The following is a 121896-nucleotide window of genomic DNA, read 5'->3' as shown; positions in this document are numbered from 1 at the left end:
AACTTGGACTTGTTTCCAACAGGAGCAAAAGGCCAAAACACCTTCTGCTTGATGAATCACCAAGAACTACCTTATTGTTCTAGGTGTAATTGGTATCCCTGCTAAAAATTCAATCCCAAATTAAATGTCTATGAGGAAGAATTTCACCTGTGGCCCCTAAGGAATTATTTTCAACCTCATTTTTACTATTTTTTGAGTGGGGGCAAAGAAAATGATCAGAATAGATTTTATGGGTTATACTCTAAATGATGGTGATTCTGGCCCTGGCTTACTTCCAAGGTGAATATGATTATTTTCTTCCCTAAAAACAAATAAAATAAAAAACTGATAGGAAGAGTAGACCTCAGGAAACAGGAGACTAAGAAAACATATTAAATATACTCTTAAAATTCAGATATACTTTTTTTTTCCCCCCAAACTCACTTCAAATAGCTGGCTGACTCAAGTTTTCCTGATTCCTATGCTGGGCTATGACTGGATTTTTAAAATGAATTTAGCTAAGGAATAGGTATTTACAATACTGGGGAGTATTCATAAGATTATTATTTTATTTATATTTTCTTCATAGAAATATAAGCAATTTGCAAGTTGAAGGATTTTTGTTTTTACAAAGCATATTGCAAATAGCAACAGATCATCTGAAGCAGTTTTCATAATTTTTTATTTATTCTCAGTCATTTTCTCTCTCTTGTTGGATACTAGCCTATAATGTTATAAAGGTTTTGACCTTCTTTCTGTACATTAGCTGCTAGACTAGAATTACAAGAGAACTTCTCTCATCTGTGGTAGGACCTATACTTGGTAGAGTGGTACATTTAAAGTCAGCAGTCAAATACGGCCAAATGCTACTCTTTCCACTTCTGAGTTACGGAAATGGAAGCCCGGATAGTGACTAAATGGCTTAATCTGGATTAGAAAATCAGTCAATGGACTGAAAGCCATTAGTAGATGACAAGACTCTTGATTCAAAACTCAGTCTTTCCACTAAACCACATTACTTCAGATAATTACAGTGTAAAAACTATTGAGAGGGGAAAACAACTGAGGGAAACAGCAGATGTAACTGAATATTTTGAAAAATTTTAATAAGAGCCTAAAATAAGCCAATACATGATGTACAGAGCAATGGTAAAGGTAAATACATAGGTAAACATAAAAGATAGTATGAATGTATTTTTGTTTGTAACTCTTTTATTCTTGCAACTTATTTAAGAAACAACTGCATAAAGCAACGATTATAAAACTGAGTTGATGGGTATATGATATACAAAGTTGTAACTGTATGTCAATAATAGCACTTGGAGAAGGGAGGAAATAAAGCTATATGGAATAAAATTTTTGTATACTATTGAAATTCAGTTGGTATTAATCCAAACTTGGTTATTTTAAAATTAATTCGTTAACTCTAGGGACTTCCCTGGTGGCCCAGTGGTAAAGAATCTGCCTTACAATGCAAGGGACGTGGGTTCGATCCCTGGTCAGGCGACTAAGATCCCACATGCCGCAGGGCAAATAAGTGCACACGCCACAACTACTGAGCTCGCGTGCCTAAGTTAGGGAGCCCGCGTGCCGCAAACTACAGAGCCCACACGATCTGGAACTGGCACGCCACAACTACAGAGCCTACACTCCCTGGAGCCTGCGTACCACAACTAGAGAGAAGCCCATGTGCCTCAATGAAGATCCCGCATGCCTCAATGAAGATCCTGCATGTCGCAACTAAGACCTGATGCGCCCCCCACAAAAAATAAAAATAAAAAATAATAATAAACAAATCTTTTTTAAAAAAAGATGTTAACTCTAATCCTTAGCATAACCACTAAGAAAAGAACTCAGAAACAATAAAAGGAACAATAAGAAACAATAAGGAACAAAGAAACAATAAAGGAATTGAAATGATATACCAAAAAATAACTACTTAACAAAAAAGAAAGCAGTAATGGAGGAATAAAATAGACATAAAACACACAGAAAACAAATAACAAAATGGCAGATGTAAGAACTATGTTATCAATAATTACCTTAATTGTAAACAGACTAAACACTTCAATCAAAAGGCATAAATCTGCAGAATGGATAAAAAAATGATTCAACTATATGCTGTTTATAAAAGACAAACTGGATTCAAAAACACAAGCTGAAAGGAAAAGAATGCAAAAGTATATACACCATACAGAACAGTACTCAAAAGAGAGCTGGAGTGGCTATACTAATACCAGACAAAATAGATTTTAAGGGAATTCCCTAACAGTCTAGTGGTTAGGACTCTGCACTTCCATTGCCGAGCGCTCGGGTTCGATCCCTGATTGGGGAACTAAGATCCCACAAGCCACATGGCCCAAGAAAAAGTAGAGTTTAAGACAAAAATTGTTACTAGAGGCAAAGAAGGATATATTATAATGATAAATGGATCAGTCTGTTGGGAAGACATAACTATAAATATATATGCACCTAACAACAAAGTCCCAAAATACATGAAGTAAAAACTAATAAAACTGAAGGGAGACATAGATAGTTCAACAATAATAATTGGTGACTTCACTACTCCACTTTCAGTGATGACTAGAACAGCCAAACAGATGATCAGTAAGGAAAGAGAAGACTTGAACAATATTATAAACCAACTAGACCTAAGGGACATTCACCCAACTAAAACAGAATGCACATTCTTCTCAAGTATACATGGAAACATCTCCATGACTTAAAATAAGTACAAAACATGTACACTGAAAACTATAAAATATTACTGAAAGATTAAAGATGAACTAAACAAATGGAAGATATCTCATATTTATAAAATGGGAAACATTATTAAAATGGCAATACTTCCCAAACTGATGTACATACTCAATGTAATCTCTATCAAAATCAGAGCTTGTTTACTTTTAAATTTTATATTTTTTTGGCTGCACCACGCTGCTTGTGGGATCTTAGTTCCCCAACCAGGGATTGAACCCGGGCCCCCTGCAGTGGAAGCTCCAAGTCCTAACCACTGGACCACCAGGGAATTCCCATCAGAGCTTGTTTAGACATGGAAGCAACCTAAACGTCCATCGACAGATGAGTGGATAAAGAAGATGTGGTACATATACACAATGGAATATTACTTAGACATAAAAAAAAATGCCATTTGAAGCAACATGGATGGACCTAGAGATTATCATACTAAGTGAAGTAAGTCAGACAGAAAGACAAGTATCATATGATATTGCTTACATGTGGAATCTAAAAAAATGATACAAACGAACTTATTTATAAAACAGAAATAGAGTCACAGATGTAGAAGACAAACTTATGGCTACCAGGGGAGAAAAGCAGGGAGGGATAAATTGGGAGACTGGGATTGACATATACACACTACTATATATAAAGTAGATAACTAATAAGGACCTACTGAATAGCACAGGGAACTCTACTCAATATTCTGTAATGATCTATATGGGAAAAGAATCTAAAAAAGAGTGGATAGGGACTTCCCTGGTGGTCCAGTGGTTACGACTTCGAGCTCCCAATGCAGGGGGCCTGGGTTTGATCCCTGGTCAGGGAACTAGATCCCACATGCCACAACTAAGAGCCCACATGCTGCAACTAAATGATCCTGCATGCCACAACTAAGTCCCAGAGCAGGCAAATAAATAAATATTTTAAAAAAGTAAACATAAGGGACTTCCCTGGTGGTGCAGTGGTTTAAGAATCCACCTACCAATGCAGGTGACACGGGTTTGATCTCTGGTCCGGGAAGATCCCACATGCCGCGGAGCAACTAAGCCCGTGCGCCACAACTACTGAGCCTGTGCTCTAGAGCCCGCAAGCCACAGCTACTGAGCCTCCGTGCCACAGCGTGCCCCACTACTGGAGCCCGCACCTACAGCCCGTGCTCCGCAACAAGGGAAGCCACCGCAATGAGAGGCCCGCGCAGTGCAACGCAGAGCAGCTCCCACTTGCCGCAACTATAGAAAGCCCACGCACAGCAACAACCACCCAACGCGGCCAAAAAACAATAAAAAAAAAATAAAGATAAATAAATATCTAAAAAAACATTAAAAAAAGTGGATATATGTATAAATGATTTACTTTGCTGTACAGGAGAAACTAATACAACATTGTAAATCAACTATACCCCAATAAAAATTTAAAAAATAAAAGTCAGGGGCTTCCCTGGTGGTGCAGTGGTTGGGAGTCCGCCTGCCGATGCGGGGGACACGGGTTCGTGCCCCAGTCTGGGAGGATACCACGTGCCGCGGAGCGGCTGGGCCCGTGAGCCATGGCCGCTGGGCCTGTGCGTCCGGAGCCTGTGCTCCGCAGCGGGAGAGGCCATAGCAGTGAGAGGCCCGTGTACCACAAAAAAATAAATAAATAAAAAAAATAAAATAAAATAAAAGTCAGACACCAATCTCAAAAAAAAAATTCAGAGCTTCTTTTTTTTTTTTTAACAATTGACAAGCTGACCTTAAAATTCATATGGAAATGCAAACAACCCAGAATAGCCAAAATGATCTTGAAAAAGAACAACATTGAAGACTTCACACTTCATGATTTCAAAACTACAAAGCTACAGTAAGCAACTCAGGGTTGTGCTGGAATAAGGACAGAAATTCAGATCAATGAAACATAATTGAGAGTCCAGATAAACCTTTACACTCATGGTAAGTTGATTTTCAACAAAGGTGCCAAGGTGAGTCATGGGGAAATAAGTCTTTTCAACAAATAGTGCTGAGACAATTGGATATTCATGTGCAAATAAGAATAAAGTTGGACTCCCACCTCACAACATATACAAAAATTAATTTAGAATAAATCATAAACCTAAATGTAAGAGCTTAAATTATAAAACTTTTAGAAGAAAACATAAATGTAAATATCCACGATCTTGAATTAAGCAATGGTTTCTTAGATTCTGAAAGCACACGTGACAAAAGAAAAAAATAGATAAATTGGACTTCATAAAAATTTTAAACTTTTGTACTTCACAAAACACCATCCAGAAACTGAGGGACTTCCCTGGTGGGGTAGTGGTTAAGAATCCGCCTGCCAATGCAGGGGACATGGGTTTGAGCCCTGGTCCAGGAAGATCCCATATGCCGCAGAGCAACTCAGCCTGTGCACCACAACTGCTGAGCCTGTTCTCTGGAGCCCGAGAGCCACAACTACTGAGCCCACGCCCCACAACTACTGAAGCCCACGTGCCTAGAGCCCGTGCTCCACAACAAGAGAAGACCCTGCAATGAGAAGCCTGTGCACCGCAATGAAGAGAAGCCCCCACTTGACACAACTAGAGAAAGCCTGCGCGCAGCAACGAAGACCCAATGCAACCAAAAATAAATAAATTAATAATAATAAAAAAATCGGGCTTCCCTGGTGGCGCAGTGGTTGGGAGTCCACCTGCTGATGTAGGGGACACGGGTTTGTGCCCCGGTCCGGGAGGATCCCGCGTGCCGTGGAGCGGCTGGGCCCGTGAGCCATGGCCGCTGGGCCTGCGCGTCCGGAGCCTGTGCTCCGCGGCGGGAGGGGCCCCAACGGTGAGAGGCCCGCGTACCGCAAAAAAAATAAAATAACTGAAAAGGTGGGACTTCCCTGGTGGCGCAGTGGTTAAGAATCTGCCTGCCAATGCAAGGGACACGGGTTCGGTACAACTACTGGGCCCAAGAGCCACAACTACTGAAACCCATGTGCCTCGACCCCCTGCTCCGCGACAGGAGAAGCCACCGCAATGAGAAGCCTGCGCACAGAAACGAAGAGTAGCCTCTGCTCGCTGCAACTAGGGAAAGCCCACACGCAGCAATGAAGACCCAACGCAGCCAAAAACATAAAAGAAACTGAAAAGGCAACACACAGGATTGGAGACTATATTTGCAAATTATATCTCTGACAAGGGACTTATATCCAGAATATTTAAAGAACTCATAACTCAACAATGAAAAAGCGAATAACCCAATCTTAAAATGCATGAAGAATCTGAACAGATTTTTTTTCCAAAGAAGGCATATGAAGAGCCAATAAGCACATAAAAAATGCTCAACATCATTAGTCATTAGGAAAATGCACATAAAAATCAAATGAGATACTACTTCACACTCACTAGGATGGCTATTATTAAAAAAGACACTTTTGGCTGGAACTGCCATCTTCCAGTCATTCACCAAAATGACGAACACAAATGGAAAGAAGAGAAGCACCTTCTATATGTTCTCTAGGCCTTTTCGAAAACATGTTGTTGTTCCTTTGGCCACATACATGCAAACCTACAAAGAAGGTGATATTGTAAACCTCAAGGGAATGGGCACTATTCAAAGAGGAATGCCCCACAAATGTTACCAAGGCAAAACTGGAAGAGTCTACTATATTACCCAGCATGCTGTTGGCATTTTTGTAAACAAACGAGTTAAGGGCAAGAATCTTGCCAAGAGAATTAACGTATATACTGAATGTATTAAACATTCTTAAGAGCCAAGATAGCTTCCTGACACATGTGAAGGAAAATAATCAGAAAAAGAAGGAAGCCAAAAACAGTGGTACTTGGATTCAACTAAAGCACCAGCCTATTTCACCCAGAGAAGCAAACTTTGTAAAAACCAATGGAAAGGAGCCTGAACTGCTGAAACCCATTCCCTATGATTTCACGGCATGAAAGGTATAAAAAAAAATAAAAGGCCTTGGGACTGTTACAAAAACCACTGAACTGTACACTTTGAAAGCATTAATTGTATATGAATTATATTTCCATAAAGCTACTATTAAAAGTATATATATACACATATTTAATGTACACACATGTGTATATACAAAGTTTATATATTTAAATATATACATATGTGTATATATGATATATATCATGCACACATCAGAAAATTGAATATAAAACTAAAGAAAGTGAATAATAAAAAAATCTTGAAATCATCTAATGATGATTTTCAAAGAAAAGCTAGTAGAGATATCATTTCCATGAAAGCTTGGTGGTTAATTTCCTTGGTCAAGAAGCTGCCTGCCTTAATCTCTAGATTACCTCAGCATATGCACATTCTCACATTAATAATACATATATACAGTCTGCAGGTATTATCAAGCCATTGGCATTTACCTAGTAAATCAAACATATTTCCTGGGCTCCAAGTTTATATTAAATTCTGATTTACCTTCCAAGGTGTTTTAGACAAGGATTCAGATAAGCTTTGGCAAATGACCTCGAGGAAAGTAATTTTGGTTTTGAATGACCTAGATGGATTTTTCTGCTAAGGAGCTTTACTTGAATAACTGCTCACCTTTTTAACTCATCTGCTATGGCAGACACACTGATCCCTGAAAGTATAAGTTTAATCCTTAAGGCTGAAGGAAAGCAGCTAGTTTTCTTAGCTCAGATAATCAAAGTCTGGCCCTCAGGCTTCTTTAGTTAGCTGATAAAAAGGATAAAAAGGACTCCTTGAATAACACATGAGCTGCGATGGTGTTGGATAGATGAATTTTGGACTCTGGTGATGTAAGAAGTACAAGAAAAGGGCTTAAGACTTGTTTACTGTCATTAATTTCATATTATTTAATATGATCACAATATATAATGTGTATGATTTTGTGTATGTATATATTTCTATATAGGAAAAAAGGTCATGGAAATGTTATCAAAATGTTAATAATAATGACCTCAAGGTGGTAGGTGATTATTATTGTTTTTTCTTTTTATTCTATTGGACTTCCCAAATTTTACACTGTATATATGTATTACATTAAAAAAATGTTTTTAATTGCAAAAGTGATTGTAAAAGAAATTCAAACACTAAAAAGAAATATAAAATAAAAATCGAAGTGCTCTCCCTTATTCCCTTTTTTCTGATTCACTTTTCAGAGGAAACCATTTAATAGTTTGAGGTATCATTCATTCATTCATTTAGGTCGCACTGCGCAGCATGCCAGATCTTAGTTCCCCAGCCAGGAATCAAAACCTTGGCCCCCTGCAGATTCTTAACCAGTGGACCACCAGAGAAGTCCCTCTTCCATTATGTTTATTCATATTATATATAGAATTTTAAAATGGGATCTTAATGTTTATGATTCTGTAACTTTCTATTCTAATTTTAAATATCTTTCATTTTTCTAAGTCAATCTCCTTTTAAACATCTGCACAGGTTAAATGAATCTGTGCAGATTTGTTCACTTTGCTATTGATGGGACACGTAGGCAGTTTCCAATATTCAGTAAGTATAAAAATGCTGCAGTAAATATCCTGGTGTATTTATTTTTCTGCACTCGTGCTATAATTTCTATATGCTTAATGCCTCAAGGTGTATTTCTTTTTATCATGGTGTGTGTGTGTTGGGGGGTTCATTTGGCCCAGTGAGAGAGAGAGAGCTTCTGCAGCCAGGCTTTCTGGATTCAAAATCCACCTTTGTTGTTTACCAGCTGTGTGATCTTACAGATTACTTAACTTTTATAGGCCTTCATTTCCCCATCTGTAAAATGGAGAAAATAACATTATCTCCCTTGTAGGGTTGTGAGGAGGATTAAATGAGTTAGTAATTACAAAGCACTTAAAAGGGTGCCTACACATAGTAAGCTCTGTATAAGTGTTTGTAAGTTAATTTTAAAAATATCTGTTCCTTTCATTATCCCCTATAATGTTACCTCTTTAATTTATTATATAACAAAAACATAAGAATAAACTTACTTGAACTATATTGAGTTTTAAAAAGCTTAAGTAAATAACTATAGCGCTCTCTCCATAGATAAAAGGTTAAATGATGCTGTAACTTAAAATTAAGAAACATTTCCATAAGATTATCTCAAAATGTCAGTATTGCTTCCTTTATCCTCTTGGACCTCCCATATATTTTTAAAAAATCATTTTTTCAAATACACACAAAACTACAGACACTAGTATAATGAACCCCCATGTACTTATTACCCAGATTCAATAGTTATCCCCAGTGCATGGCCAATTATGTTTCATCTGTACTCTACCCACTATCCCCTCAAACTATTTTGTAGCAAATCCTAGTCATCATATCATTTTATCTGTAAATATTTTAGTATGCTTCTCTAAGCAATAAGGACCCTTTTTTTTTTTTTGGTAATATAACCATTATATCATTATCACACATTAAAAACAATTAACAATAATCCCTTAATAGCAAATATATAGGAGAAACTTCAAATTTATACAATTATTATATGTTTTTCCCCAATACACTTTTTAAAATATCTAATAAGAAAATATAATTCATTTTTTATTTATTTATTTTATTTATTTTTTTTTTTCCTTTTTTTTTTGGGTACGCGGGCCTCTCACTGTTGTGGCCTCTCCCGTCGCGGAGCACAGGCTCCGGACGCGCAGGCTCAGCGGCCATGGCTCACGGGCTCAGCCGCTCTGCGGCACATGGGATCCTCCCGGACCAGGGCACAAACCTGCGTCCCCTGCATCGGCAGGCGGACTCCCAACCACTGCGCCACCAGGGAAGCCCCCTATAATTCTTTTTTAAAAAATTAATTAATTTTTTTTGGCTGTTTTGTGTATTCGTTGCTGTGTGTGGGCTTTCTCTAGTTGTGGTGAGCGGGGGCTACTCTTCGTTGCACTGCACGGGCTTCTTATTGCAGTGGCTTCTCTTGTTGCAGAGCATGAGCTCTAGGCACGTGGGTTTCAGTAGTTGTGGCGCACAGGCTCAGCAGTTGTGGTATGTGGGCTCTAGAGTGCAGGCTCAGTAGTTGTGGCTCAAGCGCTTAATCACTCTGAGGCATATGGGATCTTCCTGGACTAGGGATCGAACCCATGTTCCATGCAGTGGCAGGAGGATTCTTAACCACTGCGCCACCAGGGAAGTCCCAGAAAATAGACTTCTTTACAGAACTTAGGTTCTTGAAAGTCTTCTATTGAATGAATTTTCATAAATCAGATCGTACTTTTCCTTTAACTAAGTTATAAAGTACTTATTACGCACCTGAGCATGCTAATGAAGAGTAACAACCTTTTTTTTTTAGCCTTGGAGAAAGAACACTAACTAGGAACATAACACACAACTTTTACAACTATTATTTGTTTTCTGTCTTCATTACCAAGGGACATATGATGGATAGAGTGAATCTTGTAAAAAATTGTCAAAATTTTAGAATATATTTATAAATATATCATTTTTGAAATCTTTAGAAAAGAAGAATGATTCCTAGAAGACAGCAATACTAAGAATTAGTCATCTCAAGCTAAACTTACTATCTTATTTTTTTAACTTTCAATTTTGAAATAAATTGAAAAAATTAAAAAAAAAATTTTTGCAAAAAAATAATTGCAAAAAAAAATAAAAAGACTTCCTATATATATCCTTTACCCAACTTCCCCAAATGTTATTATTGGGATGTCATAGTTGAAATAAGTGGATTTCAAGAAGGCAGTTGACAACATTTCCTTTAAAATCTTGGATACAAATATGTTCATTCTGTACTACAAGACTCAATTTTGTTTTTCATTTTCTTAGTATTGTCACTTTTTTAAAAAAAAGTATGTTAAAATTCTTATTGCTAAGAAGGATGTAAGTGGGTCAGGTGATAAATACTGTTAGGTAAAGTCATAGTTACCTGAACAACTACATCAAGAGAATGTTACTTAATGCATAAAAAACTGCTTGGTGAAAGGTTTGTGACACACCAGTGCCTTTGTTTGGCCAAGTTCTGTCGCACCTTTATCTAATCAACTACTAACAAAGAATTTGGAAGGATGGCTGATACATTTCATTACCCAAATGGGATTCAAAGAGATTGCCACAGGATGCAGCACTGATGCAGAATCAACAAGGCGAAATTTAATAAGTCTAAACATTAAGGACAAAAATATTAACCGCTAAATTAAAAGACTGAAGAAAAGCTGGCTTGGCAGTTCAGGTAGCAAGAAGTAAGGGCTTTAGTTTACTGCAGACTCTGTATGAGCCAAAAGAGTGATGTGACTACCACCCTCCCAACCCAATTCAACAGAAGACTACTCCTCTGTCCTGGTCTGACCACCTTTAAAGCACAGTTTTAGACTTAGGAATAAGTTAAAGAATTTCAGGAGAAACTGGACCATGACCAAGGAGGGTAAAGCTGTTGAAGGAACTAGGCTTACTTTGCCTGGAGAAAAAGGATGTGGAATCATGACTGCTGTCTTTAATTGTGGTGACCTGTCCCATGGAAGAGGGAGCAAACCTAGCATGCCATATTAGAGAGCACAACTAATAATGTAATTAATATTAATAGCTGGCACTTTTGAGTGGTAGGCATTTACATGCATTATCTTGTTTATATATTTATTCTATGAGGGGTTAGTTTCTATTATTATCTTAGGCTTAGAGATTAGGAAAACAAAACTCAGAGAGGCCAAGGCAACATAGTACATCAAAGTAGCTAATGTCCATAATGAATTAATACTTGTAATATATTTAGAAGAGTGTTAGGACATGATAAGCGCCTAAGAAAATCTAGCAGCAATAATAATAATGATAGTGTCATAATTATATTTAAATATGATTATTATTGTATTGACTTAGGTCAGTGGTTCTCAGCCTTGGCTACACATTAGAATGACTTTAAAAAATACTGATGTCCGAGGACTTCCTTGGTGGTCCAGTGGATAAGACTCCGTGCTCCCAATGCAGGGGGCCTGGGTTTGATTCCTGGTGAGGGAACTAGATCCCGCATACATGCCGTAACTAATATGTCTGCATGCTGCAACAAAGATCCCACAAGCCGCAACTAAGACCCAGTGCAGCCAAAATAAATAAATAAATAAATATTTTTAAAAAAATACTGATGTCCGGATCCTACCTTCAGAGACCCTGACTGAAGGGGTCTGAGATATGACCTGATCGTCTGACATTTTAAAAGTTCCCCAGGTGAAGAAAACTTTCACAAAGACACATCTGATAAAGACTACTATCAGAATATACAAAGAACACTTACAGTTCAACAAGAAAATGAACAATATGCTTAAAAAATGGGCAACAGATCTGAACAGACACCTCATCAAAGAAGATATACAGGTAGCAAATAAGTATATGAAAAGATGCTCCACATCACATGCCATTAGGGAATTGAAAATTAAAACAATAATATGATACCACTACACACCTATTAGAATGGGCAAAATCCAAAACACTGACAATAGCAAATGCTGACGAGAATGTTGGGCAACAGGAACTCTCATTCACTGCTTATGGAAATCAAAATGGGGGGGAATTCCCTGGAGGTCCAGTGGTTAGGACTTGGCGCTCTTGATCCCTGGTCAGGGAACTAAGATCCCACAAGCTATGCAGCTCAGCAAAAAAAAAAAGAAAGAAATGCAAAATGGTATAGCTACTTTGGAAGACAGTTTGGCAGTTTCTTACAAAAGTAAACACATTCTTGGGCTTCCCTGGTGGCGCAGTGGTTGAGAGTCCGCCTGCCGATGCAGGGGACATGGGTTCATGCCCCAGTCTGGGAAGATCCCACATGCCGCGGAGCAGCTAGTCCCGTGAGCCATGGCCGCTGAGCCTGCGCGTCCGGAGCCTGTGCTCCGCAATGGGAGAGGCCACAACAGTGAGGGGCCCGCGTACCGAAAAATAAATAAATACATAAATAAAATAAAAAGTAAACATATTCTTGTGGGAGGGAGGGAGAATTAGATGAAGGTAGTCAAAAGGTACAAACTTCCAGTTACAAGAAAAATATGTACTAGGGATGTCATTTATGACATGATAACAATAATTAACACTGCTGAACGTTACAAATGAAAGTTGTTAACAGAGTAAATCCTAAGAGTTCTCATCACAAGGAAAAAATAATTTTTTAATCTATTTCTTTAATGTGGTATCTATATGAGATGATGGATGATCACTAAACCTACTGTGGTAATCATTTCATGACATATGTGAGTCAAATAATTATGTTGTATACATCTTAAGCTTATACAGTGCGGTATGTCAATTATATCTCAGTAAAACTGGAAGGAAAAAAAACAAAGAAACATATTCTTACCATACAATCCAGAAATTACGGTCCTTAGAAGTCATCCAAATGAGTTGAAAACTTATGTCCATGTAAAAATTTGCACCTGGATGTTTACAGAAGCTTATTTTTATTGCCAAAACTTGGAAGCATCCAAGATGTCCTTCAGTAGGTAGATGGATAAACTTTGGTACATCCGGACAACAGAATATTATTCAGCCCTAAAAAGAAATGAGCTATTAAGCCATGAAAAGTCATGAAAGAACATTAAATGCATATTACTAAGTGAAAGAAACCGACATGAAAAGGCTATATACTATATGATTTCAACTATATAACATTCTGGATAAGGTAAAATAACAGACAAGGTAAAAAGATTAGTGGTTGCTAGGAGCTAGGGGTGAATGGGATGAATACATAGAGCACAGGTGATTTTTAGGCCTATGAAACTATTCTATAATGATGGATATGTGTGATGATATATTTGTCAAAATCCATAGACTATACAACACCAAAAGTGAACTCTAATGTGAACTATGGACTTTGAGTGATAATGATGTGTCAACCTAGGTTCGTTAATTGTAACAAATGTACTATCCTGTGGGGGATTTTGACAGTTGTGCATGTATAGGGGCAGGAGGTGTATGGGAATTCTCTGTATTTTCGACTCAACTTTACTGCGAACCTAAACTGCTCTAAAAAAATAGTCTATTAAAAAAAAAAGTGCCCCAAGTGACTCTAATGTGCAGCTAAGGTTGAAAATTACGGGTCTAGGTTCTTTGCACACGCAATCTCCTTCAACTCTTCTAATGTTCATCTAATTATGTAGCTGTTGTCATCCTTTTTTACATATGAGGAAACTGAGGTTTGGAGGGATCAAATAATTTATCCAAGTTCACCCAGGTAGTAAAATGGGAACAGGGTTTCAGATATTGGTCGGCCAGCTTCTACCACACCACTTTTTAATAATTGGAGCTAATAGATCAGGGTAAAATGCATTGCCTCATGAAATAATCATTTCCCAACACTGGAAATATCATAGAAAAGGCTGGATAACAAGTCAGGGATGGCACAAATTACTACATTTTTTTTTTCAGTAAGAGGGAAGACAGAGTAGGTTATCTTTAACATTCCTTCGGACTCTTAAGGGCCCGAAGAGTTGAAGGCCTGAGTTTCAGAACGAGACCGGTCCCTGAGGAGCTATGAAACCCTGAGCAAGTCACCTAACTTCTCTGAGCTTTTCCTCTTATATAAAGATAATACCAAAAAAAAAAAATAATAATAATACCTACGCTGTTAGATCATTTTTATATATATAATAAAATTATATATGAGGATTAAATAATAATATATGTAAAAGTCTCTTGCTAACTGTAAAGCTTCATAGAAATCAATTTTAACTTTAAGGTGTTTAATCATCCTAAAACCTGGTTTGCATTACAGCACTCCTTTGTTTAAAATGTCCAAAAGCTCCCCATCACCCAAAGAACAACACTGTTCACCCAATGTTCAGACTCCTTAGCACAAGACCCTTAGCTAATTGATTCCAATTAACCTCAATGTTCTCTTCCAGCCACTACCTCCACCCTAGGTTCCAGCCAAATTAATTTCCTACTCTTCCAAAATGACAGATTACATTCTTTCATATTCAGAGCCTCTCAGAAATTGAGGAAAGCCACAGACATCCCCATTTCCAGTTAAAAGTTCAAGAAATGCCCAGACATTTTTTGTAGTGTATTTGAAATGTTTACAGCTAACAATGCTTTCGATACATAAAAAACTTAGTGTCATATAATTGTGTTATTCATAAGATTTATTTTAAAAATTACTTCATTGTAACGCCAATCAGTGGGATAAGAGTTTAAATTTGAATGAACATCTTCCTTTTTGATCTTGTTGAACGGTTCCAGCTGTGTATATACTGAAGATCCTTCATGAAAGTGGGGCCTATACCAAAAGGCAGCCTGTTCCCTCTCCTCCCCCAAGAGGAGTCCTCTCCACATCGCTATGCCTCTCCACGTGGTCTTCGTAATGTTTGGCCAGCTCCAAACATGGTTCACACATTATTTTTGAAGCCTTCCAAGATATCATTACCTCCTTGATGGTCCCAGTGTACCTGACAATATTATGTAATAAGTATGATCATGGAGCCAGACACAGTGGATGTGAATACATCTACCTTCCTCTAGACTTTTATAGTTTATTGAAGATGAGGTCTGTGACTTACTCACTGTACCTTACACTGCCTGGCACATAGCAATTCTTAAAGTTCATTATTCTTAGATTTTGACATCAAGGTGAAATATTAACATGTAAATATATCCTGGTTTCTTGGGACATATATTCAAGCACGGTCAGTTGCCTTCATCTGGGTCTCCTGTTTTCTGCAGGGCTTTATTCCTTTCCTTTAATGCTCTTTTTCCGGGATCTCATTTCAATTAAAAAATGATTCAATAATAAAATCACAAAAAAGGTCAGCATTTTTGGGTAAGGTTTCTTTAAAGTATACTACAGCCATTAATTTTCCAGGTAGGAAGTGGGTGGTATAAATAGAGATGGTGAGGGAATAAAGGAAACTATACCTTTATATAATTATTTAAATTCTGAACTATTTTTTAAAAAAGTATTTTAAAGATTTCTTCTCCATTCTTATTGCCAAAAGCTAGGCCCTTTCTCTCTCCACTACTGTAGGATTTTAGCAATCTCCCAGTTAATCTCCTTGTCTAGGTAGCTCCTTTTAGCCATTCTGGACACTCTTGCCCTATACATCTCTGTAAGACTTTTATAATTTTTCCAGTCAATGTTCTAGTCCAGAACTTGTTAGCTTCCTCAGCCTAAATTCTGCATCCCACACATTTAAGTCCCAGCTTACTTTAGCTCCTATCTTCTATATCATTGCTTAATGCTGGTTTTTGCTTGGGGCACAGGTCCTCTTTCCTTTGTTTCAGAACAGATCAGGCTTTGCCTGTATTCTTACTCCTCCCTTGAAGTGTTCACATTCTACCCATTCTTCAAGTCCAAAAGGAATGCCACTTCCTCCTTGAAGATTTTCCTGGCAGCTCCAAGTCACATTCATAGCTCACAAATAATTATTCTCATGTGCTGTACTTGGAACAAGATAGTGGAATCCTCCACTCTTTTCTCTTAATTTGACCTATTAACAGGAGACCTGGGAACACTTACCTGCTACAATGGGACATGTACCTATAGATATCTGAGGTGCAAATCTGTAATTTCCAAAATACTAGTTCTTCAAGCATATGTAGCAGCTTCTCTGATTGCTTAAAGGAACACGACTCAAATACTATCATGTAAGACTCATTTTCGTTTAAAATATGAAAAAGTGATAGTACGGTGGGTGTACGGGGCATGGGTTTACTTATCTCACAAACCAATGGATTCATTTCTTGATTTAAAAAAAAGCTATATTCACATTTCCAATTAATTACATCCTAAATGTCTCCAAGCCCGTCCCATAAGCAGGCATATTTTGTTTTCAACGCGTGTGAAATAAAACGTTTGAAGGTAATAATAATGGACATATTGGAGACTACAACGCAGAGAAAGAACTCAAAAGCACACTCGAGGAGCTGCTTCTACTGGGGACGCCACTGGGCCTGATTCACGCTTTTGGGAGCCGCAGTGCTCTCTCTCATCTGTACAATAGAGAGGATACTCGACAATATTTACCTCCCAGGGTGGTGGTGAAAGTTTTCCTTTCTGGTGAACTGCCGGGCGGTTTGCCTACCGAATGGAGGCGCTTTTCTTCCCCCGACGCACTTCCGTGCGCGAGGAGGGATGACCAGCCGAGAGGAGGGGAAGCTCGTGGCGAAGGTCGCCTGGGCCGCAGCTTTGACGGGCGGCGTCGGGGCCTTCAGCTGGAGCACGTCAAATGTGTACACACCGTGCAAAACACGCTGAGCGTGCGTGCACCCGTGTGCGCGGGGTGCTGGGAGTGCGCTCGGATTGACAGCAAAGCGTGAAGGCGCAGGGCGTACGACAGAAAAGCGACAGCCGACGAGGCCGAAGGAGTCCGAGGCCCCGGTAGCGGCGACGACGCGTCCGGTCGCCCGGCGCCCCGGCTAGGCGCCCCAGCGCTGTGGGCCGACTGGTCTCCGCAGCGCCCCACGTGGCGGCCGGCAGGGTCGAGCGGGGAAAGCATATTTGCTCCGCCTCCGCCGCGCACGGTTGCCCTCCGCAGTTTCCCCGCCCGGCTCTCACCCGACCCTCCACCCATCCCCCTCCCGGATCGCGATGGACGCTGCATCCCCCAGCCGCCGCCGCCGGCAGCACCACGCGGGGCTCTGAGCAGCTGCAGCAGGGCCTGAGGAGACGCGTGCCGAAGACGGGACGTGAGCTGGCGGCCGCCGGTCTGGGGAACCTCTCGCTTCCCTGTCACCAGGTCCTGGCGGAGGAAGGGGAGGGACGAGACGCGGCTTTTCCTGTGCCGCCTGCCCGGCTCGACCTGCGCGGCCTGCAGCTTCCTGGGAACTCGAGGGCCGCGGCCGGGCCTTGCTCTGCCCGCGGCCTGCTTGGAGCTGGACCGGGGCGGTTTGGGACGACAGGCCCGGGTAAGAGCTTGAGGGAAGGGGAGGCGGGAGCGCCTTGGGCGGTCGGAAAGGCCAGGCGTGGTGCAGGCATCTGGGATGCACGGCCGCGGGCCGGGAGCGAGACCCCGGACCCTGGTGAGGTCGGCGGGGCTGCCGCCGACTCACCCGCTTAGCCCCTTTGTTCCTCTCCTCCGGCCCTGCCCGCGTAGGGACCCGGCTTCTCCGAGCTGGAGCTCATGGCTGGCCCCCCTTGTCCTTGAGAAGGGTTCGCCGCCCGGCGGGGCCAGGGACGTCCCGCCGGGCCTCGGAGTTAACGGGCGCCGCTCCCGGGAGACCCATCGCCCTGCCCGCTCCGGCGGCCTCCTCTCAGGCAGAGAGGCTTGCTGCTCCTCCTCCCAAACTTCCCCTCCTCCTCGACACAGGTACCTAACTTAGCCGGGTTTGGTGCCGGAAAACCAGAGCGCGGTGCCTGCGCCGCCCGGTGCGGAGTCGGCTGGGCCCGGAGTGTTGGGTCATCCCTGCAGATCGCCGCCTTTGGGTGCCCAGCGGGACCTGCCGCTGGATTTATACACCTGCAGCTGGGTTACGTGGGACCCAAAGCTGTCCTTCCGTCAGGGCGCTTACGAGCTTTTGTAATGCTTATTGGGGCTGCTTCTCCGATGTTGTTGCTGCTGTCGTTGTTGTTTTTAACTAACTGCCCCATTCTGTGGGGCTGGGGAAGGAGGACCGTAGATTGGCCTATGTTCTGATCCGTAACGTGTTAGTCCATTGCACTTACTTTTAGCATCTCTTTTTAAACTTTTAAGAACAGTTGTCAAGACTGCCAAAATTCCTAATCAAGTCTTTATTCATAGATAGATCTTGTATCTAATTATCATTTGTATTTGGACATCTTAAGAAGAGCAGTAAATAAATTGAGAAGTCAGTAGAATTTATGAAATTGGAGGTAATTTTAAAGTAGAAACTTAATTGGGGGGGGAATTGGATCAAAGTGCTTAGTCTCCTTAAAATACTGAATCTAACCCTTATCAGAAGATCAGTTTTGGGTGGAGGAAGGGGAAAGAAGTTTGCTGGAAAAAAAAAAAAAAAAAGAACCTTTTTAGTAAGGTGTTGTTTGCTTTTTGGCGCAGACGTTAGTGATAAGCAGTAGTGGGATCCGAAGCTTGTTTGATTGTCTTTGACAAAGACGTCTCTGGTTTCCAGTTAAGCAGCAACCTAATCAGCTTATACTCTTGTGCAAAACTGGTTTTTATTTAGTACAATGTATGAAGTTAAACCCGAGGAATAAGGAAAGTTGAAAAACTGCATTAAGCACGCTATTGAAACATACTTATGAGTCTTTTCTAATTCCTAGGAGGACACCACAAAAATTTGGCTCTAGCCGATGTAAAAGAAAAAAATTTTAAACCCACGCTGATCAGTCCTGGACATTTAGAGGACTTTTTGCCTTTACTTTTTAAATTTGAGCAAAGAAGCTTTTAAAAACAACATGGCAGACGTGGATCCAGATACATTGCTGGAATGGCTACAGATGGGACAGGGAGATGAAAGGGACATGCAACTAATAGCCCTTGAACAGCTATGCATGCTGCTTTTGATGTCTGACAACGTGGATCGTTGTTTTGAAACGTAAGTACATCCCTTCATCATCTTCCTTTGGGGTTGCTGTAGGGACATCTACATAACATGTTTTCAACCATTTGCTGATTTCAGTTTGTGTAGAATTTTGTTTAGTGAGTTTTAAAACTATCTTTTAAAAAGTTCTTGCAGTTTTCCATTTACACTTTCCTGAGAAATAAAAATTGGTAGGTGAACTAACTGTAGTAATGATAATTGTGATGACACAAATGCATGTTTATTGGATGAATAGGAATTAGGGAATACTGATTTTAACCCATAGCTTGATTGATTCAATTTCAAAACATGTTATGAGCTGGGAGAATACAAATACTTCTTTAAAGGTGGCTATTTCTGTATCAAGTAATTGGCTTAAATTGACATGAAAATGCAGATGATAATGAACATTTGTTCCCAATTGCCCTTTCTTCATTGGTGTTAAGTCTTAGGACCCTGTACCTTTTTTTTGGGTGGGGGGGGCAGTGCCACATGGCTTGTGGGATCTTAGTTCCCCCCCAGGGACTGAACCCAGGCTACTGCAGTGAAAGTGCTGAGTCCTAACCACTGGACCTTCAGGGAATTCCCTGTACTTTGTTAAGCAAATCATTGCTTTGTAAATTTCAGTTTGGAGAGGGTATAAATTGGATGTTAACCATATAGCATACTTTCCGGAATAATAGAAACAGACTCTGATGTTTGGAGCGTTTAAGCAGTTTTATTCAGAGGTTGTGTAGAATTTGTGCAAAAATGCAAAGGAATCAGTACTAGACTGGCCATTAATGCCATGTTTTTCCTCTTATGTGATACTTACCCAGTTAGATTAACTGTTCTTCTGAATGCTGAACACGTTTGGTTTTCATTGTTTATTTTACATTTATATTTACAATTTTGAATTCCGGTGATAAGTAAATGAAAACTCAGATGCTTCTATATTTGTTCTAATGCCGTTTTGAAGTAATTAGTAGAAAATGTTTGAGATGTTGACATAAAATTTGGTATAATTATCTTAATTTCTTTGAGGTGAGAATAAAGGCTGAATTACTAAATTGACAAAGCATTTTTAATCATCTTCATTTTTGAATGATTAATGAAGATGAATTAATAAATAGTTAATAATTCTTAGTTGTAAATCCCATTGAGACAGTACTATTATGATAAAAATCCTTATGAACAAAGTTCCCAAATCACAGTCTGTTAGTGACTCCTTTATTTCAAGTAGTTATTGTTATTGGCAAACTTTGAGAACATAATAATTTTGCTGCTCTGTTAACGCTTGTTTTGGTCAGATTCATAGAAAAGTGAAATAGGTTTTTGAACATTCATAGATTTCATTAGAGGGTTTTCATTGACCTGAGAATTATTTTTGGTATTTTAAAAAGTAAGTCATACCTACCAGTCAAATCAACTATCATGTCTTCCATTAAGTAGTAACATATAGTAGAGGTGTTTGTAATGGCATTTTTTAGAAGTGTTATTATATTGAAACAATTTTAAAGGAAATTTTAATTTATTTAAAAAAATTTTTACTTTATAAATTTATTTATTTTATTTTTGACTGCGTCGGGTCTTCGTTGCTGTGCATGGGCTTTCTCAGGTTGTGGAGAGCGGGGGCTACTCTTCATTGCATGGAGGTACCATGGATGATTCAGGTTACAATGGATGATGATGCCGTTCAGTGAGAGAGAACACTGGAAGAGGACCATGTTTTTGTTTTTTGGGTTTTTTTGGCCACGCCTCATGGCTTGTGGGATCTTAGTTCCCCAACCAGGGATTGAACCTGGGCCCCTGAAGTGAAAGCGCCAAGTCCTAACCACTGGACTGCCAAGGAACTCCCATGTTTTGAGGGGCTGAGATCATGAGTGTGGTTGTGGCTAGATTCTCATATCTGCTTTGCATTTATTGTGTTGCATTATGTTGCTTTGACTGAAATATATGAAAAAAAAACTCATCCCCCCCATAGATGTAGCTGGAAAAGGGAGGAATGTTGTAATGATTTTTTGTGTGTAATTATGGATATTCATCTTTGATATCATACGAAACTGAGGGGGGGAGTGTAGTTTCTTTTTTTTTTAATTAATTTTTATTGGAGTATAGTTGCTTTACAATGTTGTGTTAGTTTCTGCTGTACAGCAGAGTGAGTCAGCTATACGTCCACTCCTTTTTGGATTTCCTTCCCATTTGGGTCACCACAGAGCATTGAGTAGAGTTCCCTGTGCTCTACAGTAGTTTCTCATTAGCTATCTATTTTATGCATAGTAGTGTATAGGCAAGTGATAGTTTCTGAAGGGTTAGTTATAATGTGGGTTCTGAAATATCAGTGAACTTGTCATACTCTTGTACATTAAAATCTGTTGGTCTCTCTGGTACTTCGAATGGGTTGGTTTTTTAAAAAATATTTATTCTTTTGGCTGTGCCAGGTCTTAGTTGTGGCACGCAGGATCTTTAGTTGCGGCATGTGGGATCTAGTTCCCTGACCAGGGATTGAACCCAGGCCCCCTGCATTGGGAGCACGGAGCCTTAGCCACTGGACTACCAGGGAGGTCCCTGAGTGGGTTTTTTTAAACCCATGTTTAAGTTTGAAAGATCATGCACTGGTCATGTGAAAAGTATTGGTCTACTGAGTTATACAGATATTCCTAATGTTGCCATATGTCATCCTACAGTATCACAAACTCACATTTGTTATTGCGACTACTAATCTCATCAGAAAGGTCTTTAAATATTGAGAAGCTCTGTCAAGCTCCTGGTGGCAGGTACAAGTTGTGATTTTTGCTTGAAAGCTTGAATGTTATCATTGGCAACAAATACTGTCAGTTGTTTTTCCTTGAAGTGAAAGGCTTACTTGGTTAATTTTTGAGAAAATGTTTGCCAGATATCCAAGTCTGAATAACCACAATTTGCCTGAAGTTCTTTCAAGTAAAAATGATGTTGCATGAAAAAAAGTGGCTAGTTCAGCTCTCCAACAGTTGTACAAGTACTCTTCCTGTGCAGAAGTGCTTTATGCTTACTTTCCATTTCCTTAAGTAGGATATTAAAAAGATATGTATTCAAGGGTTGAGGTTTAGTAAAATAAATAATTTTTCCCCCCATGCTAGAGCTTGGCAGTGAAGAATACCATACCATTACTAGTGGTACAGTTTAGTGCCGCTGCCTTGATTCATGCTAAAGCACCATCAGTTTTATCCACCATTGCTTTTGCATCATTAGTGCACGTCAACGCGGGGAAGAGAGGGATTAAAGAAGAGAAAGAACAATTATGTTGCATACTCGTGAGAAGTCAAGTAGGGTGAAGACTAAAAGGTGTCCTTTGGATTTAGCAACATTTCCAAGATCATTGATCTTTTTTCTTTTTAATAAATTTATTTGTTTTATTTATTTGTGGCTGCGTTGGGTCTTCATTGCTGCGCGCAGGCTTTCTCTAGTTGCGGTGAGCGGGGGCCACTCTTTGTTGCAGTGTGCGGGCTTCTCATTGCGGTGGCTTCTCTTGTTGCGGAGCACAGGCTCTAGAGTGCAGACTCAGTAGTTGTGGTGTACGGGCTTAGTTGCACCGCGGCATGTGGGATCTTCCCGGACCAGGGCTTGAACCTGTGTCCCCTGCATCGGCAAGTGGATTCTTAACCACTGTGCCACCAGGGAAGTCCCAAGATCATTGATCTTAATGAGAGCTGAGTGGAGTGGCTTGAGGGCCAGATCTGAATGAGTTGAAGAAAGAAATGGAGACAGGGAGTATGGAAAAATTTTTGAGAAGTTGTATTGGAATGGGAGTGTGGGGCTTTTTCTTTTAGAGGTCAGAGAGTTAGTAGAGAAAAAAAAAGTTAGGAGAGAGTGGATAATTCATAGTATAAGGATTCTGAGAAACTGGGAGTAATGTGCATAATGTGAATCACGTGGGGATCTTGTTAACATTGCAGATTCTGATTCAGTTGGTATGGTGTGGTGCCTGATACTCTGCATTCCTAGTATGCTCTCAGATAATGCTGAAGTTGTTGGTTGGAAAATCTCACCTTGAGTATTAAAGCTTTGGTCCACTGGTGGAGAGATAGATTTAAGGTAGTGTGTTCCTTGTTGTAACACAGAAAAGAGGAAGATGTTTTAGGTTTTTGTTTGTTTGTTTGTTTTTTTGTGGTACGCAGGCCTCTCACTGTGGTGGCCTCTCCTGTTGCGGAGCACAGGCTCCAGACGCACAGGCTCAGCGGCCATGGCTCACGGGCGCAGCCGCTCCGCGGCATGTGGGATCTTCCCGGACTGGGGCACGAACCCGTGTCCTCTGCATCGGCAGGCAGACTCTCGACCACTGCGCCACCAGGGAAGCCCGATGTTTTAGGTTTGATGGTAAAAAGTTGAAGGGATTTCTGTCTGATGACGTCTGTTTTCTCCCTGAAGTAGGAGATTGAAAACAATGGTAATATCTAGGATTGGTATGGGGAGATGATTATGTTCATGCAGTGCTTGTAGCTTCATAGCAGATATCACTGCCTATAAGCTAACTATGCACAGAGTTCCAGTCTTAAAATATTTTTATGGTCTTTTTTTCCCCAGCTTTATCGAGGTATAATTGACTATAGTCTAAAAATACTGATTTGACTGTATTATTCCTCTTTACAAAATCTTTTGTGTTCTTTACCTAGTGAATAAAATTTAAATGCCTTCAAATACCTCTGCTGCATCTCATGCATACATACTATTACTTTTGTTTTTCCATTGCTAACATATTGCTGTTGTACAGTAGCTAACATCCAGATATTGAAGAAATTCTTTATATTGTGCCTGTTTTCCATAGTCCTTAAAATGCTTATAGAAAGTACTTTTGGAGTCAAACTGGTTGAGGAGTCTCCTGGAGGAAGGGCATCGTGTTCTTCTCTAAAGGAGAAACAGTGATCGCATCGATATGTATTGATGTTTTTTCTACCCACTTGCATTAATGTACCTGCCTTTTCCATATTTTCTTCTACCCAGTGGCAGAGTAATAGGGAAGTGAAATTACTTTTTTTTATCAGTCCTGCAGCCGAGCCTTCCCTGCACAGAGAATGCTCATTGTATCAAACACATATAATCCTGAAAAGTTAGATAAGTGAATTTCTGTAAACAGAGCAGCTGTATATGTGCTTTTCAGTGGACAGTAGAGAGAAGTGCTGGAAGATGAGAAGCATGCTCTGTCAGTGCTCTAGGGGGCTCATAGATAATGAGCTTCAGTGAGCTTTCATTTTGTTTTCAAAGTGTCTGTCACCTTAAAAATGTAAAAAACAAAACACTCTTCTAGTTTACAGCAATATATATGTATACTTTGCATAGTATTTGTTGACCATGTCATTAGATCTTTTAATTCCTCAGAGCCCAGCACTGTTATTCTCATCTTTGTATCCTACCCCCAACACTTAGCACAGTGCTTGGCACCAAAAGGCATTCAGTAAGGGGCTTCCCTGGTGGTCGAGTAGTTAAGACTCCACGCTTCCACTGCAGGGGACACGGTAGGTTCGATCCCTGGTTGGAGAACTAAGATCCCACATGCCGCAGAGTGTGGCCAAAAAACCCAAAAACAAACGAACAAAACAAAAGGCATTCAACAAATAAATATTTGTTGAACGAATTGTCAGTTTTGTGTGTGTATTTTAATTGGAGAAAAACAAGCCTACATATTGGAATTTGACTTACTCCTTTTTCTTTGAGAGGGAAGGCTGTAATTTTTAACTGTATGCCAAGAGTTATTGTAAGTTAAGCAGTACAGAGTCAAGGCTGGGGGCAGGGGCAAGAATGGAATAAAAGATAAAATGGATCAAAAGATGTTATTTATTATCTTCAAGAAACAAAATTTATTAATCTTTTACAGTTAAAATTTTTAGTGTTTTTCTTTTTTTAGTAAATGAAGTGCTCAATTTAGTGACTATATTCAGTAAAATATCACCACGATAGATAACTTCCTTTATCTAAAAGAAGTTAAATTTCTTTATATTGTAAATCTTCTGAAATCTTGGTCCAAGTCATATAGTCTGGAAAAAGCATATGGTAGTAATAGTATAGAAACGATTACAGTTCCTAAGAGAAATTCTTTCTCTTTGTAACCTCATGAAACTTTTTTTGCTCTTGTTTTAAGTTACTTATCTGTTTCCATTAGGGAAAGATTCTTTCATCATTGCAGGTAGCATTTTGGAAACTATTGCTTAAATTGGATTCATCTGAACATTCTACTAAATCTCATTTGTGTGGTTGACTGATCTGACAGTTCTGTAGAGATTGAGTGATCTTAAAGTTTCCTAATTAGGACACCTTTGGGTCTATAAATTGGTATTATAGTATAGTACTGGGTTTAATATGTAAAAATAATTTCTACCTATGATGTAAGAGGTAAATATTTAGCAAGTTTAAAAGTTTTAATAATCCTTTAATTGTGATGCATCTATTTGTGCCATAGATTTGTTCTTTTAGCACTATTCAGGGAGGACTGTGATTATTATATGTATGCTATTTAATTTTGTCTTAAATTTAAATTACATTTGGATTTTGGCAAACGGATACAGTTGTGTAACTACCGCCACAACTAAAATTAAGAACAGTTCCATCATTCCCCAAAATTCTCTAGAGTTCTCCCTTTGAAGTTAAACCCTCCCCCAACCCCAGTGCCTGGCAACCAGTGGTCTTTTCTCTGTTGCTATAGTTTTGACTTTTCCAGAATGTCATATAAATGGAATGATATAAACAGCGTGTAGCCTTTTGAGTTTTCTTGTAGTATATTACATTTGAGAGTCATCTATATATGTATAACAGTAATTGCTAAGTAGTATTTCATTTTATGGATGTACCACAGATGGTTTATCCATTCACCTCTTGAAAGACATTTGGGTTTTTCTAGTTTTGGTGATTATAACCAAAGTTGCTATAAACGTTAGCATACAGATTTCTGTGTAAATTTGAGTTTTTATTTCTTCTGAAGTTCTTACAGATAAATCTGACAAGATGTAGAAACCGATGAACTGATTGCAAAATTCATTTGAAAATGCAAAGGACCTAGCTAACCAAAACATTGGAGGACTAATACTACTGTATTTCAGTTCTTACTATGCAGCTGCAGTAGTCAAAACAGTGTAGTATTGGTATAAAGGTAAATGGATCAATGAAATAGAATAGAGAGTTCAGAAATAGACTCATACCTAGACAACTTATTTCAACAAAGGTGCAATGACAGTTAAGTGGAAAAAGGATATTTTTTTATGCTGCTGGAACAACTTGGTATCTATATGCAAAAAAGAAAAAAATTAACCTTTACCTATACCCCACACCATATACAAAAATAAGTTCAAAAGGAATCATAGACCTAAACATAAAACCTAAAACTATAAAACCTCTAGAAGAAAACATAAGAGAAATCCTTTGTGACCCCAGGTTAAGCAGATATTCTTAAATAAACACCAAAAGCACAATCCGTAAGAGAATAAATTGATGTGTTTGAGGGGATTTTTTTAAATTAATTTATTTATTTAAAAAATTTATTTTTGGCTGCATTGGGTCTTCATTGCCACGTGCGGGCTTTCTCTAGTTGCAGCGAGTGGGGGCCACTGTTCGTGGCGGTACACGGGCTTCTCGTTGCAGTGGCTTCTCCTGTTGCAGAGCATGGGCTCTAGGCGCATGGGCTTCAGTAGTTGTGGCATGCGGGCTTAGTAGTTGTGGCTCACAGGCTCTAGAGCGCAGGCTCAGTAGTTGTGGCACACGGGCTTAGTTGCTCCGCAGCATGTGGGATCTTCCAGGACGAGGAATCGAACCTGTGTCCCCTGCATTGGCAGGTGGATTCTTAACCACTGTGCTACCAGGGAAGTCTGTGTTTGAAAGTTTGTACTAAATTCAATTTCTGTGATAGAGGACTGCTCAAGTTACTTAATTTTTCTTGAGTGAATTGTAGTATGTCTTTCAAGGAATTGGTCTATTTAATATAAATTAAAATTTATGGGCATAATGTTGTTTGTAGTATGCTTTTTTATCCTTTGAATGTTTATATGGTCTGCAGTGATAATTCTCTTTTTCTTTTTTTTTCACACACACACACAAACACACACACACACACACACACTGTGTTTTATCTTTACAAGAGCTAAATAAACTGACAACAAGCATTGTAAATGGATGACCACAACAAAAGCAACAGTGATTGCAATTACCAAACACGAAACACACTCATACTATGTCATAATATTGACATTCAGTCCAGTAATCCTCCACTGTAACAACTCCTTTACTTTGCAGTGAAAATTGATTTGTATATTTTTTGCCTCTGAGTCCTTGTGGGATTTTTTTTTCTTTTATTCAAACAGAAAGCCACAAAAATTATAATCATCCTCATCAGTTCACTCAGTCCCATGTAATTAATTTTTTTTTATCTTGATCTTTTGTTAGCACTTCTATGAATTCATCAGTTTTCCATTAGAGTTCTGAAAATGCTTATCCATTCAGTTCAGCAGTATAGTCAGTTACCAGAAACTTGTACTTGTCAGAGTCTTTTCCATGAATTCCTTGAAGATGAAACCCTTTTATAGGAACATTTTTGCAAAAGCATCAGAGTACACCCAGAACTGTCTGTAAATGATAATTCTCTTTTTCATCCTGATATTGGTAATTTTTATATTTTGGTCAATCTGGCTAGAGATTTATCAATTTTATTAATTTTTTCAAAGAATCGGCTTTTAGTTTCATTCCTTTTTTCTATTTTTCTGTTTTAAGTTTCATTGATTTCTGCTCTTTATTATTCCCTTCTGGGTTGATTTGGGGTTTAATTTGCTCTTTTTTTCTAGTTTCTTAGGTAGAAGCTGAGATTTGAGACCCTTTCTAATATAAATTTAATACTATAAATTTTTCTTTTATGTTTTCATTGATGTTCTATATTCATTTTCACTTGGTTCAAAATACTTTAAAATTTTCATTGAAACTTTCTTTTTTACCCTTGGGTTATATAGAAGTATGTTGCTTAATTTTCAAATATTTGGGGATTTCCCAGATATTTTTGTGTTATTATTGTGGTCAGAGGACACACTTAATATTATTTCAGTTATTTTAGATTTATTAAGGTTTTTTTATGGCCCACAGTATGGTCTATTTTTGGTAAATGGACCATATGTACTTGAGAGGAATATATATTCTTCTGTTGTTGGGTAGAATGTTCTACAAGTGTCAAATTAGGTCAAGTTGATTGACAGTGTTGTTCAGTCTATATCCTTGTTGATTTTCCGTCTGTTTTATAGGTTACTGAGAGAGGCGTGTTGAAGTCTCCAAGTATAGTTATCGATTTATCTATTTAGCTTCATTTCTCTCCATTTTTGCTTCATGTATTTTGAAGCCCTGTTAGATGTCTTAAGATTGTTAAGTTTTCTTGTTAAAGTGACCCTTCTATCGTTACGTAATGTCCCTATTTATATCTGATAATTTTCCTTGTTCTGAAGTGTACTTTGACATAAATATAGCTACCCCAGCTTTTCTTTTTTCTTTTTTTTTTGCGGTATGCGGGCCTCTCACTGTTGTGGCCTCTCCCGTTGTGGAGCACAGGTTCCAGACATGCAGGCTCAGCAGCCATGGCTCATGGGCCTAGCTGCTCCGTGGCATGCGGGATCTTCCCAGACCAGGGCACGAACCCATGTCCCCTGCATCGGCAGGTGGACTCTCAACCACTGCGCCACCAGGGAAGCCCCCAGCTTTTCTTTTGATAGTGTTTGTTTGCTATATCTTTTTCCACTTTTTTGTTTTAACCCGTCTGTAGTGTGAGTTTCTTGTGGACAGTATGCAGTTGGCTTGTGTTTTTTAATCCAGCCTGACAATCTTTGTTTCTAATTGGTGAGTTTAGACCACTTACATTTAATGTAGTTTTTGGTATGTTTACATATGTGTCTAACATTTTATTTGGCTTTTTTGTTGTTCTGTTTCTTTTTTTGTGTCTTTGTTTTTTCTTTCCTGCCTTTTGAATTACTTGAATATTTTTGTAGCATTCTATTTTAATTTACCTATAGTTTTTTTTGACTCTGTCTCTTTGTATTTTTTAGTGGTTGCTTTAGGGATTGCAGTTAACTCAGAGTTAACGTTTAACCATTTAAAGTGAAATGATGAAGGCTTACAACTATGTAGATTCCTTTATCCCTGTGTTACAGTTGTCATATGTATTGTCTACATATGTTGAAAACCTCAAGAGACAATGTTGTAATTTTTGCTTTCAGCAGTTTAATAGGGGGAAAATAATCTATTATATTTACCCAGATATTTATCATTTCTGTTGTTCTTCCTTCATTCCTGAAGTTCCATGTATCTCTCTGGTGTCATTTCCTTTCATCTTGAAGAACTTTCTTTAGCATTTCTTTTAGGAGAAGTCTTTTGGTGGTGAGTTCTCTTAGTTTTCCTTCATCTGAGAATGTCTTTATTTTACTTTCATGCTGTGAAGATATTTTTGCTGGATATAGAATTGTGTAGTGCCAGTTCTTTTCAGCATTTTAAAGATGTTGTTCCACTATCTTCTGGCTTTTATGGTTTCTGATGAGAAATCTGCATTCATTCTAATCTTTGTTTCTTTGTGTTGTTTTTCTTCTTTCTGCTTTCAAGATCTTTTTTTCTCTACCTTTGATTTTTTGCAGTTTGATTGTGATTTGTCTGTACATGGTTGTCTTTGAATTTGTCTTATTTCAGGTTTAATGAGCTTCTTAAATCTGTATGTCTTTCACCAAATACAGAAAGTTCCTTCAAATCTGTATTCTATACCAATTTTTTTCTCATTCTGGGACTCCAGTGGCACAAATGTTACTTTTTGATATGCTCCCTCAGATCCCTAAGAATCTGTTCCCCTTTTTCCCCCCAGTTTTTTTCCCTGTGTTCTTCAGACTGAATAATTTTTGTCGATCTGTTTTCAGATTCACAAACTCTTTATCTGTCATCTTCATTCTGCTCTTGAGCCCATCCAGTGAAGTATTCTTTTCCCCACAAACTGTTTTTTCATTTCTAAAATTTTCAGTTGATTCCTTTCATACTTTGTATTTTTCTTTTGAAGACTTCTGTTTCCAATCATTTCAAGAATGTTCACATTCAGGAATGTTCGTGGAGTATAGTTATAATAGCTGATTTAGAGTCCTCTCTGATAATTTTAACAACTAGGTTGTCTCAGGCTTATATGTGTTGACTGTCTTCTTTCTTGAATTGGATAGATCATATTGTATTGATTTTTTGTGTGTTTCAGGTTGTTTTGGATTTTATCCAAGACATTTGGAATATTATATTGTGAGACTCTGGGTTTTATAAAAACCCTCTGGAGAATGTTGATTTTGTTGTTTTCTTTTGCATGCAGTCAACCTGGTTAAATTTAGACTGCAAGCTCTGTCTTGCTCTCTGTGGGTGGTGGTTCCAATGTCAGTGGTTTCAAAGCCTTTGTTATGGTGTTTGGGTCTACTTTGTGCATGTGTCACTCAGTTTAGTCTGGGACTTGGGTGGTGGATTATGTCATAGTGCAGTTGTCAAAGTGTTTGCTATTGTTTTTTATCTTTGTCTTCCATATATTCAGAGGTGGGCTCAGAACTTGTGTCAGGGATCATTTTTCTAGCTCCTTTTTCTCTGAGATTTCCCCCACATCTTTCAGCTACCAGGAACCCTTTTTACTAGCGTTCTAGCTAGAAAACTGGGGATCTCTTGAAGTTTTAACCACATTTCCCCCACTCCCCACCCATTCTTCAACCCCCTTGTGCTGTCATATACTTTCTGGGACTGGGACTGCCCTCAGTGTGAAAGTAGTAAGAGAAAAGACAGAAAAAAAAATAACATGATTCCTTTCATGCTCTTTTGGCTATAGGGGCTCCTTTTCTTAGTTCCCAGTTCTCCCAGGGCCTTAGATGCTTGTGCCACCTCTACTGCACTGTGCATGTATCACTCAGAGTTTTGTTTGGGGCTTTCACCTGGGTCTGGCCTTGAGGCCAGACTGGGAGGAAGATACCCCAGGAATTTCTCTTCATACCCTCTGGCTCACAGAGGCCCCTTTTCTTGGTCCTCTCAGAGTTCTTTTGTATCCCCCTGCTACATGTTTTCGGGAGTTGGCCTGTCCAGGGATCAAAGCTGAAAAAGAAAGGAGGAAAGGAAAAATGCCCTTGAAACTCATTTCCAACATGGGTCATTATGTTTTGACTTCCTTCCCCAATCCATCTGCTGTTGTCTAGCTTACTTCGGTTAACAGATTTTAAGTTTATTTTGGGGAGTTATGAAATAGGTTTGTTTCAGAAATTTAGAAAAGTCAGAAATCTAGAGAATGAAAATTATAATTGCACCATCTAGAAATAAGCCATTTTAACTTTTTGCTCTAGTTTCTTTGCATATTTTTATGTGATAAACACCAAAATGGATATATTTTTCCCTTTTTCTTTCTTTAATTTATTTATTTATTTTCGGCTGTATTGGGTCTTCATTGCTGTGTGTGGGCTTTCTCTAGTTGTGGCAAGCGGGACTACTCTTTGCTGTGGTGCACGGGCTTCTCATTGCAGTGGCTTCTCTTGTTGCAGAGCACGGGCTCTAGGCGTGTGGGCTTCAGTAGTTGTATCACGCGGGCTCAGTAGTTGTGTCACATGGGCTTAGTTGCTCCACGGCATGTGGAATCTTCCCGGACCAGGGCTCAAACCTGTGTCCCCAGCATTGGCAGGTGATTCTTAACTACTGCACCACCAGGGAAGTCCCCCTTTTCTTTATGTATTTGTATCATTAGTTCTTAGTAAACAGCTTTTAAAAACCTGCATAATCTGCCATACGGATGTGTCATATGCTTAATTATACCCTTGTTATTAGATATATAGGTTATGCAACAATGAGCATCTTTGTACATGCATTTTTGCCTGATGGTATGTTTTTTTGTACTGCTGACTTCAAAATTACATGTAAGAGGAAACCAAAGTTTGCTTATCTGTTTGGATTAATAATATTTAATTGTTTTTAGAAGCCTGACAAAATATGTTCATATATAATTACCTTCTCATGAGTAATTTCAAAGTGGAACTGCTATTGGTAGCAGACCTTGTGGTTTTTGATTGTTTTGAACTTTACAGTTGATTGCAGGAGAATGTAATTGAAGATAATGTTACAAGTTTTTATTCCCTGGAGGATTGAAGGAGTAGGTTAGTGAATTTTTTTTAATAAATTTATTTATGTATGTATTTATTTATTTTTGGCTGCGTTGGGTCGTCATTGCTGCACGTGGGCGTTCTTTAGTTGCGTTGAGCGGGGGCTGCTCTTCTTTTGGTGTGCAGGCTTCTCATGGCGGTGGCTTCTCGTTGCGGAGCACGGGCTCTAGGTGCGTGGGCTTCAGTGGTTGTGGCTCATTGGCTCTAGAATGCAGGCTCAGTAGTTGTGGCGCACGGGCTTAGTTGCTCCGCGGCATGTGGGATCTTCCCGGACCAGGGCTCCAACCCATGTCCCCTGCATTGGCAGGCAGGTTCTTAACCACTGCACCACCAGGGAAGCCCCTGATTTTTATCTTTTAAGAGAAATCGGAATGGAAATTTTATAAGTTTATTTTATTTATTTTTGGCTGCGTTGGGTCTTTGTTGCTGCATGCGAGCTTTCTCTAGTTGCAGTGAGTGGGGGCTACTCTTCGTTGCAGCGCCCGGGCTTCTCATTGCAGTGGCTTCTCTTGTTGTGGAGCATGGGCTCTAGGCACGCGGGCTTCAGTAGTTGTGGCTCGTGGGCTCTGAGTGCAGGCTCAGTAGTTGTGGTACACGGGCTTATCTGCTCTGCAGCGTGTGGGATCTTCCTGGACCAGGGCTCAAACCCGTGTCCTTTGCATTGCCAGGCAGACTCTCAACCACTGTTCCAGCAGGGAAGTCCCCCAGAATGGAAATTTTAAAATAATGTTAATATATTCCCAGTTTGGTAGTTTAATTAATTTATTTTGTATCTGCCTTAAGTACATGTTCATACAGAAATAAAGTCTGTATTGGAAATACAGAAATAAAATGTGAGTGTTGAATTTGGGGGGGAGTTATTTATGACTTTTGCTGTTCTAATCAGAGATTTTGTATATCCTGAAGTATTTGTCTATGTATACGTATACATCTTTAGATTATTTTTGTTTTCTTGGTGGAGGTTTGAATATTCTGTGTTTCATTTTTAAAGTTTATTAAATTCTCTCATAGCCAGCCAAATTTTATGAAATAAAGTTTTAAAAAAGTATTTATCAATTTAGCACAAATGTAAAGGTAATATCATTTTTAGTGGCCTAGGAGTGGGGTAATAGATACTCTAAAATGCTTCTGATGGGAGTATACAGTGGTATAGCCTCTTTAGAAGTCAGTTCGATAATATCTGTCAAACCAAAAAATGTACTCACAGAAATACTTCTGAAGGGATTTCCCTGGTGGTGCAGTGGTTAAGGATCCGCCTGCCAATGCAGGGGACATGGGTTCAAGCCCTGCTCCGGGAAGATCCCGCATGCTGCAGAGCAACTAAGCCTGTGTGCCACAACTACTGAGCTTGTGCTCTAGAGCCCGCGAGTCACAACTATTGAGCCCGCGTGCCACAACTACTGAAGCCTGCGTGCCTAGAGCCCCTGCTCCACAACAAAGAGAAGCCACCAAAATGAGAAGCCTGCACACCGCAACAAAGAGTAGCCCCCACTCGCCGCAGCTAGAGAAAGCCCACACGTAGCAGTGAAGACCCAATGCAGCCAAATAAATTAAATTTAAATAAATAAATAAATAAAGAAAAGAAATACTCAAAATCTTTCCTTCATAAATACTGGTACAGATGTGCAAAGATATACTCCTAATATTGTTCACTGCAGGACTGCTTCAAGTAGTAAAAAAACTGGAAACCATCTAAATGGTTAACAGTGTATGGCTATTCATTATATTGGCTATTATGTAGACATTAGAAAGATTGAACTAGACCTATTCATATTAATGTGGGAAGGTGGTCACAACATATTGATTAAAGAAACGAGCAAGTTATAGGATGGTATTTGTAGTGTGATCCTACTTGTAAATAACAAAAGCTTGATGACCAGGCACTGGAATCATCTGATGACTTGTTCTCTCACATACACTTGAATACTGGCTTTTAGTTGCAGTTGTTAGAACATCTACTGGCCTTGCCATGTGGCTAATTGAGCTTCCTTACAGCATGGTGGTTGTGTTCTAAGAGCAAGAGTCCTAAGAGAATCCAGTAGAATTGAGTTTATGTTAGAAGTCACAAAGTGATAACTTTCACTGTAATCATAAACCTGCCTGGAAACGTAAACCCTCTCAGTAGAAAGAATATCAAAGTCACCTTGTAAAAAAGAATTTATGGATATGTGGGATGGGAAATAATGTGGATATCGTTAGAAAATACAATCTGCCACAGTATATAATTCTTCAAGCCTCCATCCTTTGCATATACTCTTCTCCTTACTTAGAAGACAGGAGCTTGTCTGCTTGGCAAACTTCTACCCTATGGTTTATGGAGCATCTTTTATGTGCTAAACACTATATTTTATATATTTTATCCCAAGTTCTTGCAATAACTCTTCAAGGCAGAGAATACCTTGATTTAACTCAAACTTCTTCCTTTTTTTGTGAGGTCTTCCTTTCCCCAAATCCCCTGAGCTGAGCTTTCCGTCTCACACCTTTTTTTTTTAATTGAAGTATAGTTGATGTGCAATATTACAAAATTTATAAGTGTACAACATAGGGATTCACAATTTTAAAGGTTACACTCAATTTATAGTTACTATAAAATATTGGCTATATTCCCTGTGCTGTACAGTATAGCCTTGTAGCTTATTTATGTTACACATCGTAGTTTGTACCTCTTAATCCCCTATCCCTATCTTGCCCCTTCCCCCTTCCTTCTCCCAACTGGTAACTACTAATTTGTTCTCTATATCTGTGAGTCTCTTTCTTTTTTGTTAGATTTACTAGTTTGTTTTATTTTTTAGATTCCACGTATAAGTGGTATAATACAGTATTTGTGTTTCTCTGACTTATTTCACTTAGCATAATACCCTGCAAGTCCATCCATTTTATTACAAATGGCAAAATTTCATTCTTTTCTTATGGTGAGTAGTATTCCATTGTGTGCGTGTGTGTGTGTGTGTGTGTGTGTGTGTGTGTGTATTACATGTTCTTTATCCTTTCTTCTCTTGATGGACACTTCAGTTGCTTCTATATCTTGGCAGTTGTAAATAATGCTGCTGTGAACGTTGGGCCACATGTATCTTTTCAAATTACTTTTTTTGTTTTTGTTTTGCATATATACCCAGGTGTGGAAATTGCTGGGTTACATGGTAGTTCTATTTTTAGATTTTTGAGAAACCTTTATACTGTTTTCCACAGTGACTGCACCAATTTACATTCCTACCAACAATGTTCAAGGGTCCCCTTTTCTCCACATCCTCATCAACATTTGTTATTTGTGTTCTTTTTGATGATAGCCATTCTGACAGGTGTGAGGTGGTATCTCATTGTTGTTGACTAGCATTTCTCTGATGATTAATGATGTTGAGCGTCTTGTCATGTGCCTGTTGACCATCTACATGTCCTCTTTGGAAAAATGTCTATTCAGGTCTTCTGCCCATATTTTTAATCAGGTTGGAGTTTTTTGTTTTTTTTTTTTTTATTTTTTATTAGTTTTGGCTGCGTTGTGTCTTCATTGCTGCCCATGGGCTTTCTCTAATTGCAGCGAGCAGGGGCTTCTCTTGCTGTGGAGCACGTGCTCTAGGCGTGCAGTCTTCAGTAGTTGCAGCATGCAGGCTTCATTAGTTGTGGCTTTCTGGCTCTAGAGCACAGGCTCAGTAGTTGTGGCACTCGGGCTTAGTTGCTCCGAGGCATGTGGGATCTTCCCCAATCAGGGTCGAATCCATGTCCCCTGCATTAGCAGGCAGATCCTTAACCACTGTGCCACCAGGGAAGTCCCAGTCAGGTTGGTTTTTATTTGGATGTTGAGTTGTATGAGCTGTTTATATATTTTGGATATTAAGCTCCCCCCCCAAAAAAACTTTTAATGAAACTCCTTCTTTCAGGTTTTTATTACAGCACTTATTATATTTATTTTTACTTACTTAAATTATATTTCTCTCTATTAAACTGAATTTTTTGAAACTGGGATTATTTTCATGTATTCATTTATCAAATATTTGAGTGTCCGCTAGATAACAAGTACTGGACTTGGTTGTAGGAGAACAGAGATAGATAAGGTACAGACCTTGCTATCAAGTAGCTCATGTTTTCATGGATGAGACAGATAAATGGGAAAATATAGTTTGACAGATGCTTCTGATAGATGGGTTTCACTGAATGTTCTGAAACCACCCAAGAGGAACATAACTGAGAATGCGTGGTGAGGTTTGTCTAAGGCAGGCTTCCAAGAGGAGGTACTCTCTGACCTGAGTGTTCCTAACATTTTTTACATTTAATTTTAAAAGTTTCCTTGAAAAAGGAATACAAGTGAAAAAGAGGAGAAGGGGCTAAATGTTTCTTGCAGAGGGGACCTGTTCAAGGCCACGAGGATCTGGAAAGTCTAGTGAGAGATTCTAGTTGGAATTTAATTAAGATATTAAACAGATTTAGGAGGTAGAACCATCAAGATTAGGTGTTGATTTTTGTATTTTAGAAACAGGAGTTTGGAAGAATTTTATGATTTTTACTTGAGTGGTTGGATGGCAGGTTAGAGAATAAATAGTATGGTTTTTGGTAGGGAAACTTTGTTTAGTTTTGGCAGGTTGTGTTTGATGGTTCATGAAACATCTCTAGGTATGACAGATGAGTAAAGGAGGCAGTTGGGTCTGTAATTCTGGGCTTCAAGAGAGCAGTTTAGACTAGAGTCTAGATTTGGTGTTTTGCTTTCTATGAGAAATGAGAGATAAAAGTGGATTCACTTTTTTGTGTTGTGGGAAGGTGTGGGGCAGGGGAAGGAGACCTAATGGGGGTTGGTCTAGGATGAAGGCATGTGTGTGGAGGGGTGGAGACATATTAGTGAGGGGTTGGGCATGGGGGTGGAGAGGCAGATCAGTAGGGGAGCTGATGGAATTCTTTTTTGTTTGGTTTCTCTTTCCATAAGCAAAAAAGTTCTTACTTTTTCTTGGTATCATTCATTCAACAAATAAAACTTGAGTATCTTCCCATACGCAGAGAACCCTGTTGGGTGCTGTGTGAAATACATCTCTGTTCCTGAGGAACTTACAGATTTTTAGGAGAGAGTTACAGTGGACAACAAAAAATGAAATATAAATATAAATTGTCAAAGTAAATTAAGACAAAAAACAGGAGTCCTGTTTTGAGTAGTTAGTAAAGGTAAGCCTGAAGCTGAGGAGGTAACATTTAGGCTGACAGAAGGATGACAAAAAACCGGCCATGGGAAGAGTTGGGGGAAAAGCATTTTAGGCAGAGGGATCAGCACACACATTAGCATCTTTATGTATCTTTATCTTTCTGTCAGTCTGTTGAAAACCATGAGTTCATACCAGTACCCCCAGTTCCAATCTAACACCACAGGGTTCATTCTAGTTTTCTCTTTTCTGTGTTTCCAACTCCAGTCCAGTGAGATATCTGGCTCCCATTATCCTCAATATATTTATTAATTTGATCACTTCCCTTGTCTGTGTCAGTTGCCCATTACTGGGGCATTCCCCTTCATAGATGCCCTCTTTATGTTGCTCATGCTCTTACACCTTATTCCAGACTGATCTTCTCCCTCTAGAAATACTTTCCTCAACACTAGTGCTAAACCTATCTCTTAATGTGAATGTCTAAGTGGCTATTTCAGTAGTTCAGACAAGAGTTTGAAGTTAGCTTAGATTACGTTTGTAAAAGATGTGGAGAGAAGTGGACAGACTTACGATATATTTTAGAGGGAAAATTGGTGGGATTTAACTAATGGATTGGATGTGTAATGTGAGGAAAATGGGGGGGAAAACTGAGGATGATTCTCAGGTTTCTGGATTGTTGTGATATTTACAAAGGCAGTGGTTTGGAGGTGGAGGCACATTGGTTTTGAATATGCTCATTTTACGATGCCTGTGATAATTCTAAATGGAGATAGTGATAGTGATTTAGTTGGTCTGGGGTAGAGATAACATTTTGGGAGTTTTTATGGTATGTGGATGAGATTTATAGCTATGGTGTATGAACAAAGGGAATAGATGAGATGAGATAGAGAAGAGAAGGGAGTTTAGGACTGAGGCTAGAATGGAAAACTAAGGGAGTCATTAAGCCAAGAGAAAATTGAAGAAAAGGTGTGAGATACTCATTGCAGACACTGGAAGAAATGTAGCAGAATTATTGGGCATTGTGTTTATTTAATATTGGTGATCACAGATTTATAATGAGTTTTCTTGATTATGTAAATTAGTTTCTTAGTTAATCTCTGTTGACATGGATACAGACCTGGGGAAGTTGTGGCTGTGGTTGTAGTCCAGGACGAAGGGCAAGGAACGCGAGGGTCTTGTTCCTAGAAGATAGGCAAGTGCTTCCTGAATAGCCATGAAGCTCAAGTTGAATTTAAAGGCCCAGTTGAAGTATCTATCAACACAGGGTTTCTTTGAAAATGATTCTAGGAAATTGTTACTAACCAACAAGTGAAAAGACAGTTTTATGGTCTTATAAATGTTTATATCACAGTGACTGTCTTAAAGCAGGTTATCCAGCAGAGTATGTTAAGCAACAACACTTGTTAGTAATTTGTTTTAGTTGCAATATGAACTTTCAAGTAATATAACTATAGTTCTTTCAATTATTCTGTACTTTTCAGAATTCATTAATTACTATTGATGTGTTTTTCTCTACTTTTTTTGCTCAATTTATAGTTAATTTGTATTGTTGAGATTTTTGTAAATTGCTTTGGTTCTAAATTGAAAAATTAGTGAATATGCCTAAAATACCTTCTCATGGTTTTAAAAGTAACTCAAGAGCTAGAAAAACAAAAATTTTTTCCTGTCTAATAGCCAAAAGTTACAACAGATGTTTTGTACCATACCTTTAAAAAGTTCACAAAGCAGGTTTTCATTATACCTGACATAAAATAAGCTCTTTTAAAATATGTATGCAGGATATTTTTATTTTTCTCTTAGAAATAAAATTGATCACAGTTAACAGCTGAGATCCTATGTTTAGAACTTCTTTCTTTGTGGTTTTTTTTTTTTTTTCATTGGCCCCTTAGCCATACTTGTTCAGGAGATTCATCACATTTTAGGGAACACAGCAGGGATCATAGTTATTCCCCAAATAAGCAGATACCACATTTCCCCATGAATTATAGATAGTTATACTGAACATTTCTCTTAGATTTTGTGTTTTGATGTCCAGTTTTTGTACTGTATAAGATAGATGGATATTTTCTTATTTTTAATATAAATCATATGGTAGATCCATTCTTGTCTTTTGATGTGAGGACTGTCAACTTCAAAATTTTGTTCTTTTTTCAAAAGCTACTGTTTTCTAAGGCAAAAAACGTTATTTTTAAGAGTGTGTTTTTCCTCAGTAGTATTAACACTTTTACAATCTTATCTCTTTGGTTTACTAACATATTGCCAATGTAGAGAGCAGCAAAAATGCTTTAAGATTCTGATATGCTTGTCAGTCTTCTGATCTTACCTGAGAACTATCAGACTATCTCCATAACCCAATCTTAAAGCATTTCCTCCTCAGAAAATTTATAGTGACTATGTGACCTAGGTTGCCAGTGATGCTGGCTAATAAAAACCACCTGTGTTTAATCAGTGACTGGTCAGTCACTGAATGCAAGAGGTCTTCTAAAATCTTTGATAATATTCCTGCCGCTGGACCCCTTAAGTGAACATCATTCAAGCAGATAATAAAGGTTAGAGTTACTTTGACGTTCATACATTACAGATATTTTTTAAAAGCTACTGAAGATATGTGCACACTAAAAATTGGAGGAAAAATAATTCCACCGAAACGTTGAGAGTCCAGCAAGCCCTCTGTATCCCTCCACGTATCCTCTGTATCTGTACCATTTAATATAAGGAACTTGAGCATCCACAGATTTTGGTATCCACAGGGGGCCCTGAAATCTTTCCTCCTTGAACACTGAGGGATGACTGTAGTGCCTTTTGTGTTATCTGTAGCTCATTTGAAGTTTAGTCTGTGCAGATAAGTTAAAGTATTTGATGACATATAACTGAGATCTCTACTAAATTAAATTATGCTCTTTTATAATTTAAGTGTTGATAAAATATTGATTAAAAAATGCAAAATGTTCTTTTGATAAAACTGTCATGCAGGTTTATATAGCAGGTATTAGCTATTCATAGGAGGGAAAGGGAGCTAACGTTAATTAGTTTAATATGGTGCCAAGGTACTGAGCTAAGTGTTTAATGTATATAATTTCATTTAATCTTCATAACATCCATGTAAAGTAGATATTGTTTAGATACTATCTTTACTTTACAAATCAGGACCAGAAATGCTACATAGCTGTTGTTCTATGTATTACTCTGGTCTGTTAAACCCCAAATCAGCATTTGTTCCCATACAACATGAATTGAACAATGTCCCTGGCATTCAGGAACTCTTAATGTAAGTAAGGAAATAAAATGATACATTAAACAATGTGGGAACTGTTTTTACGAGGCTTTAGGAACATGTGAAAATACCACCTGACTATTTGGGGAGGTTAGGGAAGGTTTTACAGAGTTGATGTTTGAGCTGAGCTTAGTATTGAATAGCAATTTTTTTTGAACATGGTTTCATGTTAATTCTACTTTAAACTGTTTACAACTTTATATTTTCAGCAATGATGAAATTAGCCTGTGATTATTATTATGGAAGCAAAAGCAATATGAGAAGTATTACCTAATATATATGCAGAAGCAGTATCGAGCATGATGTATCATGATATAGTTTTTATTATCTGTTACTTTGGTGACTTTTTGATGTTAAGAATTTAGTAATCCTAGGTGAAATATGATTTCTTTCACTACAGATGTCCTCCTCGCACTTTCTTACCAGCCCTCTGCAAAATTTTTCTTGACGAAAGTGCTCCAGACAATGTGCTAGAGGTGACAGCCCGTGCCATAACATACTACCTGGACGTATCTGCGGAATGCACCCGAAGGATTGTTGGGGTAGATGGAGCTATAAAAGCACTTTGCAATCGTTTGGTTGTAGTCGAACTTAACAACAGGACAAGCAGAGACTTAGCTGAACAATGTGTAAAGGTAAGTCTTAATTATTTATTGGCCCATTTGAAGATCACTTAGTAAAAAATGTATTTTGAAAAAAAAAAAAAAAAATTCTTTCCGTGGTTGAAAACAATGGAAGTCACAGTCCTCATGTACCAAAGGAGATCCCATATGGCTTGGGAAAAGAAATCTTATCTTTGAAGGAAACTTGTAGGTCACTGATAATGCTTTTCTGTGTTGCCTCAGTGCTCTTTGGTTTCTGGTAGCCACTAACACTTTGAGATAGGTTATTTCTGTTCTTATCCAAAATGATTTTGTATGCATGCAGTAACAACAGGAACCATGACAACTAACACTGACCACCAATGCCAGGCATTATTCTAAACACTTTACATGTATTAACTCTCATTTAATCTTCATGACAACTCTGCATGAGGTAGGTGCCGCTAATATCATCACTTCTGTTTTATAGGTGAAAAAAATTTAAGCATACCAAGATTAAGTAACTTGCTTGGGATGATGCAAGTAGTTAGTGGCAGAGAGCCAAGATTCAAAGATTAGGAATTTGAAGATCAGGAAGTCTGGTTCTAGTAGGGCCCATGAATTTAATTGTTTTGCTATACTCCTGTTAAGAGTTAGCGGTTTTGTTTTATTCCTGATGGGACTAATTATAAACTTTATGTTACTCTAAAAGCATCAGTACTGGTGAGTAGTTTATTGGAAGTACTTGGTGAACACATTTAGATTTTATGTGATTCTCTTTTTTTTTTTTGGTACGCGGGCCTCTCACTGTTGTGGCCTCTCCCGTTGCGGAGCACAGGCTCCGGACGTGCAGGCTCAGCGGCCATGGCTCACGGGCCCAGCCGCTCCGTGGCATGTGGGATCTTCCCGGACCAGGGCACGAACCCGTGTCCCCTGCATCGGCAGGTGGACTCTCAACCACTGCACCACCAGGGAAGCCCTGATTCTCTTTTTTGATTCCTGTTTCATTCTTTTTATGATTCTTGCTTCTCGAGGTCACCAGTTTTCAAACTTCTTGTCTCAGGATCCCTTTACAAGTCTTAAATTATTGAGGACCCGCAAAGAGCCTTTGTTTATGAAGGTTCTATTTATATTTACCATATTAGGTATTAAAACTGAGAATTTAAAAGTATTTATTCATTTATCATAAAATAACAAACTCATTATGTGTTAACATACATTACATTTTTAATGAAAATCACTGTGTCCTGAACAAAGAGAAAATTAGTGAGAAGAGTAACATTGTTAAGTCTCATTTGAAATCTGTGGTTTAATAGAAGACAGCTAAATCCTAATATGTGCTTCTGCATTCAGCCTGTTGCTATATCACACTTCATATAACTTTTAGAAAATGCTGCCTTACGTTCCTGAGAGAATAGGAAAGAAAAAGACAATTAACTGTTATAGTATTATTATAAAAAAAGTTATAATTTCAAGGACCCCTGAAAATGTCTTCCCCATGCTTTGAGAGTTGTTTTTGTAGGTGTTAATATCTTGACTTTCTGATTCTGTGTTTATAGATTTATTTCTGTCTATGGCCTCAGAGGAAGAGGTATTCATTTTTCTGTTCAGAGCTTTCCCCCCTCTTATTCTCTTGATCACATCACATCACTTCATTTTTCTTCCAGGACTGGGGTTTTACTCCATTGCATTTATTCACTGACCTATATTTTCAAACTCTTTCTTGTCTGTTAACACCCTACTCTCCCTTTCTCTGTTTCCTTTGCAGATTATTCTTATTTAATTCATTCTTCAATGGTAGTATTTCCTAAGGTCCTGTTTTTAGTTTCTTAAATCTGTATAAACTTTGCCTAGACAATCTCATCTGTGAGCATCAATACCATTCATATATAAATATATGCCCTTCATGGGCTTCCCTGGTGGCGCAGTGGTTGAGAGTCCACCTGCCGATGCAGGGGACACGGGTTCGTGCCCCGGTCCGGGAAGATCCCATGTGCCGTGGAGTGGCTGGGCCCGTGAGCCGTGGCCGCTGGGCCTGCGCGTCCAGAGCCTGTGCTCTGCAACGGGATACGCCACAACAGTGAGAGGCCCACAAACCAAAAAAAAAAAAAAAAAAAAAAATATATATATATATATATATATATATATATGCCCTTCCCATCTTTATCTCTAGAACTGACCTCTCTCTTGAGTTCTAGACTCCATATTCAAAGGCCTGTTGGATATATTCAACTGGATGTTTGAATTCATTGTCTTTGGTTACAGATAAACTCCTCTCTTGATAAGTGACATCAACTTGTAGCCAGTCACTCAAGACAGAAACCTGTGCTTTATCTTTTACTTCCTTTTTTCTACTCCACACGTGTAATTAATGATCAAGTGCTTTTCTGGTTTATTTCCTTCTGTTTGTCCCTGCTGTTATTGCCTTAGTTAAGCCCTCATTCTTTCATGAATATTAATGCTTGAATTTTTGCATTTGCCTCTACACTCTCCCTGTACCCTGCTTCCCACAGATATTACCTGGAAATCTGATCATATTATTTCCCGCTTAAACATTTTTCTTGCTTAAAGAATAAATTCTAAATTTCTGGTATGCCTGTAAGACCTGTGGACCCTGTTAACTCTTTAGTTCTACCTGAATGCATTAAACATCAATATAATTTAGAAATTAAAAGTGATTTTTAATGTCTTAATATTCATAGAGTAAGTGTGAGGATGATGAATAATGTAATAGCTGGCGTTTATTGAATTTTTTTTTTTTAATGTCTAGGACCTTTATAAACTTTTGCTAAATTACTTGTAGTTCTCAGCTTGTCATGCAGGTTTCACCGCCTAAACCTATGCTGTCCAATATGGTAGCTATATGTGACTACTGAACACTTCAGATGTGGCTACCCCAAATTAAGGTGTGTTATAAGTATAAAATATACATGGGATTTTGAAGACTTACTACATAAAAATACCAATAATTTTTATATTGATTACATGTTGAAATAATGACACCTTGGATATATTGGGCTAAATAAAATATGTTAAAATTAATTTCTTCTGTTTTGCTTCACTTTTTTTTAAACAAAAGTTTATTCTTTTCTTGTTTTTTAATATTTATTTATTTTTATTTGTTTGCGCCAGGTCTTAGGTTCAGCAGGCGGGCTGCTTAGTTGTGGCTCACTGGTTCCTTAGTTGTGGCATGCGAACTCTTAGTTGCAGCATGCATGTGGGATCTAGTTCCCTGACCAGGGATCGAACCCGGGCCCCCTGCATTGGGAGTTCAGAGTCTTAACCACCGCATCACCAGGGAAGTCCTGAAAAGTTTATTCTTAAAGGTACAACAGGCTCCAAGTCAACACTTCATTCTAGCTGTAGGTAGCAGCATGTTATGGCAGGGAATCCAGATGGTTAAACGAGAATGAAATTAAGGATCACCATTGCCTCAGGCACAAGGAACAGTTTTTTGCCAGATTTCTTAATTCCACCTGTGGCCAGGGGGCCCTTCCCCATGGCCTTTGCTTTTAGCTCCTTGAGTTTCTTCTGCAGCTCTTTCTGTTTCTGCTTGAATGCCTTATCTTCCTTGGCCACCTTCTTGGGCTGCTTCAGGGACTACTTCTTGCCATCTTCACAGCCAGACACAGCTTCTGCCCCGCCTTTCTCAGACCCTGCCCTTTTTAAAATGTGGCTCCTAATCAATTTGGAGGGTGTATTGTGTTTTCTGTCATTCTCGAAAATTAAAATTGGACTTACTGTATTCTTTTGTGAATTTTGTTTTACTCTTGTAGGTGTTAGAACTGATATGCACTCGTGAGTCAGGTGCAGTCTTCGAGGCTGGTGGTTTGAATTGTGTGCTTACCTTCATTCGTGACAGTGGACACCTGGTTCATAAAGATACCTTGCACTCTGCCATGGCTGTGGTATCAAGACTCTGTGGCAAAATGGAACCTCAAGATTCTTCTTTAGAAATTTGTGTAGAATCTCTGTCTAGTTTATTAAAACATGAAGATCATCAGGTAACTACATCGCTCTTGTGTACTTTCTTTTCAAAACGTGATTTTATAGCGTCCACTAGTTATAACTACGATATCCAGTGGACTCTTGAACAGGGTGAGGGTGAGGGGTGCCGACCCTCCGCATGGTTGGAAATCTGCACATAACTTTACAGTCGGCCATCCGTATCTGGGGTTCTGCAGCTGTGGATTCAACCAGCTGTGGATCATGTAGTTCTGTAGTGTGAATTTAGTGGGGAAAAAAATCCACATGTAAGTGGGCCCATGCAGTTCAAACCTGTGTTGTTTAAGGTTCAGCCTTAGTGCAATTTGAATTTTTTGCTTGATGAGCTAGAGATAATTTTCATCTTCTCTTTCTTTTATCTTAGATCTCTATGATAATCTCTTTTTGTTTTGGCAGTGATATGTTTTAATTTATAAAAGTGTTATGTGTTTATTCTTAAAATTTAAACGTTTTAGAAGTATATAATTTTTAAAGCTGCACTTATACCCAGTGTAATTTGTTGGCTCAGCACAATTTTGTTGGCTTAAAAGGGTAGTTTTCGTTAAAGTAAAATAACAATATTTAAAATTTTATATGTGTAAACTTGTTATATTAGCATCTTTAGAAAATAAAACTTGACTTTTAATGCTTTTTTACCATTTAGATGTTAATTATTTTCAGTTGTTGTCCATCGATTATCTTGGCAAAGTTGTACATAATAATAGTAAATATTTGTTGAGCTTTTACTCTTCCTCTAGGTTCTTTACATATATCATTTCATTTGAGCTCAGACAATGAATTATAAGTACTGTTACTATTCCCATTTTACAGATAAGGGAACTGACGCCTTGAACAGTTAAGTAACATCTTTAGGTTATACAGTTATCAGAATGTGGAGCCAGGATTCAAACCTAGACAGATTGTATGCTTTGCTACAATTGCCTTTCTTAATAGTCTCAGTATTGAAATAAACAGTACTGGTCCTTTTTAAGTGAATTTTATCCATATGTATATTCTTTACATCATTAGGTTTCAGATGGAGCTCTGCGATGTTTTGCATCACTAGCTGACCGATTTACCCGTCGTGGTGTTGACCCAGCTCCATTAGCCAAGCACGGATTAACTGAGGAGCTATTGTCTAGAATGGCTGCTGCTGGTGGTACTGTATCAGGGCCATCGTCAGCTTGCAAACCAGGTCGCAGCACCACAGGAGCGCCTTCCACAGCTGCAGATTCCAAATTGAGTAACCAGGTGTCTACAATTGTAAGTCTGCTCTCAACACTTTGCAGAGGCTCTCCAGTAGTAACGCACGTAAGAGTGTTTTTGAATCTTACTTAATCTTTCAAAAGAAGTATTTTGGTGTAGTGCAGGTATGCTAAAACTTTTTTTTCTCCCATTCTCTTTTTAGGATCTCCTGAGGTCAGAACTTCCAGATTCAATTGAAAGTGCATTGCAGGGTGATGAAAGATGTGTGCTTGATACCATGCGTTTGGTTGACCTTCTCTTGGTGCTATTATTTGAAGGACGAAAGGCTTTGCCAAAGTCTAGTGCTGGATCCACAGGCAGAATCCCAGGACTACGAAGATTGGATAGTTCTGGGGAACGCTCACATCGGCAGCTTATAGACTGTATTCGAAGTAAAGATACCGATGCACTCATAGATGCAATTGACACAGGAGGTTGGAAAATATTTTTTAAAATATAAAAAGAAAACTGTGAGATAAGGAATTATATAGGCAACTTCTAGTTTCTAGATTTTTAATTTTTTTTTTTTAATTTTTAGCAGTTGTGCCAGAAAATAGAATGGCCAACGTATTCTATATCCTCTCCTCTCCCCATGTATATAAATTATCAGCCTGGTGCATGGTAAGATCTGAGTAAATGCTTGTTGAATAAGTAAATGAAATTAACCTGTCTATTGCCAGGAGTTCATACCAATTCTAAGGTTAAGTGGAGATTGAATTTAGGGCTGTTGTTTTCTCAAGATTAATGGAAACTGACACAAGTGAATTATCACTATATATAGTAAATTTTTTTTACACTGCTTCATGAGGTGATCAGCAAATATAAGTTGGTGAAAAATGCTTCTGTGTCATCAGACTTTTGTTTTCTTTTGATTATCAATGTGGTTTAGTTTCTTTTCCTCAGTTACGGTGTGAGGAAACTAATACTCTAGTTTTATTGTGTGTTTGTTTTTTTGTTTCTTTTATGTTTATTTTTAATAAAAATTTTAGAATACTTTTTCTTAGCAGAATTTACATTTGCTGATTATTTACTACTTTATAGTCGACCTGAATGTTTAAAATTGGCTGTGTATTTAGTGATTATTAATAACAATCTTTAAATGGTTCCCACTTTAGAAAAGTTCATTATTATTTGTTGACTTTTAAAAAGATTTATTTTTTTCCTTCAAATTTCCAGCCTTTGAAGTAAATTTTATGGATGATGTGGGTCAGACTCTATTAAACTGGGCCTCTGCTTTTGGAACTCAGGAAATGGTAAGCTAATAAATAAAAGCTAATGTTTTAAATCAAAGATAGCAATATTAATAAGGCAACTTGATGATTCTCCATCATTTTACAGGTAGAATTTCTTTGTGAAAGAGGTGCTGATGTTAATAGAGGTCAGAGGTCATCATCATTACATTATGCTGCATGTTTTGGAAGACCTCAAGTAGCAAAGGTAAAATCCAGGTTTTTAAGTTATTAATTTAATATTTAACATTTACATGGTTCTGAAATTAGAATGAAATGAAAACTTTTATTCTGATAAGCCATGCTATCTCCATTTGCTCCGTTTCCCTATCCCCACTATAGGTAAGTGTTTTTGATTGTTTTTTTTGTTTATCTTTTCATTGTTTCTTAATACAGATGCAAGCAAGAATAAATATGTATGCTTATTTTCTCCTTATACAAAATGTAACATACACTGATTTATACTTTGCTTTTTTATCTAATAATACACATTTTTCATTTAATAATACACATTGAGACTTCTCCCTATTAGTATATAGAGAGTTTTTGTACATCTGTATACTTAGCATGTGTGAATGTACTGCAGATTTATTCAGCCAGTCATCTATTGCTGAAAACTTGTTTTTTTCCCGATTTCTTACTCTTGGTAATGAATAACTTTATACATGTTTCTCTTATTTCTGTTTATCAATATAGCAAATATTTTATTTGCCGAAGAACATGATATCTTTGACTCTTAGATTAGCAAAGGACTTTGGAGAGTTCTTTTTTTTTTCCTATTTCCGTTTTGTTATGTTTGTTCCTTTGTTTTGTCTTTTAGATTCTTCATATAAATGAAATCATACAGTATTTGTCTTTCTCTGTTCGACTTATTTCATTTAGCGTAATACCCTCTAGGTCCATGCGTGTTGTCGCAAATGGCAAGATTTCATTCTCTTTTATGGCTGAGTGATATTTCCTTGTGTATATATATACACCACATGTTCTTTATCCATTCCTCTATCATTGGGCATTTAGGTTGCTTTTATATCTTGGCTGTTGTAAATAATGCTGCAGTGAATATAGGAGTACACATATCTTTTCCAATTAGTGTTTTCATTTTCTTTGGATAAATATCCAGGAGTGGAATTGCTGGGTCATATGGTAGTTTTTTGTTTTTTTTTTTTTAATATTTATTTATTTGGCTGCATTGGGTCTTAGTTGCGGCATGTAGGGTCTTTCACCACGGGGTGCAGATTCTTTCTAGTTGTGGAGTGTGGGCTCCATAATGCATGAGCTCTGTACTTGCAGCATGTGGGCTCAGTAGTTGCGGTACACGGGCTTAGTTGTCCTGCGGCATGTGGGATCTTAGTTCCCCAACCAGAGATCAAACCCGCGTCCCCTGCATTGGAAGGCAGATTCGTAACCACTGGACCACCAGGGAAGTCCCTGGTAGTTCTATTTTTAATTTTTTGAGGAATCTCCATGCATTGTTACTATAGAGGTTTTTTTGTACAGTTAGGAGAAATTGAGGTCCAGAAAGGTCAAATGATAAGGGTTGAACCAAACGTATGATCTAGGTCTCAAGAATCTTCATATTGTGAAGGAATTTTTCATATTTGCTAAGAAGTCAGGCACACCTGGATTCAAGTCTCAACTCATTAACAAAAAAGGCTGTCTGACCTTGGACCAGTTTCTTAAGTTTGACTTACAGTTTTATTAATAAAATGTATATACACTTCTAGTATTTTATTTATTTATTGTTGACTGCGCTGCACAGCATTTGGTATCTTAGTTTCCACAGGGGATGAACCTGTGCCCCCTGCAGTGGAAGCACAGAGTCTAAACCATTGGACTACCAGGAAAGTCCCTGCTAGCATGCTTATTGTGATAATTAGGAAAAAATACATGAAAAGCACTTAGTATAGTAGCTGGCACATTGTATGTAGATGCTTAAATGGTAGCTGCTACTATTGTCACAGTGTTGCTAGTATTGTCTTTACACTGTAAGAAGATTTTTGTTAACAACTTAGCTTTCTAGGTGGTCTCTTCAAGCTCGAATTCTGTCAGTTTGAATTGGTTAATTTTTGGAGAATGATGTTCCTAAGGGTGGTAAAAATTTTTATTAAGGCAATTTTTTTTTCAAACCCTTACTGTTTTGCAGTTATGGGTAGCTGAGTGGGAGAAGGAGCCAAATGAATTGTATCTAACCTTAACCCATCTTGATTATACATCAGCCTGCAGTGAGCTATAGCTGCCATTACTAATAATGATATAATAGTGCTCACCAAGCACTTATTTTGTGCCAGCCAGGGTCTTAAGCATTTAACATGTTTTATCATTCTTCACAGGTTCTCCTGTTTCTTAATTGATTCTAAGATATTACCCACCCACCCCCATACACATTTTAACATCTTTTAACGAGGAAAGTCTTATAATTGCTATTGGCCAGATAGAAATTGCAGCATAGTTATTATTACCTGTCAATTCAATACAAATTGTGAAATGGATTTTAGTAACTTGAGTGAAAAATCCTTTCTGATAGAAGAGCACGCTCAGTAATGCTGTGTCACTAAACTCTTTATGGCACAGATGACGGCATTGTGTGTAAAAACACAAATATTGGTGACTTCGGATCAAAAAGAAATTATGAACAATTGTGCTCAGAATGTGAAGTTACAGAAATACCTTATTATATTTCATTTATTTTTTAAATTTATGTTTGTCCAAGTAATACATGAAAAAAAATCTGAGTTTATAAAAGTTCTTTCAATAAGCTAAAAAAAATCCAAGCAATAGGAAAGCATTGTTGCAAAATTAATTGGCATTGTTTTTTCTCTCTTAGTAGTACTTAATTATAATCTCTGTCAGATTATATCAGATTATAAGTATCTGTGGCATCCTAGATTTGATGAAATACTGAGTTATTCTGATTCAAACTCCAGCAGTTTGGAATTTTTAGCCAGTACTGCATACTTTTCTGATGAATGTATGTACTCACTTATTTGTGTGATAACGAAATTCAAAAAGCTGCAGCTCTGAGGCTGATAGGAAAAATGTGAGATGTGTTCTCTGTTCAAAACAGCTTACAGTCTGCTGGAGAGAGAGTCCAGTGTCCATTAAAAATTGGTGAACTTCCCTGGCAGTCCAGTGGTTAAGATTCCAGGCTTCCATTGCAGGGAGCACAGGTTTGATCCCTGGTTGGGGAACTAAGATCCCACGTGCCACACAGTGTGGCCAAAAAAAAAAAAATGGTGAACAGTGCGAATTAGTATTTAAGACCTAAATTTGGTAGCTCATTCTAGAAGAATCAATTTAACTTGGTAATTGGCAGTATACACGAAATGGTGAAGATGACTACCACACCACAAACTGAATATTAGTACCTCTGTTAAAGTAAGGAAATTGACTGGAGCAGTTGACAGGTTCAGATGTGAACGTACTTAATTTGAGATGTTAATAAATAACCAAGTGACATTAATCTATAATTTTTTCAAGATATAAATAAACCACTTTTAAGGTGTTGTATGCAAAGGCAGAGATTTGAATTGGTACCTGCTTGATTAATTCTGTAAGTCTGCAGTCTGAAGTATGTCAGTGCAATCTAAAGGTTGCAGAACTGGATATTGAAGAAATAAGGTGTTAATTATTATATCCACATTAAATGGTTTTCTTTTCTAGACTCTCTTACGGCATGGTGCAAATCCCGATCTGAGAGATGAAGATGGGAAAACTCCATTAGATAAAGCTCGGGAAAGGGGCCATAGTGAAGTAGTAGCTATTCTTCAGTCTCCAGGTGAGTGATAATATCTTTCCTTTTAAGCCATCTGCTATTACTTTTCAGCTTCACTTCCATAGAAGTAGCTTTCTGTGGACATGTTAACATTATATAAAGAAATCATTTCTGTGAAGTCAAATAATTACATACACACACACACATACACACACACAAACTTATATTTGATAAACATTTAACAGTGTACTATTCTGTGTTCTTTGAGACTGTGGCTGCATGATTCCAAAAAGGCCAAATCACAAGTTTAAGGGGGTGTGAATGTCATAAAGAATAGTTGGTTATTGCATAGACAGAGTAGTTTGACCAAATTTTTAAGTTTTCAGAGTAGATGAATGCAGAGCCTCTGTGAAATATTTTATGGAATCAAGTGAAGTATCCAAAATTATCTCCTTAAGTTGTGATTCAGCTTCTTGGAGGTACTAATGTTCTTTAGTAGTTTTACAAATGCCTTTGATAGATACAACATCCTAATTTGTTTGACTGTTGTTAATTAGGGTAATTATAGTTGATTTTATAGTACATTTCAATGTTTTTTCATTGAAAGAAAAATTTTCCAGCAAAGTATTTTATTGAACAATATTTGTCTGTAGGTGATTGGATGTGTCCAGTTAATAAAGGAGATGATAAGAAAAAGAAAGATACAAACAAAGATGAAGAAGAATGTAATGAGCCGAAAGGAGATCCAGAAATGGCACCCATATACTTGAAAAGGTTACTGCCAGTATTTGCACAAACATTTCAGCAGACTATGCTGCCTTCTATAAGGTAGTTTTCTGTACTATTTGTATTTACTAGTTAAAATATGCTAATTATATACCTTTATTTATCTCACTTTTCCAGAAGGATGTGTGAGGTTTATTTTAATATTGAAAAGGTATGGTAAGAATAAAAATTAGATTGGAGAGGTAAATCTTTCCTTCTGATGATCTGACTTAAGAGAAGTTTAGAAAATTAAGAAAACTAACAGTTTTTGTAGCTCTCTGAATATCAATTCTAGAGAAATTTTTATAAGTACAACAAACATTTATTGAGCTTTATGGAGGCCTTTTTGATAGAGTCAGTGTAAGCTGCCCACTGGAGGAGTTCCCAAAGAATTAAGACTTGGCCCTGTTTATGTGCCCTTGCAAGCTGGTGAGGAAGAAGTGAGTAACAATACAGAGTGGCAAGTAGCAGATTAGACATATATTCCCTAGGGATATAGATGGTTTAACAACTAATTGGCTGGGCAAATTGGAGATTTTTATGCAGAAATGAGATTTAAATTGGGGTTTAAAGGATATTTGGAAGTTTTCTAGGCAGATGAATTTAGAAGGATCATTGTGCAACAGTGTGTGCAAAGGCATGGAGGTATGAGTTAATTCATCCTGGTGCAGGTCCTGGTGTCTCTCCCTCTATAGTGTGTCCAGAGTCTGCCATTTCTATCCATCTATTGCTAATACTCTGGTTCAAGGTGCAATAGTCTGTAGTTTGGCTACTATAGTTGCCTCTAAAGTAGTCTTTCTACTCGTCTTCTATCTTGTCCCTCTACAATCTGTTCCTACATGTTATGCTGAATTAGTTTTTCTTTTTTTTTTAAAATAAATTTATTTATTTATTTATTTATTTTTGGCTGCGTTGGGTCTTTGTTGCTGCATGCAGGCTTTCTCTAGTTACGGCGAGTGGGGGCTACTCTTCGTTGCAGTGCGTGGGCTTCTCATTATGGTGGCTTCTCTTTTTGCGGAGCACGGGGTCTAGGCGTGTGGGCCTCGGCAGTTGTGGCATGCGAGCTCAGTACTTGTGGCTCTCAGGCTGTACAAAGCAGGCTCAGTAGTTGTGGCACATGGGCTTAGTTGCTCCACGGCATGTGGGATCTTCCCGGACCAGGGATCAAACCTGCGTCCCCTGCATTGGCAGGTGGATTCTTAACCACTGCGCCACGAGGGAAGTCCCTTTTTTTTTTTTTTTTAATTAATTAATTTACTTTGGCTGCACTGGGTCTTTGTTGCTGCACGCAGGCTTTCTCTAGTTGTGGCAAGCGGGGGCTACTCTTCGTTGTGGTGCATGGGCTTCTCACTGTGGTGGCTTCCTTTGTTGCAGAGCACGGGCTCTAGGTACGGGGGCTTCAGTAGTTGTGGCATGCGGGCTCAGTAGTTGTGGCTCGTGGGCTCTAGAGCGCAGGCTCAGTAGTTGTGGCATGGGCTTAATTGCTCCACGGCATGTGGGATATTCCCGGACCAGGGCTTGAGCCCGTGTCCCCTGTATCAGCAGGCAGATTCTTAAGCACCTTGCCACTAGGGAGGTCCCCTGAATTATTTTTTAAATCATATCACATCATCTTCTGACTCAAACCCTCCAGTAGTTTCTAATTGGCCTTAACTAAAACCTAACTTCCCCCCCCCCCCCCCCGGTACGTGGGCGTGGCCTCTCCCGTTGCGGAGCACAGGCTCTGGACGCGCAGGCTTAGCAGCCATGGCTCAAGGGCCCAGCCGCTCCGCGGCATGTGGGATCCTCCCGGATCGGGGCACGAACCCGTTCCCCTACATTGGCAGGCGGACTCTCAACCACTGCACCACCAGGGAAACCCCAAACCTAACTGCTTAACACTCAGGCTTGGAAGGTCTTGTATAAGTCCCACCCAGGTCTCTGACCTCATTTAGTAATATATAACACCTAGCCCATTACACTTACAGTATGCTAGCCTTCTTTCTGTTTTTGGAACATTCTATGTACATTCTTACCGTGGAGTTTTTGCACTTACTTCCCTTTATTGGAAGCTTTCTATTCCCAGGACTTTTGAATGGTTGGTTACGTCATATCATTCAGGTCTCAGTTCAAATGCTTATGTCCATTGACATTTATCCACCTAATTTAAATTTACCCCTAGGATACTTTTCATATCAATCATGATGTTTTACTGTCTTCACAGAGTTTACACTGTCTGAAATCTTGCTCTTCTTTGAGTTTTTGTTTGTTTTATTGTCTGTCTTCCCTCTAAAGCTCCATGAGAGATGGCCTTATGTCCTGCCCTATACCTACAAAGACAAGGAGGTATAGAATAGGGCTTGATATTTAGTAGATCTTCAGTAGATACACTGAATGATTGAACGAGTGTGTTTTGTTTGCAGCTGCAAGTATTTTGGTATCAGTGGGATATGGGATATGTTTGTATAGCTCAGGGAATACTGTCAAAAAGGTAGACAAGAGCTTTTTATGACCTGTGAAGGCCTTTCTGGTCTAGATAGTGAGTGTGGACTTTACCCCGCAGTTCAAGAAGGATCATTAAAGACTTGTGAGGATATTTGTCACAGTCAGATTTGTGATTTATAAAGATCACTTTGGCAGTCTGGTGGAGCAAAGTACTGGAGGAGGGCAAGAATGAAAACAGACTACTTACGGGTTAATTATCGATGTGAACTTTAGACAGTTGCTGGAAGACTGGATTGGTGGGAACAGATTGAAGAGGTTGGGAGATGGGTTGTATTGGGTTGGCCAAAAAGTTCGTTTGGGTTTTTCCACGAGATGCTATGGAAAAACCCGAATGTACTTTTTGGCCAACCCTGTGTAACGGTTGATGACCACCAGTTAGATTGGAGGGATGAAGGAAAGGAAGGGGTAAAGAATGACTGCTAAAATTTTGGCTGAGTGATTGAGAATTTGATTTTGGTCATTTTAAGTTCAGGAGGTCTTTAGAACATGGAGTTTTGTAGGATTCAAGTGCCTTAAATACCAGTATTATGAGTTGACATTAAAGTGAAAGTAGTTTACTTTAAATAGGATGAAAGTGCCAGTCAATTCACTGTGAACACCTAGGAACTTGGTTTTTATTCTTCCCCAAATAGCTACAGAAGGGTAGGTGTTAGTGGGGCCACTTTTTGTTTGTTTGTTTAACAAAAGATTTGATTCATTTTTAGAAATGAGCAAGTTCAATTTTGAACAGATAATTCGGCCTGAAAATTTTAGAGGACTAGGTGTCATGCGAATTAAAAAACCTTAAGTTATATTTGGAGTTAGAATTGCTTCATTATAAGGCCATCAGGAAATTATAAAGTATGTCACCATGTAACAGAGTTCCCTTAATGGGTAGTTATTTTTTTATCATTCTTTTAAATATTTGAAGATCGTCTAAACACAATTTTAGTTATAGCATATTTGATGCTAAATTTTTCCAGATAATAGCTGACAAATTTAATTGTGGTGAATAAGATAGCACATATCTTATATCTTAGTTCAGAGCTCAGACTCTGGAGTCAGCTCAAAGTCAGTCCAAAAGTCGGTGTTGCCACTTTGTAGACAGATAGCCATGGACAAGATAGTTAACTTCTTGATCTTAATTCATCTCTAGGATGGGATAATTATACTTAATTCTCTTTAGGTGTGAAAATTAAAATTAAGTATGTGTGGTATTTAGCATAGTGCCTAATATTTTAGAGGTATTTGTAAAAAGATAGTTTATTAAAAAATGTTTTATCATAGATAAGTTAAAATGTATTAAAACGTCGAGATAATCATATAATGAACCCTATCACATAACTTCAATAAGTTTTAACAAATATCTCAGTCTTATTTCATTTATACCTCCCCAACTGTACTATTTTGAGGAAATCCAAGACTCAAATAGTTTTATCCATAATTTTTCTATATGCATCCATAAAAAATAAGTGTTCTTTTGTTTAGCACAGGCAATATAGCCAATATTTTTGTTGTTTTTGTTTTTGTTTGTGTTTTTTTGCGTTACGCAGGCCTCTCACTGTTGTGGCCTCTCCTGTTGCGGAGCACAGGCTCCGGACGCGCAGGCTCAGAGGCCATGGCTCACGGGCCCAGCCGCTCCGCGGCATGTGGGATCCTCCCGGACTGGGGCACGAACCCATGTCCCCTGCATCGGCAGGCAGACTCTCAACCACTGTGCCACCAGGGAAGCCCTAGCCAATATTTTATAGTAACTTTAAATGAAGTATAATCTATAAAAATATTTAATCACTATGTTGTATACCTGAAACTACTATAATACTATATGTAAATAAACTGTACTTAAATAAAAAAATAATTTTTCATCATTAAAAAGGGATTCTTTAAAAAAAAGGGATTCTTTTTTGTTTTTTAACATAATTTCAATACCGTTATTACACCTAAAATAATTATAATAGTTCTTAAATATTATCAAACATCAAATCAGCATTCATTGTTCCCAATTTTCTCATAAATTTTTTTCTTGACAATTGGGTTTTGGGGGGTTAATATTTTATGTTATTAATATGTTAATATTTTCCCTTGCTTCCTTTATTTTTGTAATATAAGAATATATAGCAAATATATAAATTTATCTGTAAATGATGCATAGTATTTTACAAGTTAAAGATTTATATAAATCGTATCATATTGTATGATTCTTCTTAATTTGCTTTTTATCTGGTAATATTTTTTTTGTTTGGTAAGATTCTTTCTTGCAGTTCATCCATTTCCACTTCTGAATCATTCATTTTTTTCTTTTCTTTCTTCCCTCCCTTCCTTCTTCCCTTCCTTCCTCCCTTCCTTCCTCCCTTCCTTCCTCCCTTCCTTCCTCCCTTCCTTCCTTCCTTCCCTCCCTCCCTCCCTCCATTCTTCCTTTTGTTTTTCCGAAGTATAATTCACTTACAACACTATGTTAGTTCAAGGTGCACAACATAGTAATGCAGTATTTCTGTACATCACAAAATGATAACCATGATAATTCTAGTTACCATTTGTCACCATACAAAATGTTTACACTACTATTGACTATATTCCCCATTCTGTACATTTCACCCCTGTGACTCATTTATTTTGTAACTGGAAGTTTTGTACCTCTTAGTCTCCCTCACATATTTCATTCATTCCCCCATCTCCCAAGATGATTCATTAAAAATATATATACTTGTCATTATTAAAAACAATCTGGAATAGGTTACAACCTAATTTTTTACCATTTCAGTTTAAAATTTGATCAGAAGAGTAAGCGTGTATACTCTAATCAGGCAGTTAAAGGAGGATCTGTATATAAGGAATATATCAACTTTAGCTATTATCTATCATTATTGGCCTGTGTGCATTGTCTGTTCAGGAAATAAAGGCAGACAACAGATCAATGAAGCCTTCAGAACAGAGGATAGCAGTTTCACTGGTGGAGCATTTTGTAAAAACCTGATTATTTTCTCTGTGAGATATTTCTTCCCAGTTTTATTGAGATATAATTGACGTGTAACATTGTATTAAAGTGTATAACGTAATGATTTGATATATGTATCTGTAATATTAGACTGAGGACTTCACATTTTGCTTCTGAAGAAAGGCTACTTAGAATTTTGAAGAGGTGTGGTAAATATACATCTTTGGAGTTCGTGTTAATAGTGGGACAAAGATTGAGTAAACTTTTCAGCAGCAGAAATCCTTGAGGATCCATTTGTTTATTTTTTAAATCACAGTTTGATTGAGAGGAAAGTAGACATGGTTGGATAAAGGGGGAAATTGTTCTAGGATGAGAATATTAAATAATCTAAAGATATAAATTCTTCCAAAGTTAATTTATAGAATGCAGTTTGAAAGAAAATAACTATAGAATTTGCTTTAGAACTTGACAGAACTTAAAGTTCTTCTGGAAGAATAAATAGGTGAGATTATTAAAGAAAAATCTGAATAATAGCTAGTGTAAACTTTCAGTAATTAAATCTTTATGATAACTAGCCCAAGAGTTTATAAATCATTGGAGTAGACTAGCCCTCCAAACAATCAGTTGTGTTTAGAAATTGAATGTAGGGCTTCCCTGGTGGCCCAGTGGTTGGGAGTCCGCCTGCCGATGCAGGGGACGCGGGTTCGTGCCCCGGTCCGGGAGGATCCCACATGCCGCGGAGCGGCTGGTCCTGTGGGCCATGGCTGCTGGGCCTGCGCGTTTGGAGCCTGTGCTCCGCAACGGGAGGGGCCGCAGCGGTGAGAGGCCCGCGTACCGCAAAAAAAAAAAGAAATTGAATGTATTATAGTGGTAAATTATATAATGTATTAATATTTTATAATATATTAACGTAATATATTAAATGGTATTAGAATATTTGCTTTGTGGTTTGATTAAAAATCAGCTTAGTCCTTTACATTGTGTATTTAAATAAATTCTAAATTTATTTAAAATAAATGAAAAAATAAAACCTTAGGAAAACAAAAAGAAAATATTCTCAAATGTTTATCAGAACTTGGTAGGAAGAATGACTTTTAAAACTTGTTTGTGTTAGTCCTGTCATTTAAAATTCATTCTGTGTAAAAAAACAAAACTGCATATCAGCAACAGTATTAGCCGTAACCATGAAAGTGACAGAAATATAAACTTGTAATCCAGATAAATCTTCCAACAAATTGGTATTTGTTAGCAAGTATGACCAAGGCATACTACCTTTATTATGCAGAGAACACATACAAGTTTTTGGTCAAAGTATAAATGCCAATTTAAATAAATTAGCCAATGACATTATGGTACAGTGCTCAAGATGAAAAAGAAGACAACAGGGAAAAATGTATCCCCTTACTAGTAAAAAACAAAACATTTAAAAGTAAAATTTCATGTCCTTTTAACCCATTAGACATTTAAGAAACTTTTTTTTTTTTACAAAAATCGTAATGAATTAGTACATCCATATCTACTGATAATTTAAGCTATTAATAGTCCTTTTGTCCCCTAGCTTTACTGAGGCATAATTGACGTATAAAATTGTAAGATTTTTAAAATGTACATCTTAGTGATTTGATATGTGTATACATTGTGAAAGGATTCCCCTCATTTAGTTAATCAGCATATCCATCACTTCACGTATTTATCTTTGTGTATGTGCATACATGTGTGTTTGAGAGAGAACATTTAGTCTTAGCAAATTTTAATTATACAATACAGTTTTATCAACTATAGTCACCATTTTTTATATTAAATGCTCAAACCTTATTCATTTTATAGCTGAAAGTTTGTACCCTTTTACCAACCTCTCCTTAATTCCCCCATCCCCAGCCACTGGCAGCCACTTTTCTACTGTTTCTATAAGTTTGACTTTCTTTTTTTTTTAGATTCTCATTTAAGTGATATAAGGCAGTATTTGTCTTTCTCTGGCTTATCCACTTAGCATAATGCCCTTGAGGTCCATCCATGTTGTCACTTAACAGATTTTTAAAAAAATCAGTTTGCTGAGTATAGATTCAGTATTGATGCACATTCAGTACGTACGAAAATATTTAGACTCTTGGATCCAAGAATCCCTCTACTGAAGAAATAAAACTGTTCACCAAAAATAATGCTATTTATAATAGAAAAGCCAGTAAGCTGAATGCTTATGATTTATATAATAGTGATAAGCAGGAAAATTTTATGTTATGAATATTATGCATAGTGTACTGGTTAAGAGATGAGTTTGAGTTGAGGCTCTAATTTATTAGCCCTGTGACCTTAGTAGGATTACCTTTTTTTGTCTCATGTTTTTTCATCTGTAAAACTGAGCTAATAAAACCTACTTAATAGTGGGTTTGGTGGATGGATTAAATGAGGTGTAAAGTTTTTAAAATATATACAGGTGTTCCTGGCTTATTATGACTCAGCATGGTAGTGACAGATAGCCAGATAGGTAGGTAGACAACATAGAAACATTCTTATGCTATTTTAATTCAAGTAAATCATGATATAAAATTATTATTATACATAAATACTGATTTTGCAACCAAATATAAATTGCCGTTAACAAACACTGGAAGGAACTAATCCTGTTAGGGCAGTTTGCCCTCCATCTGCCTACTATTTTCTCTAATGTACTTGAATTTTTAATAAAACATGTTTTAAAATTAAAGAATACATGAAATTCACCTAGAGAGAGTTATGAAATACATCAAGACCACATTCTGTAGGAATACAGCTGTCAGATACCTCTCTTGGATTTCGATAGTGATTTTTGCCTCTCCATCCTTCCTGTGGAGAACTCACCTCAAGGGCAATGATATCTACAGCTTGGCACACAGACTATTGTTAGATGCTCAGAAAACATGTGTTAAAAGCATTATTGACTTTTATGTAATAGACCAGTGTATTATAATTTAAATGTGTGGATATTTGCGTATTTTATTTTAAAAGAACAAATCGCTTATAAAATTGAGGTTAGTTTGTGTGACATTGAGTATCTTCTGTGTTCTAAGTAAAGCAGTGGCTAATAAAAGGGAAAGGAGTCATGCCAAGTTGTTAACAATGGGAATATTTAAGGGCATGGGATTACTAGGATCTCATTTATATGAGAATATTATAATGAACATGTTTTAAATTTGACAAAGGACAAAAATGCTTAATTTGAAATATAAGTTCCATATAAACCATCAGGTTTTAAGTTAAGAGTTTTATATTTGGGGTTATAGATGCCATTTATTAGTAATTGTGTTACTTTTGATTTTCTAAAATTATCATGGCATGTTAACAGTCATGCTGGTTAATATAAAATAGCACATGTAAGAAAATTACAAAAATAATTTTTTTAATGAGCTCAATATATTAATAGTAGAAAGATGAAATTCCCTCAAAAAGTGAACATAAACCTAGTGCTAGTATTGTCTTAGTTTTTTGTATTCTTTAAAAAAAAATTTTTTTTATTGGAGTATAGTTGATTTACAATGTTGTGTTAGTTTCTGCTGTACAGCAAAGTGAGTCAGTTGTAGATACACATATACCCACTTTTTTTTTATTCTGTTCCCATATAGGTCATTACAGAGTATTGAATAGAATTCCCTGTGCTATTCAGTAGGTTCTTATTAATTGTATTATTTTATTCAGTGTATATTTTAGCAGAGTATTTAAAGCTTAAATTGGATATTTTGGTTTTCATTAGTGTTGCATTTTGTTTTATTTAGCTTCTCACCATGGCTAACTAAAATTCTTTTTTTACTTTTCAAGGAAAGCAAGTCTTGCTCTGATTCGAAAAATGATTCATTTTTGCTCTGAAGCACTCTTGAAAGAAGTTTGTGATTCTGATGTTGGTCACAATTTGCCTACAGTACTAGTGGAAATCACTGCAACAGTTCTTGATCAAGAGGTCAGTTTATTATCTTTATTGAAATTCCTGTAGCTTTAATTCCCATTAGATAGTAGTCAGTAAAATAATTTAACTTGTGTCCTAATTTTATTAAATCATTTTGTCTGTACAAATGATTGCATTTGTCTACTCCACGCAGCTAAACTTATTTTTATCATTTTCCCTTAATTTCCTTTTTTTTCCCCCCAGGACGACGATGATGGCCACTTGCTGGCTTTGCAAATCATAAGGGACTTAGTAGATAAAGGTGGTGATATTTTTTTGGATCAGCTAGCCAGACTTGGTGTAATTAGCAAAGTGTCAACTTTGGCAGGTCCTTCCTCTGATGATGAGAATGAAGAGGAATCAAAACCAGAAAAAGTGAGTGGTCTTAATTGCAATGGTATCTATCAGGAATAGGGTTTCTTTTGAGGAAATGTAGTTCCAGTTACAATGGGTTTTGACAAAATAATGGCAGTATGGAGTAGTATTATAATTTTTTAAAATTTGGTCACTTTTCTTTTAAAATACATCATTGGTAAAATTTAAAACTTGAAGAAAAGTTGCAAATAAAGAATATCAGAATATCCTCTATCCAAAATCACTAATTATTGACATTTTGCTCCATTTGCTTTGTTACTTACAAAGACACACGTGTGCACGCACATTTAAAATATATTTTTTGAGGGAATTTCCTGTCGGTCCAAGGGTTGGGACTCCGAGCTTTCACTGCCAAGCGCCCGGGTTCGATCCCTGGTCGGGGAACTAAGATCCCATAAGCCGCGTGGTATGGCCAAAATAATAATAATAATGATGATAATAATAAAATATATAATTTGAGAGAAGCTGGATAATAGTGCCCCTTTTTGTAAATTTATTTATTTATTTTTGTTTTGTTTTGGCCGCACCTCATGGCATGTGGAACTTCCCTAAATAGGGATTGAACCCGTGCCCTCTGCAGTGGAAGCACGGAGTCTTAACCACTGGATCGCCAGGGAAGTCAGTGCCCCTTTTTATACCTAAAATCTTCACCAAAAAACCAGGACATTGTCTTATAGAATCCTAGTATAGTTATTAAAATCAGGAAATTTAATATTTATAGAAAATGTTATCTAACCCAGAGACTGTATTCAAATTTGCCATTGCCCTAATAGCAATGCCCTCCTACGGCCCACGCCACCCCCCCGCCAGAATCCAGCCTAGGAGCACAGTACATTTCGTTGTCATGTTGTTCCATTTCTCAGCCTTTCTTTTTCTTTCATAGCCTTGGCATTTTTTTGAAGAGGACAGACCACTTAATTTGGACAATGACCCTCACGTTGTGTTTGTGCCATGTTTCTTCATAACTAGATTCAGGTTGTGTGTTTTTAAGCAGAAAGACTATAGAGGTGATGTTATGGCCTTCTCATGTGTAAAATGTACCTTTTTAGAGGCACATGATGTCTGTTTGCGCTCTTGCTGTTGACGTTAACTTGGATCAGTTGGTTGTGTTTGTTTCTACCAGGTGTCTCTATTGTAAAGATTTTTTTTTTTTTTTTGCGGTACATGGGCCTCTCACTGCTGTGGCGCCTCCCGTTGCGGAGCACAGGCTCCGGACGCGCAGGCCCAGTGGCCATGGCTCACAGGCCCAGCCGCTCCACGGCATGGGGGACCCTCCCGGACCGGGGCACGAACCCGTGTGCCCTGCATCGGCAGGCGGACTCTCAACCACTGAGCCACCAGGGAAGCCCTGTAAAGATACTTTTTCCCTTTTGTAATTAATAAGTAATTTGTGGGGAGATAATTTGAGACTGTGCAAATACGCTGTTTCTCTTTAAACTTTTATCCACTAGTTTCAGTACCTATCGATAATTCTTGCCTTAGATTGCAAATTTAAAAATATGCCTTATTTGTCTCTACCAATTGACAGCAATGACTTAGTCCTACCATTTAGTGAATGCTTCCTACATATTAGTGACTGAGTATTAACAGTTTTGAGAGAATGGTAGAGTATGGATTGTAATTGTAGAATCCTGAGTGGTTTAGTGTATATGTGTGTTTCCTAAATTACTGGAGATTTAACAAAAAACAAAACAAGAAGTGATATCTGGGTTCATCCCCCTGGAATTCTTTCATTCAAGAAATAGGTTACAGATCCAGCGGTCTTTGTAGAAGTTAACAAGCAAACATTTATATGAAAATGATAGGAACCTACAATAGCCAAAGCATCCTTGAAAATGAACAAAGTTGAAGGACATACACCAGCAGATTTCAAGTCTTATTATAAAGCTATAGTAAGCAAGAAAGTGTGGTAGTGGTGTAAAAATAGATTAATGACCCACACATATATGGTCAATTGTTCAAAGAAAGTGCTAAGATAATTCAGTCACAAAAGGATGGTCTCTTTAAAAATGATGCTTGAACAAGTGGATAACATGCAGAAATATGAAATCTTACCCCTTTTAACAAAAAAAGAAATCATGAACTGAAATGGATGTGCTAAAACTGTAAGGCTTCTTAGAGGAAAAAGAAGAAAATCTTAGTGACCTTGAGCTTGACAGAGATTTCTTAGATAGGACATTAAAAGATTATAAAAGAACAAAAAAATAAATTGTTTTCATTAAAATTAAACCTTTGTTCTTCACACTACATTATTATTTTTTAATATATTTATTTATTTATTTATTTGGCTGCACGGGGTCTTAGTTGCAGCACACGGGATCTTCATTGTAGCATGCAGGGTCTTTAGTTGAGACATGCAGGATCTTTTAGTTGCAGCATGTGAACTTTTAGTTGCGGCACGTGGGATCTAGTTCCCTGATCAGGGATCGGACCCGGGCCCCCTGCATTCGGAGTGGAATCTTAGCCACTGGACCACCAGGGAAGTCCCCAAAATACATTATCTGGAAATGAGAAGACAAGCCAGAAAATTCTTTGAGATTTATCTTTATTCTTTGAAAATATCTTCTTCTTTTGTTTGTTTTTTGACTGCGCTACGTGGCTTGTGGGATCTTGGTTCTCTGACCATAGATTGAACCCCTACCCCCTGCAGTGGAAGCATGAAGTCCTAACCAGTGGACTGATTTTGGCCTTCATTTTTTTTTTTCTATTTTATAAATAAATTTATTTATTTATTTATGCCGTGTTGGGTCTTCTTGCTGCATGCGGGCTTTCTCTAGTTGCAGTGAGTGGCAGCTACTCTTTGTTGCCATGCACGGGTTTCTCATTGCGGTGGCTTCTCTTGTTGAGGAGCACGGGCTCTAGGCACGCAGGCTTCACTAGCTGTGGCTCGCAGGCTCTAGAGCACAGGCTCAGTAGTTGTGGTGCACGGGCTTAGTTGCTCTGTGGCACGTGGGATCTTCCTGGACCAAGGTTCGAACCCATGTCCCCAGCACTGGCAGGTGGATTCTTCGCCACCGCACCACCCGTGAAGTCCCTTGGCCTTCATTTTCAATGGACATTTTCAGTTCCTACAGGGACTCTTGGCTGATCATTTTCCAGCACTTGAAGAGATATTTCATTGTCACCTGATGTGCATAGTCTCTACTGAGACGTTTTCTTCCTCTGGCTGTTTTTAAGACTTTATAACTTGTTTTTAGCGATTTGACTTTGATGTGCTTAGCTGTTTGGTTTGTGTGTGTGCATGCACATGTGGGTTTTCTGCCCCTGCTCGGGATTATTTAATATTTTTTGGTCTGTGGGCTTACAGTTACATCACATTTGGAAAAATTTTGAACTGTTGGTATGATGATTTTCCACTCTGGCTGTTAGGAATGCAAATGTCTGACCACCCTTTGTGACCTCTGAATTGTTCACCTTACCATTTTCAAGTCATTCTTTGCCCTGCCTTATGGAACATCACCGGTACACAGATGGGCTGGTACTCAGTAGAGATGTCCTGGTGACCACTTTGCACATTTCTAGAGGCCTTTTGTGCTTGACTCCCTGATCCTGAACTCATCCACCACATATTCCATTTGCCTTAAACTCTTCAAACACAGATCTCCATTTCCTCAACTTACAGTGCTGGCCTCTATGTTCCTTCTTCTTAAGACCTTAGCCAGAAACTCTGTCTGAGCCTAAGGGGCTTACCTTATTTGTTTCTGTTTTCTGGGAGATCATGCAGTCCTGTGTTGCTTGTTGTCCAGTATTTGAAAACACTTTTTCATGTATTTTGTCTGTTTTTTTTAGTTGTTGACAGTGGATAGGCAAGTCTTGGTCCTTATTAATCTATCATGGCCTGGAGCACAAGTACTATGTTTAGGGAAATTTATAATCCAATTTTAGTGTTATAAGCTAAGTACTACTTCAGGGAAGAAGCATGTAAAAGATACATTTCAAACAATTTTAAGTATAATAAGTCTTCATAAAGTTTAAAAGTACTTTACCCATACACGCATGCATGCACACACATGCCAAGATCATATATGTTAATAATGAATATTCTTAATATTAAATGTTGTCAACAGAATAAAAATTTTTTGGATGCCGGGGTAGGCAAACAGTGTTTACAAGTTATTTTTCTTTTAAACACGCTATAGCTAACATTTTGATGATTATAGGAATAATCCAGTATATTTGATTCACTTGGCTAAGGGTGGGAACTTATAAATTGTATTGTTAAAACACATTTCTGGTGATTCTTTTGCACCCTAGGTTTGGATACCATTGATCTAGTGTAAACATTCATTTTTTACAAATAATCTGTTAGGCCCAGAGATAGGGTGAGTTTATCAAGTCCTAGATAATTAGCTAATTGTGTGTAAACCTAATCCATTTGTCTTCTTTACCTTTATACCTGGAAATATTATAACTTTGGTTATTATGTGAATTTCTTGACTTTTTTTTAGGATGGACTTTTAAGATTATAGGTAATTAGTTGAATCAGAATATGTATTAAAATACAGGCAGATGGATATTATATTCAGGATGTTTTAATTCTGAATTTGATTCATGGTCATGTTTTTTTAAGTACTTATGAATATTTGGAATATAAGTTATTTCCCATGTTTCATTGAATAATTTTATACATTTAGGAAGATGAACCACAGGAAGATGCTAAAGAATTGCAGCAGGGTAAGCCATATCATTGGAGAGACTGGTCCATCATTAGGGGAAGGGACTGCTTATATATATGGAGTGATGCAGCAGCCTTGGAACTATCTAATGGCAGTAATGGATGGTTTAGATTTATCTTGGATGGAAAACTTGCCACCATGTATTCAAGTGGTAGTCCTGAAGGTGGATCGGATAGTTCAGGTAATATTTTGTTTCTGTTAAAATGTTTTACTAGTTTCTGTAATTTTGATAATTTGTTTTTCTGCTCATATTTTTGCCACCATTGTCATAGCAGTAGCACGTCCTTGTTGATCATATGGCCATTTCTTTAATATTAACAGAGAAAAATGATTGTACCATGAAAGCATTTCATACTTTTTTATTGTATGAGACAAGGAATAGCATTGTATCAATATCTACTTTTACTGTCTCCATCCTTTAGGTAAAGGTGCCTCTTATCACGTAATGATGAATTGCACATGTGTGATGCTGTCTCAAATTATATCTTTTCCCAAAAGCCTTCTACTTTAAAAAAATTATGGCTGTAGGATTGTTTTAATGCTTGAACCTAAATAATATCAAACCAGTGAGAGTATATCAGAACAAAACTTTGATGAAAGTTTTTTAATAAAATTGATATTTCAATAGGTAGTTTCCTTAAAAAAATGGAATATTTGAAAGGAATGAAGTTTTAAAACAAACATTTTGTCTTTATAGAAAGCAGAAGTGAATTCTTAGAGAAGTTACAAAGAGCTCGAGGCCAAGTAAAGCCATCTACTTCAAGTCAACCTATACTCTCAGCACCAGGACCCACTAAACTCACTGTAGGGAATTGGTCACTAACATGTTTGAAAGAAGGAGAAATTGCTATTCATAACTCAGATGGCCAGCAAGCAACGATACTGAAAGAAGATTTACCTGGTTTTGTGTTTGAATCTAATAGAGGAACCAAGCATTCATTTACTGCAGAAACTTCTCTGGGTAAGTATGTAGGTATGTCAGTCTAACAGATAAGAATAAATGAATATGTTAAATTGCAATAAAATATGTTCTGTGAAATAACTTTTTTTTTTTTTTTAAGGTTCAGAATTTGTGACTGGCTGGACTGGCAAAAGAGGCAGAAAACTAAAATCTAAGTTAGAAAAAACTAAGCAAAAGGTATTATTTATGGGATTTGCTTTGTTTTTTGTCTTTTATACTGATGTAGCAAGGCTTCAGGGGTAGATTGTAGGCATTTAAAAAATTGAGCCATGTAACATAAGCTACCCTAATCTAATGTATTTTTAGTTTTCCTCTTTCTGTGCTTATTATCTTATTTTCCACAATATGTATACATTTACTTATAGTTTTTATACTATAAGTAAACACTTATAGTTTTTATATTGTAAGTATAAAAAAACTTACAGTTTTTATACTATAAGTAAACATCAACATTAAAATAGAAACAAAATTGAGACAAAGTATAAAATTTAAATTATTTTAAAACTATGTGAGTTATTAATGTCACAGAAACTTTAAACTCATGCTTTAATTATGATTAATGATAGTAATTTTAGTGATGTAGTGGGATTGAAAATGCATTATTATAATTTACAGTCTTGATTTAATACTTCGTGATGAATCAATTTGAATTCCTGGTTCTAGATTCAGATAATTTGATGCTTAGTTTAATGGCCATCTCAGATGAAACCACTGTTTCAAAAAGATACAGGAGCAAATATGTTACTGACTCCAGGAGCAAATATGTTATTGACTCATATTACTAATTTTTAAATTCTATCCATTTATTATGCATTGGTTTTTTCAAAAATAAAGCCATTATATTTCTCTCTTTCTTTTTTTTGTTTAAATTGGGGTATAGTTGTTTTCCAATGTTATGTTAGTTTCCACTGTGCAGTGAAGCAAAGTAAAGTTCCCTGTGCTATACAGCAGTTTATTAGTTATGTTTTATACATATTAGTGTACATATGTCAGTCCCAATCTCCCAGTTCATCCTACCCCACCCCACCCCACTTTCCACCCCCCTTGGTGTCCATACGTTTGTTTCCTACATCCATGTCTCTATATTATATTTCTTTTTTAAAAAAAGTATTTATTTATTTATTCATTCATTCATTCGGCTCTGCCAGGTCTTAGTTGTGGCACTCGGGATCTTCATTGCTGTATGCGAGTTCTTGGTTGTGGCATGCTGGATCTTCAGTTGCAGCATGCAGGATCCTCAGTTGCAGCATGTGTGCTCTTTAGATGAGGCATGGGAACTCTTAGTTGTGGCATGCGAACTGTTAGTTGTGGCAGGCGAACTCTTAGTCGCAGCATGTGGGATCTAGTTTCCTGACCAGGGTTCGAACCCGGGCCCCCTGCATTGGGAGGGCAGAGTGTTAACCACTGGACCACCAGGGAAGTCCCAAGCCATTATATGTCCATCTTTATTATATCAATTGTTCTTGAATTTTTTAATTTTTAAAAGAGAAAATAAAATCTCATAGTTAGATTCAGTATCTTCTGATGACACATTTTTATTTTACCTAAAATAATGATATAGTTTTTTCATATAGTATGTGAAGAATGCTTTTGGGTGATTGGGATAGGGGGGTACTTGTGTGGCTTTGGCCATAGGAATAGCCATGAGGGGTTTTATTTGGAGCACTGTATTATATAATATATATATGTTATATATATTATATATATTCATTCATGTCTTCATTTCCAGTTGTAAATTTGCTAGGCTATCCCAAAGATATTCCACATTTCCACATGCTAGACCTAGGAAAGAAAATTGCTTGCTTGCTTGCTTGCTTTCTCTTTCTCTCTCTCTCTCTCTTTCTTGCTTTCTTTAATTTATAAATGTATATTACCTCTATAGCTATATATATTATTCCATGATTGCTTCTGTCTTTTTCAAAAAAGAGTGTGAAGCCAGAGGTTTTTTTCCAATTCAGGATATCTTAAGGGCATTTGAGGAAGAAATATCTCAATTGAAGGTAGCCATTAGATGGTAAAAGGAATTTGAACTAAATACAGTTTTCATTTTCATGATAGTTATGTTCTATAAAGCTGCCATGAATACTGAACCATTGTTTCTTGGAGAAATACAGGTTTAGGTTCCTGTGAGGCTCTGGTCACATTTTTAAAGTTTTTTTTTTTTTTTTGGTGCGCGGACCTCTCACTGTTGTGGCCTCTCCTGTTGCGGAGCACAGGCTCCGGATGCGCAGGCCCAGCGGCCATGGCTCATGGGCCCAGCCGCTCCGCGGCATGTGGGATCTTCCCGGACCGGGGCACGAACCTGTGTCCCCTGCATCGGCAGGCAGACTCCCAACCACTGCGCCACCAGGGAAGCCCACATTTTTAAAGTTTTTGCTGCACTGTGCTTGCCGAAAAATGACTGTGAAAAGTGCTGCGAGTATTGATTTGTGGATTACAAATGAATTTTAGTGACTAGTTGATTTCACAAATATTAAATTCTCAAATAATGAGGCTCAGCTGTAATTCTTTATAAAGTTACCGGTCAGCTTTCTCAGGAGTTTTTTGGAATAACTGGTGGTGTATTAACCAACAAATTAGATTAACTCCCAGGGAACTGAACTTTTACAGTACAAAAGAAAAGTAAATCAAGGAGGATATAGTCTCAGTCCTGTAGTTTCATTTTCTTAAAAAAATATGATTATGGATTCAGATCCTTGAAATCAGTAGTAAATCAGTGATCATGTGGCTATTTTGCATATTAAAGTAGTATATATCAACATATAGTAATTTTAGGTAAAAATAATTTTAACTATTAGTTTTAACCTGTTTTTATTTCTTAATATTGTTTATAAAGGAATATTTTCTTCAGTGTTGTCTGATATCCAGAACTTATCTTTTAATTCTGAAAGGCATACTAAAATAGAATGGGAAGGTACTATTAATTCATTTAGGGAGTGAAATTTTTTGTTACATTAGAGCTATGCTTATGATTTAAATGAAATCACATAAATCTTAAATTTACATTATTTAAGCATATATTTTAAAGAATGTTACGTACTAAATTTCATCAGACCCAAGCCTTGGACATGTGTGGGTTTCTCTCTCAAATAACATTAATTTAACTTAAATGAGAGGTAATTAGTACCCAAACTGATAATACAGTCATTCTTTCTCTTGATGAAATATATAAATACATGAGCATCATATATACTTTGTGTGAATAAATAGAAAAAAGACATAATAACCTAAAGTACACCCCAGAGTGTTAAAAGGTTCAACTTCAGTTGATGGAATTATAGATGGCTTAATTTTCTTTCTTTCTTTCTTTCTTTTTTTTTGCTTATTTGTATTTTCTAATTGGTTCACCATAAAACAGGTTACTTTTATTAAAAAGAGCGAAGTGACCTTTTTATAGGTTTAATTTGATTTAAATGAAATAAGCTCCTATTTGGTATATGAATACAAAGTTTAAAACTTAAAATTATAAGTTCTTCGATTTGACATTGCTAAAATCTGCTAGAGTAGTTTTTCAACCATGGGAACTTCTTGATGTATATGAATAGAAGTAGTAACATTTTTTGGAACTTGATACTGGCACAAACATCTTAATTCTAAAGGTTGCATGTATATATTTAAAAGGAAGATTTGGTAAAATTATTAATTGTAGTAAAGATTCACATTTACTATTTTTATTTTGGTAGGTACGAACTATGGCTCGAGATTTATATGATGACCACTTTAAAGCTGTTGAAAGCATGCCTCGTGGAGTAGTGGTAACACTCAGAAACATAGCAACTCAGTTAGAGTCATCTTGGGAACTTCATACAAATAGACAAGTATGTTAGCCTCTAGATTTTATGACACACAGTGATCTTGGTTTCCTTTTTTCCTGCATTACTATCTCTTTATTGTGATAAAATTTTATATTCTGGGTATTTGATTAGGGGGTCAGAAAATTATCACCCATGGGCTAAATTTTGTATGGTTTTGTGAGGTAAGAAGGGTTTTTACATTTCTAAATGGTTGAACACAAATCAAAAGTAAGAATAATATTTCATGATACCTGAAAATTATATGCATGTGTAAAGTCAGTGTCCATAGTAGTTTTATTGCTCACAGCCATGCTCATTTATTTACATATTGTCCGTGACTGCTTTAGTGGCCACAATGGCAGACTTAAATAGGTGTGACCAAGATATGTGATGTGGCCTGTGAAGCCTAAAATATTTATAGTCGGCCCTTTACGAAAGAGTTTACCAGGCCTGGTAGAGATAATTTGCATTAATAATTTGAATTTCTTAATCTAATTTAGTATCTAATTTATTTTCATGGTAATTGATGCTCTGATAAATTAAGTATGTTAAGACCTGTTTGTTTTTTCAATTGTCTTTTAAAAAATTTTTGTTTCTTTTAGTGTATTGAGAGTGAGAACACTTGGAGAGATTTAATGAAGACAGCTTTAGAAAATCTAATTGTACTTTTGAAGGATGAAAACACAATTTCACCATATGAAATGTGCAGTAGTGGCTTGGTGCAAGCGCTTCTTACTGTTTTAAATAATGTAAGTTTATGAAGTAGTACAGAATGAGGTATATAGTTAAAAAAAATATTTTTAACTACACTTTGACAGAGCGAGATTTACTTTGTTTTTGTCAAGATGTATTAAAAACAGTAGTAAATGTTAACATTTATAATTTTTCCAGCCTTTCAAGTTTTATGATTAGTTTGAGCCAGTTGAATTAAATAATTGAGTTTATTTAGATTTTTTTGGTTACCTGATTATAATTTGTTCAAGATTTGTTTGAACAAAACACTTGCTTGTAGTAGCCTAAGATTTAACATTATTCACTGCTGTGATTCCCTCATAACATAAAATGGAGTTAGTCTATAGGCCTTTCTAAATACCTAAAATATTTGCATAAAATTAATTTATGAGCATTGGCAATTTAGGAAGTTTATGTGAATATTTGACAAGTATTTGCTAATAACCTTATATTTCTCTTCAATTTAGACTGCGTTACTATCTCTTTATTGTGATAAAATTTTTTCCTTTGTTTTAATGAAAAGTGTGTATATATATACACCCCCCCACACACTTATATTTTAACAAATTCTAACAATAAATTATGAAAAGTGAAGGTTTTCTCCCCATTTTAGTTCTGTTTGCCATTTTAATATCTTGATCTTAATCATTGTACTTTAACTGCAGTGTCTCGTGTTTCCTTCATTATTTTTACCATTTGTATTTATTCTCATTTATTAAAATTATATTGATATAGCATCACTTAGTAGTATCTATGAAATCATTGTTTTGATATACCAGTCATATTTTTTCTAATACTAATTAATGTAAATAGTACTGTTAAAATGCAAAATGTTCATAAATAATCTGAAATTACCTTGCATACCACTACACTTTGAGAAAAGGAGTATAATTGCCACTTCATTATGAACACTGAAGATATTAGCCATGATCTACTAGTCATATAATGAAAAGAATTTTAATTGAAAGAAAATAATGATTTCACTTATATTGATAATTTTGTAATATATAAATATTCATCTTGCAGAATGTGTTTTGATAAATTTCAGTAACAGCCCTAAAACTTTTTTTTTCCTTTTTTTTTTTAGAGCATGGATTTAGATATGAAGCAAGATTGTAGTCAACTGGTAGAAAGAATAAATGTTTTTAAAACAGCCTTTAGTGAAAATGAAGATGATGAAAGGTAAATCCCCAATTTCTTTTAATTTGATGTTTGCAGTGTTTGCAAGTTGATAGCTTTCCTTTAAAATAGAGCCTAGTATAGTGTTTATACACAAAGTAGGAACTTTTTTATTCAGTACAAAAGTAGCTTATATTATAAATAAATAAAAAAGGAAAGATTTTTAAAGTGTTTTTTAATCTAATGGAATAAAAGGAAGATTACATGTCTGCTGTGAATGCAACTGACCTCATTTTAAATTAGATAATCTTTAAGATACAAGTGGAAATTTGAACACTGATTAAATATTTGTTGATATTAAGTAGTAATTGTTCATTACCTTTTAGGTGTGGCAATGATATTTTATTTTTTAAGAATCCTTTTGTAGGGGTACATACTCAGTATTTCTGGGTGAAATGATATGTTATTTGGCATTTTCTTTTTTTTTTTTAATTTTTTATAAATTTATTTATTTATTTTTATTTTTGGCTGCGCTGGGTCTTTGTTGCTGCCTGTGGGCTTTCTGTAGTTGCAGTGAGCGGGGGCTACTCTTCATTGTGGTGCACGGGCTTCTCATTGCAGTGGCTTCTCTTGTTGTGGAGCGTGGGCTCTAGGTACATGGGCTTCAGTAGTTGTGGCTCATGGGCTCTAGAGCACGGGCTCAGTAGATGTGGAGCACAGGCTTAGTTGCTCCGTGGCACGTGGTATCTTCCCAGACCAGGACTTGAACCCTGCATTGGCAGGCACATTCTTAACCACTGCGCCACTAGGGAAGTCCCCTGGCATTTTCTTTGAAATACACAGGAAGGAGAGAAATGGGTGGGGATATAGATAGAAATCAATTGGGTATTAGTAGGTAATTGTTGAAGCTGGGTCATGAGTTGCTGAAGGTGCATTTTACTATTTTATTACTTTTGAATGTGATTGAATTTTTAAAATAATAAGCGAGGGCTTCCCTGGTGGCGCAGTGGTTGAGAGTCCGCCTGCCGATGCAGGGGACATGGGTTCGTGCCCTGGTCCGGGAAGATCCCACATGCCGCGGAGTGGCTGAGCCTGCGTGTCCGGAGCCTGTGCTCCGCAGCGGGAGAGACCACAACAGTGAGAGGCCCACGTACCGCAAAAAAAAAATAATAATAATAATAATAAGCGAAATTCAATTAATTCCATTAATTTTAAATACCATTTTAAATGAGTGCATATTACATTATATGGATATATAATAATTTATTGAAATAGTCTATTAAACATATTGGCTGTTTGCAAATTATTACTAATACTAAAATGTAAGTGTCTTGGTGGAAACATCTTTTTACATAAATTCCTTTAAATTGTATTACTGAGTTATTGATGATGTTTTAAAGGTTTTTAGTATAAATTGTCATGTTGTTTTCCAGAAATATTATACCAGTGTTGCCTTGCCAACAATACTGTCATTTTCAGAACTTTGCTGCTTTATATATTCTTTTATATGTATCAGATATTATATAATAAAATTGTTTAAACTTTAAAAAATAAATTACATGTTAAATTATACATTACTTTTTTTTTTTTTTTTTTTTTTTGTGGTACGCGGGCCTCTCACTGCTGTGCTGTGGCCTCTCCCGTTGTGGAGCACAGGCTCTGGACGCGCAGGCCCAGCGGCCATGGCTCACGGGCCCAGCCGCTCTGCGGCATGTGGGATCTTCCCAGACCGGGGCACAAACCCGCATCCCCTGCGTCGGCAGGCGGACTCCCAACCACTGCGCCACCAGAGAAGCCCAAATTATACATTACTTTGAATGCAGTTGATGAACATTTCATAAGAAAAATGAAATATTTTATTAAGTGAAGAAATTGAGTTATAAGATTATTTTTGCTTACTCATGTAGCTAATACAAAATTAATCTTCTCTTTGCATTAATAAAGAAAGTAGGGGGTCTGTATGAGGTTGGTTATTACAGTTTCTTTATGAACTTTAGCATGAACTTATATAAAAGCTCTTAACGATTATTTTTTTCCCTAGTCGACCAGCTGTTGCATTAATCCGAAAGTTAATAGCTGTACTAGAATCTATTGAACGTCTACCTCTCCATTTGTATGATACACCAGGATCCACTTATAACCTCCAGGTAACCATGGAAAATGCAGCTGCTGTTATTGCTGAATGCATTTAGGAGCAGGCTTAGATAGTTTTCTTTTAAAAAACAAAACCAAAAAACTTTTATATTTTATTAAAGAACGATTGCGCTTAATCTTTAACCTTTAATGACATTTGATTGTTCTTTTTAATGACTCTTGAATGTATTGGTATTTTAATGTTTATTTTAGATTTTAAATCATATTTGGTAGGTCATATTTGGCGAAAGACACCTTATCAGTGGGAAAGCAGTAAAGAGAGTCCTTCTGTTCTAGAATTATGAGTTAAGTCCCTTCGTCTCTGAGTGTATCTCAACATATGAGAAAATGTGAAAATATTTTAGGCACAGGTTTTTTTTCTTGCTTTCTATATGTCATGTTTAGAACCAGATGGCCTTCCTTAGCTATTTCTATTGATTTTTGAAATCTGTCATTATCACATGGTTTTATAAAAATCCTGTTTTCTTCCTGAATGTCACTTGGTTGACATTCTTATTAATTCATTAAATTATTCTTTTGTTAGCATCTAGTATCCAGATATTAACAGACAAAACAAATAATTCTTACTGCTAATATTCCAAAACAGATCTTTATCACATCTTTTGTAGGTTACTTTGGTATTTTCTAGCATGTTCTTTGGCCTTGAATCTTGCCTTTATTTGATCTATCCTGCATTCCACTGTATCAAATAGTTTCTTTTAAATATGGCCTTTAATAAGTGACTAAAACTATTTGCAATAACAGTGCCTGCTCAAGGCAAAAAACTTACCATACCTCCAAGAACCCAGTAGTGTTACCAAAGCCAACTAGACTCCCAGACTAGAAAGCTTGTTCATAGAGTTACAGTATAATTAGTATATCTGACATGATGTATATATTGAACAAGATGTAGAGGTCTACTTTGTGCTTTACTTCAGATAGAATAATATAGAGGAACAAGGGGATTTTTTGGTCTGCCCTTTTAAAGGTTTTATCCTTGATGAATGAGGTAGAAATAGGTCTCAAAGACTGGAAATTCCCCTGCTTATACTTTTACAGTCCTAGGAGCACCAACATCTTTTATTATACGTATCTCATTTTAGGAGACTGTGCAAGATACAAAGATAGGAAGGCTGGGAATGTGCCCCCTGGTAATTTTGCAGTCTGAAATGCTTTCCAAATGTACATGTAAATATTTAATTATGTGTCTATAGGAATTAGTTAAGATTTATACAGAAATGAAGCACATACTTGTTTTATTTACTAAAGCATATTGGATTGGAAGCTATCTTGTATTTTTTTAAGTTTATTAGCCATAGATTATTTAATATATTCTAGCTTTAAAAGCGTAAGTTAATTAGCTACTTTTTATAACTTACTTGGAAAATTGCAAGTTATCAGTTAGGGGTTGTAATATTTCTGTTAAGTGTTTCAGAGTAATTTTATTTAAACCATGTATGTTTGAAGTTGTTTAGAAATGCTAAGTAAATTTCTTTGTTTCTTTCTTGAAAATATTATTCAGTGGACCTCTTTAAAAAAAAACATTTAATAGAAAACAGACATTGATCCTTCCTTTATGGTTATACTTTATAAATCTCAATTGCTGTGTTATGTAACATTTTTCATTTTCAAAATTCTAAGAAAAAAGCAGAATATTTTCTGAAGCATTTTGATCATTTCTGTGTAGATACTTACAAGAAGATTAAGATTTCGGTTGGAACGTGCACCTGGTGAAACTGCATTGATAGACAGGACCGGCAGGATGTTGAAGATGGAGCCCTTAGCTACAGTTGAATCTCTAGAACAGTATCTCTTAAAAATGGTGAGTTTCTGGCAAGGGAATGGTGAAATAAGCATTCTTTGCTGTGGTTTAGGCCTTTAGAAAAGTGGTTTGGGAAGTATTTTTCCAGAGTTACAGTAATAGAGTTTGACCTAGTAATTCCATTTTAGAAAATAATCTTTATACACTCTAAATGGTTTCTTCATAAAGATGTCTATTATAGTTATTTTTAATACTCAAATAGTGAACAAAACCTTAATGCTAATCAAATAAAGGAATATCAAGTTGGTAATTACTTCCATTAATTTGAATATTATATAGCTATCATAATATATACAGACGGATAGGAGAAAAATGTTTTTGTAAAGTTTGATCAAGACTTTGTTTTATTCTATCTATTGAAATAATAGACTAAAGAAATACTGTCTGATATTAATAGTGGGGTGCTATGATTATGGAATTTTCTGGGTTTTTTTTCTTTTTCAAATATTCTTAAATGAATATTGATTATAAAATAATTCACATTAAAGGGATAGGAACCAAATGTGCACTGCATTTCAAAATATCATAATTAAGGTGTCTTCCATATTTTCTTTGGTTAGGTAGCAAAGCAGTGGTATGATTTTGACCGATCTTCATTTGTTTTTGTTCGAAAATTAAGAGAAGGCCAAAATTTTATATTTCGGCACCAGCATGATTTTGATGAAAATGGAATCGTTTACTGGATTGGGACAAATGCCAAGTAAGTCATTATTTAATATAGGTTGAAAACATTCACCTGGAAAAAGAATTCTAGGTAGTAGAATAAAATTAACCACTCTGAGTATCCTGCAGTTTTAGGAATTTTGTCTTTTAGGTTAAATTTAAGACCATCCAAATTACTTTTTATGAAGAAAAAAATACCTAAATTGTTAAATGTAGAATTTTTCTTAATATAATTTTATGTGGATAAAAGCTAGTCTGAGCAAATGCAGTTATTTTAATAGTGTTAACTGTTAACACTGCTTAAGAGTATTTTCTTTGTTTTTGTGTAGAACTGCATATGAATGGGTTAATCCAGCTGCTTATGGACTTGTAGTAGTAACATCATCAGAAGGAAGAAATCTACCTTATGGCCGCTTAGAAGACATATTAAGTCGTGACAATTCAGCTTTAAATTGTCATAGCAATGACGATAAGAATGCCTGGTTTGCCATAGATCTGGGTCTGTGGGTGGTACCATCAGCATATACACTTCGTCATGCTCGTGGTTATGGAAGGTCTGCACTGAGAAATTGGGTTTTCCAGGTATCCAAAGATGGACAGAACTGGACTTCTTTGTATACCCATGTTGATGACTGCAGTCTCAATGAACCAGGGTTAGTTGAGGAGTCTTTGTAAATTGGAAAACTCAGTAAAGAGCTTTGTTTATTTTTATAACTGTATCCTCCTAGAGCTCTCTTTTTTATAAGATACTGAAACAAGATTTTCTTTCTAAAAATATCACTTGATACTGTAATTTAAGTATTAAAATTTTGAAATACTGACTTTGTCAAAACCATCAAATGCTTTAAACATTAGTAGAAGCTGAGCTTACTTATTTAAAAAGAAGTTGATATACACATAGCTGTATGTGTGTATATATAGCACACTGATAAAAACCAAAAAAAATGGAGTTAACTTTTACTAAATTCTCCATTTATTCACATAGTATATGTGAATATTTGACAAATTAACAGTGACTATTGATTTTTCTTATTTTATGTATCTGTTTTCCTAAATTTTATATATTGATCATATATATTTTTTTTAAGGACAAAAAGCATTATATTTCTAAAAAATTTAGTTCTAATAAAGTTTAATTGTACATTGTGGCACATTTTGAGGAGTAGAGTGTAGAGTTAAATTACTTTTCTGTATGTGATGTAGTATGGAAGGAGCTTCTTAACATGATTAATAGGTAATATTTTCAAGCTTTAAAGTTAATATTTTAGTATATCATTTAAAATTTTGCAAAAATTTCAAAATGTTTTTCATCATAAAAACATTGTTATTCATAAAATTTCTGGTCTTTCTTTGTATTTTATTATTCATAAGTCATTTAGTGTTATGAGTCAAATTAATAATACACATTTACACATTTCATTTTAAATTTATTTTCTTTACTGCTATTTTTCTCCTTTGATTTTGATTCTTGTGTAACAAACTGTTGACTGAACATGAAAGTTAGTTTACTTTTCATATAGTTTTCTATTATGTAACAAAATCTTCACCACCTTAAACATCTTTTTCATATGTTTAAAACATTACATAATATTTTCCCTAACACATTCACAGGTCAACAGCCACCTGGCCTCTTGATCCACCGAAGGATGAGAAACAAGGGTGGCGACATGTGAGAATTAAACAGATGGGGAAGAATGCTAGTGGCCAAACCCATTATCTCTCACTATCTGGATTTGAACTTTATGGCACTGTAAATGGAGTATGTGAAGATCAGCTAGGTAAAGAGATGAGAGTAGGTTTTTCTAACTTACTAAAACAATTATGTTTATAAAAAGCGACTTTGTTTATATTTCTCTAACTTCTACCTTACAGGAAAAGCAGCTAAGGAAGCAGAAGCTAACCTTAGAAGACAGAGACGTCTAGTACGCTCCCAGGTACTGAAGTACATGGTTCCAGGGGCTCGTGTGATCAGAGGTCTTGATTGGAAATGGCGGGATCAGGATGGCAGCCCACAGGGAGAAGGCACCGTCACAGGAGAACTGCATAATGGTGAGTAGGTGCTTAACATTTGTAGTGTAGAAATCGAGTGTTTAAATAACAAAATATTTTTCTTTTGTTACTTTGGGGTAATTTATAAATTGACTAAATGTTCCAGGACTAAGTAGAGCTGATTTATTGGTTTTATGTTAAAAATGGGAAAAATCATTTATTTAGAAATAGGAAAAATTTTTAATTCTTAGGTTTTGACTCAAAACTTATTGCTAATATTTTGAAGTAATTAATAAGCTAGTATAAGGTGAATACCCTAAAGACACATTTTCTGCTGTTTTTGTGTTTTTTTTAGTTTATTATAAGTTTCCATTGATTTTTATCTTAATTTCTTATGCTTTTCTTTATCTTGTTGGCTTGACAAGAATCAGGGCAGAATTTTTTGTTCAATTATGAGTCACATAGAAGAAAAAGCATTAACATTTATAGTTAAATACTTTTCAGTAAAGCACAGAACAAAAATTGTAGACTTTTCATTTATTAGTTAACTATAAGATATTTCACAGTGTTTCACAGTCTACCAGTTTTTCCTTGGGGTAAGGGTTATTGTTTAAAATCCAGTTCATTTTTAACTTTTGATCTGTAGATTTTACGGAAGTCCATACCCACTTAAATTGCTTTTAACTCTCAGAAGCAACTATAGTGGCTAGTTTTTTTTTTTATAACTTAAAAGACTCACTTATTAGTGGATAATTTGCCTAACCAGTAGTGGGTTCTTATGAATTTTGCCTAGCATTAAAAAAAAAAGAAGAGTAAAATGTTTATATTCTCAACTTAGACCAAATATTGAAAGAGACATAATAAAAGTGACAATGCTTAGGAGAATGACTAACATTTGATATCTTAACTATGTGATAAAGGCATTTAGTTACTTAAACTATTTTTGGTTTTATTACGCTTAAGATTCTGTTTCTTAAATTACATTACTAAATGCATTTCTGTATAGTCATACCCTAATTGCAGATCACTGTCATGATAGCAGGTTTATAGTGAGTGAGCATGTACGTAGCTGCCAAAATTCATTAAAAAAAATAATAGCTAAATAATAATAGTCCCATTCAACTCAGAAATTTCCAATATTCTTGTTTTTAGGCATCTTAATGATACTTAGTTAACAGTCTATTCCCCCTAAATTGTTTGACTTTTAAGTGTGTGAGCTAGTTAGAGATATGTGAATACAGCGTATTTTTCTTGGGCAGGAGTCAAGTGAAGCAACTGGAATCTTAATTTCAGAATTTAGCATGTAAGAAAGGCTTATTTTACTGATTTGACAAATGTAATGAAGTCATACCTTAAAACCCTTATGCCATAGAGGGTTCTTAGCCTTCAAATACTTAAGCTAACCATTTCTAATAATGGCTAGTTATTACTAATTCTATCTTTTGAGTATAAGAGGAGTTCAGAGTTTTGTATCTTTACACTTATGGATAGTGTGTATGTACCCTTTCTGAGTGATCAGTTTAAACGCATTCTCAAGCATAATATGAATGGTTTACAGTTTTGAGTTATTTTTCTGTGCTATATAAATTAAATCTCTTTCCTTTCTAAAGAATCTTTGTGTTGGTAGGAATACCCATTTTTTAATTTATTCCACAAATATGAGTGCCTACTATGTAAAGGTACTTCGTTAGACTTCAGATACACAATGGTCAACAAAAAAGTATGACCCCCTGCTTTCTGGGTAAAACAGATAAATTTACAGTTACAGATTTTGATAAGTACTATGAAATAAGTTATCAGTATATTTTGGGACCAGTTAATACAATACAAATGTAATTTTTATTTGGGATTGGGATATGTTTTTGAACTTTTCCTTTTCTCACGCTTTTCCATGTTGCAGAAGAGATAGTTAAATGTTGGTTCTCCAGAGGTTATTTCAGCATACAGAATAAATTGAGGCAATTGAAATGTCATCTAAACTAGATTATGTAGATTTGGGGCAGTCAGTTTCCTCTCAAACAACTTGTATGCAGATAATGCCCACAGGTAATTCAGTATTATTTAAACCCCTCTGAGCCTCATCGTAAACTTATATGAACTGGGCATGTGTGTGCGTGCGTGTGCGCATGCACGGGAGTATGTGTGTGTATGGGTAAAGTACTTTTATTTAAACTTTATAAAGACTTAGCACTTCACAAAAATAAATATTTTTATGTGTTTTTTTTCCTCTGAAGTAGTTAGCTTATAGCACTAAAATAAGATTGTAAAATTTCTATTAATTTTCTTTCTAATAGGCAATTTGTTTTGTTTTTGGAAGTTAATTACCATTTTTAAAAAAGAATAAATATCATTTTCCAAGCATAAGTAAACATAGATTTAATATTGTTATTCTCGTTAGTTCTTTTCACGTTATTAGCTTTATCATATAGGTTCTATCTAATAAAAGAGCCTAGCATACTTTTAAAATTTTGGTTTTAGAATTTTCTGCACTCACTCAAATTTATTAAACTTAATCATAAGAGAACCAAATAACCACTGAACTTTGAGAACACAACCGAAATGCTAACTTAGTGTTATTTGAACTATAGTGACGTAGAATTTCTACAGTGATATATGAATATTTTGTCTGTCAATTATAGGATTTAGCCCAAACTTAGAAATTAATGGTTAAGCTAGCACTTTTTTCTATAAATAACATTTGACCACATAATCATATTTAGCAACTGAAAAAGCTTTTACTTAGATTTCATCTATACTTGCTGAAGTTGTAACATTTTACCATTTTTATCAGTCTTTTTACAATTTTTAACAGTTCTTCCCCTTAAAAGATACCCCAATAGATGTAAACATGACCCTTACATTAAGCATCACCAGAACAAACAGTTCAGAAATAAGAGAAATAGAAGGAAGGATTTAATTTTAGTTAGCAGACCTTAGATGACTAGAAATTCAGAGAAGTACAGCACTGATGAAAAGCTGATCCCATATTGTGGAGCTACTGTCTGACACGCTCCTATCTGCTTTCTCCTGGGTCTCACAAACTCCTGTCCCTTTCCAGGCTGGATTGATGTCACCTGGGATGCTGGTGGCTCAAACTCTTACCGTATGGGCGCAGAAGGAAAATTTGACCTCAAGCTTGCACCAGGGTACGACCCTGATACAGTGGCATCACCCAAACCTGTTTCATCCACTGTTTCAGGCACAACGCAGTCATGGAGCAGCTTGGTGAAAAACAACTGTCCAGACAAGACATCTGCTGCTGCAGGCTCCTCAAGTAGAAAAGGAAGCAGCAGTTCTGTGTGTAGCGTGGCCAGTAGCAGCGACATCAGCTTGGGTTCGACCAAAACGGAACGGAGATCAGAAATTGTAATGGAACACAGTATAGTTTCAGGAGCTGATGTCCATGAACCAATTGTTGTTCTTTCATCTGCTGAAAACGTCCCTCAAACAGAAGTAGGGTCATCTTCCAGTGCAAGTACCAGCACCTTAACAACGGAAATGGGAAGTGAAAATGCTGAAAGAAAGTTAGGCCCTGATAGTTCTGTTCGTGCTCCTGGGGAGTCTGGTGCAATATCCATGGGAATTGTTAGTGTTAGTTCTCCTGATGTTAGTTCAGTATCTGAGTTAACTAATAAAGAAGCAGCTTCACAACGGCCCCTTAGCTCTTCAGCAAGTAACAGACTATCAGTGAGCTCTTTGTTAGCTGCTGGGGCCCCTATGAGCTCTAGTGCAAGTGTTCCTAACCTGTCCTCAAGAGAAACGTCTAGCTTGGAGAGTTTTGTAAGGAGAGTGGCAAACATAGCACGGACTAATGCCACGAACAACATGAATCTAAGCCGAAGCAGCAGTGATAACAACACTAATACTTTGGGGAGGAATGTGATGAGCACAGCAAGTAAGTGAGCTTTTCCTTATGGAACCCAATGCTTTTTCCACTCGGAGGGATGCAAAGTAGGATCTGTTCAAGTGGATTCTGGCTTCAGTCTTTAACTAGATCATTAACCATGTTAGATACAACTGTGTCAAATTTAGCACTTCAGGAATATGAGGTTAAGTTCTATAGAACTGTGATATGTTAAGAATTCTGATCAGGTGTGATAAAGAACCTCTTATTCTAAATAATAACACACTTCTGTTTTTCACTCTTCTGTGATAAATTGTTAAGTACGGTTGCAAGAGGAAATAGATGACTATTAAATATCATCAAAGTCAATTGAAATCAGAGCGTAATATTGGCATAGCTTTTACTTAGGTCCTGAATTGATACTAGCTTCTGAAAGTTTTTAATTCTAATTAAAGCTACCAGTGGGTCAAAGTAATTCCCTTGGAAAATAACATTGGGAGTTATTTCATTGCCTGTTGCACTTATTTAAAAAGCTAGGCTTAACATTTTGAAAAATAATAATGCTATAAAAATAAGAATTTTTAGTTGGATTTCAGTTGGGTTCCCAAAGTTGTTGCTTTTCAGCCTTTTAATAATTGGTGTTTCATGACCTCATTCTTTTTCCTAAATATACAACGTTTTTCTAAGGTTTATATAATCCTCCCTTTTTGTACTAATTTGCTTCATTTTTATCTTTAGCTTCTCCTCTTATGGGTGCTCAGAGTTTCCCTAATTTGACCACACCTGGTACTACATCAACAGTGACTATGTCAACATCCAGTGTCACTAGCAGCAGCAATGTAGCTACAGCAACAACAGCTTTATCAGTTGGTCAGTCATTAAGTAATACCTTGACCACCAGCCTCACATCCACCTCCAGTGAGAGTGACACAGGTCAGGAAGCAGAATATTCCTTATATGGTAAGTTATAGTTTACAATGTTTAGATATTTGTATAGCGACGCTTTTATTACATTTTTCTCCTTGGTTATTTTTAACCTTTGATTAGAAAAGGATAATTCTCTCTTCTTACAAACGTGGCAGCTTCATATATGATGAAAAAACTCACAGTGATATGCAGGACTGTTAAGAAATTATCTGATTGTAAATAGACGTCTAGGAACTTTTTGTCTGTCATCCTTTTTTTGCCTTTTGTCACTAGTGAAGTTTCGTTAGAAGAACCATAATAACAGAGATATTTGATACCTTTATCAGAGAAGAAAGAGTGTGATAGATTAATAAGCTTTGTAAATTGAAAGTTCCTGTACGTTGTAATGTAAGAGGAAACACACTCCTGTGTGTCTCCTGTACTTTTATACTCATGGAATGCTTCACTTCTGGCATGTCGTTAGCACCAGATGTGTGTGAACTTTTCCCACATCAGCTCAATGTCTTAAAATTTAACTCAATTCTGACACTACCTACCTACCTGGAGATAGTGTTAGATCCCGCAGGTTAAAGTCTTAGTTCCACAACACTAATCACAAGTCCAGATTGTCATCTGTGCTTCTGACTGACTGGCTATAAATTGGAAGTTTCCATGATTCCATCCTTGGGTTGGGTTAATTTGCTAGAGTGGCTCACAGGACTCAGGAAAACATTTTATTTACTGGGTTACTGGTTAATTATAAAAAGGATATATAGGGAATTCCCTGGCGGTCCAGTGGTTAGGACTCCGTGCTTCCACTGCTGAGGCCCAGGGTTCGATCCCTGGTTGGGGAACGAAGATCCCACAAGCCGCGTGGTTCGGCCAAAAAAAAAAAAAAAAGAGATATATAACTCAGAACAGCCAGGTGGAAGAGATGCATGGGGTGAAGTCTGGAAAGGTCCCAAGCACAGGAACTTCTGTCCCCATGGAGTTTAGGGACCCTCCTGGTCTGTCAGTGTGTTCATGTCCACCAACCTGGAAGCTTTCTGAACCCCAGCCTTTTGGGGGTTTTTTTGAGGCTTCATGATTTAGGCACCATTAATTAAATTATTGGCCATTGGTGACTCAACCTCCAGCTCCTCTCCTCAGAGGTCTAAGGGGTGGGATGAAAGTTCCAACCCTCTACTTGTGGTTGGTTCCACTAACAACCAGTTCCATCCTTAGATCACCTTAGGGCTTTTTAAAAGTCTCATCAAACCAACTCTGGTTATGAATAACAAAAGACACCTCTATTGCTCTTATCTCTTAGGAAATTCCAAGAGTTTTAGGAACTCAGTGCCTAGAACACAGGTGAAGACCAAATTTATTTTATTGTAAATCACAATATCACAACTATTACCAAAGTCTTTTGGAAATTATTCTTTATTTAGGTAACATTTGAATTTTTTTCAGATGAATTTTTGCTTAGGGGTTTTATACATTATTATAGCTTCCATGGTATGTAGTCAGTGATAAAACCATTTGATTCAATTAAAATATATGTTTTTGATCATCTTATTTTATCTTATTAGAAAAGTAAAACTTTTTATAGAAAGGGAATATAGAAGCAGATAAAATCATCTAGTTCATACCTTCCAGAGACAACCACTGTTGTCATTTAATACATATCATTTGATATATATGTTCTTTTTGTTTTTGTTTTTTTAAACAAAAAGGGATTCTGTCCTTTGCAGAAAGCTCTTTTCACTCAGTACATTGTGAAATATTTTCATATTGTTCGATGAGTTTCTACAGCATATGAAATGGCTGCCAAATATTCCTCTGTTTGTATGATCGTTATTTAATAAATCCCCCATTTTGGATATTTAAGCTACAGCTTTTCATTACCATCAACACTTATGAATGAGCACCCTTGAATTGTATTTTTGTGTATTTCCTTAGGGTAAATTCCTATTGTTTTAGAATACCTTTTATCATACATCCTTGATCACCTGTTCTTTTTTCAAAATTACTTTTGTTAATTTAAAATAAAAGAAAATTTATGTGAAGATATATTTTAAGTACTATTTTATGTATACATCATTTTAATATGTTTTCCTCTTCTTTTCTGAGACTGGCCTCTCCTATTCCAAGCCAGGAATTGCATCTGATGTTCTATGGTTTTAGGAAGAGTATTACATCTCTCTGTTTCTACTTTAGCTATTAAATATGTATATGGTAAAATCATGATGATTGTTACACCAAAGTATTGTAAATTCACTGAATAAACTTTTCTACTTTCGTTTTTCTCATGGAGGCCTTCTGCTTCTCCCTGTTAATATGTTAACTTTAAGCTTTAGTTCTAAATCATGTGATGGTTAAGAAAGTTGTGGGTATGCTAGTGGGAAAGAATATTGAAGAGTTAGGGCTGCTGGTTGCCTTTTAAAAATTATTCTTTGGTGGTTAAAATTTCCTTTTCTACATTTCTAAAACTGGAGGACTCTTTGAGTGCTGCTATATGAAGGATCAGAGTAACATCTGCCTTATAAAATAATTTCTATATATGCAAACTTTGAGGGACATGATTTGATTCTGTAATATGGTCAAATGTATAAAATAAGGAGTTTTTTGAAAATATATGTATATATAATATTCTTATACTCTGATAAAAAAAGGGAAGATGAGTTAAACCTCTGACTTCAGTGAATTGTAACATATAGGAGGTGGAATTTATATATACATACATATTTTTTTTCCTTTAAAAATAAACCAAAAAGTAGAATTGATTTATTTTGTATACTACCACATCATGTTCATGAGAACCACTACCTAAATTGCAGGATGGCACTTTACGTATGTTAGGGGTAATATATTTTGTCAAATTTAAGATGCCATTAATTATGATTATCTTATGTCACTAAGGAAAAAATGTTGCCAATTTAGCTGTGAATATTCTGGAATCAGAATATGTCTTATAAGCAATGGCAAGTCACAGTAAAAGGCATTGAGTTTTTAGTCCTATATAATTATTAGACTTAAAAAATTAGATTTGGTTCAGAAATTTACAAATGCAAGTTTCTACTAAATAATTATAAATTGTTTTCTGGATGTTCTTTTGGAATATAGAGTATATACTACCATACTGTCTTCTTATCCATAGAAGTTTTTTTAATTCCAGATCCAGTAAAAACTTACCTTGTTTTAGACCCATTATTCCTCTTTTTGTTTTCAGTTCCTGTGGGGAACAGTTTCTCAGCATCTTCATTGATGTGGGGCAATGTAAATTTGACCTTCTCTTTACCGAAGGGTGAAGGGAAGAGATCCTAAGAAGGAGGGAGACAAAAGGGATTCAAGTTTATTGAACTTTTTTATGTGCTAGATAATTTGCATAATATGAAAAATGGTACCTAACGTTATTCCATAGTAAATAGACATTATCTTTAAGTAGTCATTATCATTAAGTATCTCCCCAGTCACATAGATAAACTCAGGTCTCTCTGATCGACTTAATTCTGTTCTTTTCCCTTGTAAGATCTTTCACAGTTTATATTTATGTATTCATTCGTTTACCTTTAAATGCCTCTCTGCCCTGTAAACTCCATGGGGGCTCAGACCCTGTTTAGTTTGTTTACAACTGCATATACCTGGTGGCTAATGGAATTCGTGGCACATAGTAGGTACTCAACAGATAATTGTTGACAGAGCGAATGATTCCAGTGTTCACTTTCCACCGTTTTATGTTTCCTGTGACTTGTGCAGAGAATAATGATAGGATTGTTTTTATTTTTTAACATACCCCATGTTGTTGACCTTTTTAAAAATGATTTTGTAGATACAGACTTAGTTTATGACCATCCTTTATCCCATGTTGTTTTCTGCCATGCTTGTGACTATTTACCGTTGTTACTCATCCTTTATGTGTGGTGGTAGAAGAGTGTCAGTACTAGATGTGGCCTTTATACTTGTCCCTTTGGAATTTTACCTCTGTATTATAAAATCAATACGCGGGGCTTCCCTGGTGGCGCAGTGGTTGAGAGTCCGCCTGCCGATTCAGGGGACACGGGTTCGTGCCCCGGTCCGGGAAGATCCCACATGCCGCGGAGCAGCTGGGCCCGTGAGCCATGGCCGCTGAGCCTGCGCGTCCAGAACCTGTGCTCTTCAATGGGAGAGGCCACAACAGTGAGAGGCCTGCATACCGCAAAAAAAAAAAAAAAAAAAGAAAAGAAAAATCAAATACGCAAAGTTACTTTGTTATGCTTTGTTAATTCTGTTAAGAGGAAGATCGTTGGCTTTGTTTTCTAGATTTCCTTGATAGCTGCCGTGCCAGTACTCTGCTAGCTGAGCTAGATGATGATGAGGACTTGCCGGAGCCAGATGAGGAAGATGATGAAAATGAAGACGACAATCAGGAGGACCAAGAATACGAGGAGGTTATGGTAGAGAGAGTCCCCCATTCTCTCAACTAAGACAGGATGTTAGTAACTGAAATGAGGAGAGGAAAAGCAAAGTCCTGGTTAAACTTTGAAGCAAGCGATATGGCACCAGTATGAAAAATGTGGTTAATTAAGAAAAGCACTTTTAATCTGAGCATTTATGACATTTTTTGAAAGAAAATAAATCGGTCATAGTTGAAAAACACTACATCACATCTGATGTTTTCACAGGTTTTAAAGTGTGAAGAACTGCACTAATCCTAAAGAATATAATTTTCATGGTTCTTCCACAATAGTTATACTTAGAAATTTTTGGTACCTACTGTTTTGTAAGCAGTATCTGCATGTTATCTCATCAGTCCTTACACAGAACCTATGAGACAGAGACATAGAAAACATAATTTGCCCTTATTATTTAGAGTTAAGTAGAAAAGTAGGACCCAAGCTTAGGCAGTATGATCCAGAAATCTTAGTGTTTGATAACTGTGATTGTCTTCAAACTGAACTATTGCCTGAAAATGCCTTTTATTTTAACTTCTTGTATAATTTTTATTTCCCTTTATAAAATGTTACTAGATTAAAACATGTTTTTTCATAAGTTGAGTTATAATGGGGTGGAGAACTCCAAAAAATGCTTTTAGTATATCTTGCTTAGAAAACATATAGAATATTAGCACATTTCTTGTGAAGGTTAGTATATGATGCATGATGAATTTAAAACATGCACTTTGTAACTTTTATGTACATGGCTAATGAATATGAAGTTTTCTAATGACAGTTTTGGTAATATAGGTTTATAGTTCAGGTCAAGGCTGAATAGAGATATATATGGGTCAGATAATTAGACATGTCTCTTTACATTTTCTGTATCAGATTCTGAGACGTCCATCCCTGCAGCGTCGAGCTGGCTCCCGCTCTGATGTAACACACCATGCTGTCACCTCACAGCTACCACAGGTTCCATCTGGAGCGGGGAGCCGACCTATTGGGGAGCAGGTAATATCTTCATGTTTACCTTCTCTACAGTGTATTTTTTTCCCTTTTCACAGTAAAGCACAAACTAAAATGCCTAGAAAAATATACAGCAGGGGCAGGGTGAGGGCAGGAGCTACTAAACAGAGTTAACAAAAAGAAACTTGCCCAACTGCTTGGGTTCCATATTCCAGATAGAGTCCATGATTGCTCTACCATAATGCATACAGGAATTTCTTACTTGAAACCTGCTTATCTTGGCCTTTGGGTGGCAGTAAACATATACTAAAATGGTTAATAGCTATTTTCTAAGTTTTCATAGTAGAGTAATAGAAGTATTAGTCTATTAACTAACATTTATCATTAATTAGGTGCTAGGCACTGTTTATGTATATTAACTAATTCGGTCCTTTCAACAACCCTTTGGGTTTTCACCTGAAAACCCAATTTTCAGGTGAAGTGATTGACCTTGGAGAGGCAGCAGTGAGCCGTGGCTTGAAGCAAGGTGTTAGTTCCCTGCCCAGGAATTGAACCTGGGTAGCCTGGATGAAAACCAGGAATCCTAGCCACCAGACCAGCAGGGATTAGAAGCTAGAAGCAAATTTTCCCTGGCTCTTGCCCCCGCTGAAAAATGCATTTCTTAAGGAGGCAAAAACTGTAAAAACAGGTACAAAGTTTATTATTAGAGACACAGCAGACAAGTGGGAGAGAACACAGAGAAACAGTTTGTTTAATTAAGACAGAAGCAAGGCAGAGATTCACACCTGGAGAGAAAGGGTGTGGGCGTCCCCCCTAAAGTCCCCCCTCTTTAAAGTAGTAAAGAGGCGGTTAATATAGGGCAGTTAGGGCAGTTCTTCCGGGTCTTTGTTTATCCTTAGCCAATTACCTGGTTTCTGTTTCCACACCTGCCCTGCCCTAGGGCCCTCTCCAACATGTGTGCGCTACTTTTTTCCAAGATGGATTCCAGCCCAGAGGCCTATGGGGGGCCTTGGCATCACATATTATGGGGTGGTGCCGCCTCCTTTTTGACCCCCAAGGAGCCTTTCTGCGCATGTGCAGTGTCTCCCTCGCCCCAAGGATGGGAAATATGTGACCTCTTGATCTTTACTCAAACAGGGATTAGCCCCTCTCTTGTCCCTGCTGTGACTGTTATCTTAGAGTGTCCTCAGGAGACAAAGCCTGGATATTTACCCTGTTTCTATTGTTATTTCTGTTTTGAATTACAAACAGGAGGCTGGTTTTAAATATCTAACCTTGAAGCCCACCTATCTCCTGTCTCAGGAATTGCAAACAGGAGGCTAGTTGTAAGTGTCCAGCCTGAAGCCCGTCTTTTTCTCGTCCCAAGAAATGTAAACAGGAGACCAGTTTTAAATGCCTAGCCTGGAGCCCATGTATCTCCTGCCTCATGATTACTAAAGATCACACATAGAAGTTTTGGATCCAGGATAAAAACCCAGACATTCTGGTTCCAGAGCTGTCAAATGTCAGTTTGATTTGTTATAAAGGTTAATTTCAATTAAGTGTTCAAAATATGGGGGGTCTATATGTGTACATTTAAGTATATAGATAATTATTATTTAAAAATTATTACATCAGACATTTACAATATTTACAATTCATTGATCTCTTTTTTGTTGATACAAAAAGTGAAGGAGAGGAGAAAATGTTCCTTAAAAAAACTTTTATTATGGAATTTTTCAAACATGCTAGAAGTAGAAAGAATAGTGCAATGAATCCCCAAGAACCCATCATTTGACAGATCAACACTTTGTCGAACTTGTCTGAACTATTTGCCCCATAGTAATTTAAAGCAACTTCCAAGCACTGTATCTGTTTTGTATGTAATTCAGTATGTAATACAGTTTACACTTTTTTTTAAAAAACAGCCTATTTATAAATAATTATACATTCACAGGAAGTTGCAAAGATCGAAGGGTCCTGTGTGCCCTTTGTCCAGTTTCTTCCAGTGGTTACATCTTACATAATTAGAGTACAGTATCAAAACCAGGAAGCTGGCATTGGTCCAATGTGTGTGTATGGTTCTTTGTCATTTTATCACATGTATAAATTTGTGTAACCATCACTAAAGCTACTTATCTTTTTTTGACTTTTCATTTAGCTTTATTACCAGATGTGTGACTCTTGAAATTTTAACCATACAGCGACTTACTTTTCATAAACTTAAATCAGTAAGAAATTTATGTATCTACATGTTTGGCTTATATTGTGCTTAAGAAATATGGTTGAATAAGAATATGTAATACCTATAGAGAGAAGTGTTTGACATATACCTTATTTTATAGATAGCATATCACTTTAGCAATAATGAAGGGTTTTACCTTTTAATGTTTGTACGTGGAATTTTATTTTAATAGGAAGAAGAAGAGTATGAAACTAAAGGGGGACGCCGGAGAACATGGGATGATGATTATGTACTAAAGCGGCAGTTTTCAGCTTTGGTTCCTGCTTTTGATCCTAGACCTGGTCGTACTAATGTCCAGCAGACAACTGATCTAGAAATTCCACCCCCAGGTATACTATATTTTAGTTTTTGTGATTTAATTTTAATAGGTACCAAATAAAGTAGTACTGTATAGTTTTTTTTGTTTGTTTGTTTTTGTTTTTGTTTTTGCGGTACGTGGGCCTCTCACCGCCGTGGCCTTTCCCACTGCAGAGCACAGGCTCCGGACGCGCAGGCCCAGCGGCCATGGCTCACGGGCCCAGCCGCTCCGCGGCACGAACCCGCGTCCCCTGCATCGGCAGGCAGACTCTCAACCACTGCGCCACCAGGGAAGCCCAGTACTGTATAATTTTAAAAAGTAAGGTACTACTTGTATATGCAGGTTATAAGTAAAAGGTTTCAGGAGAAACTATATATCAGCCATGCATCCTTAAAAAAAAATACAGACTTTTTTAAAAGGAGCAAATTATAGTATTTTATTTTATTTTTCATTGAAGTATAGTTGATTTACAATGTTGTGTTAGTTTCTGGTTTACAGCACTGTGATCCAGTTATACATATACGTATTCTTTTCCATATTCTTTCCATTATGGTTTATTACAGGATATTGAATATAGTTCCCTGTGCTATACAGTAGGACCTTGTTGTTTATATTTTATATGTAGTAGTTTGTATCTGTTAATCCCAAACTCCTAATTTATCCCTCCCCCACCACCTTTCCTCTTTGGTAACCATAAGTTTGTTTTCTGTATTTGTGAGTCTGTGTCTATTTCATAAATAAGTTCATTTGTATCACATTTTAGATTCCACATTATAACTGATATACAGTATTTGTCTTTCTCTGTCAGACTTACTTCACTTAGTATGATAATCTCTAGGTCTGTCCATGTTGCTAGCAAATGGCATTATTTCATTCTTTTTTATGGCTGAGTAGTATTCCATTGTGTATATATACACACCACATCTTTATCCATTCATCTGTCCATAGACATGTAGGTTGCTTCCATGTCTTGGCTATAAAATTATAGTATTTTAAAAACACACTGTGTTTTACATTTGTATAAACTTTAAAGCAAGGACTCATTTAAAGGTAGATAATTTGTATTCTGTTTTCTACTGGATCAAAATTGCTAAGCATTACTCCCATGCAGCTTTTACTTTGAAAAGCTATATAGTGGTTTTAGTTATGGCCTCCAGAGTCAGTCAGCCTGAGTGCCAGCTCCATCTCTTACAACTCTATTTTGGGTGTGGTAGGCACACTAATGGCCCCCTCCCAAAGATATGTAGGTCCTAACCTCTAGAATCTGTGAATATGTCACCTTAACGTGAGAAAAGAGACTTTGTAGATGTGATTAAGAATCTTGAGATGGAGAAATTATCCTGTTTTTCTGGGTGAGCCCAATGTAATCACCAGTGCCCTCATAAGAGAGAAACAGGAGGGTCAGAGTCAGAGGATTTGACAACAGAAAGCAGCAATCACAGTGATGAGGGGCCATGAGTCAAGGAACATGGGAAGACTCTGGATGCTAGAAAAGGCAAGGAAATGGATCCTTCCCTAGAGCCTCCAGAAGGAACAAAGCCTTGCCCAACCCATTTTAGAGGCCTCTAGAATTATAAGATAATATATTTGTGTTGTTTTAAACCACTCAGTTGTGGTAATTTGTTATAGCAGCAATAGGAAACTAATACACTGGGCAAATCCCCTAATCTGTGTAAGCCTGGATTTCCTCATCTCTTATATGGGGAAAATAAAGTCCTTGTTTGATAAGGTAGTTACAAGGTTTAAATGAGGTGAGATATGTAAAGTGTCTAGCATGGTACCTGATGTGTGTCTCAATAAATGTCAGCTATTGTAATCAGTATATTATCCTTCAAGAAGACTTAAATGTTACTGTGGAATGTACTTATTACTTGATAAAAAGATACCTATGTTAAATATGAACATAAGTACAGTTTATAGTATAATGTGGGGTATGTGATGTAGTGTGATGGTGAGAATGAGTATGAATCAAGATGTTCCAAGGTCCCTTCAAAAAGGAAAACCTAGGGCTTCCCTGGTGGTGCAGTGGTTGAGAGTCCGCCTACCGATGCAGGGGACGCGGGTTCGTGCCCCAGTCCAGGAAGATCCCACATGCCGCAGAGCGGCTGGGCCAGTGAGCCATGGCCGCTGAGCCTGCGTGTCCGGAGCCTGTGCTCCGCAACAGGAGAGGCCACAACGGTGAGAGGCCCGCGTACTGCCAAAAAAAAAAAAGAAAACCTATTCTAGGGAGTATAAATAGGTACAGATTTTCGATAGAGTTCTTTAGCAATATATTTCATATTTTTACTACTACATATTGGTACTATAGAAGTATTGGCTCTGCACTCAGATGACTACAGAGGTATTCTTTAAAAATTGGAAATGACCTTCATTATATAACGGATATCGTTCAGTTAAAGTACAATGGGATGTCATGCAGTGTATAAAACAATACTTTATAAAACTATATCATGATATGAGGAAAATATTCCTGAGATTAAAAAAAAGAGAGTACATCACTAAATACGTATGAAACTAATTGTATTTGTGTGTGTATGTGTGTGTTTACCTCATAACAGACTCATTCAATGCAAGCAAAAGGTTGATAAGTCTTTAACTGAGTATGTGGTTTTCTCTGTATGTAGTATTATTAATAATTTTAGTTTTCTCATTCATAAAAATAAAATGTTCTGAAATATACAATTCTCATGTGTACCCTAATAAAAACTAGAGATTCTTATCATATGTATAAATTCTTCTCTAGTACACTGTCTTTAACCTAACTGTATTCTTCTCATTTTAAAAAAACAAAAATATTGAGGCCAGGAGAATCTTTTTTTTTTTTTTTTATAAGATTGACACTAGCTATAGGGTTTTTTTTAATATATAAATAAATGTATTTATTTATTTATTTTGGGCTGCATTGAGTCTTCGTTGCTGCGCAGGGGCTTTCTCTAGTTGCGGCGAGCCGGGGCGCATGTGTGGGCTTCTAGTTGTGGTGGCTTCTCTTGTTGTGGAGCACGGGCTCTAGGCACGTAGGCTTCAGTAGTTGTGGCTTGCAGGCTCTAGAGCTCAGGCTCAGCAGTTGTGGCGCATGGACTTAGTTGCTCCACAGCATGTGGGATCTTCCCTGACCAGGGACCAGGACTCGAACCCGTGTCCCCTGCATTGGCAGGTGGATTCTTAACCACTCTGCCACCAGGGAAGTCCCCAGGAGAAGCTTAAGTAGCTGATACATGGCAGAAACGTTTAGATTTCATGTAACCTGTCTCTTGGTGCAGTGCTCTTTCTGGACTGCTTATTTTAGTGTAATTGTTTTTCATATCTTCCATATTTTTAGGAACACCTCATTCAGAGCTCTTGGAAGAAGTTGAATGTACTCCGTCACCTCGATTAGCCCTCACTTTGAAAGTAACAGGTCTTGGAACAACTCGTGAAGTTGAATTACCACTCACTAATTTCAGATCAACCATCTTTTACTATGTACAGAAATTGCTTCAGTTGTCGTGTAACGGCAATGTGAAATCAGATAAACTTAGGCGTATTTGGGAGCCAACCTACACGTAAGAGATTTTAATTTAATGTTTTAAGTAGATATTTTCATAGTGTATGAGCCAAGAAATATTTTCTATATTTTGTATTATAGGAACAGAAAAGATTTAGTTCTCTTGGTTTACAGGAATAGATAAGAGCATTTCTGACTCCTGATGGAGAAAGGTTAAAGCTTACAACTGGGAGGAACTTTAGAAATAATCTAGACTAGCTCCTTATGTAATAATTGTTGAACTCTTTGACTGGGATTGTGTATGAAGTAGTAAATGTTTTCTGTTATTTGCTTTGGGGTCTGTGAGTTAAACCTACCTCTCTTTGTTCATTCATTTATTCATTCACTAAATAATATCAATGACCTTGGGCAAATTTATTTAACATTTTAGTACCTCGTTTTCTAATCTGTAAAATGAGAGTGGTTGTGAGGAATCAATGAATTCATATATGTAAAGTAGATTCAGTACTGTATGAGATGTAGAGGGTGCTCAGTAAGTATTACCTATAATAATATTTGTTATTTAATAATATAAATAATTTAATATTTAATATTATAAATAATTATATCATAGTCATGCTATGTAACTTCACTTTTCTTAGTTTATTTTTCTGATATTCTCTTAATGTCACTGATAATCTTAGATAATGTCCAATAAAGTAATCTAGGTTTTTCTGAGATAGGACAGAAGGTCTTCATGGCATTCTCGTCCTTCAGTTTTTATTGGAATATTAAATTTGATCTCAACCGCCTCTTGGTCCTTGTTATTCTTATCCTTCTTTCCATCTAGACACAGATGCAAACACATCTTATTTTATTTTTACAACAATGTATGAAAGTTATAAGATATGGCATATTACTTTATATCTTTAAAAGTTCTAGGTTTGATATATGCTTTCTTCTTAATAATGCTCGATTTATAAACCATAACTCTTTTTCAGGAATATGATTTCTGCTATTCCCTATGTTTAACAAATTAATATTTTTTCTTATAAATTCTCCCTGAGTTCAGTATTTCATGTAAGCATATAGCTAATGAATGTCCTCATTCATACATGTTTTTAAAGAATTGAAGGCTTATTAGAAATAACCACAAATCATTTGATTTATGAATTAACTTGAATAATATCTTCATATTTAGAATTATGTACAGAGAAATGAAAGATTCTGACAAAGAAAAGGAAAATGGAAAAATGGTAAGTTATTTTTAGGAAATGAGTCTTGCTCTTGGCTACTTAGTAAAAGAAAAACTAACGCTGTGTTTCAATTGAACAATTAAGGGAGAAATCAGCAACATGGGATTTTTTTTTTTTTTTTTTGCGGTACGCGGGCTTCTCACTGTTGTGGCCTCTCCCGTTGTGGAGCACAGGCTCCGGACACGCAGGCTGAACGGCCATGGCTCACAGGCCCAGCCGCTCGGTGGCATGTGGGATCATCCCGGACCGGGGCACGAACCCGTGTCCCCTGCATCGGCAGGCAGACTCTCAACCACTGCGCCACCAGGGAAGCCCAACATGGGATTCTTTAGATTAGGTTAAATGCATGATCTTAAAGCTACCTTATGTAATGCATGTGAAGTAGCATAAACTTTATAATCAGGAAAGGGCAACATTTCGTTTTTCCTATTGTAGGGTTGTTGGTCTATAGAGCATGTGGAACAGTATCTTGGCACTGATGAATTACCAAAGAATGACTTGATAACCTACCTGCAGAAGAATGCAGACGCCGCTTTCCTGCGCCACTGGAAATTAACTGGCACTAATAAAAGTATTAGGAAAAACAGAAATTGTTCTCAGCTCATAGCTGCATATAAGGTATATATTGGCATCAAAACACTATTTTGATTGGGAGTGGGTTTGTGCTTTGCAGCTTTTTAAATATTCTTGAGGAAAAGCAGTTCATTGGGACATACTAAAAAAAAGAAGTTGAATTAACATTGTTAATATGACAATGCTAAAATTTCAAATATGGTTTGTGGCATTGGATCTAAATACATAGCTTTAACTGTGGCTTTTAGTGGTTATATTTTGAGAATTTTCTTGGTTTAGAACAAAGCTTTGTTAAGCTTTGACTTGGGTGATACTGTTTTTATTTTAAAAGAAGGCAATTCTTTGAAGAATTCCAGCCTTTTCACGTTAATACTAATAGGATGATATATTGCTTTTCTTGAAAATGATTAATGGCTAGTTTTCCTAATTGTTTCTTTAGGATTTTTGTGAGCATGGAACAAAGTCTGGGTTAAACCAGGGGGCCATTTCTACTCTTCAAAGTAGTGATATTCTTAATTTGACAAAAGAACAACCTCAGGCCAAAGCAGGCAATGGACAGAATTCTTGTGGAGTAGAAGATGTCCTTCAGCTTCTGCGTATTCTGTATATAGTTGCAAGTGACCCTTATTCAAGAATATCCCAAGAAGGTCTGTAAGAAGCCTTGTTTCGTTTCTGTGGCATTTTTAAAAGCAAGTCAGTTTATATTTTTATTAATTTTATTACTTTTACAGAAGGTGATGAGCAGCCTCAGTTTACTTTTCCACCGGATGAATTCACTAGCAAAAAAATCACAACAAAAATTTTGCAGCAGATTGAGGTAATAAAACCAGATATTTGAACTCTTCAATCTGTTGGACTTTGAATGTATTGCCTCTCCTTCCTTTTCTACCTCACGCCATCTCTCCTGTTGAGAATTGACTCCTTTTTGTCTTTTTTCATAATTGCTTTAAGACATTGTTATTTGTTAATTTGCAGGAGCCATTGGCATTGGCAAGTGGGGCTCTGCCAGACTGGTGTGAACAGTTAACCAGCAAGTGTCCTTTTCTAATACCATTTGAAACTAGACAGCTGTATTTCACATGTACAGCATTTGGTGCATCAAGGTAGGAGGTGTATCATTTTACATTTTTAGAATAAATGTGTTTTTAAATGTTTTATATAAGCTCAAAATGTACATATATACTTTATATCAAGATTGATGAAGGGAATATATTGTTTTCTCGTAAAGAGTTGTCGACATTTGGGAATTCCCTGGTGGTCCAGTGGTTTAGACCCCATACTTTCATTGCCAAGGGCGTGGGTTCAATTCCTGGTGGGGGAACGAAGATCCCGCAAGCTGTGAGGTATGGCCAAAAAAAGAGTTGTCAACATTTAAACATTTTTTGATTTCCAGTTGGATATAAGCTCTCTTGAAACAGTGTGGATTGAAGTACTGTGTTTTCCATTAGCTAGCATTTATTGTACAGTATTTAAGTGGCTTACATAAATTATTAGTTGCTGAAATTCCCAAGAATACAAAAGTTAATGCTTGCAAATAGCTTTGATAACATTAAAATATATCTTCTGGCCATTATTTTTCTCTTACTACCATCTAACATACCATTTTACTTCTTTTTGTGTTTCTGTCTCCTTCACTAGATGAAAGTTTCATGAGGGCAGGAATTTCTGGCAGTTTTGTTCACTGCTCTAGCTGCAGTGTATAGCACGTTGTAGGTGCTTGGTAAATATTTGTTGAGTGATTGAATACCCAGAGTACTTTCAAAGTAGATGTAGAAAAGTTATAATTTAAATGGAGCTGCCTGTTGCCCTTAGTTACATTGTTGGACCATTTCATATCATTTACCAAGCATTTGCACACATAGCACTATAGGCCCGCTGTGATTAATGGCATTGGTTATGACTTTTATTTTATATGTGTGGGTTTGTTTTTTGGGGTTTTTTTTTTTGTTCAATTTTTTAAAAAAAATTTGGCTGCACCACACAGCTTGCAGGACCTTAAGTTCCCTGACCAGGTATTGAACGCGGGCCATGACAATGAAAGCCCCGAATCCTAACCACTAGACCACTAGGTAACTCCCTGATTTTTATTTTATAGATGAGGAAACTGATTCTCAAAGTACATAGCTGATTGGCCTGAGAGTACCAAAAACATTGTAGCACACATGAGAGTAGATCTTTCATCTTCTTACTCTTAATTCAAGATTCTTTCTCCCATCCTAGATGGGTTAACTCTGCATTGTTAAAAAGAAAATATTTCAAAATTACAACACTGTTTCTGTGTTGGCTTTCAATTTGTATCACAGTAATAAAGATAGCTTAACCATTTTTTACATTCTCTGATTTAGGAAATGTTTATATTTTATGTATTATGAGTTTGTCTATATTTTTATGTGTTGTGTGGGGTTGGACCGCAGACCTTTATTTTGATCTGTTAATTGCTAAAGTAAAAAGGGAAAATATAGACTCAGTATTTTCTCAATTTGTTTAAGGAAATAAGATTAGTATATTTGATCATCTGATAAAATACTATTTTTAGAAAATTCTTAAATCTTTGAATTTTGTTGCTGGTTTAGTAGTACATTCAGCTGTTGCTGTATGCTACAGCTACATAGGTATTTTTCTATTTCAGAGCAATAGTGTGGTTACAAAACCGACGTGAGGCCACTGTGGAAAGAACAAGGACCACAAGTAGTGTAAGGCGAGATGATCCTGGAGAGTTTCGTGTTGGTCGTCTCAAGCATGAAAGAGTGAAAGTTCCACGTGGTGAATCACTGATGGAGTGGGCTGAGAATGTCATGCAAATACATGCAGATCGGAAATCAGTTCTTGAGGTACCTCTATATAATTTCTTTTAGTGTGCAGGACTGACAATTAGAGAACCAGTCTGTGTCTTCCACCACATAAAAAACTGCATTAGATAGAAGTGTAGATGGATTTCTCTGCCCTCTGTGCAAAGGCCTTCTCCTCTGGCAGAGCATCTTTCATAAGAGGATGTCAGCTCCCCTCCTCAGGGGTCAGGGTCTCGTGGCTTAATGAGCAGCAAAGAATATCTTCACTCATGAAGATATTGAGAGATGTTGTAGCAAATGGCGGTAAGGAATTCAGTATATTTACTGCAGAAATGTTATTGTGGGCATTGTTGATTATATCCTATATACATATTATTCCTTATATATGAGAGACAAGGAAAGAAATACCTCTCCTGTCAGATGTCAGCCACCTGGTTTGTTTATTTTTGGATCACAGACTGATTATGATAAATACAATACATCTCTAGAAAATTTATAAGGCTTATGGTTTTCACTTTAAAATTTCTGTGCCTGGGACTTCCCTGGCGGCCCAGTGGTTAGGACCCTGTGCTTCCACTGCAGGAAGCACAGGTTCAATCCCTGTCCGGGGAACTAAGATTGGCGTGCCGCCAGTTCACCCCCACCCCACCCCCCAAAAAAAGAATTTTCTGTGCCTTCATCTTATTCTTCTTACCCATATAGTCCTCTGACACAGATATTTCTCAATTATTATTATTTTTTTTTAACATGCACTGTGTGTTTTTGTAAGCTGCCTCAAATAATTTTTGGAATATATGGAGTATGGATAAAAAACCTTTAAAGTGATTGCCTAAAGTCAGAAATAAGTGGAAGAGTTTAGGTTTTGGTGTCACATAGACACGCGTGCGCATGCGCACACACATAAATCTGTATACCATCATTTCCTCAAGCAAATGATATATAACCTCTTTATCTGAAATTTGGTTTCCTTTGGTATGAAAAGGACATGATAATTTATTTTGTAGGTTTGTTGCGAGAAGTAAGTTGATGTATGGACAATGCTCACCACAGTGTCTAAATATGGAATAGTGTACAACAAATCAAATTTCTCTTTAGAAAAACTGGAATAAAAACTTCTGTGTGGCTTGTATTATACTGCTACTATAAAAAAAAGTATATTACAGTAGGACTGGATTTTGGCAAGAATGGGATCATTAAAAAATTTTTTTAAGCTTACTTTCCCCCATAATTTATTTGTTCATGTTTAGGTTGAATTTTTAGGAGAAGAAGGAACTGGCTTGGGGCCCACATTAGAATTTTATGCTCTGGTGGCAGCAGAATTCCAGAGAACTGATTTGGGAGCTTGGCTTTGTGATGATAACTTTCCAGATGATGAATCTCGTCATGTAAGATATACTTTCCCATTTTGTGATTTGATTTGCGATTCTGCTTTTAGAAAGTTAAAAATCAGTTATGCTTCCAGAATGTAAGCCAGGTTTTCTGACTCTACTTTTATTATTGAATAATCCTGATACTATTAAAATGCTTTTAAAGGGTAAAATTTAGTCTATAAAACCTATTTAATAAAATGTGTTTATAGATACTTTTAGATAGCTGAATTAAGATGTTTAATGTTTATGGATCTTTTCATTTTTTTTTTTGCATTTCTCCCTCTAAAAATTTAGGTCGATCTTGGAGGTGGATTGAAACCTCCTGGATACTATGTTCAGAGATCATGTGGACTATTTACAGCTCCATTTCCACAAGATAGTGATGAGCTTGAAAGGATCACAAAACTCTTTCATTTCCTTGGAATTTTCCTGGCCAAATGCATTCAAGACAATAGACTTGTGGATTTACCTATTTCTAAACCTTTCTTTAAACTTATGTGTATGGGTGACATTAAAAGCAATATGAGTAAACTGATTTATGAGTCACGAGGTGATAGAGACTTACACTGTACTGAAAGTCAGTCTGAAGCCTCTACAGAGGAAGGTCATGATTCACTCTCAGTAGGAAGCTTTGAAGAGGATTCAAAATCAGAATTTATTCTAGATCCCCCCAAACCAAAACCCCCAGCTTGGTTTAATGGAATTTTAACTTGGGAAGACTTTGAACTAGTAAACCCACACAGAGCCAGATTTTTAAAAGAAATTAAAGACCTTGCTATCAAGAGGCGCCAGATTTTAAGCAACAAAGGTCTTTCTGAAGATGAGAAGAACACAAAATTACAAGAACTAGTGCTGAAGAATCCATCAGGTTCTGGGCCTCCACTTAGCATAGACGATTTAGGGTAAGCTTTATGTATGTATATATATATATATGTATATATATATATACTCTTCAACCTAATGGATGAATAAATTCTAAAGCTTTTGTTCCTTTGTCTTCACTGATTTGCAATATATGAATATACAGTCTGTTAACAATAATAAGATGCTTTAGGAAATATCGATTTTTGATTTGATCCTTTGATTTGTTAATATTATAAAGAGAGCACTCAGAATACCAGAATATAGTTTATTAATCGTCAGACGTCTGAAAGATTATCTGATTTATCAAATGTGATAACTATATATATCTTGTGTAAACAGTCCAAAGCCAATAATATTTTGACAAATTCATTAGCTAATTGATATATATAGCCTACTTGAAAAACCTCAGAATAGTTTGCTTTGTATGTAAGCCTTATCCCCAGTGGCTGCATTAACTAACTCAGATGCTGTAGATCTTTTGATAAAATTCTATTAATTTATATACATGTAATTATTATACCCTTGGTATTTTAAACTGTGATTTTGGATTGACTACGAGGCTTTGCTGTCTTTTTTTTCCTTCCTTCCTTCTTTCTTTGATGATAACATTGAGAAGTTGTGTTTGATAAGTTGTTCATATGTTCAAGGTTTGACTTGAGGCAGGGGTAAAAACAGAGCATGAACAACTTTAGTAAAAAAAAATAGTTTCTTTTGCAAAAAACAAAAAAAACTTGTAAACATGTTGCTACCATAATTCATTACAAAAATCCATAGTTGATTAATTTTGTGCCTAAGGAGGAAGTAAAACATGAAAGGTGATGTTTCATGAAATGCCTGCAAAGCCAGGTTTGGTAAACAGTTGGCCAAATAGTTTTTGGGCACACGGTTTTGCATTTTAAAAGGCCCCATACTTAATATCTAAGCTGGTATAGTGATTTTGTTACTGTTGGGGGAGGTGCTCATGGTTTTGGCGGCAGTGTTTTAAAAATTAAACACCAATGGTAGCTGAATGTTAATCTAATCCTTTGCTGTCCTCCCAGTTTAAATTTCCAGTTTTGCCCTTCCTCAAGAATATATGGTTTTACAGCTGTGGATCTGAAGCCAAGTGGTGAAGATGAGGTACAAATTTTGCTTTTGATATATTTGTAAGTCCAGAAAATTCCTCTTAATGAGGCCAGTTGTACTAGGCGCTACTGAAGTATTCCTAGATATTAACAATTACGTTGACAAATTTTCCTTTGCAGATGGTAACAATGGATAATGCAGAAGAATATGTGGATTTGATGTTTGACTTTTGTATGCATATGGGTATTCAGAAACAGATGGAAGCCTTTAGAGGTAATTTTTAAGGTTCTTTAGTTGAATCCCTCTCCTTTTACTTTGAGACAGCTGAAATTAAGGTACTGCTATGCTCAAAAATTGCTAGTAATCTCTAGATTTGCCGTCTAGTTTTTTGTCTTCCCAACAGTTAGGTCCTGCAGAGTACTCAGAACAGGTTGGAACATTTTCAAGCTGTAGCATACCCTCAGCTTGGTCCTCCTGAGTAATGAGGGACCCACTTTTGGCTTCTATTTTTTCATTTGTAAGTGGATATAATATTGTTGCATACTTTCAATATTACACGATCAAGATGAGTTAGACTATGTTAGAACCTAAATTCTTCAAGTAAAGATTGACGCAAAAAACATTGGACTGTTTATCACTTACTATTTTTAAAAATGAGAACATAGCCTTGGCTGGCTTGTATGACATAAGAACTGATTGGGAAATTATTAGAATTTGGCTGCTGACCATAGTGTCTGGATATTCTCTCCCTGTCTACATTTGTGATAATAAGCAAAAATTTCTGTACTTAAAACCCTAGCACAGTTTTTATTTCAAGCTATTTTCATTTATATTTGCTTTTTCAAATATTTATTAATATTTATCTTCTTTCTATCCATTTAGTTGAGTATCTTGATTTGAAATTTGTTATTTTGAAATTATAACTTAGAAACTGAGTTGTGTGTTTTGTTTTTGTTTTTTTGCTGTGTGTGTAATGTAGATGGGTTTAATAAAGTTTTTCCAATGGAGAAATTAAGTTCCTTCAGCCATGAAGAAGTCCAAATGATTCTTTGTGGAAATCAGTCGCCATCCTGGGCAGCAGAGGATATTATTAATTATACTGAACCTAAGTTGGGTTATACACGTGATAGGTATGTGTTGGTTATTTTCTAAGATCAACAGATTGTTTATGTCCCAAAATCAAATGGCGGGTTCTCTAAATGACTCAGTGAATTATATGCATAAAATGAGAAAGGAGTTAAGTCTCACTGTTACCAAGATGTATATTCACTGATAAGGCTGAGTTCACACAAAAAGTCATCTTGGCTGATGTTTTAACATTCCTTTTCTCACTGTGTTTTAACTGTTCATCATTTTTAAAATGGCGTCATTTGTAAACCCTTAGGCTTTATTGCTTTTATATTAAGCTTTGTTTTCAAATAATTTCAATCTTATAGAAAAGTTGAAGAATAGTTAAGAATTCCTATATATCCTTTACCAGAATCACCAGTACTTAACGTTTTGCTGTATTTCTTTTACATTATCTCTTTACACACACACACACACACACACACACACACACACTTTCTGAACCATTTGAGGATACGTTGCATATATCTTGTACCTTTACTCTGTAATACATTAGTGTACATTCCTCAGAATATGGCCGTACTCCCACGTAGCCATACTAGTTAGCAAATTTGTGATTCCATACTATTAGCTAACCTGTAGTCTACATTCCAGCTTTGTTGATGATTCCAGCGATGTCTTTAGTAGCACTCACTTCACTCCCATTCTCCCCCGTCAGGAAATTGTATTTAGTTGTGATATGGTTTTAATCAACAGTTCCTCGGATGTTTTTTCTTTCATACCACTGACATTTTTTAAGACTGTAAGTAAGCCCTGTATTTTTTTTAAAGTTTTCAAAGTGATGTAAATGAGAAAGTATTATTATTTTAAACTTAAATGACATTGTATATATAGCTTTTTTTTTTAAGTAAAGTTTTTATTGAAGCATAACAGAGAAGTACACAAATTGCACATACATCCTGGAGAATTTTCACAAAATGGACACACCTGTATAATTGGTACCCAGAACAAGAAACAACTCTAGAAGTCCCCATCCCCATCTTATTCTTTTCTAGTCATTAAATCACTATTCCCATTGATTAATTTTGCTTGCTTTTTGAACTTTAGTAAATGAAATCATGCAGTATGTATTCTCTAAGGTCTGGTTTCTTTTATTTAATATTATAATTATGAAATTCATCCATGTTGTAGCATATAGTGATACTTTATTTCACTGTAACAAAAATGTATTATTTCAGATCCCTGTTGCTAGTTTAGCCATATTTGGGTGAATTATGCATGTGCATCTTGAGCTTTTCTGATTTGCTGCCTTTGTTGCATATTTGATTCCTATACTCCATCAGTGTTTCAGTCTATATCAGTCTTTGAAGGGTATTTTTCAAGTAGTTTGTATCAGCTTATTTCATACTTACCCAAGAGTCTCTAGACAGTGTTGTTCTTCCAACATGCGGATATTCGTTTTTAGGGTTATTGCTGGCTTATACAGTAATGGTAGTATTTTTCATTTAAATCAGCTATCAAATCAACATAACTTTATTTTTCTTCTTTTAGCCCAGGTTTCCTTAGGTTTGTGAGGGTTTTATGTGGCATGTCTTCAGATGAGAGGAAGGCATTCCTGCAGTTTACCACTGGTTGTTCAACTCTACCCCCAGGTGGACTGGCTAACTTGCATCCTAGGCTCACAGTTGTACGCAAGGTACAAACTCTAGCTACTGGGGAATCTACATGGAATTAAGATACTTAAGGATTGAAAGAAATACATATTTAAAGTCATGGTCTTCTGTTATTTTCACTTCTATTTCTGTAGGTTGATGCTACTGATGCAAGCTACCCATCAGTGAATACATGTGTACATTATCTGAAGTTGCCGGAATACTCTTCGGAGGAGATCATGAGAGAGCGCCTGCTAGCTGCTACAATGGAGAAAGGCTTTCATCTCAACTGAGCTTTGAAGTGCAATGGGAGACATCAGAGACTTAAAATTCTAGTGAAGCCTCTTGTGTTTGTGTGCAGAGAAGTATATGATCCTCCATGCTAATGACACTTGCCTTTTTTCCACCATGAAGGCTTTAAGAACACATGGAATGAGTTCGTTAGCTGCTAATGACAAAACAAATCCTTTAACTATCCAGCCAGCAAGTATATAGCACAGAACACTTTGTGTTGCTACAAGGGCTCATGTGACTGGAATTAGGTGGTCCTACTTGACTGTTCCAAAGAGCAGCTTCTCAGATCTTCAGTGTTCATTGGTAAATTTCTAAGTGTATTTGTGTAAAGTTTGTCATTTCATACTTCATACACTACAGTTGCCATCACTGATGCCTGTTTTGCTGGCTTTTAAGCTACTTGGTCAAAAATCCTGCTTCCTTAAAACAGAGAGAGTTAATGAGCATCTCAAGCTTTTTCTTTTCCTTTTTAATGATGCCTGCACTATCAGAGTATATCTAGTGTTCTCTCTTTTGTTTGGCATATAATCATGCACAGCCTTTTTATTTCTTTGAGGTGGGGAGTATATTTTTATTTCCTAAATGCCATACTATAAAGTTCAAATTCTTAAGTGTGTTTGTGCAGTTCAAAGATAAAGATATATTAAGGGGGGGGAGAAAACACTGGTTTAGGTGCAAGGCACACTTAAAGCAAGTTTTACTTTTGGTTGTATTTTCTTTGTATATTATAAACATTTATTTAACTTGTTGCAGTTTGAAGTAAAAAAATTTCCAAAATGTATTCTCAACAATAATCATTAAAATGTTTGCAGCGTACAAAACTGTGTCATGTGACTGTTTCACTGCAGCCATCAGACCTAAGAGCTTAACTGTATACTTTTCACTTTGAATCATTGAGATATATAGTTTTTTGAAATTACTACGTGAAGAAATGTATTTTTCTGTGTAAATACACTTACTGAAACTGGAAAGCTAGGAGAAATATATGTTCACATGCTTGTGATCCAACTCTTGTGTTCTGTCTTTAAAGTATTCTTCAGGTAAAAATAGCCAAGTTATTTGTGTTAATTTTTTAAACACCAAATGTGCTACTTACCATTGTATCTTCAGCGACGTGTAAGTCTAAGATCCAAGAATGATTTTTGAATGTTGTGTTAGTGTGAAAAGAAACCACTGGGATAATGCTATTTCCTGGTTTTGAAAAGGGGCTATATTTCCATTTTCCTGTGACTTATCATATCTATGCATCTAGGTAAAAGAAATGTCACTAGGTCTGATTTAGCCAAATGGCTTTTATAGGCGTGAAAAGCATTTTTTGGAATTGCCCACAATTTACCTGTTTAAAAGGTACGTTCCCTTTCTACATTAGAAGAGATTTCTCCCATTGCAGTCAATCATTTGAGTAGTGTTTCTGTTCTCTGCATGAGAATGTTGTGACTATGTAATCAGAGGCAGCATTTACTTTACCTTATTGTTAGCTTCACAGTTCTCTGCGAGAATAAAAGTTAAAATAAAACATAATAGCAATATTTAAACGTATGACCTATGCTTTAATCCAGAAAACAGTGGTGGTGATTGTCTCAATACATGGATGCATGACTAGAACTTTACACTAGCAGTAGAATTACTATCCAGTTTATGTGTATTATTTAAGTCTCTAAAATGTCTGTCAGTAGCCAGCTTTTACCAAGACTATTCTAGCACAGGGGTCAGCAAACTGTGGCCTGCCGTTTGCATTTGTATGGCCCATGAACTAAACATGGTTTTTAAATTTTTAAGTGGTTGAAAAAAATAAAAAAGAATAATAATATCTTATGTGAAAATTTTATGAAATTCTGATTTGTATCCATAAAGAAATAAAGTTTTATTAGAACACAGCCATGCTGACTTATTTATGTATTATCTATGGCTCTTTTTTGCACTACAGTGGCAGAACTGAGTAGTTACAGCAAAGACCATATGGGCCACGAAGCCTAGAATATTTACTGTCTGGTCCTTTGCAGAAAAGGTTTGCTGAATCCTGGTCTAGCATGTTGCTACAGCAGGTAAAGTCGATGAGTCTTATACAGTGAGTAACTCTGAAATGTCAGGAATCTTCCTGTAGAACTAAAAGTCCAAGAACAAGGTAAAGCTGACCAGTCTGAGACATAAATTTCATGAGTCTGAAAATCACGTAAAGCTGGTAGTCACAGTTCAGCAATAAACCTGAAGTGAGATGATGACACAGCCTGTCACACAACAGTCACATTAGAGTTCACTTCGTGTATAAGTCAAGTACTGTGAGACATCTACTTGGGCCTTCACATACACTAGCCTCTGGAGTATTTTTTCCAGTGGTATCTACCTAGTATTTTTTTTAATCGTTATTCTCTCAAGGTACTAAAATCTGTGCCAAGATGTTATTTGAATGCTATTTTGGTGTGACCCCAAAATTAATTTTATTCACTCCCTAGTTACTTCTGGTGTACCAGTTTCAGCAGTTACCCGAATGTGCTACTGATTAAGTGCCTACCAACTAGGCCAGTGTTTCCCAACTAATTATGTCTCAGAAAGACCTCCAAAGCACTTTGATCTAGACTGGGCTTTCCCCAGACCTTGGCTACTTAATGCATACCATTCACTGTTCTGGCAGGTCAGAAGCCTTTCCTCTGCCTTCCTGAATGAGTCCAAAACAACTAAGGTTTGCTTTTGGAGTCCACTATTGATTGGTTGCCTGGTAGATGCAAACTTTGAAATATGTAAGTGAAGTTTTAGAAACACATAGAGAATTTAAACAAAATCCCTCCTATACACACACACACGAGACAGGGAGAGAAATCAAACAGTACTGAATGAATTACTGCCTAGAATGCCCATTTACGTCCTCTTTTGGAGGACAGAGTGTTGTAGGTGAAAGAACTCTTGGAATTCCATAGGATGGCACAATGTCTTCACGTATCAAGACTATATTTGTGTCCTCCAATGTACTTGCCCTCCTACGCTAACATGAACATGCTTTTACTTAAGACAGCTCTGTATCTCCTGCTGTTACGAAGCAAAAGCATATATACAGAAAGGTTTGGGAGGATCAGAGCATTGCTCTTCTATAGTGACTTAGCAGTTTTCTTTGCTTCAACACATTCCAGGAAAAGGGGTTGAAGGAATAAAAGGGAGGGGAAGACGGAGTCATTTCATGGCAACCTGAACAGAGATATTCTCTTGCATTCTATTTTTAAACTTGGAACTAAATTTCATTTACAAATAAGTTTACTAATAAGACTAACTCTTTACAATATGGCATATAGGATAGCTATAATGGTTGTCTTAGCGATTTATTATTAGGTAGTAACATTCTCTATAGAGTTAATTACATGATGTCTTTGTAATTGCCAAGTACCCATAAAATGGATATCAGGCTTTTAGAAACTGGCAAAGAATATTTGATTCTGCAGTTTTCATTAGGTACACACATTTTGACTTTTTAAAGAAAAAGATAGCATTCAGAAAACAGTATTATTCAAAGTGCTCTGCATGTTCAAGTCAATTTTAAAAGTTTATTGGCCAATAGAGAGGTGCCACATTTTCTTCCCACCCCATGATGCTGTTCCTGAATTTATCCCTTTGCAAAGGGAGGCAGAGACCAAAAGAGTTTCCCTCAGGACTCCACAAAATCTAAACAAGTGAGAAAAAAATGCTTATGTTCAGGAAATAAAACTTGTCTCTCCGTTTAGAGAAAAATTTTCTTTGTGCATTATGTTTTAAAATACAGTTTTGTTTTCCGTTTAGGAACTGTGGGAAACACCTATTTTAAATGTTTTTGGAAGGACAGCCCATTTTGCAGTGTTTGGTCTTCCAGAATCTTTTGGGCTAGTGATGTTGAGAGGTATTCCATGGTGTCCTCATTTCCTGTAAGTCGATGTTGTCTGGCAGAGCCTTTCTGTTTTCAGCTGTCTGACATCTTATCAAGAATTAGTAGAGGGGCAAGAATTCTTGCCCGATTCGTTTCCACAATGCAGCCATTTAACACCATCTCATCCAAAATGATGTGTACTTTATCCAAATTAAACATTATCTAGGGTCATATTAAGGAAATTAGTTATAAAAATGTTAACATTCAGTAAATAATAACTTATGACTTTGCCTGGAATTTTTCCAGTGTAAATTAGTCTAAGCATGAAGGTTTTGTTTTTTTTTAACAGAATTCCTGAAATTAAAATTGGTATTTATATTAGAAATTATTACCTTCATATACACATATATACCTAATTTCACCTTGGCTAGGCTAACTAACTGGACAATAGACACAGAAATGGAACAGCTATACCTTTTAGCCAGAGTGAGACGGAATCTCTACTAAGAGCTGGAGAACAAAGCAAGTAAATTTTGGTAAGAGTGTGACCTGACCTCAAGAACAATGTCTTCCCAGACAATAATAACAACAGGAATAGCCATGACTTATTGAATACTCATTATGTTCCAGGCATTGTGTTGAGTATTTTACATGTATTATTTCAGTCTTCTCTACGACTCGGTGATGTACATGCTAACATTATCCTCATTTTACACAGGAACAAACAGGCTCAAAGCCATTGCCTACAGTCACATGGCTAGTAGTTGTCAGAGCTGGAATTTAAACCGAAAGTTTGGGCTTAACTGCTCTGCTTCCAGACTTCCCGGGAGAGGCCTGAGGCGGCTGAGTATACATCCTCCCTCCACCCTCAAACCTCCACCCCAAAACAAATGCCTTTACAATACTGCACCTTGAGCATCTTTTGTGTCAGACAGGCTAAAAGAAAAAAATAACCACGAGGAGAAATGAATGAAGAAAAGGCAATGCTGACTTAATTCCCAAGGAGATAAAAATTCCGATTTTCAAGAGAGTACCTCTTATAAATGGAGCATTCTAAAAATACTCATTTGAGAATTATGGAGCCACTTTAGATTACTGACGTTCTTATTGGAAAGTTAGTACAGGGCATGGGAGAAGAAGAAAACACTGTTAGACTATGATGTCTAGCTAATTAGAGCCAAGTCCTTCCTCCAGTAGTCCCTTCATTTGAGTACCTAACTTTTCTTTTGTGAAATTGAACTGGAAGAGAGAACTGACCTGTTCTGGAAGAGAGAAACTCTTGAGAGTGAAGATGATAATGGTTGAACGTTTCTAAATTCTATGCTTTACTAAAGTTTCCATCACTAAAGAGCACAATCCTGGTCTGTTTAGAAAAAAACAGAACAAAACAAAAAACAGCTGACAGATTGTTTCAAATAGACAAACTTCATTCAACAAGTGAGTGATTAAATGCACTATGGGAGTTCATAATTAGTGAATCTTTGTAAAATGAGCCATTACCACCTGATTTTTCTTCCCAATAATTCCAGACGTTCAAGTCTATTGTATTTGCTTAGTAAAGTACATCTATAGAGAATGAGACAATCCTGTGAATGACTTTTAAGTTTCTATTAGGCTCTGTGTTAATACCTCATTAAGCTCTGTGCAAATAGTTCTCCAGCAGAATAAACTTTTTCAGGAGCCCATGGGGACTGTCCTAAAGTGACCCAGAAAAAAAAAAAGCTTTACTCTGTTATACCTATTAATAATATCTTCCAATTAGATGGATGATTGCTTTGTCCATGGCCAAATTGGGACTGGAATATTAGGCGCTTGACTTAATCCTCTTCACTAGACCCAGAAGCCAGAACAAGGTAGGAATGACAGCCAGGTATAAAGGAAGGCAGAGCTGGGAAGCACAGGTGACTGCATGAAAAAAATGCCCTGTAGAATCCCCCTGTTGTATTCACTAAGGGCAATGAAAGCCTAGTGCCTTTTTTTTTTTTTTTTTGGGTGTCAAGGTTTTTTGTTTTAAGTATAGTTGATTTACAGTGTTGTGGGAATTGCAGCAAAGTGATTCAGTTATACACATATATATACATTCTGTTTTAAAATATTCTTTTCCATTATGGTTTATCATAGGATATTGAATATAGTTCTCTGTGCTATACAATAGGACCTTGTTATTTAAAGCCTAGTGCCTTTGAAAATGTCAACCCATCCAGGGTGATTCTGAGGTAGAAGGAGATCTCATTTTAATCTATTCTATTTGAATCGATGCAGGGATCAAGCTGCTCTGAAGACTGCTCCATCTTTGGCAAGAATATGGTCAGCAATTCAGATGTCCCCTTGAACAACTAGCTCAATGTTTTGCAATTCAGATTAGAATTTACTGCTGAATCATATCAACCACTGACATCCTCACAATGCAAGGACAAGGTCCTTCAGCAAGCCTGAATTTCCCAACATCCTGGAAACATGAATTGCTCAGTGAGGGCATTTGGTACTGTGGGCATGTGACTGCCTGTCTATCTGAGTATCTGGCTGAAACCTCTAATAATCATGCAACTTTCTGGCACTGTAAAGGGAAACCACAGACCAAATCCAATGTGAGGCAAAAGCCTGAAAACTGATTTCCCCTTGGAATCATGTGGCTCCTTGAAAATAAGAATCCAGCTGTTGTTCACATCTTGATTTGGTTAATGAGTTACTTGTGCACACTGGAAAAGCCAAGAGTAATGGCATTTGGGCTACAAGCCAGGTGAGCAGGGACCAAAAAATGCCCTATATGCCAAGTCCCGTGGCAATAAGCAGAGGCAAACACACTTTAGCCCTGACATTTGGAATAGGAGGAAGCAAGAAAGGCACAAGCTGTTGGTCTATTAAGGTGATGAGCTGAGAATGACTAGTTTAAGAGGGTCCAACCTTAGGTTTTACTGAATTCAACTGACTTAAAGATCCTTGAGGAAACTTGTTTACCTTTATGGGCACCCTAAGGTTGGAGCTGATATGAACTAGAAAGAGCCTCTTAAAGAACAGATTCATAAAGCCCCACTTTCTCCCAACCCGGAAACCTAGAGCCTTTCTGAATTTCTATGTAATGTGGATTGGAGCTGAATAGAGTAGGACCTCAGTAATATTAGTGCCACTTGAAATCAATTTTTTAATTAGAGTGATTGAAATGTTGCTGGTTCATACATTGGAATTTTGATCTCTGGATCATAAAGCACTTTTTCATCATGGTATTTTAACACCACTGTGGTGGTCTAGTTCTCCTTTAATGAGAGAAAACTGAGCAGCATACATTCTAATGGGACCTCAAAAGCAATTCCAAGGAAGAGCCCAGCCTAGAAACTAAACTTTCTAATTCTAGATTTTGGCCTCAGATCCCTTGTCTTCTTATTTGATTTCTTTTCTTTTTTTTTTTTTTTTTTTAAGATCCTAGCTCGGACTTCCCTGGTGGTGCAGTAGTTAAGAATCCACCTGCCAATGCAGGGGACACAGGACAGGTTCGATCCCTGGCCGGGGAAGATCCCACACGCTATAAGCATCTAAGCCCATGCGCCACAACTACTGAGCCTGTACTCTAGAGCCCGACAGCCACAACTACTGAAGCCTACGTGCCTAGAACCTGTGCTCCGCAACGAAGAGTAGCCCCCGCTCACCCCAACCAGAGAAAGCTCGCACACAGCAACGAAGACCCAACGTAGCGAGAGAGAGAGAGAGAAAGAAAAAGAAAAAAGTTCTTTAAGTACAGTGGGGAAAAAACGTGTTCTCTTTTTTTTATACTTTAACTCAATTGCCCACGGAATTACATAAGTTGCAAAGGGCCAATGTGTTCACATTTCCCACCGAAAATCACATGCTACTGTATGGAAGATTATCATGAAGATTCTGCATAGTTCTGGATATACTCTCCTTGTAATAGTCTTGTGTTCACTTTTAGGCTTAGTATGGCCTTTAGTTAATTAGGTCACTGAAAAGGAGTGGGTTTTTTTTTTTTTTTTATTAATAGTAATCTTTTATTTATTCATTTATTTTTATATTTATTTTTGGCTGTGTTGGGTCTTCGTTTCTGTGCGAGGGCTTTCTGCAGTTGCGGCGAGCGGGGGCCACTCTTCATCGCGGTGCATGGGCCTCTTCACTCTGGCGGCCTCTCTTGTTGCGGAGCACAGGCTCCAGACGCGCAGGCTCAGTAGTTGTGGCTCACGGGCCTAGTTGCTCCACGGCATGTGGGATCTTCCCAGACCAGGGCTCGAACCCGTGTCCCCTGCATTGGCAGGCAGATTCTCAACCACTGCGCCACCAGGGAAGCCCCAAGGAGTGTTTTTTTATTGTTGTTGTTAAGTAGGTTTTCCTGAAAGATCCATTCATATTCTGAGAGCAACAAAGACATCCCAGTGTAATTTTTTTAAGTTTATATAGGTTTATGTAAAATTACACAAATACCAGTCAGCACTGGGGTCAATGAGCCTGACATTCTCTTGTTTTTTTCCCCAGATTCTCTGTTGCTTCTCATAGCTTGCTGCCACTATTCCTGAGTAAAACAGAACCCAGAAGCATAGAACAGAAGGAGTGGGGGTAAGGCAGAGGGACCTGGAGGGAGGGATAGGAGGAATAGCAGGGGATGAATATGGCACCTAAAGGACTCAGAAACACACTTGAAGGATATAGAGAGATGGCTAAGGCTAGGGAGGGCCAAAATGGCCTGGAAGGCAGAACTGTTTAATCTGGAACTTTCACATCCCTTTCCCAGGTGAATGGCTGACTCCCTTGGAGACTGTTCATAATTCTGAGACTCATCACTCATGACTTGACTAGAACTCTCATGCTGGAGAGGGCTGTGGTCCCCTTACCCCTCCTTGCTTGCCCTTCCCAAAGACTGGACCAGCTGCACACATTCCCTTGGGCCCAGGGGCCTGCTCTCTTCTCTTGCAGCCCTGCTTCAATGGACATATTTTCAAAAGGAAAAGATGTTTAGAAATCTCTGACGTGAACGTCACTTTTGGAAAGCATGCTCTTATCAAGACATTCAGGTATTCGCTTCAAAATTTTTCACTATTTATGACTCCTCCAACCGAAGACCAGGGTTTCTCTAAAACTTCTTCCCTAATTCAGGAAACACCAAGACAGCATGGTGCCAGGCACTTTATAAATGTTTTCTTAGAGACTAATTTGCTACAATCTACTCCAGATGATTATGAATTTTCAAAAAGTGTGTCAAATTTAATCTTAAATCACATTTGTAGCCCTAGAATCAAAGGCTCTGGAAACCTGGAGACCAGTACCAGCTCTGTGCCAAAGTAGCTCTGTAGTTTGGAACAATCAATCCATAGAGCTACTCTGGGACAGAACTGGTATCGGTCTCTGAGCCTCAGCCTCTTTGTCTAAAAAGTGAGATTTTAACTTGATGATTGTGTAGTTTTCTTCCAACTCCAAAGCAGTCAAACCCTATGACTCCAAAAGTAACCTTCAGGGAGAGGAAAGCTAGTTTACTCCTTTCTGATATGATCAAGCTATTCCTGATGTAGTCACATGCTCCACCATACCTCAAAAGAAATCCTTTTGTAATAACAATTAATTATTTTAACTTTCTGAGAGAGCATCGAGAAAATTTCAGTTCCTCTAGAAGCTGCCACTTCAGTGTTGGATGGTTTCCCTAGAGAATATCTTTGGTCCTCTTGTCAGTATTTCCATAGCCCCTAGTTGAACAGTTACTTTTGTGATTTCTCACTAAGTCAGGCTGAAATTATCTCCTATTTGGAGAAGCCCTGTTCTAGTTTCTGGACCTCTAAAGGTGTTTGGGATTTTAGGAAAGTAATGAAGGAACGACAGATAGACGTCCCCCTACTGGGCCTGGGGCCTGATCAGGGCCTGACTGCAAATCTTAGCGGTGCTCTTACTGTTGGCTGGGTGCTTTTAGTCTTCCAGGGCACACCCTGGTAGATAACTAGCTGAGTCATAGAGAGTGCAAGAGGATGGAGGCCCTTCCTACTCGCCCACCCTCAACTTCAGTAAAGAGAGCATGTTTCACATCACGCATATGAGCTTTTAGGCTCTAGAATTAATTGCTCAAGCTTTTGGACTGTAAGGACTTACAAAGTAAAAACATGAGTGTTCTAAAGATTTTTTTTAAAGATATTTTTGAATGAAGAAAACATTCTGGATTCTAGAGCTATCCTATATTTGTCAGGGAGGGGGCACAAGAATATAAATAGGAACCCCAGCTTGTTCCTGGCTTTTCCTCCCAGGCATGCATGTGGAATACCCCCCTTACCATCCCAGCCTCTCTATTATTCCTGCCTCCAGTCCTGGGGTGGTAAAGAGACCTGCATAGGCCCTGGCAGCAGGCACTGGGATGACCAGGTACCCGCTAAATTCTGGGGACCCAGGTGCTGGAGGGTGGTCAAGGAGTGGATGGGGGGCCCTGCCGGCTCTGGGTAAGCATCCTTACCCCATGGAGAGGGGTGCTGCTGAAGGAGAGCTAGAGTAGGGTCCTCTAAAGCACAGGGCCCAGGAAGGGGACCCTGGTTGTCTGGGTCTGAAGACAGTACTGCTGCATTCCATTCTAGCCAAAATTAACCAAGTCTTTAAGCCTTTTTAAGGCCACCAAATACCAAAAGGGGTGTCAAGGGTTTTGGTGCCTTGACACACATTAGGTGTGCACTGAACTGGGGAGGAATTGGACTTCTACACAGCGCTGTTCATGGGTGCCATCCTCTGACTATTTAGCAGAAGGGGATTCGATTGCTCCTTTGAATTATGAATTGTCTGGAGAATTCGGCAAACCTGGGGCTCTGGAGCTGAGCACATGTTGAGAAGCTCATCCGTTGGTTCCTAAAAACTATCTTAATTCGTGGAATTTGAAGTCTTAAATAAGTCTACCAAAGTATGAGGAAGGGCAAACTTTCCCGACAGAAGTCCTCAGGCAACATTTCAGCCCTGCGGGTGGAGTGGAATGTAAAGAGGGTACCAGGGCTGCTTCAGCGCACGTGAACGGTTTAGGTCCTGATGTGCTTAGTCCCCGGGGTACAGGCCGCCCCACTTGAGACTACTCTGCAACAGAGAGTTTCCACTTAGTAGAAGGGTTTTCAACAAACCAGAATTTCTGTCCTGATTTCCTGAGCTTATGTCATTTCTTTTTAATAACCCATCTGCCTTGCTCTGTGACGTTAGTCTTCTTAGAAGTAAAACAAGCCCATACTAGGGAAAAATGTAAACAATGCATTTAATTTCCCAATGTCTAACCCTACAGGCTCTGGAAAACTGCTCCCTTCTTAAAAGGCTTCAGGGCGGTAAAGTCTCTGGAGAAAGACTGCGAGTAAAGGGCTTCTTGGGAGTTCCATAAGGTTTGGACTCCCACCTTCCTGTTGCTGCAACAAGACTGAGCCTTAAATCGTGTCTGTTCCAAGCAGACGAACGTGGAAGGCTTCCTTAATCTGAGCAAACACAAAGGTTATGTGCTCTTGAGTGTTGGGAGAACCGGTTCCAAGTTGCAATTATATCAGCTGCTGGTCCAACCTTTCAAGGCCTAAGGAAGCTTCCCTGGCACAACGTTAGCTGCTCTGGCAGGTTCCTGGTTACATGCTACCAGGGTGGTGATGCGGTCTGTCTGTGAGGCCACACCTCTAAAAGGCTCCCTTGTCTTACTGTTAAGAAACTGATGTGTAAAGTTTTCCCTGGACTTCTTCAACGTGACAGTTAAACAGAACTGTGGGGAATTCCCTGGAGGTCCAGTGGTTAGGACTCCGAGCTTCCATTGCCGGGGCCTGGGTTCAATCCCTGGTCGGGGAACTAAGATCCTGCAAGCTGCGCAGCCCGACCAAAAAAAAAAAAACTATGTATGAGACAGAATAGAGTCGTAATTTGACCTTTTTCAGATGGCTGAGGGTAGAAACTCTTTCAGAATCTCAATAGAAGAGAGGTGCCCCATGCCCTGCCTGCCCTGCCCCCTGCTGCACTTTTAGACCATGGGAGGGCCACGTGAATTTACAGCTTGAGCACAGACATACACTTCCAGGTCTGGAGAGATTTAGTTCCCTTCTCTAAATTATGCAAACTTCCTAATCTGTCAGGTGGATGTGCCTAAGTATTTCCCAAGAACAGGAATATATAAGTTGATCAGAGAGGAAGAGAAGGCAAAAATGAAACTAAGTAAAATGCAGGGTAAGGATGAAAATTGTGTGCTTTGGTGTGAAAATTAAATTCAAACAATAACGCTGGAGTTCATTACATGGACTTATGCCATACACTAGAGGGATACAAAGACAAACCCATCTCTACTTTTAATAAACACCTAGTCAGTATATAAGACACATCAACACACTGAGTCCAACTATAATACACATCCTACTATATCTGATTCACTTTACTTCTCTGAATATCTAGACTTATAAGACTTTCCCATCCTGTTCTAGGTGTAAGATAGCTCAGTTACCTAGTCATGGCAACATCAAACATTAAGGCTGAGAGGGTGTTAAGGCTCTTCTAGTTTAATTCTGTCATTCTGAGATGAGGGGGTTATGTGTCTCGTCTGATACACACAGACAGTTGGTAGCAGCAATGAAAGCAAAACTTGGGTATCTATATTCCCAGTAAAGTGTCTATTAGCTTTTGCTGTCTTCCTGATGACTTCTTAAATCAAAAGTCATTTTTCTTATTACCCTGTACAAGGAGGAAGAGATTTATTTTGAATTGCTTTAAAGGACTTAGTTAAAATGGAATGTGACATGCTGAATAAAAATACACCCTAATATACAGCCTGGTCTTGGGTCTCCTAGGTCAAAAGGACCACAGATTTAGGTCACTCACCACTAGAGGGCACTCAGATTTCCCCAACTGATTTAAAGAGGCTTCAAATACAGCCTGCAAATCAAGTTTATCAACATGACATTTTCTATCAATAGTAAAAGGTAAATGGCCATTTCCCCAGAATATACTGGCATACTGTTTCTGGGCATAGGTATCTAGTGTGTATGTGTGTATGTGTATGTGTGTGTGTGTGTGTGTGTGTGTGTGTGTGTGTATACACACAAACATGTTATAATTAATATATATTTGTTATAATTAATGTTACTATTTCAGATTCAAGCCTGATGTTTTCTCAAAGGACACCTATTTATTGCGTTCAAGTGGTAAGCAGATTTCCGAAGTAAAGATTAACTTAAAAGACAACTTGCCTCCAGAGCACTGACACAAAGCCCAGTGGGCTCCTGCCCAAATCCGCAGGCCTGCAACATTCTAAGTAAATCATGCTTGTTCTTGGGGCCCTTGGATACTTTGATTTAAAAAGGAGAAGAGAAGAAAAGGAGAGCTTCCTCTGCTATAAAAGGAGATGAATACAAGCCAGGCAATGTCTTTAACCTTCCAGTTTATCATCCCTGAAGGCCTTCTTCTGATCATGTGGGGAATTTCTGGAGATTTATACCTAGAGCTATGGAAATCCATTCTCTCCAGGAGGCCCAAGCACTTTCTGGCTGTGTTATTTAAATTCTGCAAAAGTCTATTCCATATGCACAAGTTAAATTAATATATGAGAGTGATCATTAACTACACCATAGCATTGCCCTGTCTGAAGAGTACAAGGATCGTCTTTGTGGAAAAGGGTGGAGGGTCCTGCAAAGCGCCTGTGCCTCCGCTGTCTTGTCAGGGCGGCTGATGATGAGCCTTCTGGATTCTGGACTTGGCTGAATTGGTTTCCTGCCCCATGGCACTCACCTGATCAAGACTAGCCTGTTCTTTGCCAAGTACTATGGAAAACTTGGTTCACAGCACTGAAAAAGGATACATCTAGTTCACTCTGGAAAAGAGAAAAGAGTCCGAGGATGAGAAGGAGACACTGGGACACAATGCACTTAGCAGAGACAGCGCCTGCTCTGGTTGCCAGCCTGAAAGCAGGTGGGAGAGGCTGCTCTGTAGGGAGAAGCCTGAGTGCGGGAAGGCCCTGAGTTTGGGACAGTGATTTAAAAAAACAAAATAGGCTGCAGTTTAGAGAACTTTTATAGGCTAGAACAATTCACCTTTAGAGTGTAGAGGGAATAAACTAATTCAACCTTTACAGATCATAGGTAATTTGATAGGTATATACAAAATCGTAATAATGTGCACACAGTTTGAATCCATCAGTTTTACTTCTAGAAGTCTCTCCTAAGGGAACAGTTAAATAACGGCACAATGATGTGTGACAGCATATTCAGGGTAATGTTATTTATAGTAGCAAATTGCTGAAAACAAGCTAAGTGTCTATCAAGGGGGGACTACTTAAATAAATTATAGCAAATCCACAAATGATGACATAGGTACATAAGTCCCGACATACTGTTAAATAAAAAAGCTAGTCTGGGGCTTCCCTGGTGGCGCAGTGGGTAAGAATCTGCCTGCCAATGCAGGGGACACGGGTTCGAGCCCTGGTCCGGGAGGATTCCACATGCCGCGGAGCAACTAGGCCCGTGCGCCACAACTACTGAGGCTGCACTCTAGAGCCCATGAGCCACAGCTACTGAAGCCCACGCACCTAGAGCCCGTGCTCCACAACAAGAAAAGCCACCGCAATGAGAAGCCCATGCACCGCAACGAAGAGTAGCCCCTGCTCACCGCAGCTAGAGAAAGCCCGTGCATAGCAACAAAGACCCAACACAGCCAAAAATAAATAAAAATAAAAAAGCTAGTCATAAAATGGTATATACAGGATTATCCCCTGTATATATGTAGATAGATATAGATATAGTTAGATACAGATACATAAAGCCTAAAAGGCAATGTACCTAACAGTATGTATCAATAAACGGCATGCTCACTGATGATCTACCCTTTCTTTTTGCTCATATGTATTTTTAATTTTTTTTAATGAACAAATGTATGTCCTGAAAAAGTCATAGATGGAGAAAAGATGAAAGCGCTAAATTCATCTTTGAAAGGACTTAAGGTTTGTCAAGTGCAGCACTGACAACTCTGATCCCACTTCCTCAACAGCAAAAGCCCTCATCTCTTGCAAAACTGCCTCTTTTGAAGCTAACTGGGCTGGCTTTCTGTTTTGAAACGTGATGTTAAGATGCTTCTTTCAGCCCAGACAGCATGAGATTGATCTCCAAATTTAAGATTTGGAAACTCTAAGATTAAAAATAGCCCCAGAAAAACTGTTTAAAACTCACAAACCTAAAAATAAATCTTAGATGACAAGGCATTCTCCATGAGTGGGACAGATTCTATTTTCCTTCCCAGGGTTCTCTTCTCTCTCCTCTTTTTCTTCTTTTTGCTACTGTCAGCCTAAACCGGGTCATCCCTTAGTACTCTCCAAGTCCTGTATAATCACCTGGCTTAAATTAAATTCTAATCTTTACTTCTGTGGTTTATGTGGTCA

The 121896-nt window shown here is 37.2% G+C and overlaps 2 protein-coding genes and 2 pseudogenes across 9 annotated transcripts in view; 2 read left to right on the top strand and 2 right to left on the bottom strand.

The window, feature by feature from the left end:
- Positions 1–6141: 6141 nt before the first annotated feature.
- LOC114905139 lies at positions 6142–6650 on the top strand (annotated as a pseudogene).
- Positions 6651–17256: 10606 nt separating this feature from the next.
- HECTD1 (HECT domain E3 ubiquitin protein ligase 1) lies at positions 17257–107545 on the top strand. Of its 4 annotated transcripts, none has more exons than XM_029239649.1 (43): positions 17257–17504; positions 18838–19112; positions 41007–41241; positions 44964–45191; positions 46201–46482; positions 46580–46850; positions 47593–47669; positions 47755–47853; positions 51306–51420; positions 52011–52185; positions 61313–61451; positions 61641–61811; positions 66446–66668; positions 67185–67448; positions 67549–67625; positions 71132–71266; positions 71845–71991; positions 73062–73156; positions 75135–75240; positions 76914–77048; positions 77609–77748; positions 78041–78364; positions 79323–79489; positions 79584–79760; positions 82900–83595; positions 84283–84504; positions 88732–88865; positions 89736–89858; positions 92210–92366; positions 95655–95877; positions 97000–97054; positions 97490–97672; positions 98067–98274; positions 98359–98444; positions 98603–98730; positions 100257–100458; positions 101664–101801; positions 102081–102688; positions 103691–103769; positions 103895–103988; positions 104695–104845; positions 106335–106479; positions 106591–107545. In XM_029239649.1, exons 2-43 carry the CDS (start codon positions 18973–18975, stop codon positions 106726–106728), a joined length of 7692 nt encoding a protein of 2563 aa, XP_029095482.1. In that variant the 5' UTR covers positions 17257–17504; positions 18838–18972; the 3' UTR covers positions 106729–107545. The 4 variants fall into 4 exon arrangements, with proteins under 4 accessions (XP_029095482.1, XP_029095481.1, XP_029095480.1 ...); XM_029239648.1 differs by having other exon boundaries at positions 82759–83595; positions 88732–88859; XM_029239647.1 differs by having other exon boundaries at positions 82759–83595.
- On the bottom strand, positions 44433–44844 carry LOC114905046 (annotated as a pseudogene).
- Positions 107546–110186: 2641 nt separating the features above from the next.
- AP4S1 (adaptor related protein complex 4 subunit sigma 1) overlaps positions 110187–121896 on the bottom strand; it is a 59694-nt gene continuing 47984 nt past the window's right edge. For all 5 annotated transcript variants that reach the window (XM_029239666.1, XM_029239669.1, XM_029239668.1 and 2 more), the window contains 2 exons: positions 120325–120336; positions 110187–110780 (listed from right to left, as the gene is read on the bottom strand). In XM_029239666.1, coding sequence (XP_029095499.1) covers positions 110652–110780; positions 120325–120336 — 141 coding nt within the window. In that variant the 3' untranslated portion in view covers positions 110187–110651. The remainder of the gene's footprint in view (positions 110781–120324; positions 120337–121896) is intronic.

Source organism: Monodon monoceros, unplaced genomic scaffold, assembly GCF_005190385.1.
Source record: "Monodon monoceros isolate NGI ecotype Baffin Bay Population unplaced genomic scaffold, NGI_Narwhal_1 Super_Scaffold_21, whole genome shotgun sequence".
Classification (NCBI taxonomy): domain Eukaryota; kingdom Metazoa; phylum Chordata; class Mammalia; order Artiodactyla; family Monodontidae; genus Monodon; species Monodon monoceros.
Note: the sequence above shows the minus strand (reverse complement) of the source record. Positions and strands in the feature narration are given on the sequence as shown.

Excerpts from the sequence above, each read along its gene's own strand:
- HECTD1 (XM_029239647.1), top strand. The coding sequence starts at position 18,973 with ATGGCAGACGTGGATCCAGATACATTGCTGGAATGGCTACAGATGGGA. Across the intron at positions 95,878-96,999 it reads ATTTGGGAGCCAACCTACAC|AATTATGTACAGAGAAATGA; the intron begins GTAAGAGATTTT and ends CTTCATATTTAG. Across the intron at positions 103,989-104,694 it reads ACAGATGGAAGCCTTTAGAG|ATGGGTTTAATAAAGTTTTT; the intron begins GTAATTTTTAAG and ends TGTGTAATGTAG.